The 144179-nt window shown below is 40.9% G+C and overlaps 2 protein-coding genes across 6 annotated transcripts; one reads left to right on the forward strand and one right to left on the reverse strand.

The window, feature by feature from the left end:
* The first annotated feature begins 2180 nt into the window (after positions 1-2180).
* On the forward strand, positions 2181-8394 carry SHISA3 (shisa family member 3). The gene is made up of 2 exons (XM_033160746.1): positions 2181-2496; positions 7542-8394. Exons 1-2 carry the CDS (start codon positions 2181-2183, stop codon positions 7985-7987), a joined length of 762 nt encoding a protein of 253 aa, XP_033016637.1. The 3' UTR covers positions 7988-8394.
* A 9971-nt stretch (positions 8395-18365) lies between these two features.
* ATP8A1 (ATPase phospholipid transporting 8A1) lies at positions 18366-88605 on the reverse strand. Of its 5 annotated transcripts, none has more exons than XM_033161001.1 (37): positions 88451-88605; positions 75162-75276; positions 71782-71881; positions 69932-70030; positions 68853-68898; positions 67854-67894; positions 64173-64246; positions 61001-61070; positions 59180-59307; positions 57755-57866; positions 56805-56970; positions 56029-56156; positions 53448-53525; positions 51750-51838; positions 50003-50047; positions 48761-48833; positions 47553-47658; positions 46318-46400; positions 46150-46199; positions 45263-45332; positions 43462-43546; positions 42065-42204; positions 40819-40957; positions 39790-39854; positions 38140-38312; positions 37214-37397; positions 37007-37117; positions 34618-34692; positions 34394-34516; positions 31483-31561; positions 28789-28850; positions 25863-25919; positions 25350-25457; positions 23045-23133; positions 22345-22437; positions 21640-21731; positions 18366-20349 (listed from the first exon to the last, which is right to left on the reverse strand). In XM_033161001.1, the coding sequence occupies exons 1-37, from the start codon at positions 88497-88499 to the stop codon at positions 20252-20254; spliced, it is 3495 nt and encodes a 1164-aa protein (XP_033016892.1). In that variant the 5' UTR covers positions 88500-88605; the 3' UTR covers positions 18366-20251. The 5 variants fall into 5 exon arrangements, with proteins under 5 accessions (XP_033016892.1, XP_033016893.1, XP_033016894.1 ...); XM_033161002.1 differs by lacking the exon at positions 64173-64246 and adding an exon at positions 66341-66414; XM_033161003.1 differs by lacking the exon at positions 50003-50047.
* Positions 88606-144179: the final 55574 nt, after the last annotated feature.

The following is a 144179-nucleotide window of genomic DNA, read 5'->3' on the forward strand; positions in this document are numbered from 1 at the left end:
TGAGATTCCTGCCTTGCAGGGGGTTGGACTAGATGATCCATGGGGTCCCTTCCAACTCTACAATGTTATGATTCTATGAATTGTTTCACACATTGCAAAAAAGCTAATGCATGTTTGTACTGTGCATGCATGCATACTGTGCACATGCCAATCCCTGCTCCTTGGCCTATGGACATGTTTTCCAAGGGCACCTTTCGCAGGCAACATTGGATCTTATCATTCTGCCCCCTCCTTTAAACATTTTCCTCCCATTTTGGGTGTACCAGACTTTTAAAGAGACGGCTACAAAAACAGTTTTGGATGAGGTGCCTCTGAGCAGGTCTGACACAGGTGTTTCAGCCTGAGGGAGGCATGGCAAGGGCAGGCCTTGGTAATACGGTGCCCTGAGCGAGGACAAAACCCCACCCCTTTATTATTTTCGCAACAATTCTGTTTGTTTGTTTGTTTGTTTGTTTATTATTTATTTATTTATTTATTTATTTATATTCTGCGCCCCCTCGCACTGCCCTAAAGGCATGTTTGGAAAAGGGAAGCAAGTGGTTCTGTGGGCCTGGTTACAGCTCTCACACACTTGGGCATGCTTAAAGGCTTGCTGGAAAGAATTGCATTTACTTCTTACAATGATTACACCCTCAGTTACAGTTTTCTACGTAGGTAGCAAGGCGTTCCCCCCCCAGGTGGAACTCATGGGAACTCAAGTTCCAGCACATTTCAGGTGAGCATCAGGTGGGCACCATTGTCATTATAACAGACCCTCCAAGGGTCCCTATTGCCAAGAAAGAGCACCAGATTTACAGAAGCCATCCCGGTTTCTGATTTGATCCCAGAATGCCCTGCTTTCCCATCGGACGCTCCTATTTTCATCGGTGAAATGTTGGAGGGTATGGAGTTATGCGACTCCCCAAACCAAGGAGTTAAGTAATCTATACAACCTTTAGAAGACATAGGAAGGCAGCCCTATATAGGGAAGTGTTGAAATGTTCCATGTTTTATTATGTTTTTATATATGTTGCAAGCCACATGGGTGGGGATATAAATAATAAATGTATGATGATGATGATGGAATAGGATGTCCCTATTTTCACATTGGAGGATATGTAAATCCGGGACTGCCCCTGGGCAATAGGGACAATTCCTTGTTTGTTTATTTGTTTGTTGTAGTTGTAGTTGTTTTGTGCCCCCTTGCACTGCCCTCAAGGCCTGTTTGGGAAAGGAAAGCAGGTGGCTCCATGGGCCTTCTTGCCGCTCTCACACACTTGGGTCTGCTTAAAAGGCTGGCTGGAAAGAATGACATTTACTTATTGCGATTACACCCTCAAGTTATCATTATCTATGTCGTTAGCGGTTCTCTTTTCTTTTAATAATTAGTAAACTGCCTTGAGCCCGTCAAGGAAAAAGGTGGGGGTATATACAGTAATACAGTGGTACCTCTGGTTGCGAACAGGATCCGTTCCGGAGCGCCATTCGCAACATGTAACATGAAGCGCCGAATCTGCGCATGTGCGCGGCGCGATTTGGCGCTTCTGCGCATGCGTGACGCGCCGAACCCAGAAGTAACCTGTTCTGGTACTTCCAGGTTCGGCGTGTTTGTAACCCGTGCCAAACGCAACCCGCAGCTATCGTAACCCGAGGTACGACTGTATATGTAACCACCACCATCATAATAACAGTTAGCATAGAATGGGTTGGGCTACAGCCGTGGTTCCCAACATGGGGCAGTTTGATTTTTAAGGGCACAATTTGATTTTTAAGGGGAGCAATTCGAGAATGAGTTCATGGCCTTTAAGGCTTCCTCCACGTGAATAGTTGACTTTTTGAATAATAAGAATTACTGTATATGTCACGGAAGGGGGTGGCAATCCGGAGTTTAGAGATGCTTAGGTGGGGCATAACCCCCCCCCCAAAAAAAGGTTGGGAACCACTGGGCTAGAGAACCCTCGTGGTCCCTTCTAACGTACCCCGGAGGGCAAGGCGAAAACAACCATCCCCTCCCTGAGGCGCTCTCGGAAGGGGGAGCCTCGACGCCGGTGGCCCAGAGTCTTCGGCGGGGAGAGGAGGAGCAGGAGGGGCCGGCGGCGGCGGCGCCCTGGAGTGCCGTCCCCGCCTTCTCGCTCCTCAGGGGGCGCCTTCGGGTGGGCAGCGAAGGCGTCGCCGCCGTCGGAGTCGCCCGAGGGTCGGCCATGGGCCCGGGCGCGTGGCTGCGCTGCCTGGTGCTGGGCTGCTGCTTGGCCGGGCGCTGGGGCGGCGTCGGCGTGGCGCAGAGGCCGGCGTCGGCGGCCGCGCTGGGCGGCGGCGAGTACTGCCACGGCTGGGTGGACGCGCGCGGCGCCTACTCGGCGGGCTTCGCGTGCCCCGAGCGCTTCGACGCGCCCGACGCCGCTATCTGCTGCGGCTCGTGCGCCCTGCGCTACTGCTGCGCCGACGCCGGCGCGCGACTCGAGCAGGGCGGCTGCACTAACGACCCGTCGCACGCGGAGCAGCCGGCCGGGAGCGCCCGTGAGTGTCAGCCGGGAGCCCCGGGGGGGGGGAGGGAGGGATGAGTGGGGTTGGGTTGCGGGAGAAAGAAGCGGGCCCCGGTGGCGTGGAAACGTGGACTCGACGTGGAGTTGGAAGGGGCACCCCGGGTGTCATCTGGTCCACCCCCGTGCAGTGCAGGACGAAATGCATGGTTGGAAGTGATCCCGAGTAATCTAGTCCAGTGTTTTTCAACCACTGTTCCGCGGCACACTAGTGTGCCGCGAGATGTTGCCTGGTGTGCCATGGGGAAAAAATTGTTTATTTGATTCCTATTCAATGTTAATTTTTTTAACATTTTCTAATGGTGGTGTGCCTCGTGATTTTTTTTCATGAAACAAGTGTGCCTTTGCCCAAAAAAGGTTGAAAAACACTGATCTAGTCCACCCCTGTGCAATGCAGGACTAAATGCAGTGTTGGAAGGGATCCTGAGAGTCATCTAGTCGAACCCTCTGTGATTGCAGTAATAAATGTGATGTGTTAGGATCGTAGAGTTGGAAGGGACCCCCAAGGGTTGTCTAGTCCAGTGTTTTTCAACCTTTTTTGGGCAAAGGCACACTTGTTTCATGAAAAAAAATCACAAGGCACACCACCATTAGAAAATGTTAAAAAAATTAACTCTGTGCCTATATTGACTATATATAAAGTAATTCTCTTGAATAGGAATCAAATAAACAATTTTTTCCCACGGCACACCAGGCAACGTCTCGCGGCACACTAGTGTGCCGCGGAACAGTGGTTGAAAAACACTGGTCTAGTCCAGCCCTCTGCAATGCAAGAATTTCAACTAGATCATCCATGACAGATGGACATCCAACCTCAGTTTAAAAACCTTCAAGGAAGGAGAGCCCAACACCTCCCAAGAGAGGCCGTTCTACTGTCAGACGGCTCATACTGTCCGAAAGTTACTTCTAATGTTTAGTCAGAATCTCCTTTCTTGTAAATTGAAGTCCTTGGTTACTAGCTTCCAAAACAAGAGAAAACAGACTTGCTCCGTCCTCCATGGGGCAGCCATTTAGATATTGGAAGATGGCTGTCGTATCTCCTCGCAGTCCAATCCTCCTGCCCTGGTGCCTATGGACCCCTCTGCAAATTGCCCGTTTCGATTTTGCACTTCAGGCTGTGTGGAACCACAAGCACCTTCAGGGAGAGCAGGCAGCTGATAGGCGTATTTACTTGGGCATAAATTTCGGCGGAACTTAGTGCGAAGAAAGTGGGCGCAGGTTGGCAACCTTAAATATTCCTCCTGTATGAGTCCCCACCGCATGCCTTGATGAAAGGAAAATTGCTGGGCTAAATTTATTTTTCACACCAAGCCCTGAGTGTGGCTGCTCAGAAGTCTTGGTCTTTATTCCCAAGAGAGTTTGGGTAGCATTGAAATCCCGCTGTCTTCCTGGAGAGCATTCTAGCAATGGTTACAGAATTATCTTAAGAAAACCCTGATGCCCTTTTCTAGCAAAAAGCTCACTATGGTGTTTTAGAAAGCTGCTACATTGCATAACTCTCGGTGCTGAGCTATTCTTTCTTTAATTAAATTTTAGGATTGCTTAATTTTCTGAATTCAAGTTTTTTTGTTTTTAAATTGGGGGTGTCTTTCGGTCAAACTCTGTTCAGAAGTGGAGGGCATTTGCTACCTATCCTAGGAGGTCAGGATCTGCCCCGAATCAGATGTGGGGTCATGTGTGGCTGCAATTGTTTGTGCATTTATGGAGGAGTATGCCCCATTGGGGGGACCCAGGTGGCGCTGTGGGTTAAACCACAGTCTAGGGCTTGCCGATCAGAAGGTCGGCGGTTCGAATCCCTGCCACGGGGTGAGCTCCCGTTGCTCGGTCCCAGCTCCTGCCCACCTAGCAGTTCGAAAGCACGTCAAAGTGCAAGTAGATAAATAGGTACCGCTCCGGCGGGAAGGTAAACGGCGTTTCCGTGCGCTGCTCTGGTTCGCCAGAAGTGGCTTTGTCATGCTGGCCACATGACCCGGAAGCTGTCTGCGGACAAACGCCGGCTCCCTTGGCCTATAGAGTGAGATGAGCGCCGCAACCCCAGAGTCGGACACGACTGGACCTAATGGTCAGGGGTCCCTTTACCTTTTTATGCCCCATTGGACACAGTGGGACTTCTGAGTAAACTTGCACATGATTGTGCTCAAAATGTTATTCACCAGCCAAGCAGGTGGGCTTGGTAAATCCTCAAAAATATAAAGTCTGACAAGCGTTCTTTCCCTTCTATTTCATGGTTTTAATCAGCCGAGAAAGGATCAGGGTCGCAGATAAATAGCAGAGCTCATGGGGGGATGCTTGGGAGAACTTTACTAACTCCCTAGACTTTTAAAAATGGGTAGAAAGCAGCCCTTTCCTGGGACACAAACATATTACAGAGAGATCACTACCTTTCTTGTTCAGGTATATAGTATGGACTTCAAAGCTGCTATCTTGGGCAGTCAGTACTTGGATTAGAAAACCTTCAACCCATCATAAACTTTGCTGCTGTCTGTCCAGTCCAGGAAAGCAACTTCAATAAAATAAAATAGAATCCCTTTAAACCCAGCCCCAAATATACTGCAGTAAAAGAAGATGCAATACAACATTATTGCAACTTTTATCTTTCCTTTTTATTTTTTCCTAGATCTTCAGAATTGGATCACTGGGTAAATAGGAAAGTATTCAGGTCACGGGTATTGTGAATACCAGTTGCTGGAAACCACAGTAGGGGAGAGGGCTCTTGTGTTCCAATACTACTTGCTGGTTTCCCACAGGCAACTGTGAGAACAGGATGCTGGTCTAGGTGGGCCATTGGCCTGATCCTGCAGGCACTTCTTATGTTCTTACTATTGCCAATGTCCCCCAAAGCACGTTGTTGATGTTTTGTAGGGGGGGGGGGGAACCCAGTTGCCCCACCTAATTTGAAAAGAAACTCCCAAGCACAAAACAATAATAAAATATAGAACAGTCCCCACTGAAATCACAAAGGTTGACATCAGATCAAAGCTCCCATAACAAGTTGTTGTTGTTCAGTCGTTCAGTCGTGTCCGACTCTTCGTGACCCCATGGACCAGAGCACGCCAGGCACGCCTATCCTTCACTGCCTCCCGCAGTTTGGCCAAACTCATGCTAGTCGCTTCGAGAACACTGTCCAACCATCTCATCCTCTGTCGTCCCCTTCTCCTTGTGCCCTCCATCTTTCCCAACATCAGGGTCTTTTCCAGGGAGTCTTCTCTTCTCATGAGGTGGCCAAAGTACTGCAGCCTTATAACTGTGCACAAAGCTGTAACCTTAACATTCAAAAGAGCAGAATTACTCTACTATCCCTTTCAGAGTCAGGATCCCTGTTGATTCAGTGCACCTGCTGCCCTGTTTTCTTCATCTTGGGAAAAAAAAAAAAACAAATTGAAGAAGTTTGCAAATACATCCAGCAAATTATTTGCAGCCAAATTTGGGGCATCTTTTCCCCGACTTCCTATGAATTCGTTGGGACTTATTCCCAAGTTAAAGTGTGCCTAGGTTTGCAGCTCCACTCACCAGTCCCACTGAGTTCAGCAGTGGTCAGGACTGCAGACTTAACTCTGCAACAAAATCTTTATTTCACTGTCTTTATAAAAAGGCATTCTAGAGCTCTGGAACTGTAGCGTTATGGTTTAAGACATTTCCAGTTTTGGAATTTACGTGTTCATTTCGTATAAAGGAGGGGGAAATCCAAAAGCACTTCCTTCACCCTTGAAAATAAGAGAAATATCCCAGGTTCTCTAGCGCAGTACTTTTCTTTTTTTGTTTTGAATATAATTTTTATTGATTAATATAAAGCAAACATATAATAACATTGTAGATGATAGAAACAATAGACAAATAATAAAAATAGTAAAAAATATAATACAATTCATATCATTCTTAACATTCGCTATTTCCAAACTTAGACTTCCCTTCTTTCATATTATGTCTTCCTTATGTCTTACATCTGTATTCCGCACGTGGATTTCCTTCCCATATTACATTCATACCATGCTTCCTGTTCCTTAATTTTCCATATTCACTGTTAAAGTCAAAATCTCCTCACGCCTTATAGTAATTCCACTTATTAGCCAAAATTTACCAATACATTTCCCATATCTCTATACGCCATGAGATATACATCAATATTTCACAGTTTACATATCTTGTCTAAATACTCAATATATTTTCCCCATTCTTTTCTAAACGTTTCCTCCCCTTGTTGCCTGACTCTCATTGTCATCCTTGCTATTTCCATATATTCAGCAGTACTTTTCTTAGGACCATCTAAAAATAATAACCACAAGCGGTGAGATAGCCTCACAAATTTCACAGAAGTTTTTTCTCAGGGTCGGTGTTAAACAGAAAGGAGAGGAAATGGGGAGCAAAGAAAAAGGAAGCATTTTGTAGACAAAGTAGGTTCAGACACGCCAAGTGGGGAAAAATATTGTTGGAAATAGTTACTCTTGTAACAACAAACAACTTTCAAGTAGGGAAAATTTCCTGGATTGAAATACAGGGTTAGAATGGCTTGAGCTAACTGGGGAATTCTAGTAGAGGGTGGAATCATTGATAGTAAACTTTTTAAAAAACAACAACAATACTTGTCCAGTGAGATTTTTGTTCCATGTGTAGAAAGTAGAGGCTGACTAGGGGGGGAAACGGATTAGTGCAGGAATTTGTTGAGATCTGAGTAAGAAGAATTAGGTTCTTGCAGTTAGAATTTTAGCTGGGGTTGGATCCAGACTAAGTTCGTTGAACATAGGCATCATCAAAATCAATCAGACATGCTCATCTTAGCTTAAATTATGTCCCATTGATTTAATTGGAAACGAAGTGGAACTAATTTAGTCTGGCTCCAACCCATTAGTGAGTGACCCAGAGAATTAGTGTCAGGTATGCTATTAAGACTTGATTATTGTGCCATAATCTTTGCGAAGCCTTTTGTAACTTTTGAAGAAAATGGAAGAATATAAGCAACGATTTTCTAATGCATATAAGCCTGGCTATATTTTGTTCATAATTTATTTCCCCTGTCTCGCTCAGAACCAGTCTATGTGCCGTTCCTGATCGTCGGATCAATATTCCTCGCCTTCCTTTTCGTGGGCTCCTTTGTCGCCGTTTATTGCTGCACGTGCTTAAGGCCGAAGCAAACGTTGCCGCAGCCGATCCGGTTTTCTCTCCGAAGCTACCAGATGGAGACTTTGCCAATGATCCTGACCTCAACTAGCTTAAGGACTCCATCCAGACAACCCAGCACTGCCGCCAGCTCAACTTGCACGGCCGGCGCTCTCGGCAGGTTTTCATTTGCCAGGCCAGAGTCTGGCTCTACAGCGGCATCTTCACCCCCACCTTACATGCCAGGCTGCTTACAAATGGGCCAGTCGGTCAGCCTCTCTCAGCCCTCTGGGTTTTTGGTGTCGGGACCATATTTCTCCTATCCTTTGGACTCTGAGCCGTCTCTAACTGGGAAGAGCGTTCCGGAAACTTAGCCAGAGCTGAGCGAAGCGTTCAAAACAACCCTTTCGCTAAGAAGCACAATGGGCTCCTGCGTTAATGTGGTTTTCATTGTGGTGTTCTCTGCTTATGGAACTGAAAATCACGTGAATGGGTGAGTTACCCTTTAGAAAAAGTGTCAATTATTGCAGGAATTTTCGTTTGGTAAAAGAGTACTGGTCTAAAACGCGTTGGACTTGTTGGAATAAAATGTACATTCCCAACTGATATCAATTTGGAGCATATCTGCATTCAGAAAGTGTCACCTGACCAATGTGTGTCATTGTGTGAGTAAAGCAGCACATTCCTGCCTTGCAGGGGGGTGGATTAGATGATCCTCAGGGTCCCTTCCAACTCTACAATTCTATGATTTTTGTGATCTAATATGAGCAGAGTTCTGGCAGATACAGACATTAAACAACCACATTGTTTGGATAATTTATTTAGGCGATGGGTAGCATTAGTGATGATTTCGATGTGAACTTTAAACATATCAGTTCCAGATAGTGGGATATCTGACTGGATCATGCCCTGCGTTTTGTGTGTGTTTTAAATATAGGCGTACCTTTAAAAAAAATCACCAGAATTAGTATCACTTTTTATAAAGGGAATAGTTTTATTCATAGATATTGGAAGATCATGTCACTAAAAGAACAAGCTATAAAATGAAAGAAAATTAATGGTTATAAGCCCCCCCCCATTTTAATTTTTTTAAAAAGGGTATCTTAACACTGAATTAAAGACACTAACCAATGCTAGCATTTGCTGGGCCAGGAAAAAAGTGATGCACTGTTTTGAATGTGTGATAGCATAGACAGTTGTGCTAGGACAGTTTCACATGTGACAAGATTGCTGGGTATTTCACTAATAAGCAAGCTTTAACTAAGAGTTTGTACAAAATTGCTCTCAGTCAAGAGGATAAGTTGTAATAACACCTAAAAGCTATACAATAATTTCACAAATTTGCAGCGTATAAAACATTAAAATGCTGAAGTAGCCTTGAGTATTTATTGAGTTGGAAGACAAAGCTGGTTAAATAAAAGTTTTATTTTGTAAAATCCGCACTATCTAAAATAATGTTTAAGAACTGTAACTTAAAATGTATTGACAAGCTTGACAATGTTTTGTAGTCTCAGGTTTTCTCCCAATAAAACGCTCCACGGCTGAAACAATATTTTGGTTGTCCAGTATGTTTATGTTTTGAATTAATGGAAACATGGGGTGAAATTCAGAGTCTCGCTAGGGAGATGCTTCCTCTGATGGAGCAGTGTCCCCTCTCCTCCCCTTGTGAGCTGTTTTGGGGGTTCTCCTGATCCCCACAGAGCTGTTTAGGGAGCTTGTGGGGAGCAGGGAAACCCCCATTGCACTAGTGGGACTCATTATGCTGGCTCCCATTAGCATAACTAGTTTACTATCCTACAATCGCTTATATTTCTGTAATGGCAAAACGGCCTGTAAGACTGCTGAATTTATTGGTCTGCTGAGAGTACATGAAAACTTTTGCACAACTTAAAATGGTCAGAAATCAAAATTAACAGGTGTGTAAACTATTTAAATGGACGTGGATGGTGCTGTGGGTTAAACCACAGAGCCTAGGGCTTGCCGATCAGAAGGTTGGTGGTTCGAATCCCCGTGATGGGGTGAGCTCCCGTTGCTCGGTCCCTGCTCCTGCCAACCTAGCAGTTTGAAAGCATGTCAAAGTACAAGTAGATAAATAGGTACCACTCCTGTGGGAGGGTAAACGGCGTTTCCGTGCGCTGCACTGGTTCTCCAGAAGCGGCTTAGTCATGCTGGCCACATGACCCAGAAGCTGTACGCCGGCTCCCTCGGCCAATAAAGTGAGATGAGCGCTGCAACCCCAGAGTCGTCCGTGACTGGACCTAATGGTCAGGGGTCCCTTTACCTTTACCTTTAAACTATTTACACTGGGGGTGGCTGACCTTCCCCCCCCCGAAGTTCCTAGACTGCAGCTCCCATCATCCTTGACCACTGGCCATGCCAGCTGGGGCTTATGGGTTTTGAAGTTGAACAACAGCTGGAGATCTGCACGTTTCCCATCTCTTGTGCTGCATCTTAATTTTAAGAAATCTTTTGTTATTTTTAAATTTTCTATCCTGCCTTTTCCTCCTAAAGGAGCCCAGGTAAAGCAATGTGTTTTTAATTTAAGAATGTATGTGGAAGCAAGTTCCGTTACAACAAATGTGACGGAGTTTTGTCCAAATTAAACTGCAAACGTTGTTGTGTTCTGTTGGGTTTTTGAATACACCTCTGAATCTGTTGAGTAGCCAATTAAAGCAATGATTTCCTGTTTTTAATGCCAATAACAACAACAACAACAGCAGCAACAACAACAACAACAACAATTTATTATTATTTATACCCTGCCCATCTGACTTGGTTTCCCTAGCCACTCTGGGCAGTTCCCAACAGAATATTAAAAACACAATAAAACACCAATCATTAAAAACTTCCCTAAACAGGGTTGCCTTCAGATGTCTTCTAAAAGTCAGATAGTTGTTTATTTCCTTGACATCTGGTGGGAGGGCGTTCCATGGGGCAGGCACCACTACCAAGAAGGCCCTCTGCCTGGTTCCCTGTAACTCCACTTCTTGCAGTAAGGGAACCGTCAGAAGGCCCTTGGCGCTGGACCTCAGTGTCTGGGCTGAACGATAGGGGTGGTGAGGGCAACCAAAATGGTCAAAGGCCTGGAAACGATGCCTTATGAGGAATGGCTTAGAGATCTGGGTATGTTTAGCCTGGAGAAGAGAAGGTTAAGGGGTGATATGATAGCCATGTTCAATTATATAAAAGGATGTCATATAGAGGAGGGAGAAAGGTTGTTTTCTGCTGCTCCAGAGAAGCGGACACGGAGCAATGGATTCAAACTACAAGAAAGAAGATTCCACCTAAACATTAGGAAGAACTTCCTGACAGTAAAAGCTGTTCAACAGTGGAATTTGCTGCCAAGGAGTGTGGTGAAGTCTCCTTCTTTGGAGGTCTTTAAGCAGAGACTTGACAGCCATCTGTCAGGAATGCTTTGATGGTGTTTCCTGCTTGGCAGGGGGTTGGACTGGATGGCCCTTGTGGTCTCTTCTAACTCTATGATTCTATGAGACGCAGAAATATAGGGTGGTTTTACTCAAAGTAGACCCATTGATTAAATGAACATGACTAAGTTAGGCCTGTTAATCTCCGTAGGTCTGCTGTGAGTAAAGCATTGTCGAATACCACTCGTAACAAGGAAACAGGTGAAACATACCCACATTTCTGCACTGATAACGTTTTTTTTTTAATTTTTTTTATTCTAGCTACTTAAATTCAGTGTGCCTGAAGTAGTTTGGCATTTCCATTTCCCTGTGTGTAAATATAGGGCTGAGCATGACCTGGATGTGGGGTTATCCATATTGTTTGTGCAGTTGTTTTTTTCTCCCCTGTGGGAAACGTGCTGTGATGCAGACCCCTGCAGCTAGCAGGATTGAACCCACTGCTCATTAGCTAGTGAGGACTCGATCCTGCTGGGTGCTGCTTCAAAGGGAATGCACTGTCAAAGCAGACCCTCCCCACCCCACCCCACAGGTCAACTTTGATAGATGGGCAGGACGTCCAACTTAACAGTCATCATGACACCAGATGATGGACAAGTATCAGAATTGGCCTGTGGGTTTTGGAGGGATTTAAAAGTGAGGCCTGCTGGGTGAAGAAACTTCTCCATCCCTGGCTTAACCAACCAACAAACAAATATGTCTCATTTTCTTTAGCCCTCAGTCTGATCAAGAATAAACACTGTAGATCTGGGGAACCCAGTACCCAAGGGGATTTCTACAGCCTTTCCTTCCTCTGGCAGTTCCTGATATCCTCTGCAAAGTTGTCCCTGAGGGTCAGGGGACCCTTCAAAGCGACATGTCCAGAGGTGAAGGTAGATGCTGGTGTTTGGGGGCAGGAACAGAAGCTGGAGGACGTCCTTCAGAAGTGTCTTGCATGCTTCTTCCAAAAGGTTCCTCTGTATTTTTACTTGCATTTCAGATAAGCTTCTGTGTCTGACATGCAAAAGAAGAGCTTTAGTTTGACCTAGGATTCAGCTCTAGATCTTTTTCAATACCAGTTTTGGAAGGTAAGCACCTGTGAACAAAGGGAAATGCCATCAGCACTGATCAAGCACGGGTCTTTTTGCACAGATGGCATTAGCAACAGAACTTTCCACTCAAGAGTCTGGATTTGAGCATTGACACTTTCTCCCCCAATTTATTATTATTATTATTATTATGGATTTTCAACAAATATAAACACAACAAAGAAGTGCCCCTTCTGCCTTCCTCCCAGAAGAGATGATCAATTTATCAAGTCCCGCCCAAACCTTGCTCGTAAACTCGTTGGATGCCAGTTATTGGAATGTTCATTAGATAATTTCAGAGAAGTGTGCTGAATTTCAACGAAATCCTCCATCACATTTGCTGTTCAGAGCATGCCACCACTAAAAAAAAAGGTTCCTTGTATCGTAAATTGAGCTGGTCTTCTTTGAATATTGTCTATAAACCCAGATTTGGATTACACTGGAAATGCTGATTTGTAATATTGCTTGCTTCTGCAGATACTCTGTCCCAGAATGACCATGCATGTTTACATAACAACATGTGGAATGTTCTGCCAACTGTGTTACACCCTTTCCAACACATTGGCAGGTATGTTTTGTTAATGTACCTGTATCTTAACAGTGTTAAATGCCTTCTATATATTAACTTACAAGAATTCTCCCTTATACGGGTAGACACCGATCTTAGAGCTTTGACACTTCTTTGAGAAACAAATCTCAACTACCCAGTCCTATACCAGAACTGGACAAATAGTAGTTTACAACAGGGTGAACTTAATGCTATACCACTGAATCCTTACAAACTGTGTCTTAATAGTTTAGGATTGCAGTTGCTGGGTGACAATCATTAAACAAATCCTGAAATTCTCAATGAGTTGTTCACCTGTGGACTTGGCCATAGAAGATGCTTGAGAGCTACAGAAGATACCTGAGAGGATTTTCTTTTTACTTTGAGTAAAAGCAAATAAAAAAACCAAGCTGTTGTTACCTGAGAGCATTTTGCTGCTGCTATATAACTAGCTTTGGATTTTAACAGATTTAGACTAAAGCAATGCTTGGGTCATAACATTCCTAATATTGGGTGATATCTAACAGTGTCCAAGATGTACAAAGAGAGAAGTTTCATAATCTGGCAGCCGTCTCTTCTCCATATCTGGCTAAAATTTGGACTTGGATGCCTGTGCAGACCAACCTCTTCTGCTTCTTCCTTTCTACTTAAAGGAGAGTGATGTTTTGGGCCCCTGTGGCATTGGGCCTGGCCTGGGGGACCACAGATGCCAACTTGAATAAACTATTGGGGGCAGGTAAGCCCTGCCCCACATAATTGAACACATGACATGGCACACTCCCCACTTGAATGGCAATGCCCATCAACTTTGTTGTTGTTGTTGTTCAGTCGTTCAGTCGTGTCCGACTCTTCGTGACCCCATGGACCAGAGCACGCCAGGCACGCCTATCCTTCACTGCCTCTCGCAGTTTGGCCAAACTCATGCCAGTCGCTTCGAGAACACTGTCCAACCATCTCATCCTCTGTCGTCCCCTTCTCCTTGTGCCCTCCATCTTTCCCAACATCAGGGTCTTTTCTAGGGAGTCTTCTCTTCTCATGAGGTGGCCAAAGTACTGGAGCCCATAAACTGGGGGGGTGTCAAATATTTTATGGGGGGGGGGGCTGAAGGGACCTTGGCCCTTAGGAGTTGGCTCCTATGTGGGGGGCAATGGTCCTACTTTACTGATGCCCATGGTCCTTGGGGTTCTTCCTGGCTCTGTGGGAATAGCGTTCCTTAAAGCAGGGTGAGGACAAGGCACCCCACTTGCGAAATATATCTGTGTGGCTTCATCATGGCCTGCATTTCCTCCCAGGGCTCCTCACAGTGGCTGGGATGAGGGGGTGATGAAGACGCCAATGAGGATGAGCTGAACCACACCACCCACTTTATTATACCTGTTTGGAGCGTCAGGTTAGATCCCTACTCATCCAGCCGCTTAAGGAACTTGGGGTAAGGCTACCCAAGTTGCTGCCAAGGAGTGTGGTGGAGTCTCCTTCTTTGGAGGTCTTTAAGCGGAGGCTTGACAGCCATCTGTCAGGAATGCTTTGATGGTGTTTCCTGCTTGGCAGGGGGTTGGACTGGATGGCCCTTGTGGTCTCTTCCAACTCTATGATTCTATGATCTCAGAGGAACCAGGCAGGGCATTTCAGAGCTGGGCATGATGTAGGTGCTCCCCTCAGCAGAGCTCTCGAGACAAATCAAAGATGGCAGCCACAGTTGCTTCCAGGGCAGGTTCCACTCATGAACTCCCTTCCTTTCCCTCAGTGAGGGATACGATGCAGAGGCTGGGCCAGGAGACCTACCACCTTCCTCCCAACCAGGAAGCTGATGTTTAATTTGTTCCTTGTTGGACAGCCAAAGAACTGCTGCGTTCTCTGCTCCTTTCAGCAGCCGCACTCTTTTAAAATTGCTGTGGTACCTGGAGCACAGCATCAAGTGAGCAAATGGAGAATTCCCTGCTAACCCAGATAATAGGGCTCAGCTTCCAAGAGCAGTCCCCAGTAAGCAGAGCAATGACTTGGGGTGGAGTGGTCTTGGGACACTGGCCAAATACTGTAATTCTTTAAGCACATGTGAATTAAAAAACCCAACTCAACAGAACATCAGCTAAATCGCTCATAACTTCCAGGGTGCGTTAGACCTGTCAGGCATAAGCAAGTTGCGGTTACCAATCAATTGTAGTAAGTGGTTTGCTGTTTTCAGTGAGGCTTGTACTGCATACTGGTAGAGTTTGGCATTAGCACTTGATGATCAGATTACTCAAGAATGCAGGAAAGCCAGGAATGGCTCCGACGGATAATTTTGTTCAAACAGTACCTGTTTATCTGTTGTGCAGCTCCAGTAATAACTTTCTTTCTGGAGAGGCACTTTCATTGCCAGGATAAACTCCAATGTTTACATTGTATTGCACTAATGTAGGACTGTGGAGACATTGTAGTTTGCTTACATTTTCTTCATTGCTTAAAGGAAATCCTTAAGGAATATCCATTTGCATTTTACTTCTATAGGAGCACTGACTTTTAATGCTGTAGCTTGTTGTTTCTTACCTCTTTCTAAATGTTGGTTTCTGATTATTGTTTTACACGGGTATGTTCATGTTGCATGCTTTTAAAAGTCTACATATTCTTAGGCAAATGGTGTTCCTGCGTAATAAATCATCCTTTGGCTATCAAGCTGTGTTTTATTTTAAATTTTTGTCTTCATTATACCAACTTACACTCTTCTATGAATGCCTTCACTGAATAATGTTTTTGATAAAGCGTTCTTACTGCCCATGCTATCTCAGATTTCTAATTATTTAGTAAAAATTACATAGTGTCACGTTAGTTAACTAAGGGACATCAAAACTAAGCTTTTATCAAGAGAATTTAAATTGCTCAAAATTGGACTAATGGAGTGTGCTTCTTGGAGAGGGTTGCATTTAAGATGTGGACAACGCTTCAGAGTTTATTTAATGGCAAGGTTTATTTTTGAACAATTAGAAGACAAAACATTTAAAATTTGCAGTTCAAAACATGCACATTCACAAAAGGCCAATGACATGTAACACTGCATTGAACTGAATATATTACTAAAATTTAATAACGTTATAAAACAGTGCATTTGACATCCATTTAAAACGAAACCTGAGAAAAACTACCATAAACACGGAGTCAAAATCTCTCCATTCATGCAGCTTCACAAATTCCACAGCAGTTTCAGCAGTAATGGTTCAGTGGAGCTGGAAAGTCCTACTTTGCTTTGAATGCAGTCTTTTGAATACAGTGCCTTTCAAGACAGCATGAAAATCAAGTTGCAGTAGAAAACTAATATTAATGTATTATGGCTTCAATTGTAGAACAAGAAGAAACACGGAAACATGATTTTACTTTTACACATTCGGGCCACAGTTTTGTAGTTACAAAATATTTGAAGGGATGCAAAAGTCTGTGTTGGAACAACCTATAAAACACAAGAAGACCCAACTGCCTCTTTTTACCGCCCTCTTACTGTTTGAGTAGTCCAATTAGTTTAGTGGGCTGTGCACAAATTTTGGAATGCTACCCTTGGTCAACTTGTGTATGATTTTCTGAGTTCACATTCGGCACTAATAAAGGGAAGTTGTTAATTCAGTTGTTGATCCAACACTTGCTTTTGCTTACCAATACACACATGGTTTGATGCATGTTTGAACGGAAGGGGGAAAAAACAATGAGCTTTACAGCACAAACATGCATCAGCTCAGATTCCCACTGTGACATTTTAACTCATGCAGACACGATTGATAAAACTTACTAGAACGACACCTGTTTTTTGCACAATACATAAATGGGCAGAAAAAGAGGGGAGCTAAATACATGGTCCAAGACTCTAAGCAAACAATTCAAAATTAATTAATTGATGAAAACAGATGTCTTCCCATGTGAGACAGTGCAATAGGAATTTTACACCATTGCATTTGTTTAAATATTTCCTATATTTTTATACAACTAGAAAGTTGCTTATAAATTTGTCAAAATTTCTCTGCAAAAATAAATCTAATACTAAGAAAAAACAAGTCCACTTATGGCTTCTCAAAGTGATTCCAATTAGCTGATATTCTGGTTACTACATTCTCACAAGTAATTAAAATAATACCTATATGTAGGCGATGATCTCTGAATGGCACCTTTTCATTCAATTAATGATTAAAAAAACAAAAACATTAGCTTGAAATTGCTGCACAACACACCTAATACATACAAAACATACAACTTCCTTTCTGGATTTAATTAAGAGAAATGTAAAAGTTTAGAATTTCAAAACAAGTACATTATAGTAAAGTACTGTAACTTCAGTAGAGTGTTGTTTACTAAAACATTTTGCTTACCAACCAGTAGTCCCAAATATATATATTATAATATATTCCTATATTATAATGTAATAAACCACTTATATAGCCTTTTGTTATGAAATGTGTTTGTTTGCAAATAACATATGTATTGTATGTCCTGACTTTTGTTTAAATAAATATAGTTTACTTGGGTGTTATGTTCTTTAGGAACTCCAAGTTTTTATTTAGGTTTTTTATCAGGGGTGGGGGGTGGGGAGCAAACGATTAAGGACAGAACAAACACACAATCATCGGATATTGTGATAATGACTGCTGTTAGAAAAACGACATCCAGTGTGTGAGAAATAGTATTTTTAAAAAGTTAAATGACATCAGAACAAAGATTAATTCAGAAGGGCAAAAAAGAAAAAATAAGATGTGGAGCACTTATTCAGAATAGCCAAGATAAGCTGAATAAGCCTACATCTTCCTTAGAAAATGAAACATTATTTTTTTTAAAAAATAAAAGATGTAACATCTTTTAACTGAGAGTTTAAAATCCCATGATCAAGAAAATGTGCTAAGAACAGTCTACTTTTAGGCAGCAACGACAGCCAAAATGAGTACCTACTGTGTCTATTTTTTTGCAAATAAGGGTGGTCATAGAGTTTCCTGAACTATCGGTAATGTGATACCTATGCCTTCACCTTGATCCAGCAAGGGAGATCTGTTTGAGGTAACTGGATTGCGTGTGTGTTGAAATAGGTATCTGCATGCAGATCATTCTCCTGCATCATTTGCATGCAAACTGCCATTTCATGCTTCAGGGAAAGGAGGAAGGGGACACACCTGCATCCAGCATCCGCAATTTACATGGTGCATGTCAGCTCTGACCACTTAGCTGGGGTGTGGGAAATGAATGGAGAAGACACTCTTTCCTGATTATTCCTTTCAGATGCCCTAAGAGGCTGCATGGGGCCAGAAGCTGAGAACAGGTTATATGAACGAGCACATCGTTTCTGCTGAATCATGACGGATCAACTTCATTCACTGATCCTAAAAAGAAATATGCACTGCTTAGAAATGTACTCAAGTATTCTAAAAAGATTATCATTTTTAATTGTTCACTTGGGAAATCTGTTGAAGGAGACATGTCTCACTGAGAAACAGGCCCAGTTTTAGAAAGGGCAAGCCATGAATTTTTGTGTGTGCTCCAGGTCAAGTGATTTGGCCCTCCTTGCCGATTCATTATCTATGCCTGAAGTAGCTTTTCTGAAGGCAATTTCGGGCTGCAAGATGGGAAGCAAGGCTGTTTTCAGCAAGGGTTCGTTTATCTCTTTTGGAATCTTTTTTTCTTCAGTTTTATTTTCTGTTTAAATATCACTCGTGAAAAAGAACAGTGTCCTTGCCATTATGAGTGAGTGCAACTGTGTATCACAAGTATATAAAATGTTCTACGTCATTTAATAAATACAATGTTCCTATTAAACTTTGCTTTTCAAAAGTTGGACCATCGCATACAAATATTTCATTTATAAGAATATTTATATTTGTCTTTCTACAGGTAGAACAGTTGTACAGTGCACTCAAATCAGAGGTGAAACCTACTATATAAAATATATTTTTAAAATTAGACATACTGAAACGGCTTTTAAACGGCTTCATAGCAGAGCACATGTTAATTTGCAGTATTGTATCAGATTCTGTTTCTCATCCTGATTAGACAAACTTATTTAAAAATACTGAATTACAATATTTTTGGGGGTGAGGAGTTGAAATCTTACATTCCTGATCAGAGTATGAAAACTTTTTTTTGTTAGTTTACTTTCCTTGCTTTTATTAGCAGTTTTACATCTTATACCTTTCAAGATTTACACCTTAAAAAAGAAAAACAATTTATTGGTTAAAATCCTCAAACTTCAGCATAGTCTACTTTAAATCAAATTTGGGACTGTACACATATATTTGACAGCAAGACTAAATAACTGTCTTGTAGTGCAAACAGAAAGCCGTGCAATGCCGATGACTCGGGTTCCTCGTTCTCGTGAAAACCACCAAAGTAAATTACTTCGTTTGTAGTAAGTTGCTCTGGCAACTTAAGTGTAAATTAAAACCAGCATTTTCAAGTACACTTCCACTCCAATCCAGTTAAGAGCAAGCATTTGCATGTGTGCATGATACAACATTTTGGTCTGGGTCCTATAAATGCAAAAGAAGCTTGGGAAAGAAAACTCACATGGGATTCATGCATGGTGCTCCGGCACTAGGTGTGAACAATGAGCAACATGGCTGTCTCTTTCCTCTCTGTTTGTCAGAAAGGAAACTGGAATCAAGTCACCACCTTTTCCTTTCTGTCTGGCCTTACAGGTAACCAGTGCCATTAAAATGAAAGTGTGCTATGTTGGCGGATGGTGGCAGTCAAACAAACACCTTTGCAAACAGCCCGTTTCTGTGTACAGGTTTCCCTGGATCAGGTCCTTAGGTGTATGGAAGGGATATAAGGCAGACCAGCATTTGTCTATAATTCAAAGACACATGCCCCTTACATAGAAAATGGCTGCTGTGTTAAATGTACACATTTCTGTTAAATGAACATGAATGAAAGGCTTGTATAAGGCCAAAGGTGAAAGTGACCGCAGATCTGAAAAATAAATGCAATACAAAGCAAACAGTATCAAGTTCACATTATTGTAAAACTTTTCAAGTACAGAGTTTCAAGCATGCAATTCTTATATCGCACTTGACGTTGCCACCCTTTAAAATTTCTCTGCAAATGATTACTAAGATGAGAAATATGGAAATTCTTTGGCAAACTTTTTAGGCTAGTTTGACACGTGTACCTATAAATGTCTTGCTTTGAAATCTTACTTCAACACATAAATTAACATTTAAAATTGTTATTTAGCACTTGTTGAAATCAAAGGCTAGGTACTTTAAATAATTCACTGCTCGCAAACCTTTGCAAAGGCTATGGTTGTCAATGTATGCTATGTCGAGTAATCTGGCTGTTCATTATGTCCCGGATATACATATAGGAACGTTACGTATTCAGCATCACTGTAAATAAGTAGTTGGCAAAGGCTGAAAGCTATTTTCAATCTCTGCTTACAAAATCCAAGTAACACTTGTTGAAAAATTTGGAGATGGTGTATTACAGTATAGTTGCACAGTGCTTATGTCTACTCAGTATGTGAACTCAAACTTCAGGGAATAAGAGTAGCAACACACATCTTCCTCTAATCTGTTGCTGGACCTTGCTAGCAGACCCAGGAAATATATATTACTTTGCCATACTATGGCAAGTATTAGAGCTCAGTGTCATAGTTCTCCTTCACCACTCGTCAGGTCTTTGCTTTGTAGTATCGTAGGCTCTTATTACTTCAGATTGTGAAACAATCCCATTTTCGTCTTGAGAGAAGGCATAACCATCTGCAATTATAAAGGCAAACTAGAGTGAGAAACAAGGACTACAGTTCTAGTTCGGCTGAAATATTTTCAAAAAAGAATCACTCAGTTTAAATACCAACATGCTAAGAAGCCCTGACATATTACAGAGAAGCCTTGTTCTGGGTTTGTCAATTGTGAGGGAGCTTTTTAGCATGTTCAGTCATTCTTAGAAGCCCCCTTCAGACTGTTCCAGAAAGTTTGGGAAAGGAACGAGCTTGGATGCTGTGCGTGGCGAATGTTGGAAGAGGGAACCAGCAGTTCCTGCTCTACTGACTGAGCTGTGCCCCCTACAAATTTATGCCTTCTTGCATTTGGCTGAACACCAGTGCCCCCCACTAGAAATAGAGGTGATGGAATTCTTTTTTTAGGGGGGAGCCAAGGTTGTTGAGGTTTTTTTGGGTGGAGACCATCCCACAACCTCTGACACAAAGCCACAAGCAACATGCAGCCCACACTTGCATGTTGTTTTTATTTGGTTTTTAATTGATTTTACTTGTTTACATTTTAGCTTATTAAGTTGCTTCAAGACTTTTTTTTACATAAAACTAAAAACGCAATAAAGAAATAAAACAAAAACAAAATGAATAGAACTATTTGTGCAATCCTATACATATCTATTAAAATTAATCTGAGTGCAATAGTGCTTATTTTTTGGGAAAGTTGGTATACGATTGCAACCTAAAATAACTGATATATGTTCTCTATTCTAAAGCAATGTTTGAAGAATGAGTTTAAATTCCATTACTCATTTAAAATTATGAGTTGGAGCCACATGGGACTCTCTGAATGGGGTGTGGGGCATGTAGTGGGAGGGTAGAAATGGCACAATTCAGAGCAGCCACCTTGTGCTAGGAGACCTGCCTTTCCACTGTGCAAGGCATTCTTGGATTCAACCTTATGGTTCCAATTACGGTCCTTTCTTACTTTCCTATTTACTTTCTTTCATGTGATTAAATCTTGAGCAAGGGGAGCCAAGCATGCAGGATCTATTATTAATAGTCTTCTAAAACCCATCTTGGCATATTTTTTTGGAAACACTTGTATCCCTCTTTTTCATTTTGAAGACCTCAAAGCATCTCACAATAAGAACCAATAAAATAACAATAATAAACCAACGTTAAAAATCATGGTGCGTGGGACTAAAGCTATGCAATAAGAAATGTAATTTAACGGGGCCAAACATAAATACGAAAGCAGAACCAAACGTTCTGTGATTCTGTTATTTCTGTCTTTTGGATTTGTACTTATTTCTGTCAAGTCTTGAATACTTACGAAGCAAGTTTTGTTGCAAAGACTCAGAGCGGTACAAGTTGACATGGTTTTTCTTGAAGACATTTTTCAGTAGCTGAGCTGTTTCAGTTAAGCTAAAAAATAAAATAAAATGTCAATACACCGATATCTGAAATAATGACTCAGCTGTGAAACAATATTCAGTGTTCAGCAGGGGCTATCAAGCAGGGTGTGGCAAGTTAACTAAAAGCACAATCCTAAGAATTAAGTCCAACCGAATTCACTTAAACCTACTCTCAGATTAGTGGATATAACCACTTTTGCCTAGGGTTGCAGTCCTATACCTGCTTTCCTCTGAGTAAGTCTCACAGAGCTCAGTGGGACTTTCTTCCGAATATGCATGGATATGCCTGCACTGTAAAAGAGATTATTTATTGGCAATTGCAATTCTTCATCATAGGCTCTTTAAATTCCTACTTATGGGAGAACCTAAGACACAGCATTGAATGCAGAGAACCATCAGACATGCCAGTAACCTCTGCTTTTTGAATGGGATCTCCACAGTGACATTTATGACTTGAATGCTTCACAATTAAGAAAGAGCAGAGTATCTTAAAGAAAACAATGAAAGTCAAGATTTTGCTGGCAAGTGTGGATCAGACCTAAAATATCGCAATGCTTCATAACAACATTACAATGGGGTTCTTCTTGTGCAATGATGTGGATTATTTACAGGTATTACAGTACCTTTTCCCATGAACAACTGCTCCTGGATCTTGAGATTTTGCCTCCAACTCCTGAACTTCATCTACCAGTGTTTTAAATGCTGCTCTTTTCACTCTGCAATGAAAAATGCTTTTGGATAACTCATACCGAAGCTGAAATTTGAGAAAAACTAAAACAGAAATCTGCAGTATAAAAATCTATTTTATACACCAATATAAAGTTAAGCTTCAAAGTAATGCTACATAAGAAGGCGCATACATGTTACACTTCAGTAGCTTACACAGAGTACAGACTGTAAATAAATTTTCAGAATTAACGGTTGGAGAAAGGTTATAAAAATAAGCATTCAATTCATAGGTGTATACTTCAGAAACCATGTCTGCTTTGTTTTAGCATTTTATATTAACTATCAGATTATAATTTATATGAAAAACAATTATTTTAAAGAATTAACATCTGCATAAATTTGCATTAATAGGTCTATAAACCTTCTATAAAGGTGAATCATAATTTAGTAGGAAAAGGCTGCAATTCTATACCCATTTACATGGGAATAAAGACACTGATGTTAGTGGGTCTTACTTCTGAGTAGACATGTATTCTCATTTACTTGGCAATAAGCCCCATGTAAAATATTGCATTCTAAATACAACTTTGGGTTACTAACACATGAATCCGTTAATTTCTTTTAAAAAACATAAATAAAGAGTATTATACTTACACTTTATATGCTACATCGAAGATCAAAGCTGTCAGTGGAATGCTTAGTAAGCCCATCCAGAAAACACCAGAACTGAACATCATAACTGCCTACATGGATTTAAACAACGGTGTTATTTATAGAAAAGAAATACGAAACTTTTCAGATGAAGCTAGGTAATATGGTGAAAAAAATAGTAACCTATTGAAAAAAAACAGCCATTGGGAATGTGTTCAGTAAGAGGTGTCAATGTTGGAATGTTGGTACTCCTTATAGACTTATGTAGAAAAAGCATTGCCAGCAGCTGTCTAACACTATTCATCCCCCAATGCACATGAGAGCATGAGAAACTGGTTTGAGATTTTTCCTTATAATCAAACCGTATATAAATTTTATGAAATAAGTAAATTATAAATAAAGGTACTACCAGTTTTGGGTTGACTGGCACTTATCATTTTAAATTTCACAATCCCTTCTTCACCTTCAGCTATAGGAAAAGGCCAATTAAAGAGCGACATCCTGATTTCAAGGGAGATGTTTACAAAAATCCCTTTCCCAGAAACTTTGAGAATTCAAAGGGTCTTGGGGCCAGTGATCAGAACTGCTAACCCCATTAATTGTGATGGGGGGGGGGAGGCACCTGTAGTCAATTTGGCTGCGTTTGAAACAAATATATAAATCGCTTCACCTCCAGTTCCAAACACAGGAGAATGACAATCGAGAGATGTGCATAAGAAATTCATATTAAACACTTTTGCAGGCAATAGTAGAAGCATCTTCCATGCACTGAGCATTTGGATCTAAAGCAATGTTTATTTATTACACTTATCGCTTGCCTTGTTCCTAGCGCTCAGGGAAAATACCAATATGCTGATTCTTCTACTCAAATGCCATCTGATATAAAGAGCAGCTTATGATTCTTTCAGGAGGGAGGCTATTTGGCAATTAACCCCCACCCCCGCCAAAAAAAGGCCAAGTTTGTATGTATTGCTTTAACAAGCACCTATGTGCAAGGAAGATTGCAGCATTAAGCCAATAATATATAAAAGTAAAGCAGGATTAATTTAATGTCACAGTTGCTAAAGTGAAAATTTAAATAAAGCAATTCCGAAAACAGTTTCAATACTAAAAATCAATTTTAAGGAAAAGTGGATTTACAAGCAAGATAAAGAACATAATTTAACATAAACAATGTTATAATGGAAAATGTGACTTTTGTCGTGTTAGACAACATAGCCAATTCTTAAAGCCACCACTCCCAAGCAAACACTGTGAGGTAAATGTTTTATAGATTGCAATTAATAAACAGTAAGTCCTGAATAAGAAAACAGGAGGCAAAAATGGATCTAGATGTGATTTAAACAACATACCTCTATTTTTAAATGAATGACTTTTTAAGATTAGGGTAACAGAGCAAAGAGCTATCGTTCTGTAAGCCATCCCGTATTAAACGTTCCTTGATGAAACAGCAGAAGTGATAATGTAGGTCTTAGGATGTTAATTCTTACCATTGTAATGCTAACTATGAAAGAAGGAACAAACTGGCGCCTACCATTCAGTCAATCCAGCCTTTGGCTTTACAAATGAAGAACATGAATTGAAGGGGGGGAAAGTTTTTCTGCGTCATATCTGAAAGCCTGTCACATTTTTTTCTTTTGCAGAGTTAATCCAAAACTAAAAGATTTAAAGCCGACATTCACATTAAAGACAGAAGGCCTCTTTGTATATTTGGATGAAGAGGGAGAAAAATAAAATCCCACCGAGGTATTTCCTTCCTTTCTGTACAAGAAAGCTCCCTCCTTGATCAGTAGAAGCATTTTTGTCTCAAACTTTTCACATCTCTCTGCACATAGGCAGGTCAGCTGGGAAATGGCAAACTGATCCATTTTAGACAATGGCGCTAACAGGGGCAGCCTGTTCCGAGGACGGATTCTGTTTTCTTCAGTTTGTGGTTTACAAATTTATACTAATGTATGAGAGTTGTGGTTTATGCCAAGTCTCTTCTGGTTATAACCCTTCCCTTTTGGTCTTATGAAACCAAATGGAATCTGATGCAAACTTGGCTCCCAGGGATATATAGCCAACAATTTTAAATGCAAATTACAATTAACTGGTGTTATTGGTCACACACAAAAAAACAAAAGACTTGTCAATGCTTTTAGAACTTGTGAAAACCTGATACCTCAAAGCCAAAATGTCCAAAGTCTGCTTGTTCTGAAGTGTTAATAGGCTGCACGTCATTAATCTCAGACCAATCAATTCTCAAACAAAAATAAAAGTATGGTTTTACATAGAGATTCAGAAATTAGTTAAAAGGCGAACATACCTCCCCAGACATATCAGGGGCCATAGGAATTAGAGGCCATAAGGAAGAGTAGATTCCGAAAAATACTACCCACAGTGCAATGCTGCCCCATATTGCTATGTGGCTGAACTGGAAAAGAAAGAATAAAAATCAAACAGTCAAACCTGCAAAATAGGTCAACAGGAGAAAATATGTTTCCATTATGGTTAGAGCCAGACTAAGGCTGCATTCTATTTACCTGGGAATTAAGCCCCACTGAAATCAATGGGAATTACTTCTGGGTAGGCAGGATTATAGTTCTATCCCATTCCCTCTTTTCCTTGGTTTATTGCTATCAGAATTTGCAGATTAACATGCCTATTTTGCCTATTAATATTGCCAATTTCTATCCAGGTGTTCTTTAAATAAACACAGCCCAGTTAACTCCTCGTCAACCTATTTAGGTCAGTACTCTGTTACATAAATTACAGTAAATTTACACTTATTGCTTTATTATATATTGTAACATGAGCTATTTTAAAAATAATTTCTTACCAAAGTCCAATATGAGGTCTCTAATCCAGCTTTTAAACACACAGTTATTACTACAAACTAAAAAGAGAGAGAAATTAGCTACTTTTCCTTAACCGATATAACAGTGCTTCAACTCCAAGGGAAGTATGACGTTTCAAAATTTGCTTTTGGAATGGCATGCAAAAAGGTGAACAGGTTAAATCTGTAATGATACACTGGGTGAGGGATTTGAGACACAATATCCAACTTTCAGATTGGGAAAGGTTATGGAAAAATGACTTGAAATTCTTGGCATGTTGTACGCTAAAAGAAAATTATATGAAAATGATGTACCAGTGCTAATTCCCAGTAAGTTAGCAAAAATGTATAAGACAAGTACAAAAATCTGCTGGAAATGTAAGGAAAAAGAAGGCACCTTCTACCATATGCAGTAAGGTAACAAAAGCATCCTGGGAAATGATATACAATGAATTGAAAAAAATGTTTAAAATAACTTTTGTAAAAAAAACAATAATTTTTTTATTAGGAATTGTAGGTACCAATATTCCAAAGGAACAGAAAAGACTTTTTATGTAAATGACAACAGCCATGTAGATGTTACTAGCCCAGAGATGGAAAGAAGACAAAGTCCCTACCAGAGAGGAATGCAAATTAAGCTGTTGGAGTATGCCGAAATGGCAAAACTGACCAGAAAGCTCAGGAACCAAGAAAACCAAAACTTCAACAAGGAATAGGAAAAGTTTATAATTTATCTAGGAGACCACTGTAAGCAGATGAAAACATGACTGTTATAATTTATATTTGTAAAATCAATAAAATTATTATAAAAAACAAAAAACAAAATAAAAAGCCATGTTTATAATTGAATAAGATTCCTGATTAAAATTTAACATTCAGATAGCTTTACAAAAACCAAAAGAGTGTTGGTTTTCTCAAATGGCATCCCCACCTCATCCTCAATAGCAGTGTTGGTTTCCTCAAATTGCATCCCCACCTCATCCTCAATAGCAGTAGTGTAGGAAGGCAGGGGTGGGGGTGGCGAAGCACACTGGGCGGAATGGGGCTGGAGGGTGGTATGATTCCTGCAGGGTGACAGAGCCACTGTCCCTCTTGGATGCCTAGAAATCTCCCCTGCAGGAGAAGTGGTGGTGGTGACAGGAGGGAGGAGCAGAGAGGGGATGAGAGAAGCTGGATCAAAAGGGAGAAGAGCGAGGCTTGTTGTGGTAGGAAGGGGGACAAAACGGATCGACTGGTTCCTCCTGCAAAGCTCCAAAAGTGGTTGGAGGGGGCGGGGATCATTGCCTTCCAAGTCACAGCTCCTCTTTCCATGCCAAAAAGGAAAATAAAGTCATTGGGATCAGTGAAGGTGACTTATTGAGGCAGGGAAGTCAGCTCCTCCACTTCCCCTACCCCTGAGGCTGCAGCTCTCTCCCCGTGTCACCAAAAAAGCAGGTCGAAGTGCTCCCAAGGTGTGCAAAGCTTCCCAGCTGTCCATCAGCCTTGCCCCTTGTGGAGCCTGGAAGCGGTGGAAGAGAATGAATGGGGAGAAGGGTCCAGGGGCCAGCTGGAGGCCCCAGTCCACCGCGCTGCTTTTGCTGGCAGTGCTGCAGCAGCTCCTCTCCAGCTGGAGGGTGCTCCTGAGGGACCTAGCTCCGAGGGCGTGCCCTGCTCCTTTGGCGTGGCGTGTGCGCACCCTGGCACACCTGCAACTGCCCCAGGCGCCACTGGGGGGTAGCTACGTCATTGCTCAATGGCACATAGCAAACGGCTTTTGAAAGGGAGGTGATTCTCACTGTTTGTCTTATGACATGGGGGAAGAAGCCAGCTGTTCAAATAAATGAAGTTTCAAACTCTACTGATGTAGTCAAGCATTTGAGCAAAGGCTAAAGTAGCTCTTTTGATGCCAGCCTTCCATCTAAAGCTATCTAACACATGAATAACTGAAAGACAGCCTTCTTCTCTATTGACCCTCCTGGGTGCTAAAACTGGCAGAGGGAGAAGAGGTAGTTTTTCTGTCCTCAGAAGCTCAGGATGGTAGCCTGTGAGAGAGCATTCTCTGTGGCACTCTCTAAGTTATGGAACTTCCTCCCCACAGATGTCCATCTGGCACCTTCATTATACAGCTTCTGGAGAATTCTGAAGACGCACCTCTTTACGATGGTTTTTGACCCTTGAGGTATATATTTTTAGGACCCATCTTATTTCCATGATTTCAAGTTGTTTCAACCTGTTTTTAATGTTGCATTTTAATGTTGGAACCTGCCCCAGGACCTTAGGGTGAAGGCCAGCAATAGCTTATAATAATAGCATTATAATAATTATTATGAGATGATAAAATGCCCTTTTATGCTATGAGACAGCATAAATTCAAATGCAAAAGATCCAGGGGGTGATTTAATCAAGAACAGCACATTCAAGAATCAACTGTACAGGCAGTAGTAGAAAACTACACAAGCACCTAGGAATCCATTCATCCTCAAGCACCAGAAATTGGAGAAGCTGTTGGGTGTCTTAAGAGGTGTGGATGACTCTCCATTTGGAGAGGAATGGGCTGGAAAAGATGTAGCACATTGAACCTGAAGGGTTGCTGAAGGGAGGCTACACAGGCTTCTTATGAGAAGTTATTTTACACCCTGCTCTGATTGCTCAGGGTGCACAAACTTAAGTTTTCTGATTTTATAGTGCATTTTAATTGATTTTATATATTGTATCTGGTTTTCTTTGGTTAACCTTACTGTACACTGTTTATACCTGCTTATCCCTTGTTAAATGGTATATAAATTGGTTAAATCAATCCATCATTCGATAAATCAATCAATCAAACAAACAGCCAACCCACAGGCTAAAATAATAATATTAAGATTGGAATAAAGAATCACCCAGTATCAAATTTCTAGCATACTCTTCTGCCTAGGACACAATTTACATTCACATTAGCAATACTTACGGTATATACTGTGTTTCCCAAAAGCAAATAGTCTGAAGTTTTACCACTGGCAAATACAGTATCTGTAAGGTAAGAACATCAGAAATATTAAAACTGGGGTTATTCATGGAAATGATTCTATAATATAAATTTCTGCTTAAATTGCCAAAGAACGGTTCCCTTGGGTTTCTTTCCATGGATAAAACTATTTTAATTTGAGGCAGAATATGGTCAGTTTAAGGATGCTGTGATGACTAAGACTTAGCATGAGTTTCTCAAAAACAAGTCATGCCTGATGTATCTCATTTCTGTTTTTGTTTTTACTACAAGCTGAGTAAATAAGGAGAATCCTGTGGACTTAGTGTATCTTGATTTCAGTAAGGCTTTTGTATGATATTCTTGCAGAGAAGCTGGTAAAATGTGGTCTGGAGGAGGTAACTATTAGGTGGATTTGACTGACTGAACCCAAAGAGTGCTCACTAATGGGTTCCCATCATCCTGGAAAAAAGTGGTAGGTCAGAGGCCACAAGGTTCTTTCCCGAGTCTGTTGTTGTTCAATGTCTTTATAAATGACTTGGACAATGGAATTGAGGCTATGCTCATCCAATTTGCAGATGACACCAAACTCACAGGGGTAGCCAATGCCACAGAAGACAGAAACTGGATTCAAGATGACCTTAACGGATTGGAGAACTGGGCTCAAACAACCAAAAGCATTTAAGCAGGGACAAATATAAGGTTCTGCACTTAGGCAGGAAGAACCAACTGCACAAATGTAAGAGGGGGGACACCTTGTTTGCCAGTAGCACATGTGAAAAGGTTCTAGAGGGTCTTCGTAGAATACAAGCTTAACCCAAGTCAGTAGTGTGTAAAAAAAGCTAATGTTATTCTAGGCTGCATCAATGGAAGTATAATGTCCAGATAAAATGAAGTAATAGTACTGCTCTTTTCTGCCTTGGTCAAACCACACTTGGAGTACTGTGTCCAGTTCTGGGTGCCACAATTTAAGAAGGATATTGACAAATTGGAGGAGGGCAACCAAGATGATCAAGGGTCTGGAAACCAAGCCTTATGAGGAATGGTTTAAGGAGCTGGGTATGTTTAGCTGGAAAGAGGAGACTGAGAGGAAATATTACAGCCATCTTCAGATATCTAAAGGGCTATCATGTGGAAGATAGAGCAAGCTTGTTTTCTTCTGCTCTGGAGGCTAGGACCCAAACCAATGATTTCAAGTTACAAGAAAGGAGATTTCAACAAAATATCAGGAAAAACTTTCTGATGGTGAGAGCAGTTCAACAGTGGAACAGGCTCCCTCAGAAGGTGCTGGACTCTTTTTCATTGGAGGTTTTTAAGCAGAGGTTGAATGGTTATCTGTCATGTATGATCTAGCCGAGTTTCCGGAATTGCAGGGGGTTGGACTATATTACCCTTGGTGTATCTTTCAACTCTAGATTCCTATGATTCTATGAAGTGCTTTGTACAAATGGTAAAGTTCATTGGGCAAAAATGTGTGGTTACTGCACTTCTCCTGTTAGACTCTATGGCTGTGTTTGGTGGTAATAATAAAATATGGTTTACTGTTATTGGAATAAGTCTTAGATGGCTGTGCAGATGATATTGAAAGCTTTCACTTCCATTTTTTAACTACTGTATATTCTGGCATATAAGACTACTTTTTAATCCAGGAAAATCTTCTCAAAAGTCGGGGGTCGTCTTATACGCTGGGTGGAGAATCTGTGGTCGAGTATATCTCAAACTCTATATTTTAACTGGGAAAGTTGCGGGTCGTCTTATACGCCCAGTCATCTTATACGCCGGAAAATACGGTAACTGCAGATTAGTGTTATGTCCAAAGCAGAACAAACGGTGGTTAATCTTAACTATGTTTTACGGGGGGGAAACCTTCAAAGCATAGTGTATGGTTTGTTTCAATAAGTTTATAGCTTGTTTCAACACACCACAGTTAAGATGAACAAAAGTTTAGGATTCAACATTAAACTGTAGCAAAATCTTCCTATCTCATGGGGAACATGTGAACCAAGGCTCATTCCTGTAACAATAAACCAGTTTATCATTATTTCCAAAGACATCTTATGGCTTAGATCCAAGAGTTCTTTTCCTCTGACAGGAGACCATTTCTGCTGAAAGAAGTTAATTCCATTCACTGAAGAAAACAGTTGCATCAAACCCAATGGTTTTTATTCTGCCAGAATAATTTCTTTTAATTTACCAACCACTAGTCTGATATAAAGCTGAGGTTTTTGGTTTATAACTTATTGATCTACTTAGTTTATCTCCTTTGGCTTATAACTAATTCAAACTTGGGAGGATACATACTTGTATTTGGAAACACACTTCCAAATTAACCTCTACAAGTTGAATAAACTCCCAGTTCTCCAGGAACACAGTTTGGAAAAAGACCCTCTATGCAGCTTGAAAGAAGACAGATCCAAAAAGAACTTCTATCGATATGTACTAAAATAAGACTAGTATAACATTGTTGCATTATTACATAACAATTATACCCCAAATCACATGACACTAGCAATTTAAAAAGATGTTTTAGCTCCCCAAATTGAAAAAGAGACAATATAATGATCAACTGTTAGAAGACCACATTTAAGATCAGATTACAGAATTTGCTTTAGTGTAACCCTGGATATTGCCATTTTAAATACATACAGTATTTTCAAATTCTGTATTTCATTTACTTACCACACTGGATGGCTTTTAGTGGAAACCAAAACAGAATTACTGAGTGGAAGAGGCCATTTAAACAATGAACCCAGAAAACCTAAGGGAAAACAAACATTCCTGAGAACCAGTTGAGGTAAAACTAACTGTGTGAACTCTGACCTTCTTTTTATCTTTTAGTTAGATTCAGAAAACGTGTTTTTCAAAAGGCCACTGCTAAGAACTAATATAGCTGATGCATTTTCTGCCTCACAGCTCTTCATGGGTCATTTATTTATGTTTATGTTTCTCGAAAGATGTTCACTATCTTTCACTTTTAATTTTTTAGTTTTTAAAGAAATGAATGCCTTCTATAGAAAAACCAAAGCCAAATTGTAAAAACATCTTTGTTCTACTAACTGATTATGCACTAAATCAGCATTAAGCATTAAGTGTTTGTGGTTTTATTCTATATCCTAATCAGTATAACAGGAGGACAGATGAAAAAACAACAATTTCAAAATACAGAGTGAAAAGAAAAAAGAGAGAAACAAATTAGTTGTTGATACACAACTGTTTCTTCATTACACATTTTTTCTATAATTGTTTCTTTTTACTATATGCGTGTTAGAAACATCTGTAAAATGTGGCAAGTCTAGTCAAACGCAGAAACCCAGCATTTTGTACATTATATAAAAACTAAGTAAGAAGAGAGCTTTTGGTAAATTCTTTCATATAGTAGATAACCATGTTTTATAATCAGATATACTTTCCCAAAACATAATCTTTATTGTGTTTAACAGAAGGGCATTAATAGTTTTAAGTTGCTCAAACAACAGAAATTGAGTTGCCTGCCTCAAAAAATGTTCCACCATGTCTCTAACTTCTTTGTTACTTTTCCCAAGTAAGTAAGGTTCTATGATCCAATTTACGCCACAATACTTTAGCACATTTGAACTTGTGTTGCTCATTAACCTTTCTCTCTCCTCCTTGCTATGCCTTTGCCACAAGTTTTATTTGACAGAAAGCACAGGTGGATGCAAGAAAATTAGGCCCACTTTTCCATTTTCCTGACCGGTACTTATTGTTACATGCTAATCCTTTAACCTCCTTCGTGGCTCCACAAACTCTGACCCTTTTTAACATAACAAACCCATGCAACAAATGATTCCAGATCCTCTGCACATCAAGCCTGAATCAACCATTCTGTCTCCGCAGGTAGCTTGTAAGCGTTTATTCAGAAAACTTACTCAAAATAAACCCTGCAAAATATACAAGCTTTCTAAAACTAACAAAGAATTAAAACCATCACAATGCAGATACTCGCACAACTAAAAAGAATCTTCAAATATTCTGCAAAAACACTGTTTATCATATGAATATGAGACCCTAATCCGAATTTTCTAAAAGTTTATTTAGCTGTCACATTATTTGTTGCACTATTTGGGGTATGTTTAGTCTATATGGTTATTCTCCCATCACAAGTACTAACCAGGCCCGACCCTGCTTAACTTCTGAGATCAGATGGGATCGGGTGCTTTCAGGGTGGTGTGGCTGTAGACATTATTCTGAATCTATGAGCAACTGACCATTGACCAACAACAAAATAAATGCAAAGAACAAAAACATAATCTATGAATAAAAAACCGAGTTTGCCTTTTTTGTTTTCTTTTTATGCTCTGTGCTGATTGCTAAAGTCACTCCGACATACTTTGAAAAAGCAATTTTAAAAAGCTTTAAAATATGGAAGTTTAGGCCGCCCGGATACGGTTAGCTCAAAGGTGGAAAGAGGAAGCAGTCCCGACCCAGAAGATTGGCAACCCAAGTTAATGGACTACGCTGAAATGGCTAAATTAACTGGAAAGCTCAGAAATGAAGATGACATGAAATTTAAAATAAAATTAAAAAAGTTTATTATGTACTTACAAAAGTATTGTAAACAGGCTAATACGGTGGCAGGATTTTAAGAACACTTGTAATTTTAGAAATAATGTACCCACTAATTCAAAAATTGCCCGGGTATTTGGAAGAGTCTCATCTTGCTCTTTTGTTGCAAGATTCTGATACAATTGTTACTCTACAAATGGCAAGCTTTTTAACCTCAGTAGTGACACTCAAGAGACGCAATTACACAACATAACTTATTTAATTTGTATATCTTTTAACCTATTCTGTTGCTAGTAATTGTAAATCAGAATGTGCGCATTTTCTCTGTTCTTGTTTGTTATGTCTATGGGCTTAAAGCCGAAATAAAATAAACTGTAAACTGTAATGTAAGAAATTTGAGGTAGAAAAATAATTTGGAGTAGAAATATTATGCAGATGAAAAAGAAATTTAAGGAACCAGGGGAGGGGGGAAGGAAGTCACAGGATTCGGAGAATCCCATTTTATGGATTGGATATTGCTTCTATCTATAGTTTTCTTTGTTTGTTGTTGTTGTTGTGTTTGTTTTTTATTTTTGTTGAAAAATTAATAAAAATATTTAAAATAAAATAAAATAAAATATGGAAGTTCAAAATTCAAACGTTTATAATCCAAAATACCACAGAATAAATGGGAATGAAAAACAAAAAGATTAAAATATGGTATAAAACATTCTAAAGAAAAAATCCAGTACCACGAATGACAAATATGAAAACATGTGCCATTTTCATTTTAAACAGCCCTGGCACAAAATTCATGTATGCTACCAGGTCCAGAGTTAAGGTGTGTTTGAGGCTTGCTGGGTCGATACTCTTTATGCAGTTGTTAAGAGGGAGGGAAAAATTAGTGCAGCACAGCAATTTGTGGATTGCATTTTTGTGACATTTTATTCAATTATTTTACAGCCTTGTGGTGATGCAAAATAGTTTCATTAGTAATCATATACTTAATCCCCTTTAATCATGCAGAACTGAAACAGGATGTACATTCATATGATGCTATTCTAAAGATAACTAAACTATTTTCTACCTTAGAGTTGAAATCCAGGGCATTTTGAGAAGTCTTGTATAATTCGGGGTATTTTAGCATATTTTCTTTTCGACAGGATCTCTCAAATATTCCAAGAGTCAGTGGGGGCATGGCTGTAAACATCTAACATATAAAGAAAACACACCATGGGATCAATTTGTTGAGGAATCAGTGTATTTTAACAGTAATTAAAATGTCAGAATAAATAAGGTACAATATCTTACCACATTGTAAAGTCCTATGCACCATCTTTCAAACAGTATTTGTCCGGAAAATCCATTAACAAATGCAAACCATATCTAAGGAAGAGATTTTTGAAGCTAGTCAGTCTTATTTGGACACATTTAGTGTTTTAAAATGTGTTAAATCTGAGCAAAGTTTCAAATTCAGCAAGAAAAACAGAGGGAAATAATAGAGTTTAGTATTTAATTAGACCATACAATAAAACACAACTGAGGAGTCATTCTACATCTATTTATCTAAATATAACAATAGTAATGGCTCACAAAAAGACAATTCCACTCAGAAGTATACTTTACCATTGTCCATTTTTTTCTCTTTTGAATACAAAATATATTATACTGATTTAAAATATTTCACAGTACAAATATTGATATGTTTAAAAAGAGCAAGTTAGTAAAATGAAATTAGCAATCAATGTGACACAGACCTAGCTGTGATCCATTTTTTTTAACATCACAGCTGTATGAATTATTATAAATTCTCTGTTTATAAGGATGTGATTGGTTTTTGTGAACAATTTGGTCTTTTAACACACAATATTTTGGGGGGGGGGGGGCCCACAAGGGAACCTGGTTCTAAATTTATTTTTAAAATAGTACATTTCTTTTTTTTGTTTAATATTTTTATTAAATATTTTATTGATTTACAACGGTAATGCAATGTCTCTCTCGTATTTTTCCATATAACATTTTTACAAATCGGTTGTTGTTGAGACATTAGGGAGTGAAGGAGGAGAGAGGTGGGTGGGATGGGTGGGGTAGGGTGACGATGTTTCTGTTTTACTTAATATGTGTAGGGTTTGGTGTCAGCGTTGTCTGTGCAGGTTCTCTGTTGTTCGCTTGTACTCCTTTAGAAAATAGTACATTTCTAATCATGGATGCTTAACAGACACGTAGGAATTCAAATTGCTAAAGAATTAACAAAATGTAAGGATTGCTTGATTTAAATAGGCAAGGGCCTATTAAAGTTTTTCATATACAGTGGTACCTCGGAAGTCGAACGGAATCCGTTCCAGAAGTCTGTTCAACTTCCAAAACATTTGGAAACCAAGGCATGGCTTCTGATTGGCTCCTGCAGCCAATCGGAAGCCACGTCAGACGTTTGGGTTCCAAAAAATGTTCGCAAACTGAAACATTCACTTCCGGGTTTGCGGCGTTCAGGAGCCAAAACGTTCGACTCGCAAGGCGTTTGGGATCCAAGGTACGACTGTATGAAGGTATGGATGACACCTTGCTCAGAGTAGTGGGATGGAAGGAGATAAACAAGGTCTCAGTGAGACGGTATGGTTTGGTTCTAACTATGCACTTTTTAAAGGCTCTTCTGAGTGCCAGGACTTTTCCATAAGGACAGAACCAAGGCACCACAATTTTCATATTTATCCCACATTTGTGGAAAATGTGTCCCTTTAAATTCCTGCTGGAGATGAAAATTAACTGATTTCCTGCCACTATCCTTAGAAGATGAAGCATTGTATATATATTTATTTTTCTTTGTTTTAATTATTTTAATTATGTTATTATGTAAAAATGTGTGCTGCTTTCATATTAGCAACCAGTAATCAGTACAGTCATACCCCGTGTTGCGCACGCTCCGTGTTGCGTACATTCGGGTTAAGAACGCCCGCAACCCGGAAGCGTTTCCGGAGCATGCGCGACCCCCGGATGCGCAGAACGCTTCTGTGCACTTCGCGCATGCGTAGAAGCGCTCAAATCACACTACTTCAGGATTTTTAGGGGTTTTTTCGTGCGTTTGGGATACGCACGCCTGCGTTACGCACGGCGACCCGGAACGGATCGTGTGTATAACCCAGGGTACCACTGTATTTCTATTTTGAACTGGGTTTTACATATCAAAATAGAATATGAATATATATATATATATATATATATATATATATATCTAGGGGTTGCCAATTTTCATGGACCAGTCAGTACATGTAGAATTTTGAGAAAGAGCTGTGGGCAGCAATGGGGGCGCATGTAGGATAGGCTAAGTCAGTGCAAACAGGAACAGAACAGGAAGAGCAAACAGCCTCATGAACTGTGGATTTTTGAGCAGATTTACTGAGACTATGGCAAGAGGAAGTACTTGTGAGCACATTGGAGCCTGTAAACACAGTGCAAGTGACCTCTGTAAAATGCACAAAAATACACACAGAATAATTTTACACTTCATATATGGGTTTTTTAAAGTTCACAGATTGCTCCAATTTGAAAAGAAATATTCTGGCATTTTTGTTGTTGTTTATTCGTTTAGTCGTGTCCGACTCTTCATGACCCCATGGACCAGAGCACGCCAGGCACTCCCATCTTCCACTGCCTCCCGCAGTTTGGTCAGACTCATGTTAGTAGCATAGGATGCCATAATTACCTCAATAATATAAAGGACAATATTCTTGTAGAAGCAGTATAGGATGCATTTAGCAATTCTGCTATAATTCCAGGCACCATGGACCAATAGCAAGTTCTTCAAGTACTTGAACTATAAATGATAATGGAAGTAAGTTTAGGTATATGTATACAGCATCTATCACTTGAAACAACTGTCTTTTAAAACTTCATTTATCAGTGGATTTACCTGAGCTATTGAATAATCTGAAGAATTAGCTGCTTGTAGCCCTTCATTGCCACTAATGCCAACACCAACATGCGCTGTTTGTATCATGCTAACATCATTTGCTCCATCACCAATTGCCAATGTTACCACTTTTACCTGCTTTTTGACCATTTCTACAACTTCAGATTTCTGAAGAGGTGAAACTCTATAAAAGAAATGTTTTGAAAAATTCCATTTTATCATTTTATTTTTCTAAATGTAAGGCAGAAAAGAAAACTACAATTTCTATTGCATGCTTTTTATGTAACTTTTATGATTTCACATTATACTGGAAGCCATTGTTTTTTCATGTAGTAGTAGTAGTAGTAGTAGTAGTTGTTGTTGTTGTGGTGGTGGTGTGTGTGTGTGTTTAAGATTCACAAACTGCAAAATATTGGGGGAAACTGATTGGAAAATTGAGAAGCCAAGAGAAACCAAAATCAGTAAATTATGGTAGTCTGGCACCAGCATGAACTGAGGCCATTCTCCAAATTAGTTGGCAGGCTTTAGGAAAGCCCATCCAGTCATGGTATTGCTAAGAAATTATGATATTGTTGATCATATCACATGCAATACAAAAGAACAAATGTTTCATATAACTATATTTTTAAGTGTAGGGTTGCCATATTTTGAAGAGCAAAATAGCTATTAAAAGCAAATAAATGCGGTTTGTCCCAAATTTTACCCTGAAAAAGAGGTCGTGTCCTGGAAAAAGAGGACACATGGCACTGTGGCAGACTGTTAAAATTATGCCTTTTTTCCATATTGTACTTTTTTATTATTTTAAAAATCCCATTCCAAAAACTACTTAATAACCTAAATTACTCTAAAAATAGAAAACACTTTTTGTGGAGCTATACTTCTCAAAATTGTATGAATACTTTGTTTTCAAGAAGAAAAAGTTTTACCTGCAACAAATAACAGCTTTACACGACAGAGCCAAATCGAGGAAATATTGCCTTACACCAAATGTCAATGCATACTTCAGTGTTTTACCATCAATAATAAGAGCAAAATCATTTTCTTTCCTCAAAGCATCACCAAGAGTGCTGCAATGATTGCTTAATGTCTCTCTTGTTGCCTATAAAAAAATCACCAACAAAAATATGAATCACTTAAATTCCGTTGAACACTTTTGATACAGATTTATCAATTAATTATGAAACTATTATATTCTGCCTTGATTTAACTAATACACCAGTAGCTTTTAAAACAGCAAAGATAAATAAAGACCACATCAGTATTGCCACAAAATAGCACCTAGCCAGGGAAAATAAAAAATCCCACTGTAAAAGCCAGGAGACCCTCTTGGGGAGATGTTTAGTGGATGACGTTTTTTACCACGTACACAGGTATACTGCTAACAAGTTCAGTGGGATTACATCAATATAATCTGTTGCCTTTTATTACAGACTCATTAGCTGGGAGTATTATTACCAGTGCCTACTGACCCAGAAAGCCTGGTGACCACTGACCTACAGAAATGTAAATTCCATGATTTATAACACTTGTAGTTCTTTCATTCCCCCCCCCCCCCAGCTGAATGGCATTTACTATTTTAGCCATGAACCATATGGGTGCAAGCTATCTTAAAATCAGATTCTCAATATTCATTTGTGCTCTCCGTTTTCAGGAAATGATCAAATTATGCCATTTCAGTATAATGGGACCCACAGCAAGGAATTCAATTATTAAGCACATCCTACTATTTAAGAAGAATAATGTTACAGAAATCCACAGAATTCCAAAGTATTAACTATGCCTGACCTTTCTTCTTTTTTGCATTTTCACATTATTGTACAAAAATAACATTTGGCAATTTTTGGAGAGCATTTCAAGTATTCAAAGTATCACTTAGAACATCTTCAACATCCATGTAAGGTAGGCTATTATTATCATCCCTATATTGCAGAGGGGGATTGAGGAGATGAAGCTAATAGAGTAATAGCTTGCCTAAGGCCACCTATAAAGTTTATTACGGAGGTGAGATTTGAATGGATGCATAGTTCTTACCCTTAGCCAATATATTGTATCAGTACTTCAATTTGTATTACTTATCACTTGCTATTTTTTACATATTGTCCTTGTCTTACTGTTCTTTTTTAATGTCATTTAAGTTCAGTAACTCAGTACCACCCTCTGGTGGCATACAAAGAGTCAGCTACATTTAATCTCAAATTAGGAAGCATCTGAAGTGAAGAATGTCTGGGACTGGCTCGACTTTACAACGATGCATCGCTGTCACCGACCCATATTTCTCTCTCTGATAAAGCCTAGTAAAATAAACACGTGACACACCATCATTGCGTTCAGTGTTATCCTGCCCCCTCCAAGCAGAAGAACAAAAACTGGAGCAGCAGCAAGAAAAGGCTGAATTCTTTTATTAGAGGCTACCAGGGGATATATGTGTCAGCCACATACACGCTTTCCTGCATGTTGTATATTTTTAGTCATTTGATCCAATGACTTTAAACTGATGGTTTAAAGGTTTTCCAGACACCCATGCATTATAAATGATAGCACGTAGGCATTAGCACGTTTTTTTCAATTATACCTACATCAAGAGAGCCTTCGTTTATGACAAGCAGCCCCATGTTCTTTCTCAAGAGTTTACATGAGTGCCCTATTAGAAAGAAATGCAATATTTTATTAAGAGAAATCAGTGTTGGTGTTTGACTTTTATGCCTGGATATATAGGATTATTTGCCCTGTGACCTATCTCTGCCAGCACTGCCAGCTACCTGCACCATTGGATCTTCAGTGATATTCATGTTTGCATCCTTGATAAGAGTATGGGGAGTTCCCACTGCAGGGGAAGGGGAAAAGCATCTGTTTGTGACAGATGCTTTTCCCCTTCCAACAACAACAACAACAACAACAGGAGAGGACACAGAGAGAGGAAACTCATGAAAAAGGCAGAGGAAAACACAGGGCACCTGACGACCTGAAAGGACCCCAACTATCTTTGACCATGGGGAGGGTCACACTGGGGGGCAGAGCAACTCCTTCCCCTGGGAAGGAGGAGAAAGGCATTCTGAATCTGGACCCTGTGAAGGAATGTCCGCTGCTACCAACAGGCAAAAGATGGTTTGATACTTGTAGTCAGACTCTCTGGATCATGCCTTCTCCAGGCAGGGGAGAGAGGGAGGGGCAGTGTGAATAGTGTCTTGCTTGCTCCTCTTTATGGTGAAGTGGCAAGAGAAAAAGCCACTTCGGGGTTTAGCTTGTGCCTTAGCAATGAGTCTACCTCAGTGGGTGGTGTAAGGGGGAGAGGAGAGGCAGCACGGTGAATGACATTATTTCTTCTTTCTCAAGCCAGAAATATCCTGTTGCCTTCTAGCTTGGCAAGGGCACTCTGTCCCTCATCTTTGCATCCTAGCCTGTAGCCAAGAGGAAGCGCTTTCTCACAAGTGACACCTGCTTCTCAGGGCACCTTAGGGTAAATGCAGGTCTAGGTCAGAAAGAGCAACACTCACTTGTTTCCAGTACACAAATGCATATTTCTTTCCATTATTATTATTTTACTATTATTTAAAGACTTAAAAGAACAATGTAGCTAGCATGAAGACTGAAGTCTTACACATTACCAATGTTAATTGCAGTCTCTTGCTTATCTCCAGTAAGGATCCAAATTTTAATATCTGCTTTCATTAGAGTTTCTATTGTTTCAGGTACTTGGTCTTGTAACTTATCTTCTATGGCTGTAGCTCCAAGTAACTGAAGGTTCTTTGAAAAGAGCATATCAGAGAGATTTTTAAACAACAACAACCACAAATACAGTTTTGAATGTAAATAAAAATTAAATACAGAATCAAGCACTCTGGGCAAAAAAGCATAATCTAAAGAAGCATTTATTTTGAAATATTTCAGGGACATTTATTTTCAATGTTTGTTTAGAATTGGGCTGAATGCCTTAATGTATAATTTGCAACGCTTTGCTCTTCACGTCTATTTTGATTTGTTCTTACATTCATTCTTTCAGGGAACAGCAATAGCAGCAGGAGGAAATCATCTGGATCTTTCTGGCCTCCTTACCATTTTTTAGAAGTGATCATTCATTTTGAGACAGTTCATTCTCTTTCCTGCTACTCTGGAAAACCATGGGGCATTAGGCATTTTATCAGTAGTGGTATTTTTGAGGACATGGGCAAGACATTTGGGAAGGGATGGCCTTAGTGGGGAAAAGCTTCAGCTCTATTTCAAGGCTTTCTTGTATATAACTGACTAAGCCAAAGTACATAGGCCCAGTAGTCCAAGGTGTAAAAAGCTTTATTTGATGGAGCTTAACAAATTAAATTAAAAAGGCTATGTTTCAAATCAGTCTGTTGGCCATATTTTGGGATTCCAAAATAGACTTATGGCACAATTTAAACCACTTTCCCTCCCCTCCCTGAATCTATAGTAGAAGGTGGAAAGGCATGATCTGGACTGATCTCTGTGCCAGCTCAAGGTTAGCACAGTATGTCCAAATTCACAGGATCCAGCCTGGCTCAATTCTGCTGCCTCACCACCCATGGAACACCCTATTTGGGGGCTTTATGCGGGCTACCGATGACGGGCAACCCACGGATCGAACTCCTGATCATTTGTTCACCAGCCTCAACCAAGAGAGCTAGACTGAGGGATGCCTCCACATAATTCACCACCTGTCAGCCCAGTATAAGAGGGCTTTGGACAGCTCTGTTATATGACTTCATCAAAGCTGACTTCTTTTTAAATTGTTTGAGCAAACTGAAATGCAATAAAATTCTAAATATGATCAGCATTAGCTTCAAAAGATGCAAGATATAAGTAACATACAAGTAACATATTCAGGCAACACACAACACCTACTTTTTCAATTAGTTCATAACTCTCTTCAAGTTTCAGTGCTCTATTTTGTACAGCAGTTGCAGCTCTTTGATAGATGTTTAGCCACTCTCGGTAGTCATTTTCTGAAATCTCAGCAACAGCAAAACAAAGTGTTCTCAAGCCTAAGGAAATAATACAGTCATACAAGGTTCAATAATAATTCATTTCTTTATCATTTTACAATATTGGTTTCATATAGTACATCGCATCAAAAATATCCTTTATCATCTGAGTTTGTAGTAGAGTTTAGAATCTGGAAACAAAAATTTGCTTCTTGAATATATAAAACAGCCACAGAAGACACAGAACCATTTTTATCTTACAATGATATCCAGACAGAGGTAACATCTACACCTCATATGATGCAACCCCTGCTTCTTCTAAAAAACAGCACATCATAACTCCAGATTCTTCCAGTATATAGTAGCTTCACATTAGTGTTTCAATCCAAATGTTCACAGGTATTCAGGTACACTAGAAACAATGGGAACTACCATAACTTTCAAACCACCCCACCCCTCCTCCTATACAATATTGCAACTCAAGTCAAGGAAAGATGTTCAGAACACCAAAGCACAAACTATTCTTCTTAAAACAAGAATAAATATTTAGGAAAGCAGACTAAGACATAAAAGTAAATCATACAAAATAAAAGCAAAAGTATTGCGCTAATTTAATTAATATACTAACATATGGAAATGAGAAATGCTGTGCTAATTAGTTATAATGAATCCAAAAGAATGTGACCACTCCATTACACAGATAGTATTCCTCTCAGAGGACAGCCAACTTGTATGTGAGCATCTGACAACATAATTGCAAAAATTTGCCACCAATCTGCTACACTTCCATGAAAAATCACTACCTCCTTTATAAGAGAAGTGCTCCTGGTTTGCGGTATAGGTAATTGCTAAATTTATCAGATGTTTTTGAACCAATCAAAATCTTAAATTTCAAGATGAACTAAAAATTTGTATTTGTTCACACAAGCTCTTTTTACTTTGATAACTGTTTTATTGTATTTCTACTTACATGTCTGAACGGACCAACATGAGCATAATAACCACAGACAGACCTTGCACATTCCCTCATATTATCTCAAACACTATGTTTCTCAATGAGATCATTTCACACATTCATCTACCAAACTAATGTAATCAAAGAAAGAGAAATCAATAGAAGAGGAATCAAGTTATGTACATGCGTAAAGGCATCTCTCAGTCACGATGAAAAAGGAAGAAACACTATACTACATTGCACTAACTTTAATGAAGAAAGTGAGGGCTCTTTTACAATAACCACCAATTGTTACAAAATCATAGTATTGTTATTACATTAATGGTTTTATACATAACCAACTAATATGCAAATAATAATACCTTCTGTAGCAAACAGCTCTAAATGTTTCAGGGTAATTTCCTTGTATCTTGAATTTTCAGCCAGGCGATCATAAATTACTGTGTCCTATAATGGCACAAAACAAATTGAAGCAAGATTTCTTTTACAAAGCAATGGAAAAAAATTAAAAGAGGAAATGCGTTTATATAATAACTACAGTCCAACTGTAAATCATCATACTGTTATTAATTTATTTATTTAAGCAGAATATTTGTATAATGCTTTTTAACAAAAGTCACACAGAAATGTTTTTTAATGTTATGACAGAAAAGCGGATTTTTGATCTCCGTTACTCAACCAATTCTGTAGCAGTTTTATTTGCACCAGTGCAATACATACAATATACAACCAACATTCACAGCCTTTACTGTAGTATGTGGGTCAGTTGCACATTTGATATGTAACTGATTTATGGGATCTGTACTGCAAATGTTTGGTGCTTATGTCACTGCTGCATTGTCCCAGGCTATATATTTCCTTATTAAATAGGTAGTCTACAGGACTCTTTAACCCACAGTAGTGCCTATAATTGACACACACTCTAAACCTGCCATTTAGCTGTCATTTATGCCATTTGCCTTCCCTTTCATCACCCTTTCTTCTCATATATTTGATGATTTATCCAACTGGTCTGATATCTCATCAGTACACAATAATGCATTTCTTTTTAAAGTGGTGGTTGACAGACAAGCAAATCCTAGCCATAACTTAGTACAGGATAGGCAAAAGAACCAAACCAAACTAAAAAGCTTAAGATGCAAGAAAAGGGAAAGGACCACACCATGCAAAGCACACGTGTAATTCAACCTGAGCGTACGAACATAACCTGAGCATCCTGCAAAACACAGATAATACACACTATCCCCATTATGGTAGCATGGATGGGGAACCTTGGAGCATGTAGGAAACTAGGAAACAGGATGAAGACTTAGAAGGGCTTGGGCCAAGGTAGACAGACAGATGGAGAGATCAATGAATACAGAGGCAACAATATACTATTTTTAAAAATCTTTAAAAACACACTCTACAAAATGGGGAATATACTAGAATAAGAAAAATACAGTAGCAGGATGCTGAGGGCAGATAACACCAGGACCAAGAGTGAGGGAACTAACAATACTGACACGAAGGAGAAACATTTAAACCGCAATCACCAAGACAGGACCAAACAAAAACAGAGACAATGACTAATGCCACAAAATAACAGAAAATTGAAACAATAAAACATAATCACGCACACTACACTATTCAGGCCTGAGCTACAGAAGACAAGACTGAGAGTGTACCCAGCATCTGCTTCATGCAAAGACAGGAATGAATGAATGATTCAGAACCTTTCTCAGTGTTCCTGCCTCCATCCACGAGGGGAAGCTCATCCCAACTGAGAACATCTTACATGCATGGGAGTATGGGATTGACTTACTGTGATTCAGGTTTTCAGTGAGAAATCAAGTTCAGAGCACTGACTGAAAAGTAGGCCCCATGGGCCACCATCTCAGTGTTGCTGGAATGCACTAGGGATGCCGGAATGTAGTCTCTAAAACTGTATTATGAGAATCTGTAGTTCAAATGAATTATCTTCCCCACTTAATGTCACCTGCCATGTATTAATAATACAAATAACCAATCTACCACCACTGTAAATGCGGGGACGTCTTTCCACTCCATAAAACGGTATTCTCTATTGGGCCTATGTCTAACATAATGCTTCACAGCCAATCCTTGATAGCAAATAGTGCAAACAAATGGAAAATGAAAACAACAACATCACCAACAACTTACAGCCCCTTTGCAGTAAAGTCTTAATTTTCCTGTAGGTGTGCGGACAATCACAGACATTCTTTTCCTAGAACTGAATGAAAGGTATGTTCCATTTCAAACAGGTTTTAAGCAACTTAGTGGGATGTGATAGACTTATACAATAAACATATATAAGATGGAGCATAAGCATTGATTCCACATATCTTGAAATGAGAAAATGTTTACCGGAGAGAGAAAATAAATGTCCTCTAAAATATGAAGCCTACCACCTCCCCGCCCTACAAATGTTTGCAAAATATTCCATCTATGAAACAATGTAAGTTTTGATAAAATAAGAGTGGTCTTTTCATACATAGGTTTTCTATTTTTAAAAATGAGGGGCAGAACTCACCCCAACATTAAAAGAATGGGGAAAATGGTTTATGACAATAGAATTATAATTTATTTATAAATTATGTACTATAAGAAACACTGGGAAGGGTGGGTAACTAAAAAGATTCAATATAATGCTGTTTTAAATTTATGTTGTTGGAATGAGAAAATTAGCAACACGAGGTGTTAAGGGTTATTAAACAATTAATAAATGATAAATTGGATTGACAGCTGTACTATTTCTGTGGATAATGAATTGCATACGTTCATGTTTTTGTTCTCTTAATTTCTTTGTGCTTTTATCAGTCCCTTAAAAAAATCTTATTTTGTACTTTATATTATATTACACACTCTCTCTCACACACAATATCCTACTCTAGTTTTCTAGCTTATTTTGTTGTGCTTAAAAGCCCAAGTGTAGGACGTTTCTTGAATTAAATTACGCTTTGAATGTCCATTTTCTCAAACTTTTCCTTTTCAAAAAGAAACTGTTTCTTAAATATTGAACAAGAGAAAATTTGCAGGTGTTTGATTACCTTGTAAATTCTAGCACATTTAGCATTTCATATCTTTCTTCCTGTCCAAGCTAGGGGGAAAAATGAAATCGTGATTCAGTCTTTTAAAAATGTTTTCCAAATGTTTTTTTCTGTATTAATAAAAATTATTAGCAACAGTTAAATCTGTACTATTTTAGATGTACTTACAGATTCTATAATGACGGAGTCTGGTGTTCTTCCAGTGAAAACAAAATGGAGGTGCTTGGCTGCTCTAACCAATGCTCCTTCATCTGTAACAAACCATTCCCTGTTATTTGACTAGCAAATTGATAAAAATGAAAACCTTGAAATCTAGATTTTTATAAACTCTGCAGTTCATGTCTTCAATATTGGGAAGAAAAATTACACATTTAAAGTTTCCTAGTGTATTTACTCTTTAATGCGTGTGATTAATGTTCCTGGTAAAGCTTTTCAGCCCCTTCCTATCTCTGTTACTCAGTTTCCCCTTTGTTTTCTGTATTATCTGGCATCTCTAAACTAGGATATTTCAGTTCTAAACTGAAAGTGAGTCAATGGCTTTTAAATCAAAGGCTGTTCCAGCAAGTAAGGGGTGTTTCCTGCACATGAAGCACTGCTTAGGAAGTGATCCATACTTTTAACCCTGCTTCCACATTCCCCACAATAATGGGGCATACATATGGTGAAAGGCTGTTAACACATGTTTTGTGAACTTGCTGTTGGTGGCATAGAGTGGGTTGCCAGGGTCCAGGGTAAAGAAAGCATTGCACTCCCTAACAGGCACCTCCATGTGGCACTGCTGCTGTGGGAAGGAGCTGTGGAGCAGTGGCGTGACAATTGTGGGTGCCACCTCGGGCTGGGGTGCCACCACTGCCACTGGTTGCGCTGTCTGCTTGCTTTGCCTGCTGGTGGGGAATGCCGCACGGCAGAGATACGCAAGGGCCCGTCCTCTCCCAGCTCCTGCATGGCGGGCTGTTCAGGTGAGGCAGGCGGGTAGTGCCTGCAGGCAGGGCAGCACAACAAACTTTTTCTGTGCTCAGGGCAATAGCCCTGGCAGCCCCCCTTACACTATGCTTCTGCTTGCAGTTGTGCTAACTTGAGGCAATCAAGTTGTAATTAGCAGTGCTTCTTTCCTGGGGGTATTCAAGGGTAAGCAGTACCGGCACCTTTTCCTAGAAGAAAAGCACTGGTAATAAGTACCTATGAAAATTCTTTATTACAGTGATTTACCAGGTGAGTCCCCACTATGATCTTATGTGTTTACAATAGAGATGCATTATGATCAGTAGAGGAGCATAACCTACTCATTAATAATATGCTGACTTTATGTCACTTAAAAAAAACCCCACACATTTTTTTTAAATCAACTTAGTCAATCCGCTCAACAAGGGTATAACGTTTTTCCCAGGTTTCAATGACCTTACCTGGAGATGCTGCTTGATAAATTATCTTATCATCCTCTCTTTCTGGAACTGCTGTATGACACACTGCCATCATAGTAAGAAACTCACAAATTATAGGTGCAGTTGGCTAAAACAGACACACATAAAACAATACAAATTAATTATGCCTCATTCCAAAATTTAAAGCTCTAAGCATATAAGATTAGTTCAAACAGTAGCTGTGGAGAGTATATTCTTTTTCATTAGATTCAAGTCTTGTTTTATTTTCAGCCAATTACAAGAAGACATGGGAAGGTATTGGTGGGACACAGACTTGTCTTACACAGTATATTGTCTTAAATAGTATATTCTCAGGGCATATATTTCTGCTATTCAAGGAAAACAGAGAGTCAAGCAAGCTAACACAGGGGAATAGTGGTCCCAATATGCACCAGTTAAAGGATTGCTACTGGAATAATTATAATAGATTGAATGTGAACATAAATTGAATTTAACATAATAAACCCCTAAGCAGGCTTAAATCTAAGAAAGACAAGGAATAGGAAAGGGACACAAATGAAAGGAAAGGAAAAAGATAAGGGAAATTCAGGGATTAAGAACTTGAGATACTTTAAAATACCATTCAAATATTTGCAAGGGAAGATGCCTGGATGTGCAAGGAGTTAAATAAAAGTGGACAGCAAGAGGGAAAGGATCAAGGTAATGAAACAGAAGGGTCAAAATACATTTTGTGTTGGTCATGTGTTTTGTCTTTAAGTTCAAAACATTTTTCACAAAGAGCCAGTGTAATGAAGCCCCTGAACCTGCTACATGTGTGTGTGTGTGGGGGGGGGATATCCTGCTGGAATGAATGAGAACATTCCTCCATAAAAATAACAGGTAGGCATGGGAGCCTAATCCAGATTGCATGGGTAGATTGGCACCTAAATCCATGAAGGGAACAGGGTGTTGTAGTAGAAAAGGCTACCCCTTCTGATCACTGGTTTTCTGCTCCAAACCACATCCCCCTCTTACAAAAGTGGCCACCAGCATTTTATACACATTTACTTGGAACTTTATATAGACCTTTATGAAAGTAAATCTTATTTAAATCAATGTGGCTTTATTGAAAGTATATGTGCAGATGACTGGAATATGAATTAGTTTCCTGCTTGTGATAGGCTCCTTTTGTTTTGCTGAATTTCCATTTTTTTCTTCGTATAATGGTAGTATTTATTTCTATATCTTACATGTTTGTTTTGGAGGTTTTCCAGTAATGATGAATCACTAAACATTTTTTCATCTCCAGGTTGTGAGCTCTGCCTAAAAGAAATAAAATAAAAATGAAAGCATACAAACATTTAATTTATCTCTTAATAATACACATCATAGGACCACACGCTATAGACCAGACACAGGCTTGATTACACTGTGTTAGTATCAACTAATATAGTATTAACTAATACAGGAATGCAATTTATTAAAGAATCCTAAAATTTTAATTACTCTTCCTTTGAGTGATTGTTTGCATAGTTCAGCTAACTTCAACAAAAGAAATGCCCATATGCGGGTTCTAGATAGGATCTTGATAAACAAATACACATAATAAACAAATTACAACTTTGCTAGTTTACCCCTGCATATTAATAACTTGATGACTACAACATCAAATCATGACTTGCATGTGTAAGTTGCAAAGCAACCTCTGCTATTACCAGGTTTTCTATCAGGCAAGCATTTCACTTTGTTGGACTCTGGTATTTATGAATGTTTTGCTAACAAGGGAACTCTAAGCTCAGGGTATTTATGCGTTTAGAAATTTAACAAGTTTGGAGAAAAATAAACATTTTACTGTGTAACAAATACCCATGTGACCAGTAAAGCTTCCAGTGCCTGTATTCTCAACAGGAAGATTCCTGTGGCTCCCAGTATTCAAACTTTGACATTGCATTTAGAGGTACTCTCCTTCAGAGTCAGGAGCTGTGCCACTTATGTACACGATCAATTTCACTATGTAATTTAAAAAGTTGTTCTATAGTTAATAATAAAGATACACATTCATATTCATCCTCCACGTGACCCATTTATTGATCTTGATTTGCTTCTACAAAGCTTATGTGGAGGTTAGGATTGACTGAAGACATTCAGTCTTTATTGAGCATTTATTCTGATTATTATTTTTTTGCCAAAACGTTAAATGACAATGAGCATTCATCCTGCAGTGCTTGTGGTGTGTGTGTCTGTCTATCTGCCTCATGATTAATCATTCCTTCATTCTACAATTTTCATTTCATTTCCCTGTCACTTTCCTAACCACAAAAAAGTTTCTTTCTTTCTTAAAGATGTTTTATTGTGCCAGGGCTACAGAGTGTTTTAATCATGCAGATTTAATTTTCTTGCTGTGCACTTGGATCCTACTTACAAAATACTGACAGTCTGCATTCGCCCAAGTTTTCAGCAAAAACAACCAACACTAGAAGATTAGTGCTTACCACTCGTCTGTAGCATAGCCATAATCCTCTGATTCAGGAGAATGGCTGTGTGGAAAGAAAGGAGGTAAAGAAATAGGAAATAGCTCTGAAAGACTTCAAGTTCAGATGGCACATAAAGGAGAATTTAATGAAAAGGAAATGGAAAAAAATGAACACAGAACACAAAAAGAAGGATTGTGATATGAAACACAGTGTGGATGTCTGCTGAGAGCTAATTAGTTCTGTGAACAAAATTTGAGTTAATATGCCAGGTAAGGTATGATGTCTTAAGGTGTGAAGATACTGACTTGATGCTGTAGGGCAGGGTGAGGATGTGCAGGCCTGCAGACCAAATGAGGACCCTCCAGGCTTCTCTATGTGGCCCTCAGAACTCTTCCCAGGCTGTACCCCTCACTGGCCATACTGTGTATTCTGAATGTCTTTTCTGGGTTGAAATGTATCCTGGAACTCTGATAATGCTTCTTGCTAGCCAGCATGGAGGACAGAGATGTGTGCATATGTAGAAATCAGCCTATGCATGACACCAGAAATAAATTTACATTGACTGTTCCGCTCAGTGTTGCCCCTGAGCCTGCCCACTGCTGGCATGTGGCCCTCGGATGGCTGCCCAGAAGAAAAAGAGGTCCCTCAACTGGAAATTATTCCCAACCCCTGCTGTAGGGAGTGTGGAAGATGAGAGGATGCTTTCAACCTGCCCACCCTTTCCCCGGTAGGCCAAAAGCATTTGCTTAGCCAAAATATACAACTAATTAAAATAACTTAGCTCCAATAGTGTTTTTCATTCCACTCTGTTTTTCAGTAATCAATTGCAATTATATATTCAACTCATCAAGACAGAAAATATCTTGTGTATTCCAGCTATAGCAGTCATTGGAGATTGAGTGGCTTGTCCTACATACCATTGCTCCAACTCTCTAACTTTGGATCCTTATGTAACCAAAATGGTTTGGAAAACAACAACAAAGAAATATTTAGGGAAGGAAAGAAACTCATAAGGGACACAAACACATGAAACAGTTCAATGAGGGAAGATCATGTTCAGTGGATACGGATGAGGGGAGAGAGCAGAATAAATAGAAGACAAGGGATCGATGAGAAGAAATGGAAGAAAATATATTGGAAGAGGGCATTGCTTGCTGGCTGGCTTGAACCCAAAATAAGAGCATTCTACATTGCAAATTTCACTGCAGATCTCAATGGCCAGGTTTCCTAAATAGAAAATCTTCCACTTTGCTTGAAAAGCCTAAAGGTACTTTCACAAGAAGCATTAAGGACTTACACAGTCCTCAATTATGCAACAATTCATTTTAGCAGTTAAATAGGAAATATTTTAAAATTAAAAGACCCTTTTTATTTTACTTTTCTGAACTAGGACTTCTAAAGAGACTTATTAGTCTTATGGTTACTATGAGGTGTCTTAACCCGACTGCTCAAAGCCTCAATTATAATTTCTGCATAGGTATAATATGTATATATGAAACATCCAGATGTCTGTTCATGTGCTATAAAGTGAATGTATTATTAACTTGCTTAAGAACCAGTAAAATATTGCTGAAATCATAGTAATTCATAGGTTTCTGGCCCTTTTAATTGCATTTTGTTTTTAAGTGCTAAAGATATATTCCAAAGTAAATTGATGTTTTAAATTCTGACATAATTGAAACCCTAAATGTATGAATATAATGAAAACTATTTTCACTAAAGTAGCAAAGAGTACAAATGCAACCATATTTATGGAAAAACTTACCCATAAGCTATTCCTGCAATAGTACACTTCTTAAACTGCATTACGTTGCATGTCAGGGTGCCAGTTTTGTCTGAAAATATGTATTTGACCTAAACAAATGATAAGGCTGATTAAGACTTCTCATTAAGCCTACATTCATATTATTAATATCTCAACTGTTAAAAACTCTTCATGTTTTAACAAGCTGTATAAATAATAAATGTTGAAGATGTTAAATAACCTTAGCAAAAAGAAATATTACTGGCTGGTTTGGATGAAATGTTTGTCATTTGTTCCTCTAACCACTGTGTCTCCTCAGAACTCCTGTTTTACCTCCAAGACTGGCAGTTGTTCAGCGTGGATGTAACTTTCTACAGCAGCCTACATGCCTACAAGCTCAGACTACCAAATGGATTTCCAATCATATGTGATAGAAAACACATTAACTCTCCTTTTAATCCAGCTCTGTTCTAACATAAAGACAAGAGTTAATGTTTTTTAAAGAAGTGACACCCCCCTAGGGTGCAGAGGGAGGTCTTTCCAGAGCTTTTATTACCATATTTAAACTGCAGGTAGGAAGATTCAGAAGGGATAGAGTCCTCTGCATCTTAGTCTATGAGTGAAGTAGCTCTCAATCCGTTTTTTCCCAGTTAAAAAGGGCTTGTTTTGTTTTGTTTTTCTTGTTCTTTCATGCCCTCTAGTGGATAGATGTGGGTGGCGCTGTGGGTTAAACCACAGAGCCTAGGGCTTGCCGATCAGATCGAAAGCATGAAGTGCAAGTAGATAAATAGGTACCGCTCTGGCGGGAAGGTAAACGGCATTTCTGTGTGCTGCTCTGGTTCACCAGAAGCGGCTTAGTCATGCTGACCACATGATCTGGAAGCAGTATGCCAGCTCCCTCGGCCAGTAAAGCGAGATGAGCGCCGCAACCCCAGAGTCGTCCGTGACTGGACCTAACAGTGAGGGGTCCCTTTGCCTTTACTAGTGGATACCACTGGATTGCTGCAATTCTAAGCTCTCTTATAGCAGACCCCATGTTTATTTTTTTTCCCTCTTGCTCATGCCTAGCTGAGTAAGAGGCACTGGTGGGGTCTCTTCACGAGATGTGATAAAGGCCTGCACGCAGTTGATAAACAGGATGTCTCCCCTTCTCAGCCATGCCACAACAGATTGCTGGGTTTTCGTGTGGAATTTGCACTTCACTAAATATCTCTTGACATATCTGTTGAAAAAACCTTACCCTGAATTGGTTTTCCTAATTCCCCCCTCTATCAGAGAGTTCTCTTAGGAGGGCATAGAGACGTCTAATCAGGACAGGGATGGGGTGAAGTGTCTCTTTTGGGCCACGCCTTCGGATGAAATATCTCTAATCTTTAGCACTAGGGCAAATATTGGTACTGCTTTACCAACACTGGGGTGGAGGGAGACACACCTCTTTACCCTGGTTTTTGCCATGTGATATGCTTATTTTTAGGACCCGCCTTATGTTCGCAATTGTAAGTAGTGAAAGGTGGGTAATCATTATTATTAATAATAAATACCGGTATAGGCGATGTAAGAAACCAGAGGAATGTTTCAGGTTGTTTCTAAGCAAAATATAGCAAACAAATTCTAAGCAAAACATTTGAAATCTAGGAACCTATTAATTGCTCATGGAAACTTTTAATAACTAATTTCCAAGAATTTCAAAACCATTAAGTGTGAGGAGGGACAACATACCTGCCCAAGTTCTTCATTGAGATTGGATGTGCGAGCCATGGCAGAAGTGTCTGTAGGTTCATAGTGCATGTCAATATCCTATCAAAAGGAAAAGGCAACATTTGAAAAGCTGATGACCCACCATTTCATTCTGCCTTTATGCCTGTTACATGAAAATGTTTCTTGTTGTCAGTGTGACTTATTTCATGTAGATACAGTTATCCAGAATTCCGTATGTATGTTGATATCACTTAGCAAAAAATAATAATCTACTGGACATGCATAAGAAATGGAGTAGCCAACAGTTGCAGGGGGAAGACAGGCTGGCTAAAGCTCAGAATGAGCTCAAGCTTGCAAGAGAGGTTAATAATAATAATAATAATAATAATAATGAAGGTTTCTTCGGCTATGTCCGAAGTAAGAGAAAGAACAAGCAAGTGGTAGATCCTCTGCATGGGGAACATGGAGAAATGCTATTGGGTGACCAAGAAAAGGCAGAACTACTCAACACCTACTTTGCCTCTGTCTTCACCCAAAAGGAAAGTGATGCCCAACCTGATGATAACAGAATAAATGATGTAAGGAGGGAGCTGCAGCCCAAGATAGGAAAAGAGGTAGTAAGGGAACACCTAGCTACTTTAAATGAATTCAAGTCTCCGGGGCCTGATGAGCTGCATCCAAGAGTACTAAAGGAGCTTGAGGATGTAACTTCAGAGCCTTTCTCTATTATCTTTGAGAATTCTTGGAGAACAGGTGAGGTCCCTACAGACTGGAGGAGGGCAAATGTCCCCATCTTCAAAAATGGGGGAAAGGAAGACCCAGGTAACTACCGACTACTGAGCCTGACATTGAAACCAGGGAAGATCTAGAACAGATAATTCAACAGTTGGTCTGTGAGCATTTATAAGTCATGCCAGACCAATCTCATTTCTTTTTTTGATGGAATTACAAACTTGGTGGATCAGGAAAATGCTGTGGACATAGTGTATATTGATTTCAGCATGGCTTTTGAGAAAGTCCCCCATGATATTCTTGCAAGGAAGCTGGTAAAATGTGGGTTGAATGAGGCAACTGTTAGGTGGATTTGTAGCTGGTTGACTGACCAACCCAAAGAGTACTCATCAAAGGTTCCTCATAGTCCTGGAAAAAAGGTGACTAGTGGGGTGCCGCAGGGTTTTGTCCTGGGCCCGTTGTTGTTTAATGTCTTTATAAATGACTTGGATGAAGGAATTGAGGGCATGCTCATCAAATTTGCAGATGACACCAAACTGGGAGGAGTAGCTAATGCCACAGAAGACAGAATCAGAATTCAAAATGACCTTAACAGATTGGAGAACTGGGTGCAAGCTAACAAAATGAATTTCAAAAGGAACAAATGTAAGGTTCTGCACTTAGGCAGGAAGAACCAGATACAGAAATATAGGGGGGGGGGGCGATTTGCCAGTAGCACATGTGGAAAGGATCTATGGGTCTTGGTGGACCACAAGCTTTACATGGAGCTGGGTATGTTTAGCCCAGAAAAGAGGAGATATGATAACCATCTTCAAATATCTTAAGGGCTGTCACATGGAGGAAGGAGCATGTTTGTTTTCTTCTGCTCTGGAGGGTAAGACTCAAACCAACGGCTTCAAGATACAAGAAAAGAGTCCCTGAGTGCCAAAGTTAGATCTCTGGATCCCTTGTTAACCCCCCCCCCCTTCAAGTGACGTACTGTCTTGCTCAATTAGAAACTGCTTTGAACCTCCATTCTGTTTAGAAAGGCAAATCCAAACACCCTTGGGCATGTGAAAGTAGCTGCATGTTTATTTGGATCTAAGTCTTATTTTAGATGCAGTATATTGCACAGTGTTATTCACTTATTAGCTGTGCTCAGCATATAAGGGCTGTTCACAAGTCTCCTGCCCATCTCCCACACTGCATATAGCAAATGAAGGAGGAAGTGGAACTGCCCCTGCTGGCCCCACCCCTGACATCATCTGCCCCTGACACCATCATGTTCCCAGGTATGCCACCAAACTTTGTGGGTTTAGTTGAATGCTGGCATATAGCTCTTACCAACATACCACTCAATGAACAAATGTTGGGGCCAGGGACGAGTTGAGGGCAGGGGGAGGGCACAGTTTTCCTTCCACACGTTCAGTATATGTGTGGAGGCTTTATCTGAATGCCATTACTACAGTATTGCACTTGTTTCTGAAGTTTCTATGGGCAAAATAAAATCTCACAGGTGGACCCTGGGGCAGCATCCACTCCCTTTGCACAAAATGCATAATCTGGCCTCAGATTCCATATTAGTATGGTGTAAAAGGTGGTACTAGAACTATGCAAGTTCCTGTAGGCTGCAACCTCAGCAAACTGATTCACAATGCTGGGCTGAAAGGGATTTCAACAATCCATAGAATTTAAAGTCTATGAAATTATATATGAAAAGGTGCATGATGATGCAAACTTTAAACTTTATAAAAACATTTAATCTTGTAATTAAGTTTGCATTACCTTTAATAAAACCTACCTTTTATAACAAAGATAAGACACATATAACATTTATTATTGAAAGCACTTATCAAAACTCTGCAAATAGCACAAAAATGCTCGTATTTACCCAGTTTATGAAATATGCTTGAATAAATTTAACCACTTCTAGTGTAACTAACAGGCTGATTGGAATGAGATTGTTGAAAAGAATGATAAAGGTCAGGAAATTCAGTCCAAAATTATTAGCGCCACCATCTGTTTAAAAAAGAAAGATAAAAGAAAGAATACGAATATGTTCATAGCTTAGGAAATTAACAGCAGTATTGCCAAAAGTTCATTTATAAGGTGGCATTTTGAAAGTTTAAGGTTTGAAAATAAAAAAAAAAGATAAACCAAGTTCAACCTGTGGTATCTGTGATCCCAACAAAATTATCCCTGTTATATTCTCTGGGAGGAAATCAGCTCAGGGGTAAAGGGGAAGAGACAAACTGCCTCAGGGACCCACATGGCTGCCCAGCAATATTCCCTAAGGTTAGTGTGACAAACAAGGTTGCATCTGGAAGTATTCTCCGAGTCTTCCCTCCAACAGCAAATAGCTTTGGGACACACCTTTCACAAGGACCATGGCATGAGTGTAAAGGAATGAAGCTTCTCCCCCATGCCTGCTGCTTTTTAACCCCAAAGAAACCAGATACATGAAATGTAACCAGACATTTCCCCTATCATAATTTGGTCCTGAACAAAACTTTTCTCTTGTTAATTTCTAGTAGTGAGCCAAGTATATTTTATATACACATTTTGGTGTAAAACCCTTATTTGATATGAACAAAACTGTACCTTAACGATGTAACACATTTAGTTTATTTTATGAATACAAGCTAATTTAACTATCACTGTACTCACAGTTTAAATTGATATACCAGTCCCGCTCCTCATGTTTTTTATTCCATATAGCTGAGCCAATGGAACAAACCAAAGACATTGCAATAAGAATGCAGAACAGAAACAGAATTTGAATATTTGTAATTCTTTCAACATTGGATAGTTTAAGAGGAGGGCTTGTTGAGTTCTGTGGATGGAATAAATAGAGTTCATAAATAAGAGAAGACATATGCATGTGATTCCCCCCCCCCCACTAGATGGTATTGGAAATCAAAGATAATCATATGTATTGCCCATCCCATAAGTGAGATTACCAGTTTTTAAACACACACCATGAAACAACATTTTGCCTAGGCCCTGTACAGTAATTTCTAATGAAGGCATACAAGAACAGAAAAGCAGATTTTTTGCTATGACACACATGAAGTACATTTAACCATTAATTTATACCTAGCAAATCAAGAACTCCTTTCATGTGTTTTAATTAATGCAATTACTGTATTTTTCCGTCTTTGGGATGCCCCCATGTATAAGACACCCCCTATTTTGGGGGACTCCAATTTAAGAAAATGGGGGGAGGAGATCTATCCGTGTATAAGATGCTCCCAAATTGCAGACATTATTTTTTAGAAAAAAACCATAGTCTTATACACAGAAAAATACGGTGTATTTGCCGAATAGGATTGGGGACTAACACTATAAAGTGTACAACATTAGCTTGTGCCACAGTTCTACATATACAACTCCTGTGATTTGTGATGGATTTGTCTTTATTCTGTTGAGCTTCAACAGCACTACACTATAGGCAGTAATTACATTTTAGGTATAACCCTATGCTACAGGACCATGGGCCTTGCTACTTGTGTCTAGATTTCTCATAAATGTACAGTCTGAGGTTGCTACAGGTATTACCCATGAATTAGAACATCCAAACAAAAAAAATAAAGATTATTCATAATTATAAGACAAACCTGCATGAGTTTGGTATCGTGCCCTGTATAGACAACTATACCATGAACCCATTGTGTATTTCTTAGCTGAGCTCCACGCAGAAGAATTTGATCAGGACCCAGTGGAACAGTGCTAAAAATAATCAAATAAACATTAACTTAGGGTGAGTTTTAAGTAAAATACCCACTTGGGGAAATACCAACTAATGTCTATTTTATTTCAATTTCTGACATTATCAACTTGAGATATCACAATATAGTAATGGAAAAATAAGGAGGTAGAAAGAAATTATATGTTCCCTCTCCACAGGTTTGAAAAAGCATTCTACGCTGGGGAATGCTCAGATGAAAAGTTTAAAAAGAAAGACACAATGCACTTCAAGGAATCCACATCTAAGTAACATGCAATTTCATACTGAATTTACTTCTATTATCGGATCATCTTGATTGGAACAAACTATATTTAATGGGGTGGGGAAGTGTGGGCTGCTAGTTGGATGAGGGGAACATCATGCATATCACACACACACACACACACACACACACGAGGCACAAGCAGCTTCATATCCACACTAAACTCTTAGAAGCACAAAGCTGCAGTCTAACTTCCAGTGCAAGGTAAAACCATCTTCCAGTTCTACAAAAACCTACACAACGCAAACCTCTCCAAGCAGAGATCTGCTGCACTGCTGGAAGATGCTAAGTAAAAAACTCTAATCAACATAAGGCAGCCTGCTAGCCAAGAAAAAGATCACAAGGGAAGGCACTGAGTACTGTAAGGGTACTAGCTTGCACCATTTTATCCAACATTCTCTCTCATGGCAAACTTTCACATCCTAGTTTTTGTAAACGGTTTAGAGGTTTTATTATGATCAAGAAGCATATAAAAGCTATGAAACTGAAAAGAGCTGATAAGATGCTCTTCATAGGTGAGACAAGGAAAATAAGCTGGAAAGGAATCTGCCTAGCTTACAATTTCCCAGAATGTGTCTCAGCCTCTCCTAGAATCACTTTTCTTTTTTTAAGTTTGAAACAAAGCACTGAGTTCTGCAGAAAACACCCCCCTCTGTCTCAGGTAGGAAGATAATCTGCAAGGCTGGTGGTTAGTTTATAGCCAGCAAGAAGTAATATTTCAGCCCTGCTTTCCCAGTCCTGAAGGTGGAGCCTAAATGATTTAAGAGAGATCCTTTGGCCAAAGTTTATAAAGGGGAACCAGAATATTTAATTTACTTCAAAGGGTTTGCAATTTAGCTGCATATGGTAAGCAGCTTGTTCTGCATCAAAGCACAAAGCCTTGTGAAGACTGATACCTCTTCTATGTATTCATAAAGTAAACTGTATATACTTGATGTTTGCTTATTATCTGTAATAAAATTCACTTATATCATTTATATTCTCTTCAGGTTTTTAATGGCACAATGAAAAGATACTTAGATGGTTACATACCCATGCTCATCTAATCTGATATTTCCCACAAAGTCATAAAGATGTCTGTTAGGACTTTCACATTCAATTCTTCCTGAAAGTCTCATCAAGCTGTCAATGTCCTTGATATCCGATGTCAATGGCAAACCCTGAATCAACAAATTTTTATGGAACACTATAACAAAATCAATACATGAAACATTCAACACAGCAATATTTGCTTTCTCAGTTTGGGGCAACTTCCTATGTCAACACAGAACAACTGTACTGCCCCACTCACTTGTGTTAGTAGCATGACTAGAGAATGCATGAAGAGCTATATTCGCTGTTATAGCTAACTAAGAAAAACAATGACTTGTCTTTGTTCCTCCAAACCAGGATTACAAATCAACTTCAAAATACTGTTTGCAAACCAGTTTACAATATCTGATATAACAAGAACCTATGCTTTGCTGCAAACAAAAAAGTAAGTTACTGTGGATGCACAGAGTTCATTCCTATAGTATTAATCCACTATTTGCCAGAACAGATGGCTTTCAATCTTATTTTTACTGTTGAAGTGCTCTTGAAATATTAAAATTTAAGTTGCCAGCTATGAAAGTTGTGGCTAAATTGTGGCCGAATAATCTGAACATTGTTACCTTGAATATCTCTTACAGTTTTCAGTAATTTGGCTCAAATGAAAATGTTTTTGGTTTAACAGTGAGTTCTTTAGAGAACACACAGAGTTAAATTCTATTAATACAACGTATTAACGTATTCATACCTACAGGTAGGTAGCCGTGTTGGTCTGCCATAGTCGAAACAAAAAATAAAATAAAAAATTCCTTCCAGTAGCACCTTAAAGATCAACTAAGTAATATGATATGTTACTGAACCAGAGTTGCTCACACTACTATGTTTTCCTACTTGCATTCTGAAAAAAGCTGTCACAAGTGCCAATCTAAATATTCACAAATGGGACTATTTATATGCAAGCATGAGACAATAAGATTCCTTGGACAAACACCAAAACATTCCTAAATTAAACAGTTACAGTAACTATGATAGCTTTCTGGCAACCTTTCCTAATGCTTTTTAAAACACATCTCTCCCCCCACTCCAGCATCAACTTCCCCAGAAATGCTAACCCTAAACCTGGAAATGTAACAAGTTACTTATTTCTTAGAATATGTGTTTATGCATGTGTGCCCTGGAGTTACAATTGCTGGTTCGTGTGACTGTTACTCCTTCTCACACTGATTACTAACAGTGAGTGACACAAATATTGCCATAACAGACTTCTGTTTGCAGGTGTGCTGCTCACTTGCAAAAGCACCAGGACAGCTGGCAAGAGCTTACACCCCAAAACTTCCAAAGACACAAACTTTATATTGAAACCCAACTTCTGCTTAACACACATTTATGTGTTAACCTTTCATTACTAAAATATGAGCAAGTTACAACCCAACTTGCAAAGGAGTGCTATGGTTTAAAATATGGGATTGAAAGTAACAATCCCTTAAAACACTGTCAACAACTGGTGGATACACTATAAGTGTCATATAGCTGGGGGTACATGTGCTGTTCCACAATAAAATTTTCCCAGTCCCAGTTTTTGCAGCATATATAATTGGGAGGGGGGCTGAAATCTGTTCCCCTATTTTGCTCAAATGGAGACAACATGAGCACTTGATACCCAATCATTGGCATTCATGCAGCCCAAAAGAATTGTATGCATACCCCTGGTCCTGAATGGCAGTTTGTTCATATATCTTATCTCCCATTCACTATCCATTAATGACGACAGAAGCAACACTTTATGGCAACATAAACATTTTTAATTGATAGGCAACAACTTACCTGTCGTATTTTTAGATTGGTTTCGCCATCTAAATTTGATGTTTCAATGTAACACATAGCTTGTGGTTCACTTAGAGGGGAGGAAAGATTCATTTTTGTGAGTTGATCACTTTAAAAGTTATATCCATTCTTTAGTATGTTATTTTCAAAAATAAATTATATTTATAATCAGCCATTCACATTTGTAGAACATGATTATCAAAGTATGACCTTTGATACTAATCCGTATAGTGAAGAGTAAGCCACACAAAGTCGATCAGCTGATCATACTGCCTTATACTTTAAGTACAGAAAATATTCCAGAACTTAAGAGATTCTCAGAAAAATATTAAGCAAAGAATGCTAGCCAAATAAACATATTTGACAACATGCTAACACTACAATCTGCAGAATCACATACCACAAAACAATAAAGCACTCTGCAGAGATAGCCAAACTTTTGCACTTTGAATTTATGCAACATGAAGCACATATGGAAAAAAACTGACAGAAGCAGAACCATTATTCCAGATGCAGTCTCATGTTCTTCACTTAAACATCTTAGATTCAACCCTCACAGCCACAGGGAGATCAGAAGCATTTTCTATCTGATTTCAAGCTAACCATACTTCATTATTACATTTGAATTTATGTAAACTCTGGCTAGCTTAAACTGTGATTTGTTTAAACAAATGAGGATCAAACAAGCCAGGTAAATTTAAATGTACAAGAGTTTATCCAATTTGGACAATAAACAATTAAACTCTAGTTAGTTTAGAAGTGGATGCTTCTGATCTTCTCTTTGCAACCATGCCAGAGAAGAAGGGAATGTGGAGTGTGAGTCCAAAACTTGCTTCTGTTTTTTTATGTGGTGTTAAAAGTATGGTTTAACATTGCACCTAAAACAGGATTTTATGTAGACTTGCTATGGTAGCTCTGACAACCTTCCAACTGGAAGCCTGATGGAATTAGTGTGCAGCATGTAGAACGCTCTCCTTTTCAGTTGAAGGCATTATTCTGATAGGCTTTACCAACTGGGTAAATGCATCCTTACCATGAACACCCACTTCTTAGGTTTTTAATCTTTGTTTAAATCTACCTTTTGTTTTGTGTGTTTTTTTAAACTATTTTTAATTATCTAAAGTGTAAATTGCCTTGAGAGGTTGGTTTAGAAGGCAATAAATAAATTAATTGTAGTAGTTGTAGAAGTAAAGGTAAAGTAAAGGTAAAGTAAAGGTTAGGTCCAGTCGCGAACAACTCTGAGGTTGCGGCGCTCATCTCGCTTTACTGACCGAGGGAGCCGGCATACAGCTTCTAGGTCATGTGGCCTGCATGACTAAGCCGCTTCTGGCAAACCAGAGCAGTGCACGGAAACGCCGTTTACCTTCCCGCTGGAGCGGTACCTATTTATCTACTTGCACTCTGACATGCTTTCAAACGGCTAGGTTGGCGGGAGCAGGGAATGAGCAATGGGAGCTCACCCCATCACAGGGATTTGAACCGCCGACCTTCTGATCGGCAAGCCCTAGGCTGTGTGGTTTAGACCACAGTGCCACCTGCGTCCCTAGTAGTAGTAGTAGTAGTAGTAGTAATAATAATAATAATAATAATAATAATAAAGCACACACTGCCTATTCTATGCTTTCAATGTATGCTGAAGACCTTTCAGTTCACCAAGCATTTCCTGACTATTGAGTGTATATTGCTGGGAACTGTGGAAATTGTATTTTATTGTCTTGTCTCCCATTTACTACTATATTTACTATTATTGTATAATTTTACTATGTAGCACACCACTTTGTAGTTCCTAAATGTTAAACGGTTTAGAAGTCTTTTAAAATCAACCAGTTAATAAATAAATACTCTTATTAATCTGATTCTGAAAGACTTAAGCTTCAAATGGCTTGCGGCCCAATTACTTGAATGAACCTATACTAGCCTGGCCGTATCTTAAGCTGCTCCAATGGGGCTCTTCTCTATGTCTCATCATTAAAGGAAGTGAATTATATGGTGACACCAAAGAGGGTCTACTGTGGAATATCCTCTTTAGCAGTGTGATTGGTGCCAATATTTAGTTGAATTACAAAATGCTTCCACATTTCTCAATTTGATATTGAGGTATCTTCTGGCCTTGTTTTCTTTAAGTGTAAATGACTGAACACTGATTAGAATTTAGACTATTTTGCTATACTAATTAGTTGATACATATTTACATTCTGCCGTACTTCATGTGTTTTTGTAAATACAAAGTAAGGCTGTAATCCTATTCACAGAGATGTCTCACGGATGTCAGTGGGCTTACTTCTGAGTTAACATGCATAACATGGGGCTGCATATTTTGTATGGACTTTGAAAACAAGGCAGCAAAACATTAAAAAGAAAGGACACATGCTCCACTCGAGACATTATAGAACTTCTCAGATTGAATCAGACTGAATTTTGATTAGTAGAATCAAAATAAGATGCAATCACAGCACAAAGACTTTCAAAATCTGAAGTATACTAAATACCGTGCAATATTTCTACAAAGAAAAATATGACTACAGTATTTGCTAACTGCATGCAATACAAAATGTGCAACATTTACGTTTGTATTGAGGGTCCATTACAAGAGCTCAAGTATAATAATTGCTAATTTTTGAATGTTATATAATGTTACTGAAAGCAGGTTCTCAAGAATATAAATATGGACATTAGTTAAAACTTTAAATAGAATGTATTTAATGATGTAAAGATTTAACTAATTTCAATACAGGCAGCTGCACATTGAACCATTTCAAAGAAACAGTTTCTTTTATAATATAGCATTAATAAGTATGGTGTAATTACATACGTAACAGGAAGGCAAGAAAAGCAAATTCTGGATGTTCAAATATGCTTGCATTTGTGTTTGTTACTGCAATCCTATGCATGTTAGCTCAGAAGTATTTCCCATTTATATAAATGGGGTATATACCACAGTAAACATGGAAAGGATTGCAGTCTTAATAGTATTTAAGAACTCAAGGTGAAATAGTCCTATTACTTAAGCCCAGGTAAACCTCTCTTGCACTCCTATTTTATACGAATGCTACATTATTTCTAGAATTTAATTTCTGTACACAATTAATATGTAAATGATTGATGGCAGACACACTGCTTTGGCCTATGAGGACCCCCATACACATTAGTTCTGAAACTGGTTCATTCTAACCTTGAAGACAGACTGATGAGATCAGCTGGGAGGTGTTCCCCATTGGTCACTTTCACTATTTCCCCTACTGCAACCTACATATCCCAATTTAAAATTTTTAAAATGATTATAACACAACAAGTAAAGGGCAGGAAATCAAATGGACAAAAGACAAAAAGAGACAAAAAGTTGGAAATTACTATACAAGCATGTTAATAAATGCTTGATGGCTTTTTTTCAAAATCTATTTTAATAGGATCCAGGAAAATATGGTAACAATATGGACATATCAGAATTAAAATATTATTTAATAAATATATATATTTAGGTACAAACTCTAAGGGAAAAACAACAACCCTTAGAATAGTTAAAATGTAAGCATCTGGTTATTTAAGATATGCAGTGGCAAAGTCATGATACTGAAAATTATATTTAGTTATGGGAAAAGGCTATGGATGCTTATGGAGTCACTTCTGGAGGATTCCTTCCTAGATAAAGAATTCCAGTACACTGGATTCATTAACAGCACAGAACCATTACTACTGGAATCCATGGTTCTCCAAGGTTCCCAGATAAATATTCCCATATTTTCTCAAGAAATTAAAATGAACACTAAATGTAAAAATAAAAACTCCTGCTTGATTTCTCTTAAGAATTGATTTTATTTTGAAATTAAAACCTTTTTTAGCAATGGAATAGCACATGAGGAGAATAATAATAATAATGTCAAAGTTCTGGGCATCGGCTTTTTAAAACTGAGCAGGATTCTTATTCAATTAAAGCAAACATGCTTCCAGTTTATAATGGTCCCCAAAGTAGTTATTTCCTCTGCAGCTTTTTTCTTTAAAAATATCCATTCTGCTGGACTGTGAATGGAAGGGTAAAGAAACAAAACAATACATAAAGCAATTCTTCTATTGTATGAGATGTGGGATGTGTACCAGAAGAACCTCGTCTCTATTTATTGGGCTAGTTCTCAAGGCCAATCAATAAAAGTTATCTCCTAGCACCAGCATCAAATGGAACAATGGTGGAACAATGACTATCCACCTACTAATGGATAGTAAATCCAAAATTGATTGTCTGCTAGGCACAATCCGGCACCAGAATTGATTAAAAATAATAATAATAATAATTAAAATCAACAATAAACTGAAACCAGATTAAAACACATGACAGCTTCTACATGTCTGGATAGGCTTGCCTAAACAAAAGTGTTTTTAGCGTATAATAATACAGTGAAGCTGTCTGCCTGATGCCAGTAGCCAAGGAGTTCCAAAGTGTGGGTGGTTGTCCGAGTCTAGACTTCTCCCTTCACTTTCCCTCATACTAGAATTACTGGGATAGGAAAAAATCCAGCAAATGGATGTTCTCACTTCTATCCTGCCAGTGAGAACCCAGCAGGGCTCTGGATGAGGCCTTTGATTCTTTCTCCCCGCACCTTAGAACTGCAGCCCCAAAACACTGAGACTTGTATTTAAAAGAGAACGCCCATTAAGACAGTAAGTCAAGCAAATATGGTAATATATATTGGCCTTACAAGCCAACTCATACTGCAAAGTATAAATAATAGATGCCTCATTTTAACAAAAACAACAACAAAAAACCAAGTAAACATTGTGACAAATTGTTCACTTAACATCTTCAAAAATCTTCTTTTAAGGTTATTAAAAGTTCATATAATGATATGGTCTAATAGATTTTGAAAAAAGTGCATCCTCTAAATATTTGGTCTGGACTTGTAAATAAAGTTGTGCAAGGAAATAAAGATAAACAACCTCCATGATTAAATCTTTCAAATATTAAATATAATATTTGGCATGCTGGTGTTATAAAGAAACTGGATGTTTTTTCATGTGTGAAAACAATCACCTCGGAATACCCCCAATGGCATGCTTTCTAGCCACCTAAATAACTTTAAGTATTAAAATACTTTTTGTGTAAATTGCATCAGACAGATTGGAAGCCTCTGTCCTATAAAGGCTTTTATCCAGTCATAGTAAGTTAATTTTGTTTAGATTGTAAACCAGTAATTTCAGTAATGCAGTATTTCAGTACTTTGAACCAAACTGGGAATAGAGGTAAGAGGCGCTTCTGTTTATTCTTTATTTCCCTGAAGCATTTATAAAGTCAATGCAAGGGTAGAGAAACCAGCCTCTACACCAGAAGCGTTGATGGGTATTCTCTACCTTGATGAGAGTAGTACAGTATCAGCAGGTATATATTCTGTGCCTTTAATTAAAACTATATCTCCAACATCTACCTGAAAGAAAACTAGGATTGGTTAATAATCTGAGACTAACAAACAGCTCTTAATCTTTTTACTATATTTAAATATGTGTTGCCTAATAAAACTGGTAAACTACTTAAAATGGAACTTGCAAAGATGTTCCAAAAATACCAGAGATCCACTACAATAAATTGGAAGTGAAATCTCATCTGTCTTTATTATTTCTATAAGTACTTAACAGATTGGTTTTCCTCTGCATGGCACAGGAGTAAAAAAAAAAAAAAGACCAGGGAGGAGCAAAATGATTACACCTTTGGTCTGTTTAGACTATTGTCTACTTCAACTAGCATTTGTTCTACAAAGCCTCAAACAGATATTATTTCCCAGCAGTAATACCTGGGATTGTTTTAATGCTAGGATTGAATCTGAGACCTTTTGCATGCAAAGCATGTGATCTACTATCACTGAGCTATGGGCCCTTCCAAGCAAAATTACTGTATTGGAGTCCCAGCAGGATAATTATGATAATGGTTAGAAAGATCTTTCCTGGCTTCAGTCAAAGCATATAATGGAGAAAGCCCAGCTGAAACTTCTGAAGGAGAGATCAATCATCTTGTGATTATGTAAACTTGATTAAATAATATTTAGTGAAATTTAAAAAATACATAACCTTTTTAAAATTTTATTCCAGCAGTCCATTTCTTAGTCTTCCCTAAATACATCTTGCAGTCTGGTTACATGACTCATTTAATGGACAACAGAATTGGCTTGTACCAGAATAGTTAAGCAAGTGGGGCAATAAATTCATTATTGTGGTGTTTCATTAGCACAAAGTTGCATTGACACTAAGAGGTAGAGGCCACTTTGACCAACTTTGGAATGAGACAAGGAACTGTTGGAAACTCATTACCTCTCCCAAAGTCCTTTGGTGGCAGAGCAACATTGCAGAAGGGTTTCTTTGAATGCTCACAGTGTTGATTACTACTGCTGTTCCAACACAAGGACTGGGTCCAACTCACAGCACTATGAAAGGCACAAGTTATCTTTTTAAAGAGGCACTGGGATGCTTGTACTAAACTGCCTCTATGTGGAAATGCATGAAAATCTATATATTTCATACAGAAATGGCCTTAAATAAAGAAATAAAATTCATATTTAAAAGTAGCTTTTCTTTTCTACTTTACTTTATTTCCATTGTTGGTGCCTTTCTTTGTGCAGAAGTTGTATTCTGCACGTATCAGAGTTGTTGCACAAGAAGACTGAGATGAAATTCTAAGGTGTTCTTCCATTTGCACAAAAGCTTGTGTAAGCTCCTGCACAAGACTAGAACTTCAAAAAACCTCCCTAGTACTATGCCTAATCTGGTGCCAGAAATTTGTAGAACAGCACTATCAGGTATTTTCCATCACCTCTATTTTTGGATCAAATCCAGTATTTACACTTTTATTCTGAACACTAAACAGATCACATACCTTTTCCCAGTGCACAATTTCCCAAGCTCCATTTCTCAGTACTAAAAAATTAAAAACCAGTGAAAACACAAATGTTGATATTAAATAAAACCAAACTATAGGCATGGTTTAACAAACTGATGTATAAATAGCTACAAAAATGCATCAAAACCATATAAGCCACACTATCAATAAAAGCAGTCCTACTTAACATGCTTATTGAATACAAAATGTTTGTGGTTCACCTGCTTTTATCTTATTTTTGCACAATATTCTCTATTTCAAGAATGAAGCAAAGAACTTACAGAGCAATCCTAAATCACAGATTTGCTGGCTGGAGGGGGTCAGGGTTTTATGGAATTGTCCTGCTGTCAGCAGAGAAAATGCTCCCTGGTGGGTGGGTGATCACGTTTGCTGTAGAGGCCTACATTATGCCCAAGAAAAGCCCTGCAGGCATAGATCTATCATCAGTGGTGTTCCTGCTGGCAATAGCCAGGGTTAGGTCTCAAAGTGGACTTTCTAGGAATGGAACAGGGACCCTTCATTAGAGCAGTGTTTTTCAACCTTTTTTGGGCAAAGGCACACTTGTTTCATGAAAAAAATCACGAGGCACACCACCATTAGAAAATGTTAAAAAATTTAACTCTGTGCCTATATTGACTATATATAAAGTAATTTCCCACGGCACACCAGGCAACATCTCGCGGCACACTAGTGTGCCGCGGAACAGTGGTTGAAAAACACTGCATTAGAGGACACTTCCTGATCTGGCTGGTAGATTTCCCATCATTTCATTCCCTCTCCTTCCCACTTAGGACTGCTTTTATCCACAACCACATTTGAGAAATGACAATTGTGGCTTAAAGTAGTCAACTTTCTAGGTAGAGCACAGTTCATATTATTCATGTATCTATATCTGCTTTTCAAAGTAGTCATAGTAACAATGGAAACCAAATTAATTCATATGACTTCAATTTTTTACACTGTACATTTTTAAAAATTGCTGTGGCATGTCTTTACCTTGAATTTTCTTCTTGTTCACAGCATTATCAGCTTTATGCCTTTTCTGAAACAAATTTGGACAATGTTATAAGCTACTGTACTGAAATATCAGAATGCTGCGCTATTTAGGGGGTGGGGTGGGTAGAAACTAAAAGTGAAAGCCATTCGTTTGTCACACAATGGTTCATCTGCAGCAGCACTGCCACTAGATTCTTGCCCTAAGGGAGGATGGGAAGCAGAAATATAAGCTCTGCAATCACTCTCCACTGCCTAGACAAAGGGCCAAATGCATCCTTCCAGGACAGTGGAGAGTGATTGCAAAGCTTTTATTTCTGCTGCCCATCCTGTCCAGCTGGGAATAAGGTCCTCATTCTGAAAGAAGTTACCCACCACTGGTCTAAAGTATATTCCCTTGATTCCCAACTAACAATCCAATGCAACAATGAAAACCTGATAGTGTAACTTCACACCAACCTACATCTTGTCATCTTCTCCCAGTTGACTGCATAGGCACAACTACACCTGCCCATATCCATCATATTCACACACACACCACAAACAAGGCAGTCAATAGTTACATAATTCTAGCAACCTTTTTGTTTTTTCAGTAGTAGGTTTTGACCCTAGGACAGACGGACACACACACACACACACACCCCACTTATTTCCAAGTAAATATGTAGATTGTCATGCTTAAGATCAATTTAATCTAATTGGTCTTAGCACATACAATATTATATCTAGAATTGCAGTTTTAAGAATTGATAGCATTTATTAACACCCCTGTATCTAGAAATTATATCAATATGAATATAAAAACAAGGCAGCATCCCAGCTATAACAGAGTTACAGGTCTTTTCAAATGAATATATATATATATATATATCAGAAAAGAAAGGATATTAGAATGGTATGAGAAATGTATTTTGAAACAGCTACTACAAGATGGTGGCATCATTTTAAAAAAACTTGTAGGTTGGATCCAAATATAACCTTCTGCACAAGGGTACCTTTGGATTCAACCCAACATAATTTAAAGAATATACATTATTTGAAGATAAATACAAGGATTTAATGTTATTTGGAAAAATACTTACAATATCTTCTATTATTTCTTTTACAGCTGCTACAATTAAAATAAATAAGAGGGGAACCAATGTGGTGTAACGTCCTGTTGGAGAAACATCTGGAATTTGCTAAAGAAAAAGAGAGGGTGGAAATGTAGACTTCATTGCGAAAAATACTATTTAGTTATTATAAGCAAAAATGAATAACAATACAAAACCTACAGTGGATTGCTTTTAAATGTAAAATGACAATTCTCAAATACATGTTGAAAGTTTGAATGAAGCAACAGGCATTTCACTTTTAAATGAGAAATCCTGGGATACTGTTGCTATTGTTCCTAACTGCTCACTACTCAGCTTTTTGCACTTGCTACCATATTGGCCTGAATATAAGCTGCACCCGAATATAAGCTGCACCTTTAAAATTGGAGGGGGTAATTAAAAAATACCCAAATATAAGCCCATCCATTCCTCGCTGCTCCTGGCTGCATACTTGGGGGGGGGGGAGCCACGCTGCATTGCCGTTGGCCTTTCCCCTTCCTCACTCTCTCCCTTCCTGGCCTTGGGGAAGAGGACGGGCCATGTTCCTGGCACTGTTTGCCCCACACTCCTGGCTGCATACCGTAAGGTCGCGAATATAAGCCACACTTTAACTTTTCACAGTTGGAATTTGGGGGGAAAGTGAGGCTTATATTCAGCCAATACGGTATCTCCTATCACCTGAGCTTCTTTCTCATGCAAATCTTGCTAGATTCCTGAACCTTGAGATATAACCAACTTTGCCCCTGTAATGCTTAGCACCTCCCATATTGTTCTTGCATATTTCTTGTCTCCTGCTTCTTCATACAAGACATACCTTGAAAAGCCGACTCAAGCATCACCCGGAAGCATGGAAAAGAATTGATGTCAAGTACTATCCAATTGCCCATCACTGTCATATGTTACATTCCTGCCACACTACTGCTTCCAAATACTCCTGTCACCCTATTCTTCTGCTCTCCCAACAACCCATATCTGAGGAGCAGTTTTGCCAGCCTACTTTCCCAGACACTGTCTTATTCCCCTCTGTCCCCAGGCACCCTATTATTTTTAGTGCAACTCCTTGCAGAAGAAGCAACTGCAGTGAGAAGTGGTTTCTAAAAAGAAATGTCAGTTCCTTAAAGAATTCTAGGTACTATGGCAAAGTTCCTAAACAGTGTGATCAGTAGACACAAAAATTTCCTTTTCTCCTAGTAATTCTTAATTTTGGGTCAAGTGTGAAAAATACAACTGTTAAAGTGAGTGTACAGTAAGCTTCTATTATGTGACTGCATCAGTAAGAACATTAAACCATGGTTTAGTGTTATGTAGCATAAGCTGCAGTGAGCCAAAGCAAAGAGCTGGGTTTGTATGCTCCCCGCTCCCCTTTCCTCTTCCCATGTGGCAGAAGAAGGACTTTGGCAAAGATTAGTTTCACTTTCAGAGAGTGTCAGCTTGTTCTGTCATATGCACCAGGTTTTTAAACATAACAGTTTGTTGTGAGCCAGGATTCCTTGTTCATATGACACAATGAGCCAACATTCTTTGGAGGTGACAGTAAATTTGTGGGAGAAGAGGGGAGCATATGAGCCCAATGCTATGCTCAAGTTTTCTGCAGCTCATCTACAGGTATATAGTTGGCTCAGCATTACATGTGAACACAGACATTATGCATTTGTAAAAGCATCACTGTTTATAAACATGACAATTCTCCAGTGTTAAAACAATGCATTTCAAAGACATTTTCCATGAAGTAGTGCCACACCACACAAATCGAATGGATGAAGACCTGGCATTTCAGGACATTCAAAGCAATTATCAATTGAATATTATTAAATATATATTTACCTCGTCTAGCTTACCTGAAGCAATGCAATGAAAAGAAAAAAGGCATTAGCAGCTCTTCTGAACTGGGAATAGAGGAACCTCGGCAGGAATGTGATTAAGTTGTATTTTGCAGTGCTAAGAAACAGAGATTAAAACTGTATGTAGTTAAGAGATAGAGATAAAAATCACACAGCACCCTGTATTCAGAATGCACTAATCCATAAGATACCTTTCAATATTGTGGAGGCAGTATTATGGAACAGTCACTGCTCACAATATATAATTATTTATTTTTCCTTTTGCGGTCACTGTTAAAAACTATTTTGTACTTTCTCACAGTGCTTCAAATTGTATCCAAGAAATCTCAAAATGAGCCCCAGAACACAGCCATTTTCAGTGCCATATACATGCATGTTTTGGTGTGAATGTCATGGACACTTTTTTTTAACTACATGGTGTATACTTTTAAAAAATTAAAATTAAAAATCCTCCACTGAGTCATATATCAAATATGAAACACAAAAATATTTGCATACTAGAGGTTTTGCCCCTGCTCGCTCTACTCACCAACCACACCACTATTCCTCCACTTCAACCTCCTAGAGTTTGCCCTTCTCACCTATACAACTACCAAGTTCACTTTTCAACTTCCCAACCCCATTTTTGAAGCCACTTCTCCCTTCTGTTCTGCAGACCTACTTTGCAATATATTCCCACCTTATTGCCCTCCTGTTGTACAACCCACTTTTGCACACAGACCACTCCCATGGTATTCTCCTGTATCCTTCTGCACATAGCAACAACTAAGCCCAATTATGAAGCCATAATCCCCTCCTATTTGTCGGACACTTTCATGCCTCTGCTTTCATCTTCAACCACGTTCCCATGCCTCCTACTCCCTGCTTTTTTGCAACCACTTTTGCACCCTTTTTCATTTATTCCCCTTCCCCCCCCCCACTTTCCTCCTCTCTTTTCTCAACTCTCCCTTACGCACACGCCACCTCCATTTCCATGGCTCCTCCTCTCTCCTATTCTGCATCCACCTTTGCAAGTTTTAGCAAGGATATGTACCCAGGGGAGGTCTGTCCCATTTCACTGCCTGAGGTAAAGTGGGAATGTGTCCCTGCTGCAAAGCTTTGGTTACTGGGGTTGTATGGCTATGGAGGCTTTTGATGAGATTTTGCAGAACTCCTGATAAACCTTGAGGAACTCTCACACTGCCTTGTAGGTTTCTGACACCGCAGGTGGCTGCTTCAGCCCATTTCATGGGCAGGCTGGCCCTAGTTGTACCCATTTCTGCTATAACAAGCAAGCTAACACCAAAAGGCCTTTCAACAGGGCATTTCCTAACTCCCTTCTCATTTTACTCAAACTTTATTTTAAACTGCCACTCCAGGCTTGCTGTATCCAAATATCTGCCTCCTCCATTCCCCAGTTACCTCATGTGAGAGAGATCAAGGATGCAGAGCCATCAAATATTCCAAAGTATTCTACGCAAACCTCTGCAGTAATTTAAAACCAGTTTTCCTCGCAGTTTCCTCCATCCCTACTCAAACTGTTGTGCCCCTCTCAGTGCTTCTCCCTTCTCACTCCTATTGCCACTTTTGTGCAATCTACCTTCTCTTCTTCTTCCCTCCCATGCCCTGACTTCTTGCAAATCCAGGATCATGATGCAGCACCTCAAATCCTTCTGTGGGAGCTGTGTGATGACAGCCTTATGTTTTTATGTATATATGGAGGAAGAAATCCTGAATGTATTTCAAAATAAACTACACACAGTTGTTTAATCATGTGATATTAATGTCATAACAACTTGTGCACGTGTAATTCAAATTGTTCTTGGGCTTATCTGTTTATACTGAAGCCTCAAGGTGTTGCTGCTTCAGATAATGCTAATCTGCAAGGTCCCAAGCTCTCATCTGAGGTAATTTTGCATAAGAAAGTCTGTTGTACTTTTTTCCATGACTCTTCATCAAATGTTTGTTTTTAAATCTTTCATTCTATTTCCTTCAATATCCAGTAGATGGCGTTAGCATATTAGACACTACACTTTCGTTGGATGGAAAAGAATGGGATATTGACCTCTTTCCTTTGAGCAGGTGTCCACAATATAATTTGCCAGTATGCCAGGAACAAGTGTCCCAGCAGCCTTTCCTTCCCTTTTCCAAAGTGCATTTTTCTTCCAAGTCCTCTGTGCTTACCAAAGAACTCAAAGACACAGTCTCGTCTCATATGTGGATGTTTGAAGTACATAAGAAATAGTGGGAGAATCCCCTGCTGTTTCTAACCATCTCCAAACTGCTACATAAGTGAGACAGGTCTTCACTTCTTCCAGACAGTTGCATGCCTAATGATATGAAGCTGGCACCACCTACAATAAGTTTTAAGTACCAACTTAAGGCTTGGTTATTTCAGCAAGCCTTCCTAGGAAAATGATTTATTTTTATAACCTTCTTGTTGAATGAATGAATGAATGAATGATCTGACCAGTTTCACTAATACACCGCTGACTTTGGAAGCAGCTGCAATTAGGAAAAGCAGCACACCGTTTCCTTCCACAACAGAGTTCTGACCATCTCCATTGCATTTGTAGCTACTGTATAAAGCTACTGTTAGGGTTTGATCTATCCCACCTGAGGCCCAGGGAGCATGCACTCTCAATATCCTAAAATTGCCCACTAGGGAAACAATTAATAAATTAGCTACACAAAAAATGCTCATTCTCCCCGCCCCCCAGCTACAATGAATGTCTGTGTTTTGAGAACAAGGAAGACATGAAGGCATATCCAACAACAGGTTGGATCCAAAGCTTTGGCAATTTGAGCTCCCTTTGCCTCTGATTTGGGGATATTCTCCTACCTACCCCATTGCATCTCCCTGAGCTAATACCCTTGTTCAAGTTCCTCTGATCTTTCAAAGAAACTTGGAGAGGAGATGGAGGTTGCAGGGAGAAACAGAGAATAGGAAAGATTCTTATAGGAATCGCTTTCTGGATCCCATCCAATATTTTTACAATGAATAATAACCGTTTCAGTTTAGCATTGGTGCCTGGGTACTAAAAATTAAAAATAGCAACATTAATCTCAAACACTCTAGAATTTATTGTAGCTTTATCTGGAAAACATTAGGAATACAAAAATCCCAAAATTTAATACAGATGTTCTTCTTTCAGACGTTAATTATTCTTAACTTCCAGTTAACTGATTTAACTGCTAACACGAATCTCTTTTTACAAGTCCCCATTCAGAGTGAATTAACTTTTTCTAAAAGTAGGTAACGTCCTGCCAGATTTTTCTTAACACTCCCATTTCTTTAAAACTGTACATAAATTGTGACAATATAAAATTGTAACTTAATAAAAAGAAAATTAACAATTGCAAGTTATAAAGAGGTTATAAGAGATAGCTATAAATACCTGACGTGATTGTTACAAAATTTAGAGAATTGTGGTTGATTGATAAATATAGTTCTCACTTCCTCCTGATCAGCTAGTGAGGTCTTCTCTGAAACATCATCTGTCTTCTCATAGCCTGTAAAATATTAGCCACTTAATATACAATTAAACATATTTATAGCACAATGACCTACATAAAAACCGCTGGGAGAACTAATCCAGAGGTTTGGGTTGGACCACCTTTTCTTTACATGCAGATGACATGCAGCTCTGCCTTATATCCCAGGAAGCTTTGGACTTAATGAATTGGTATCTGAAGGTAGTTTTGTTTTGGGTGAGAGAAAACAAGCTTATGATAATCCAGATAAGCCAACAGTACTATAGGCAAGAAATCTGATGTATCTGGAGGGATGTGTGCTACCAGTCTTGGCACTATCTGTGGAAGCATTACTGAGGATTGCATTTTACCATATTAAGCTGCAACCCTATCTAGAGAAGGCAGATCTAAACTAGGGGCTCATGCACATTTCCATTTGTCATGTACTTTCAAGTCATGATTTGAGAGGTGGTGGTGGTGGTGGGGAGTTGTCCTGTTGCAAAGCCACTGCTGAATCTGAACAAATATCAATCAGGGTGTATGCAGATTCAGCAGTAAACAATGAGTTTCCCAGGAAAAGCGGCAGGACAAAAGAACCTCTTGGACCCATGACTTGAAATCACGGGACAAATGGAAGTGTGGCTAGGCCCTTGGTTACCCATGCACTAGTGACATCCAAACTAGACTACTGTAATGTGTTTTATTAGACTAATGTGATCTGCATTTTAAAAGGGTCCAGAAATGTTAACTGGAACAAAATGTGGTTGCTCAGATGTTGGTGGAGCAGGGCAGTCAGAGCATGTGATGTGGCTCTTGCATAAATAGCACTGGTTGACAGCATGTTTCTGAAATGCGATAGAACTTAAAAACAGGGTTGGTAACCCTTTTTAAACGTTGAGAGCACATGTTCTCAATCAATTGTTAAGCAACCTGAATTGCTCCCCCCATCCTAACCCAGCCCACCTCTGGTTTCAGCTTCACCCAGATTCTTGACCTGCGATTCCCAAGACATTACCCAAAGACTCCCCTAATTTTTATTTGGGACATCTCAATGATTTTCCCTCCCACATTCCATCCAGATTACTGCATCCTTTATACTTAATCATTAAAAGCTCACAAATCAAGTTCTGAGAGCATTATTTAAACTTTCACACCCTACTTGTCAGCACCCAGAGGCATCTGGCTGGCAGTGGTTGGAAAAAGAATGAAGGAGATTTTATCAAATGTAGAAATTCTGGTATTCATATCCCTTCTTATGGCCTGCCTCATTCTTTAGCTTTTAAAGAGCTACCACAGACTACAACTTCCATTATTATCAAAGGGAAACACATTTCATTATTTTCAATGGAAAATACAAACAAATTCACCTAGACGGATCCATAGATCAGATTTGGTATAGGAAAACCAATTACATAATTGAGTCACCCTTCACATAACCTCAATGACTGCCATCAGGCACATATCGAGCAGTACTCTTCCCCCCCCCCCCGAAAAAGGTTGCTGGTACTCATCATGATCCTCTTCCCACTCACACACTTTCTCCTGTTCACCCTCAATTAATTCAAGCTCCACTTTGCACACCCCTTCAACTTCTTCAACTCCCCCCAACTTGACCCCATCTGTTCTTCACACCCACCCAGCATCCCGCCCTCCCTTCTCCTTCCTTCCACACCTCCCAGCCACCAGCCACACCATTTGTGCTCTCCCCTATGACTTGCCCTAGCCACAGCATGGAGGACAGCAGTGATAGCAGCAGAGTCTGCTGCTGCCACTGCCGCATCCTCCTCCTCCTCCTCCTCCTCCTCCTCTCTCTCTCTCTCTCCCTCTCCCTCTCTTGCAGTCATGGAAAGAGCAGAGACAAAAGGGGAGCAGGCCTTGTGCTCACCCAGCCACTGGTGGCGCAGTGAGGCAGCAGCATAGCAGCACATTCAGGAGGAGAGCATGCACTGTGGGGCAGCCAAGGGGGAACGGTGCAACCTGTTGACTGAGATCAGCAACTGCAGCACCAAACAAGGGCATCCTTTTCCTCACCGCTGCCTCAGCCTCCTGCTTTTCGCAATCTCCCTTTTAGCCACAGTTGCTTGCTTGCTCTCTCCACCGTCCGGGGGGGGGGGGATGGTGCCAATACTGTGTACCATTATCACCAGAAAAAAGCACTGAACACATAGAGGTTTCTGAGAATGCTTCACGGTCCATTCCTACTGCCCCCACCATCCTACAGTCATTTCTGGGGTTTGGAGGCAACAGGTACACAGACCTCAGTTTCTTAGCACGTACCAGCTGAAAGGCCTCAAGAAAGTCTAGGGTTCTTTTGGAGCCTTTCAACGCCCTTATACACTGGTTTTAACTCTATGTCTAAAACGGGGTCAAAAGAATGAATCTTCCCAATCCACTAAAAAAATACAGGGGGGAAATGGAATTCATCTTCAGCTGTAGCAGATAATTAAAACCCCAATTTAAACTAAGGGCATGTGGGCCTTGCAGATTTTTGTAAGAATTCCAATAATAAAGTACTATTCCCTCTCAAAGTTAGTTCCAAGCTGCTGCTTTAGCAGAAAGATTTCAAGGACAAGCCTTCCAGGAAATTCTTGGTATCAGTATCCCTCTCCCCTAAGAAATTAAGCAGTGGTTTGGTTCATTGTCATTCTTTTATCAACTGAACAATTACACAGAATGAAATGTTTGACATCAAGAGACAGTTAAGAGGGCTTATCTAACTGAGTAAACGTTTGAAGATTTTCTCCTTTAAAGATACTGCCATAGTCATATAAGGACTTAAGTAGTACTAGGAATATTTCGTAATTCTAATGGGTAAATCCAAATATTACGTAAGGGAAGGGGTAGTGGGGTGGTGAAGAGTAAAGAGCAGGAAAGTTCAATATTGTTATTATTCCATGGTCTATTTTTTAAACAATGTAGAGACACTGTATAGCTTGTTTGGTCACGAATCACAAAGCCACAGTCTTCTAAAAGTAACATTTGTTTCATTGAAACTAGTACACATTGCATCTTTCTGTTATTAATATATGGAGGGTTCTGCCAAGTATCAGTTCTAGAACAGTACTGTAGACTCATTTTTAAAAATGTAAACTTATTTAAGTCATTTTAATTCTCCTTTGAAATGTGAGTATTATGCATTCTAACCATTTATATTCTGTTTTAAGCATGTTTCTTGAAAATATGGGGTAGATTATGTTGATAAAGTTATTGAGGCTCAGTTCCAGGTTTAGCTTCTGCAACAGAAAAATATACATTTAGCCCCTGCAATACAATACTATTTACGAAGCTTTTCTGCATTAATTTTTCTTCATTGTTCCTCACATTACAAAATGTATTTTTTGACTGACTCTATGCACATAAAAGCCCTGTAAGTCTCTAATGAGTAAGTTATAGTAAGCAGAATAAGATTACTAAAATAAAGTATTATCTGTCTTAATTCTGTACAAAATTAGATGAGAGAAGTACAGTAGTTGTTAACTGCAGCCAGATCAGTTTCTTTACATATCTGTATAAATTCTTTATCCAGGTTAATGTTTGAAATGTTTATATTTTGAGGATATCATAAGACATATTATTTATGATTTATCACAGTCTCAAATGCAAAATATATATGCTCTGATCCACTTAGTAGCCAGACATACGGGGTAACTTTTTTCCATGTATGTATGTATCCTTAGCCACAACAAGAACAGTGTGTGTTAATAGGCAATGTACTTGGGTTTCTACTTCCCAATGCAATTACCAGCACACACAGAACCCTCTTTAAAAACCAGTAGCCATATCTACCAGCTGTTTGGGAGAGGGAGCTGGATTTAATTCTGCCAACTCATCAGCATGATTATTGTTTTTTGTAGAGGGTTCCAGGCATGCTGCACATGTGCTGTTAAGACTGCAGCCAGTCAGCAACCTTATTTAAGATATCCGTTGCTGAACCATAACATTTTAGACAACAGGTTTATATTAAAAGGAGCTTTCTGCACATATAAAGGTAGTGATCTTGAGATGAAGAATGAAGTCAACGAGGCATTCAAAGGAGGTGTTGAGAGTAATGGGACATTTCAATTACCTTCACACAGATGTGAGTAAATGCAAATTCCAGTCATGACAAAGAGGTAAAATTTCTAGGGATTCAAAATCAAGGGTGGAAAACCTGTGGCTCTTCAGATGTTGCTGAACTCCCAACTTCCATCAGCTTCAATCAGCATATCCAGTGCTAGGGGGTGATGTGAGTTGTAGTCCAGCAAGAGGGCATAAGTTCCCCATATGTGTCTTAAATGACTAAACCCTGGATTTGTTGCTCATGGAACCGACCACAGGGATACTGATCCCGGACTTAATCCTAAATGGCACAAATTAGAAACAGTGACTACAGTGGTATCAACTTTAACTTATAGTAAAGTAGGAAGAAGTTAAGGGGATTGGTGAAAAGGAATCTGAAAAGGAAATTGAACATACTTATTTAGATATTATTTATTTAAATCTCTCTAGAACACATGCAGTTACTCAAAACCACCATATTAGATGCTCTGCTAAAATGTACATCACAGCTCATGACAGGTCCCATCAAGTCAAGGAGATTCCCATCTCATCACCTTGCTTAACGAGCCTAAATGATTGCCCAATTGAGGAAAACAAAAAGGAACACATATTTGTATTAAAGAAATGCAAGAAGGCAATGATGAAGGCAAATGTATATATGATGAGCATATTGCTAAAGACTAACAATAAAAAATATTCTTAATACATCAGATGCAGGAAACTGGATAAGGAGGCAGTTGAATGGAAAGGGTGTGAAAATTGTACTAAAGGAGATCAGTCTTCACTGCAGAAAATGTAGGGCAGATACTCATGCAGGCATGGACATTTTCAGGAAGAAAGGAACTGAAGAAATACAAGCAGGAGAGTGTCATTGTGCTTATGTTCTGCTTGTGGTCTTCCTGTAGGCATCTGAGCGGAAACAGAACAGTGAATTAGATGGGCCTATAGTCTGATCCAACAGGGCTGCTCTTACGTTCTTACGACACACCTACCCATTAGCTATTAAACAACATAAATACCGGTAGTTGCATGATTCACTAGTACTCTAGATAAGAAAATGTACATAAGAACATAATTCAAGGTCCATCATTCTGCTTCCAACTCAGTCAAGTACCCCAAAAAGCTAACAAGCAGGAAATGAAAATGGTAGTCATGTTCTACTGTTCATTTCCAGCATTGGCTACAAGGCTCAGGTTAGCTGTTATGGATAAAAGCAGCTGACAGCCCAAGAGGAAGGGTAATGTCAGCAATATTACACATTCCAGTCGATAAATAAGCAATTTTACATTCTTCGTGAATCCAATGGTGCCCTGGTGACTTGTTAGTTTTTAAAATTGTCAATTGGTTCTAAAATTTCACCATTTGCCACTTCTCTTTGGTGTAGTCCTTCAGCAGCACTCTCTGGAAAAATATTTTTAGATTTTGGCATATTTTCAGGAAAATCATTTAGTTTCATTCCTATTTTCCTTCAGCACCCCCTTTCATCTGCACCATTCAGTAAGCCTCCTGGATTTTTGTTTTTAAGTATTTAAATGTTTGGTAACTTTTATATCTTCAGAAATTTTCTCATTTCCTGATTGTGAATTTACATTTGTTTTTCTGGATTTTGTACCCTTTTTATTTGGAAACTTTGTTACCCCTCAGTTCTGCTATGTAGCCATGCTGGAATATTTTCCTAATCTAGATCTCAGTGCCACTCACGTTAGCAGTTACCATCATTGCTGCAGACTATTTTATTTGCCTCCATATTTACATGTATCTTAGAAATTACTTTGTTCCCTGTTTTAGTTGTTACTACCATTCTGCTAATTCACAATCACTTCGTGTATCTGATGAAATAGGTTCCAACCATTTAAACTACATTACATTAATATGTTGGTCTTTAAGGTTGTACAAGTCCTGTGTTGACATTGGTACAACTAGAAATAATCATTAAAGCTTTCCCAACACCAGACTTCCTCAAATTTGAAAAAAGGGAGAAAATATTGAACAAGTAACTTCTGGGAACTTCTGGGAATATTATTTTAGTTGAGGATATATTATTCCATCTGGTCTTGCAAAAGCCATTGTTGTGAAAAATATTGTGTTTCTTGAATGTTTGGGTCTTGGATGAAGAAAAATTTGAAGAACAAGAAACACATCCTAGTATATTTAACTTACATCTTCACAATGGCAGGTTTGTGGTGACCTTAGTACTGTACAGGAGTGAACATTACAGGGTATACAACATTCTGAATATATCTGATTATAAGAGATAAAAAAAATTCTATTATTTCATCCTTTAAATACTATTCTCCCTAACAAATGAAAACCTACAACTCAATATAGAGGTGGTTTTGTTGGAAAAGGAGTATAGGGATATGTATAATCCAGGGATCCTCAGATTGTCCAACTCACACCCCAGGACTTCCTTATGCAAGCGTTTACATGCAAATAGGCATAAAGACAGAGACTATGTGTTAAAATAAAGACTGGTCAACTTTATTCAGGGAGCTGAATAGAAAAATAAGATCAGCTATTTTTTTTACAGACATATATATGAAATGACAAAATCACACAAGTCAGCTTTCAAGTTACAAATTAAAATTACATATGTGAGCTTGCAGGAAACTACTCTGAACATTTTCTGCTGACTAGTATCATTACATATTAACACAAGGAAGTACTGTAGTGAGAGAGTTACAGCTCCATTGTTAGGGAAACAGTTAAGTTTTAGGAAACAGGTCAATTTCTGTCCCAAATATATATTTGTTCAGTGTATGGGTTGGTGAAAAGCTTTTTGTTTTCACCAATTACTGAATGGAAAAGGATATGAGGCTGATATCAAGTAGCTATGCTATTTGCTTCACTGCTGTGTTTGAAAAACCAAAAGAACGTATAAGGTGGTTTCAGAGTTTTGTCATTCATGCACTGACAAAGTCCAATCTTTCTTAGTTTCAAAACAAAATAAAAAAATCCTTCCAGTAGCACCTTAGAGACCAACTAAGTTTGTTCTTGGTATGAGCTTTCGTGTGCATGCACACTTCTTCAGATACACTGAAGCAGAAGTCACCAGGCCCTTATATATAGTAAGAGAGTGGGGAGGGGTATTACTCAGAAGGATGGTGGGAATGGGTGATTGGCTGATAGGTGTGGAAAACCTGTTGATGACTGTTAACAACTGCAATTGGTCTTACAGGAAAAAGCAAGGGCTGAGATGGCTAAAGATAGCTTTGTCATGTATAATGAGATAAGAATCCAATGTCTTTTGTTCAGATCAGGTCTCTCCATGGTTTTAAGTTTGGTAATCAGTTGCAATTCAGCAACTTCTCTTTCCAGTCTATTTCTGAAATTCCTTTGTAGTAAGACAGCTACTTTGAGATCTTGTATAGAATGTCCTGGGAGATTGAAGTGTTCTCCTGCTGGTTTCTCTGTCTTGTGATTCCTGATATCAGATTTATGTCCATTTATCCTTTGGCATAGGGTTTGGCCTGTTTGTCCAATATAGAGAGCTGAAGGGCACTGTTGGCATTTGATGGCATACACAATGTTAGAATATGAGCAATTAAATAGTCCTGAGATGGTATGTTTGATGTTGTTGGGGCCAGTAATGGTGTTGTCCGGGTGTATGTGGCAGCAAAGTTGGCATCTGGGTTTATTGCAGGCTCTAGTACCAGTGTCCATGTTAACAGGGGCGTAGCGAGGGGGGTGGGGGGCGTGCCACCCTGGGCAGCGCCCTGGGGTGGGGGTGACACTTGGGGGGTGGGGCGCTGCCCCCTGCGATCAGTGGCGCCGTGTTTTGCTGGCTTAGCCAGCCGCTGGTGCCTGCTTTCCTTTTTTTCTGCCCACTGCTGGGGCGGAGCTGCCGGGCTGCCAGCAAGGGTGACACCCCATCCTCGCTGGCCCACCCCGACCCTCGCGCCTGTTGGCGGCTCCGTCCGGCAGCGGGGAGAGAAGCCCTTTTTAAAAAAGAAAAGCCAAGGCAAGCAGGCTGCTTGCCCTGGCTTTTCTTTTTTAAAAGGACTTTTCTCCCCGCTGCCGGGGCGGCCAGCGAGGAGGAGGAGTGTCACAAGGGTGACAACCCCCCATCCTCGCTGCCCCCGCCCCTGCGGGCGGCTCCGCCCGGCAGCAAGGAGACAAGCCCTTGCCTTTGCTTTTTTTTGCCTTTGCCCCTGCATGTTAAGTCCTGTTGTTGTATTATTGTGGGTGAGGAGTTGTTTAAGATTGGGTGGCTGTCTGTAGGCAATGAATGGACTTCCTCCCAGAGCTTGAGAATGAGAACTGTCATTGTCTAGGAGAGGTTGTAGATCTCTGATGATGCGTTGTACTGTTTTAACTTGGGAGCTGTATGTGATTACTAGTGGTGTTCTGTTATTTTCTTTTTTGTGTCTGTCTTGCAGCAAGTTCTCTCTGGGTATCAGTCTGGCTCTGTTGATCTGTTGTTTAACTTTTGTTTTTTAAAGTGATTTTTTTATATATATCTGAGTATAAGAAACATAAAAGCCACTAGAGATGTTATATAAGGTTGTCTGCCCGCCCTTTCTTTTCAACATTTACACTAATAATGTAGTCAAATAATTCTGCAATCCTGATTTCACACATACACTCCCCAATTCAGATTTATAAAGTACTGATTGTTATATGTTGATAATATAGCATTATTCTGTTACAGTACTTTAGTTAGAAAAAAATATTGAAAAGGTTTTAGGAATACTGTTTACAACTCTCAAATTATAAATTATTGCAAAACTAAAGTTCTGTGTTTCGGCAGGCACTCAAAAACAACATTTGAAAAAAGGAAATTTAACTCCCCCTCCAAAATAACCCACCCTTTACTGTTAATATACTGATATTTGTTTTAGCGAATCCATCTTACTGAAAATAGATTATGTTTCCTCAAAACTGTTAGATGCAGTATTCTTAGGCCATAATATAAAGACAGCAGAGTCTGGTTGCTTTGAAGATTTTTGGAAGAACACTTCTGCCAATATGCAACAGAGGTTTGTGGCTTGGGAGGCAATAAAATTTTGGAGATGTTACAAAATCATTTCCCGATAGCCTTAGTAGCCTTGTCTCTGATGTCTCCTAAAGTCACACACACCCCACAAACTTACTGGTTTGGATTTTGTTTTAGAAACAGTTTTACTGTTACAAACAAGGAAGTTAGCTTTCAGAACAACAGCAGAAAGTTCTAGCACCTCATGGCTCACTCACATAGCACCTTGTTTTACCAGGGGTTTAGCTGCATAATTGATATCTGTGAAAACTCAAAGACTAGGAACAAGATATACCATTTATGGAAAGAAACACTTTCAGATTATTTCTTGTCCCACCCTAAGCTTTTACAATAGGAATTATGCTCAGTCATACTCTCTTGGCAGAAAAATATCTGCCTGAGTGACTTCTGTGCTCCTCCTTTGATGTGGATGGCAGAAAATTATTCTATTCCATTTGAGAACACACTTTTATTTCCCATTCCTTCCAATGAGCCTGACTAATTCAAGTGATTGATAAGTTTAGGAGAAAACAGACTTTGTGGCCTCATTGCTAGAGAGGGAAATAATTACTAGGAAAGTAATAGGCTCCTTGGGGAGGAGGGATGGGATATAAATATAATAATGAAAACCTAATTTAATTTTCGCTTCCAAAATAGAATTCTTAAAACTGAGAAATTAAAATAATCTGTGTATTGTTGTGTAATTGGGACCTCAGCTTTCTTTTACTGCTGAATGGCCAAGTCAAGGCAATATATTATTTGTGAATACTCTTTCTAAATATGTTATCCAGTCATGGTTGCAAAAATGAAAGGGAAAGCTGGCAGTCATTCATTCAAATTTATGCCTCACAGTGTTATTATTATTTCAAAAAAAATTATACACTGCTTGATTGTAAAAATAAAATAAATCAAAGGGGTTAACAAAAAGATAAAACCGTAACATCAGTAAATTTTTACAATACATTAAAACATGCATATTAAAATTCACATCAGCTTTTCAAAAATAGCTCCCACTGGAATTATTATTATTATTATTATTATTATTATTTCTTCTATATCTTACCCTTTATCTGATAAGAGTCCATATAAAGTAACATGGGATACTAAATACATTTAGTAATATAAAGCAGTTGTTATAGCTACTGCAGAAATTGTTTTGATATTCATATAAACTGCCAAATAATGTGTTAGCTTTTACACTAAGTCCAGTAAACCAATGCTCCTCTATTGTACTATTACTCCAATACACTGGTTCATTATATATTTATCTTACCAAGTGGCTCATGAATCCCAACAGATCTTCAAATATTTATGTCCAAAAAATTCAGCCAAATTTCTTACTTCCTATTTCCCCATCCATTTTATAAACTGATTTACATAGTTCCAATATGAAAAGTTAAGCGATACTGCTTGTGCCTGGTTTTATCTTATAAACTGATTTACATAGTTTCCAATATGAAAAGTTAAGCGATACTGCTTGTGCCTGCTTTTATCTGCTTAGTGCTAACAAGTATACAATTCTTCTACGCAAAAATGTGAGACAACAGAAACATACTTGTACTGAAACAGAGCATGACACTAGCCTTCGTGCCAATATTGTGTAAGCATTCAAGATATGGAAATACGATACAAAAGTTGTTAAACGATAAGTAATGCTATACTAAAGATGTAAACACATTATTGAATGAATGACTGCCAGGGCTCCCTTTTATTTTTGGGTCAGTAACTGCATGCAAGAGTACAAACAAAGCAAAAATCCAAGCAAACAAAAAATTTACTTTCATTTACAGGTATCAGTTTATTATTTTTATTACCAAACACTGAGACTTAATGTGTGAAGTTTTGTCTCTCTTGCTACATATTAGATAAATAAAAATAAATAAATAAGCAAATAAATGAAACCTTAAAATCATCTTCAAAAATTACAAAAATAGACTAGATTGCATGCTTAATTAGAGAAGAGACATGATTGAACATTTTGAAATAACTTTAGTTGCTACTATTATGGAACGTATGGGTAAAATGAGAATCTAAATCCTATAAAGTAGCATGTCCAATTTATGGACCAATGAGGAACTATGGGATAGGATAAATTATTGAGAAATCATCCCTATAGTGCAATGGTATGAGACTTCTGAGCTTCAGAGCAAGATGAGTACCGGTAGCTTCCTTTGCATCTAGCCCTGAGCTTCAGCAGTTTGGTGTTGTAATCAATTGCCCTAGACCACTGACTGAGGTTTAGGACTAGATGACCAGAAAGCTCCACATCTACCCCAAAGCTAACTGAACGGAAGCAGGTGTTTTTCCTTCCCCTTCCTCTGCTGTACTAGAGCTGGTGAAGGAGAGCTGGGGTTGAGAGGTGTAGCCTCAGTGCACACATCCCTATTTTACAAGACATTTTAAATTGTCAGGGGTTCTGCCTCCAAGTCTATAAAATCCACCTCCTTGTACTCTATTAACTTCAAAAGGATCAGTGTCTTTAAAAAAAACTCACAGCACCCTGCTCAGAAGAGGAAATAATGGCTGAGTGATGCTCTTTGTGAAATATACATTCCAAACTCACCCTGCTTCAGGATACTACAAATAATCAAGGGTTTGAGCAGGCCAATCCCGCCCCCGCCCCGTTGCTCAATTGTCACCAACATTTTGTGGCTCCTGAAGTGCAATGAGCACACTCAGTTCTCTGTGGATTTCTTTCTTTTTTAAAAACAAAAACAAAACACTAATGCATTTTCCCCTGCATTGCTTGGAAATCCCAGAATTGTGTAGAAATGTCATCTTTGTGGATTTCATGGACCAGGTATAAGATCATCAATAGTTGACTGTAAGGTTGCATAATGACAGGGGTGCCAACTTGAATAAAATACTGTGTGGGGGCAGGTAAGTTCCACCACACATAATCAATCACATGATTATACACACATCATTTGAATGGCAATGCCCATTCATTGGGGGGGTGAGTGAGCTGGCCCCCTAAAACATTTATTGGGGGGGGCAAAGGGACCTAGTTGGCTCCTAAGCGTATTGATGAGAATGATTTTATTATTTCTATCCTTGCCACAGTAGGAACATGAAATAGCAACTCTCTCCTCCCTCAGCCTGATGATCACAAAACATACAGCAAACAACAAAAGCTGTGGAATATCCACTGTCTATGCTTCCATTGTGTCAGGTATGCTGACCATTTTCTGGATTTTTTTGGGGGGGGATTGAGGGGAGGACAGTCAGACAACAGTCAGATGAATGCAAGCGAGATGCAGAGGAACAGACTCAGAGATGGGGAAGATGGTCCAGACTGTATACCTGGAACAAAGGAGAGTGGATGCTGCTAGCACAGTTGGAAACGGGGCAGCATCTTAGCTGGTAGAGCACGAGACTCTTAATCTCAGGGTCGTGGGTTCAAACCCGCCCCGCCCCCCATTGCAGGAGCTTGAACTAGATGACCCTCAGGGCTCCCTTCCATCTCTACAATTCTGTGATGCTATGATTCTATGCGGAGTGGCCGTAGTTCTAGAATTAAACTGGGTTGTGTGGGTGTGGGTTGGGGTGCTAGATAGAAAAGGCTCTTCCCTTTCCCTTTCATAGGAGCAGCTCCTAGGGCCCTTCCCCCAATAAAACATTTGAGGGGTTTGCCCCCCCCAAAAAGTTGGTGGACACTGTCATTCAAATGGTGCGGGTGTGTGAGATTGATTATGTGGGGCGGAGCTTACCTTTGACCCCACCCCCTATATTTTATTCAAGTTGGCACCCTTGCTCCCTTTCTATAACAGCCCCCCCCCCCCAAACACATTCTTCTACTGACAGGAATGGTGTAAAATGTATGTGGGTAAAACCAGAAGGGCGCAGGTGAGGCACGCACGCGGGGGGGGGGGGTGTTATGTCTTTTGCAACCTGCATGCTCGCCCAGGCGCCACCGTGAGGGGCGCTTTCTAGGGAAGGCGGGGAAATACAGGAAAACGGAAGAAAAGAGCAGCAAAAAAGGGGGGCGTGGGGCGAGGGGCTGCCTAGGAATCCCTTCCCATTGGCACGAAATGCTCCCTTGTCTCTTATTGCATATACTCGGGATGTTTGGGTCTGTAAAATGACATGACAACAGCAGCAGCCAAGGATCGGGGCAACGAGGACTCCTCCCTCCCGCTTTCCCTTCCCTCCTCACACGCAGGGAAAGTCCCTTCCCGCCGCCGGAGAAGCCCCACTCACCCTCCGCCCTGAACCGCAGCTCGGACACGGTTTTCTGCACGACGGGCATCGCGCCTCAGCCGTCCTCTCAGGGAGAGCCAACAACCCTGCCCGCCTGCCTGGGACTCGGGTCTTCCTTCTTCTCCCGACCGCCGCCGCAGTCCCTCACAAAAGCTCCCTCACGGTCCCCTCCTTTCGCCTTGCGCAAAAAAGAAGCGAGAGGGAAGGTAAAAAACAAAAAAAAACAAAAACAAAACACCACCATACAGGGAATGGGAATTAAAAAAGGGAGATATGGGGGGGGGGGTAGGGCTCTTGTGACACCAGAGCGACGCCTGAAGTCGCGAGAGCTCCGCGAACATGCGCGAGCCGAGCACCCAGCGACGACACCCCTCTCGCGCCCGACGCTCGGGCCAACTGACAGCGGGCGCGCGACGCTCACTTCTCTCGGCTGCTGCTGGCTGCTGATCCTCCCCCCACCCCCGCTTCCCCCCACCCCCGCTCAGCCGCCCTGGAACGTACCAGCTGGCTTTCCGCGGGGGTGGGGGTGGTACGCTTATTCATCCTGCTCTCCTGACACACCAGGCCCGCGTCAGCCGCCGCTTCATCCACGGATGAAGGCCTTCATTCTTCGCACCTCCCGAACAGATCGAAAACGGGGTGGCGGCCGGGCTCTCGTTCGGCGCCTTTCGTGGCCAGTCCTCTCAATTGATCGCCCTCCCCCTAAACCGGGTACGAAATGGAACGAGCCGCGTCCTGGGGCGGACCCTTCGCTTGACAATAGGAGAGGACGGGAAAGGGGGGTGGTTGTGGATTTCTCGGGGTCCGCGGCTGGGGAGGGAGGTGGGCAGGTGAGGCAGGGGGCTGCTGGCTGCTGTCGCCGTTGCTCCCGGGAGGCGGAGGCCGGCTCCCTCAGGCTCCCCGCCTTAGAGCCGTATGGGGTGGCGAGCAGCACAATGCACATTCCTCCCTTGGTCGCCGGTGCCGAGGCAGCAGGTCTCGCCTTACTCGCGGAACTTGAATCCTAAGAGTCGTCGAGTCGAGAGGAAGGGAGGGACCACGCGGGTCATTTAGTCGAACCCCCTGCCCTGCGGTGCCGGGAGTTCTGTCCAACGGGGGACTCGAACCCACGACCTAAGATTTAAGATTCTCGTGCTCTACCAACTGAGCACAGGTCCTGTCCACCTTTGAGACCATAAACATCTGTCATGGGTGTTGGGGGGGGGCAGCCAGCGGGCAAACCCCATCAAGGAAATAAAAAGTAGAAATTGTAGAAAGGTATTTGACCTATGTTAAATTTTAAAATCCGCATTAAAGCAATACTGTGCCTACGTCAGGAGAGAAAATAAAATATTGCAGGTAGTAAAGCCATCTCTGTGCCTCTCATCAGTTTTAAGATGAAGCAGACATTTAAATGAGGCTGTATTGGGTGCTATTTACTATCGGCTCTTGGAAAGCTGAAACTTACAAACACACAATGGCTGTTGTCCTTTCTATGCAAATATAGAAACCAGTCATTGCCCAGGAGTGTCCTCCACCTTTAGGAGAAACGTCCACCTTTCTTTGGAGGTTGACAAAATGAAAACAGAAACCAAGTTGCCCCCCCCCCCCCCGTGGCAACACAGACAGAGATTAAATTTAGGTGGAGTGCTTGGTAGAAATGTCAATATAAACCACAGTGGGTAGGTTTACTTAGTATGTTTTATGGAATGTTCCATTAGAGGATAAAGTCTCATCTTCAGGTGATACAAGATAGTCTTCCTTCAGATCAGGATTCCGAAGCTGAATGCCTAAAATCAACACTTTCCAAATCACACGAAAAGGAAAAGCAGCTGTGTTGGCCCATGAGACAAATTCAGCAAGCAAGCAAACAAAACATTAGGACAATACCTTTATTTATTTTTATATTTTATTTATTTATTTATTTTATTTGGTGAGCCAAGATAATAAATAAATTATTAATAAATAAATTATAAGATAAAATAAATTTATTTTATTTTATTTTATTTTATTTGGTGAGCCAAGATGTGAAAAACTGCAAGCTTTTGAGTTCTTCGGAACTCTTCATCATGGGCAAACAAAGCAAAAAAAAAAAAAACAAAACCGAAACCAAGGTAGGGGAAGAGATCACTCACAAACATACACATGCACACAACTAGTGGTGAACATGGGAACTCGAAAGCTTGCACTCAGACCACATAGCTGGCACTGAAAATAACTTCTGTGTAGCTGGTGCTTCACATAGCTTCAGCAATAGTTGAATTCCTTCACATGTTACCAGGGCTTTTTTCTTTTCTAGGAAAAGAGGTAAGTTGTTGAGCTTTGTTTAGGGGGAGCAACCAGCCATAGCTGTTGAGTTTTTTTTAGGGCGAGGACTTCTCTTCTTTTCCGTGCCACCCGTCGCCTCCAGCACGCAGCCCCAAATGTCGCCGCAACACTTGAGGTGCATGAACGCACAAAAGAGGTTCCGGAACCCAGTTCCAGTGAGTTCTGGCTGAAAAAAGCTCTGCATGTTACTTTGGTATGGTTATGTATGTGGAAACATCAGGGGGCAGTGAGGTAGAGTCAGCTGCATACAACTAGAGCCTCGTTTGAGATTTGCCACCATCATTTGCTTAAGGTGGTATTTGAGGTTCTTCTTCAGACAGAAAGCACCTTGTGGTGAACTTACACTATTTTGTTGTTTCTGTTCGTTTTTCCTCTAGGTCACATCACAGCCAACCTTAAACCCCTAATTCAAACTTCTGCTCTCTGAAACTGGTCCTGTATGCAGGAGTGCTACTGTAACAGCACCTCTAACTCCTGCCCATGGAGCTTGTTCAGAAGGAAAGCATCAAAAGCTGCTGGTAAAGGAAAATTGGCAGGGTCACACTCCCCTTGTTCTCCTTCCAATACAGCTAATCAATCAAAGTGACCAAAACCACATCTGCAGCCAGATTGAAATGGGTCTGGATAACCAGCTGAATCCAAGTATGCCTGAAGCTAAATGGCTGTCATCTCTTAATACATTAGCCAACCATTTTGAACACTTACGATTGGTAGCTTTGCATGCTACTCTGTTGAGTCTCTGCATCTGTTTGGTTCAGTACTTGCAGTTGGAACTAGTCTAGGATAATTATTTATAGTTACCATACGACATAACTGAGCAGATGCTGAACCACAGGTGCTTCTCAGAGAAACCATGTTTGCGTTATGTTCTGAAATTGGGCTGATCGCGGAATAGATGCTTTTGAATTATGGTGCTGGAGGAGACTCTTGAGAGTCCCATGGACTGCAAGAAGATCAAACCTATCCATTCTTAAGGAAACCAGCCCTGAGTGCTCACTAGAAGGACAGATCCTGAAGCTTAGGCTCCAGTACTTTGGCCACCTCATCAGAAGAGAAGACTCTCTGGAAAAGACCCTGGTGTTGGGAAAGATTGAGGGCACAAGGAGAAGGGGACAACAGAGGATGAGATGGTTGGACAGTGTTCTCGAAGCTACCAACATGAGTTTGGCCAAACTGCGAGAGGCAGTGAAGGATAGGCGTGCCTGGCGTGCTCTGGTCCATGGGGTCACGAAGAGTCAGACATGACTAAACAACTAAACAACAAAGCTTACACTAATTTTTGTGGTTTGACTAAGCTTGTGGTTGAGTTAACTAATTTACCCACTACTTAATCCTGCCTCTTATAATGCATAAGTCTGTAGTGAAGGATCAAATTTGTTTAACAAGGTCCATAAGTTGAGGAGGGGGGCAATACTTTACTTTATCGATCTGCTACACATTATTTCTTGCTGATTGTACCACTGACATCTGTTTTCTTGTAGCTACATACAACACCTGAGTTTGTTTTAATACAGTATTTATTTTAAAAAACTTATTGGTCAATTATCCCCTCTCCCTCAACAATTAACTGTATTTCTTGCCATGTATCATTCATAGAACTTAATGGGCAGCATTCAACTGAGTTTTACTCAGAGTAGTCCCATTGGATGATATTCATCCAAGTTTTACTCAGAGTAAACTTATTGAAATGCGTTCAGAACCCCCCCAACCAAATACAGTAAATGAGCAAAATTTAAATTACTTTTATGACCATTTTTAAGTCAACCTGGTTTGCGAGTTGATATGTAATTTTGATTCTTTAACACAATGTTAAATTGAGTTTCTTAAAAAAAAGAAGACACAACCATTTAAATCTCTCCCAACACATATCAATAGCGTTGACCACTAGTCCTTGTGAGAGCTCGGCTAACAGAAGGCTTTTAAACAATTACTCTGAGCATTATGTTTAAGGAAATAAGACTTTCTTCAGCACTTTGTTTCATCCAGACTTTTCAACCACAGAGCTGTTAGATAACATCCAGATTGCTACACATTGACAAATCTACATCAGTGTGAAATCAAACCCTCTTCCCCTACACAAGATAAGAAAAAGAAGGAAGATCAAGCTATAGTTTCCTCCAGGGAGAGACATCAGCAGCATTTTGCTTTCTGATTTATTTTGACACTAGCTCTGACAGTTTGCACAATGGTTAACAGGCAAAGAAAAGCCGATTCACAATGTCAGAGGCGTAAAATAAAACATTTCTAATTTAAGCATGGAGGGCTCTGGTAAGGTTTTTAAAAGAAATCCTGCTACAGAATTTTCATTCTGCAGGGCTTCTTGATTCTACAGTGTTTGGCGGTTATACCATTAAAACACAAACTTTTGCCTGCCAAACTGAAGTGGAATAAATAAAAACAAATGTAACCGCTATTGTTCTGAGAAGGTCATCACACTCAGATATGCCTTACAAAGGCTAACATTGTGACCTTCACAAATCAAACTTGAATGTCTTGCATTTTCTCGAAATGAAAGGAAATGCTTTTCTTAACAGAATATGCTAAGCACACCATATGACAGAATATCAGTGGCAGTACTAGATAAAAGATACATCTTTGTATGTTCTGCGGTGAAGGGAAATAGTTACGCAAACTGATGTGACATGCTGTGCCAGGTGAAAGATTACGCACTGAGACTGGGGTGGTTTTGCAGACCTTGGGTTTGTTTCAAAAATAATCCCCAGTTATCACGAAAGGAGAAGTTTTGTGCTACACAATGTGAAATATAGGTTTGAGGTTTAGAAAGGTACGTGAATTCCACCCAGGCCTTGCGCCAGAAAACCTCCTAGTAGCAGCCTGCTGCTGGAAAATAATAGGTTATTCTCTGCATCATTAGGCTGCAGTATTCTCAGCTCGGCTGTGCTCTGTGTCTAGCCACTCCACAGATGTTAGCATTGTGTGTGATTATTTGTTACAGTCCCTAACAGGAAATAGGAAAAAGGTACCTGGGAGGTAAGGAGACTAAATCAATGTGACATATATTTGTTTTCATATAAGGGGAGAAGTGGGGCCAGTAACAAAATGTTGCCAAGTACTCTCACCTCCCAGCTGTAATGCTCCTATTTAAGTTCCTGCCAGACCGTTCTTAGAGGATGCTATAATCTGGAAGGAACTCAAGCAGGGCATCCCATTTCTCCCCCTTGTTTTCTGTTTCCTTTTTAAAAAACCAAACAAAACTCAATATTCGGTGGCTCCTGGACACGCTTAAACCTCATGATGCTGCTGTTCCCCCTACATTATGTATTCTCACATCGTTTTTTTTTATATTTCTGCAAACCATGTTTATCAGCGGCTCCATCTGGACTCCATTTCTGCCGGCGCTCACCCCACCCCCCCAAGATCACTATGAGAATGAGTGATACTATATCTGCTGCAAATATTCAAAATTTGGAAAATGTTGCCATTCACATGTGAGTCCCAACACTCCCAAATTAATTTTGTGAACGTCAAATCCCAATACCCCCAAATTAATTTTGTGAAAAAGAGATGCATTTGTCCACTTTTCAGATATATGTGCACATGAATGTTACAAGTAGGCGACTATCAACACTCACTGGTGTATCTCTTGACAATGACAATATTTATCACACATGAATATCAACACTCGCCGATCTCCTGGCAACTAGGATGACTGCAATCTATTTATTTATTTCACAAAATTGCAGCTTGCTTGTTTGTAATAAAACTTCAAAGTGACTTACATAAAAAATAAATAAAATTATCAGTAAAGAAAAGTTAAAAACAACCATATTTAAAACGTTCAAAAAATAATAATTATCCGCTTAAGATCCATGTCAACATCCTACATGTCCGGAGAGGCTTGCCTAAACAAAAATGTTTTAGCATATGTTGTAAAGACTTTTTTGATGTCGAAAGTGTGGCTCACCCTTTTAGCACCCATGTAGTTATATGGTACATTTTGAGCTGGTTCAGATTTCTCAAAAAATGCAAGCAATTCTCGCTTCTTCCTCACTTCTACTTTAATATCCAAGAGAGGCTCAACATGATTAAGATCTACAGGTCATACTTTGCTTATTAGAAAGGAGGTGATGAGAACAATGATTGCAAAATGTTACCTGTCTGATCTGTGGAGGGCAGTGGTGGAGATGGACGTACTTTGTGGTGGGGATCAGACTAAATGATCTTCTGGTTTGAAATAGTACTCTGATTCCATCATCCTAAAACTACCTGGTGCATTCTCAGACTGTGCCTCTGAGCAGCAGCTGGGTCACACTCAGAGGAGAGCATTTGTCATGTCTAAATTTAAAACCCTGCCAGTGGCAGCTGTTTAGAGGAACCACTGAACTGGCAAATTTCCCACTTGAGCTAAGGTAAATCCTATTCCTGCGGATAAGGTGGTTTGAACAATACAATGATTTATTATTGCTACAAGAATGCAAAGGGTTAATTTGGTCATATGCGTCATCTAGTAAGCATGTGCTTTTGATCAGCATCTTGGTTTCTTTCAATAATTTAATCAAAGGAATACCATGAATCATGTATATGCCAAAATAAAATTTTATTTCCATGTTTAATGGCAAAACAGGAAATCTAATTTGGGGGTATATTGAATTTTTTTAAAAAACAACAGCAACAACAACACACCACCATGCATTCTAGAATACCATGAGACCTTGTAATTTGTGTTCACATATATTACATTTTTAAGCATAAACAATTGTATGAAATACACATTTAACCAGCTTTCTCTGGTTTGCTTGTTTACACCAGGACCAAAGTCTTCTCTCGATGTAAAAACGATATATTATGCAAATTATGATCTGTTGGAAAATGGGACCTTGGCTTTAATCTGTTGTCATAGTTTCTTGCTTAAGGGGAAGTATGAAGCAGAGATGTCAAACTAATTAAACAGAATAAACTAAACTGATTTCAACCTCAGACTGTTTTTGCAAGTTTATGTGGCTTTTGTGTGCTGCAGTAACTATGCTACGCCACTTTCTTGGGGAAAAGATGAGACCCCCTACCTTGTGATTAACTGTTTTCTGATGACTCACGTTCAAAGACGGGAGGAATATAAATAAATCAGTGTTATACAAGCCGCCGCATCATTCCACCAACTTACTTTCAGAGGTGAAAGAACTGCTGTATCTTCAAAGATAAGTCATGGCCTTTCTGCTTTCCTTTCTGTGACATCTGACAACTCTAATAGATCTAACTGAGTAGATGCATAAGCCTGGTAGGCATCTACAGTAGCCTGGTAAAACAAAGCCTAGTATTGTTTGATGGCATGACTGATTAGTAGATGCGTGCTCATCACTGATACACTAGCATGTCACTTTCCAGCATTTGGTGGTTGTTGCTTTTTAGGAAGAGGGAGATATGAACACAACCAGTTCCTCCCATCTGGTATTCTGAGCCACTCTTCACCGACAAAATGGCACGAGCAAATATGATGACCAGTTTGGGTAGTGCAAAACCCAGGCTGGATCTAGACACATCAAAGAAGCATTTCAGTTAAACGCGTTGCAAAACTTTGCATGAGAAATCGGGTTGGCAAAAAGCGGAACTTCGCAGTGCCATCTGCTGTCACAGTGTTCGAATGCATAATCAAGCATATAAAGCGTTTTTTTTTTTTCTTTTTTTAAATATAATTTTTATTGGTTTTCAAGTTTTAACAATTATATAATACCATATCATAATACATTATATCATTTGGTCTGCCGAGCATATGACTTCCCTCCGTCCTTTTTCTGGTTTCCTTCTGTTACATTTTATTTTGCACATTTACAACATCTCCATCCTATATTTATCTTAACTTGTCTTAACCCTCTCTTTTGTCTTAAATTATAAAGCGTTTTTTTCTTTGCCAATATAGCTGAGTCCTCAGTCTTTTATCTATTTAGAAAGGTTATAGGTTCTAGCGTCCCATTCCATGATGCTTGAACATAGGACAAAATGTATACCTGACTCCCTTTCCACAATTACATTAGCTACTTCATCACCTAATGACTTTCAATGATACCTAGCGACAATCAAATGCTTCATAATCAGTTTTGTAGAGTTCTGTTCCCCCTTACTTTATTTACAAAACATGTTCTTTCTAGCATTTCTTTCTTAGGCCTCGTGCATATTGGCCAATAACCAGTGCTATTTTTCTAGAAAAAGAGGTGGTGGAGTTCACCACGAATGCCTCCCTTGTTCTCTTATAATGGCAATGGCACCCACCTGAGAGGGGCCGGAACTAAATCCTGGCAAGTTCTGGAACATCTGATGGAAGTTCTGGCAAGTTCTGGAACATCTGATGGAAGGGAGGGCGTCACTACAACTAATCCAGAATAAGGCAGCTAGACTGGTGACTGGGAGTGGCCGCTGAGACCATATAACACCAGTCCCGAAAGACCTACATTGGCTCCCACTGCGTTTCCAAGCACAATTCAAAGTGTTGGTGCTGACCTTTAAAGCCCTAAACAGCCTCAGGCCAGTATACCCGAAGGCGTGTCTCCACCCTCATCATTCAGCCCGGACACTGAGGTCCAGCACCGAGGGCCTTCTGGCGGTTCCCTCACTGTGAGATGTGAGGTTAAAGGGAACCAGACAAAGGGTATTTTCGGTAGTGGCGCCCACCTGTGGAACACCCTCCCACCAGATGTCAAGGAAATAAACAACTACCTGACTTTTAGAAGACATCTGAAGGCAGCCCTGTTTGGGGAAGCTTTTAATGTTTGATGTTTTATCATGTTTTTAATATTCCATTGGGAGGCACCCAGGGTGACTAGGGAAACCCAGCCAGATGGGTGAGGTATAATAATAATAATAATAATAATAATAATAATAATAATAATTACTATTACCGAGAAATCCCTCTGCCTAGTTCAGCTCCATCAGTCACAACTTGCTGTAGTGACTGGGGGAGTTGTAGATACCAGATTGGTGAAGGCTGTCTTAAACCAACTAGCCATGTCATTGGCTGCAGGTTTCTAGTCTGCGTTTCTATTCAGGGCTCTAGCATAGGAGCCAACTCCAAGGAGCTCAGGGGTCTTGGCCCCCTATAAAATATTTGAGGGGGTAGGGCCCCCCCAAAGTTGATGGGCATTGCCATTCAAATGATGTGATGTGACTGATTATGCGGGGCTTGTTGTTGTTCAGTCGTGTCCGACTCTTCGTGACCCCATGGACCAGAGCACGCCAGGCACGCCTATCCTTCACTGCCTCCCGCAGTTTGGCCAAACTCATGTTAGTAGCTTCGAGAACACTGTCCAACCATCTCATCCTCTGTCGTCCCCTTCTCCTTGTGCCCTCCATCTTTCCCAACATCAGGGTCTTTTCCAGGGAGTCTTCTCTTCTCATGAGGTGGCCAAAGTACTGGAGCCTCAACTTCAGGATCTGTCCTTCTAGTGAGCACTCAGGGCCGATTTCCTTGAGAATGGATAGGTTTGATCTTCTTGCAGTCCATGGGACTCTCAAGAGTCTCCTCCAGCACCATAATTCAAAAGCATCAATTCTTCGGCGATCAGCCTTCTTGATGGTCCAGCTCTCACTTCCGTACATTACTACTGGGAAAACCATAGCTTTAACTATACGGACCTTTGTTGGCAAGGTGATGTCTTTGCTTTTTAAGATGCTGTCTAGGTTTGTCATTGCTTTTCTCCCAAGAAGCAGGCGTCTTCTAATTTCGTGACTGCTGTCACCATCTGCAGTGATCATGGAACGGAAGAAAGTGAAATCTCTCACTGCGGGGCAGGGCTTACCTAACCCATCCCCCCATATTTTATTCAAGTTGGCACCCCTTGGTGCTAGAGTTTGTCACAAATCATTTGCAAAAAGCTAAAGGGATAAAATGCATTGTCCTAGTTAACGGAATGCCAGACTTATGGCTGCTGCTGCTGCTACTATTCTTTGAGTAGAAAAGTGACTACACTCTTTCAGAAGCAATTCATGGGCTGTTTTCCCTCTGACTTGTTTTCACCCTAGACAGATAGCAGTTCCACCAGTCATGCTTCAGCAATAATGGATTTCTTCTTTTGGAAAGGGAGAAGACAGAGCCTCTGTTTCTTTGTAAAGTAATCTTTGTGTTCTGGAAACATCGTGGCTGCTCTTTATTCAGAAAATACTGATGCCGTCCAGCGTTAGCAGATGCCATTCGTCAAGCCTATCTGCAGAGTCAAGTGTCATTATCCTATATCTACAATGGTGTTGTTTTTGCTTAGGTGACTTTTTGAAAATTGAATTAAATACCTTCTGCAGAGGTCAGCATCATAGCCTCTATTGATATCTTAGCGCACTACCTCAATTAACATGCACTGTGAAATACTTTTATAAAATACTCTGTTGATACAGCAATGGGTCTTTCCCATTTACATGTCAGTTCTCCCAGTCTTGTTTTTTCTTTCAAGGTCAACATTTCTCGGAATACTTTTTTTCCCCCTGAGAAAAATTCTGATCCCCCCACTGCGTGCTTTTTCTCACTCCCCTAGAAAAGGAATGCAACTGCTGAATTTCTCTGACTATGGTATTCTCCACCAATACTCTGGAACAAATTTAGTTCTGTGGTATTGCGGAGGATGTGAATGGTTGCCAGGCTCCCACACAGTAGCTTCTCTGTGGCAACAGCAACGAAAAACCTATGCTATTGTTATTGTTATTGTTAATGCCAAGCCACACCCGCCACCCTATGGAGAGATTTGCTGAAGTGGGCCCTCAATTCCTCTGTCCACAAATAGGGTGGAGAATTTCAAGCGGCCATTGGCACAAAGGTCTACCTTTTCAACACTTCTTCTTTAGTGACAGCTTACTGTCGAATTGTTGTACATTAAGACAACGGGATTCCACTGACAAACCATTCACGAATGAGTTCTCTGTTATATAATGTCTCTTCTCTCCAGTTGCAGCTGGAATTATGGAGAGCGTTCTACTGGGAGAGGAGAATAATGTGTCGTTGTAATATGAATCTGCCAGAGTACAAATAAGCAAACGGAGAGAACAAAGATCTCAGTGATCTAGGGACAGATTCTTATCCCTGATCAGGCCTCCGCATACCGTTCTGCTCTTGTGCAGTGTGTTTCAAGATAACCATGCCTTCCCATTGCCTTCACTGAGAATGTCGATGGCATGGGGAAACACATTTAAAGTATGCTGGATCTTAAAAACAAGTGTCTCAGAACTGGATGGAAACAGCAACATTTGGAACATTGCAAGTTGATGGTTGAAACATTTTTGTGAATTTGTGATGTATTGTTCTATTGTTTTTTCTTTGTAAGAGATGTATTGTGCTGCTTTGTTTCATTTTCATTTTTTTTTCTTTTCCCAAGATTTTGTTGTGTGTGTATGTGTTGATTCAAAGTGTTGGTGCTGAACTTTAAAGCCTTAAACGGCCTCGGCCCAATACACCTGAAGGAGCTTCTCCACCCCCATCGTTCAGCCCGGACACCGAGGTCCAGCTCTGAGGGTCTTCTGGCGGTTCCCTCACTGTGAGAAGTGAAGTTACAGGGAACCAGGCAGAGGGCCTTCTCAGTAGCGGCGCCTGCTGTGTGGAACGCCCTCCCATCAGATGTCAACGAAATAAACAACTATCTGACTTTTAGAAGACATCTGAAGGCAAGCCCTGTTTAGGGAAGTTTTTAATGTTTGAAGTTTTATTCTGTTTTTAATGTTCTGTTGAAAGCCACCCAGAGTGGCTGGGGAAACCTAACCAGATGGGCGGGGTAGAAATAATAAAGTATTATTATTATTAACCAATAAAGATTACTTTAAAAAAAGTAAGACCAATTGCAGTCGTTAACAGTCGTCAACAGGTTTTCCACACCCATCAGCCAATCACCCATTCCCACCACCCTTCTGAGTAATACCCCTCCCCACTCTATCACTATATATAAGGGTCTGGTGACTTTTGTTTCAGTGTATCTTAAGAAGTGTGCATGCACACGAAAGCTCATACCAAGAACAAACTTAGTTGGTCTCTAAGGTGCTACTGGAAGGAATTTTTTTATTTTTTATTTTGTTTTGACTATGGCAGACCAACATGGCTACCTACCTGTAACTTAAAAAAAGGAAACAACATTTGTGATCTTGAAAATATGACTTTGTGAGCTGTCACTATAATTCATGTCATATATGCACACCAGCACATTGTGGTATCTAGGCTTTAAAAAGTTTTCAGGTGCAAATTCAGAGCCTGCACATGCCACTTTGTTGCCCAAGGTGAAAGATAAGGAGACACACTTCCTATTCCACACACACAAACTGACTGGCCTCAGGACTGAATCTTACTTCAGAGGTAGTGATGAGGACAAAGGATAAGTCTTGGGGTTCATGCAACACTGTCCCCTCAGCATCTAGTCATTGCTCTTTGCCCTCCAGTATCTACTGCCTAATGATACATGTGAAAAGGATCTAGCAGTCTTGGTAGACCATAAACTTGACATGAGTCAACAGTGTATGCAGCAGCTAAAAAAGCCAATGCAATTCTGGGCTGCATCAATAGGAGTATAGTATCTAGATCAAGGGAAGTAATAGTACCACTGTATTCCGCTCTGGTCAGACCTCACCTGGAATACTGTGTCCAGTTCTGGGCACCACAGTTCAAGAAGGATACTGACAAGCTGGAACGTGTCCAGAGAAGGGCAACCAAAATGGTCAAAGGCCTGGAAACGATGCCTTATGAGGAACGCCTTGGGGAGCTGGGTATGTTTAGCCCGGAGAAGAGAAGGTTAAGGGCGATATGATAGCCATGTTCAAATATATCAAAGGATGTCATATAGAGGAGGGAGAAAGGTTGTTTTCTGCTGCTCCAGAGAAGCGGACACGGGGCAATGGATTCAAACTACAAGAAAGATGATTCCACCTAAACATTAGGAGCTGTTCCACCTGACAGTAAGAGCTGTTCGACAGTGGAATTTGCTGCCAAGGACTGTGGTGGAGTCTCCTTCTTTGGAGGTCTTTAAGCAGAGGCTTGACAGCCATCTGCCAGGAATGCTTTGATGGTGTTTCCTGCTTGGCAGGGGGTTGGACTGGATGGCCCTTGTGCTCTCTTCCAACTCTAGGATTCTATGATTCTATGATACAACCAGGCCTTGGATGCAATCCGAGATAAACTTACCTGGAAATAAGTGCAAAAGAGAATGATCATGGTTAATATGGCTAGGATCAGGCTGAACATCGCTGAATTATTGTGTAAGTTCTAATGTGAGCTCAAAGTGTGTGAAATCATCTTTTAAATATGCTTCATGCAGGGCAGACCAAATTTATATTGTACATGCATAAAATATGAAAGCGCTTTTCTTCTGGTGTGGCATATATAGCGTTTGCCAGTTATGAAAAATAGGTTTGAAAAGAAACGTTCCGTCAAACGCATTGAGCAAGGACCCTCCAAGGTGATTTATGGTGCCTATAAGTAATTGGTATCACCTGTCTAACCGAGTAGTTGTAATACGATTTGAAATGTAACGTAAATCTAACATTTTACAGAGGGAGAAATAGAGCACTGTAGATAGAGGGTATGCAATTGGACTTTGCTGTCCTGGGCTACTTTGTACATGCAAAACTACAGAGGAGGTAGTCTCTGTGTTATCCAGGAACTTCTTTCCCTCAGATGGCTCCAGACTCAGGGCAGCTGGGAAGTGGCTGTCTCACTGGAATGCTTGTGATTAATCCTAAAAAATGTTACGATTTAAAAGTCTCAGAACCTCCCTGGAAATCAGAATCTTAGTTAACACTTGGAAAACGCTGAGTTTATTTATTACACATTCATAAAATACATCGAGGCAGCTTCCAAGATACAAAATACACAATAATCATAATAATAATCATAAAGACATAATTAAAAACTTGAATATTAAGACGTTTTAGCGATCTGTTTGAAGTATAGTGGGAAGAGGAACACACAAATTTGTTGCTGTCTGCCCCTTGTCCCTATGCATGTTGTCTACTCGAAAGTAAGTCCTGTTGTTTTCAGTGGCGTTTACTCCCAGGTAAGTGGGTACAGGATTGCAGCTGTAATTTTACAAACTAGGTTATGTGAGGAACATCCCTGCTTTGACACAATTACACAAATAAGCTTTAGAGACAAAAATTGCCATCCTAAAATCTCAGACCGGTTGCATATGCGGTGTTTTCAACTGCAGCCAAGAGTGGTGTGCCCTAGACAGATGAAAACTTACTCATTCTTCAGCAGCGTGTGAAAATGACACCAATCTTGTAAAATGGCTTGCGCAGACTATTTTCTGTCTGGCCGATTCATCTACACAGTATACCTCCTCGTTTCTTTAGCTGGAGTGATTTTTCCAGGTCTTGGAAATTATTGGGGCTGTGCTACTACGTGCCAGAATCCACTAATACAAAAATCCCTCTGAGTCATAGGCTGATAACATTACAAAGACTGCAACAGATGCTGCAGAGATATATCTGTGGAGCATTTCAAAGGCTTATGATGCAGGGTCCCCTTCTGCTCTAATTCACAACAAACAACAACAACACAACAACCACAACCTAAATCTGCACAGAGGAGCAGAGAAACAGTGGGCACCTTGGTGAGAAATCCATGGGGGCGCACGGAAATCTTAATAACCTGTGCATTTTGACATTACAGCAATTAACAGTGCAACCCTATATGCACCTATTCAAATGTAAACCTCATTAAGCTAAGTTGGAACTTACTCCCAGGTATATGAATAGAAAGTTGCAGCTTAGCAAATTTCTGAAGTCCCTACTACCTGTTACCTGGGAGGAAATCTCACTGATTTCAGTGAGACTTCCTTCTGGAAAAACATTTTTAGGGCTGGGACATATAGCCAATTAATCTGCATAGTGTGTAGCATGTAGCTGGTGCTAAAAAGTTGAGTTTTTTTTTAAAGAATTGCAATTGTGTATGATGCTTTACAGAGTTAAAGATGAAAGGTCCCTACTCCCAAGGGGCTTACAATCTATAAATTGACACAGAAGAATGGAAGGAAAGTGAAGAGAGGAAGCATGCAAAATCAGCACCCCGTCTGCACTATACGTCTAAAGTAGAATCATAGAACTGGCAGGGGTGACCTGACCTGTACCACTACCAGCTTCTCGTTCTCGTTCTCGTTCTCCTTCTCCTTCTCCTCATCCTCTACCTCCATGGGCTCCAGCTTGGTTGCCATCTGTTATGTACTGAGCTTGGATCCTAGAAGAATAGTTAGGTAGGATCCTTGAAGGCAGCAACCTGATTGGTCTGCAGGAGCAGCCCAATCTGGCTCCAGGAGGAAGTGAATCAGCAACCTGATTGGCATGCAGGAGCAGCCCAATCAGGCTCCAGGAGGGGAGTTGAATCTGCCAATCACACGGGACCCATTGTGTAAATAATGTATATATAGCCAGAAGTTTTTGGAGTAAGCACTCACTCACTGTTTACCATGAGCTGAAATAAAGAGCATGAAATCAACACTCAACTCCGAGTATATTTCTTTCTTTCATGCGAAAGGCATGCAACTTGAACGCAGTGCCGGATTTACATACAGTGGTACCTCAGGTTACAGACACTTCGGGTTACACACTCCGCTAACCTGGAAGTAGTACCTCGGGTTAAGAACTTTACCTCAGGGTGAGAACAGAAATTGCGTGCTGGTGGCAGCAGGAGGCCCCATTAGCTAAAGTGGTACCTCAGGTTAAGAACGTTTTCAGGTTAAGAATGGACCTCCGGAATAAATTAAGTTCGTAACCAGAGGCACTACTGTATCAAATCAAATTTTATTAAACGGTCACAGACCAGATCGTCCTCTTCAACTGATCAACGTAGCACACACAAGACAAACACACGAAAAAACAGCATTTCGAAATTAAGATCTTAAATAAAATTAAACGTTTGCCTTTGCCTGCACATTGTCAATGGATAGCTTATATTTCCTGCGTCTAGTAGCAGAAACGCAGAATTTGGCAACATTAATTGTAGTCTCGGAGACCCTGTCTTCTACTAGGGCTCTCAAGCGTTGGGATTCTGATTCATTTTTAAACTTGTGAAGAACTGGGGTAATAAAAGTTTGCCGTAGATCCTCGTAGAAACTGCAATGCAGCAGTATATGCAGGTTTGTTTCCACCTCAAGGAGCCACATGGGCAAACACGTGACTCATACGGTTTGCCTTCATACCTGCCTAGCAACAGGGCAGAGGGCAACACATTGAATCTGACCAAAGTGAAGGCATGTCTATACTTGGGTATTTGTAGTTTGGTCAGATAGTCTGCGGGTGAAAACCCTCTCCCGAAGTCTCTTATTGAGGTATGTTTTTCCATTTTGCTCATGTGACACTGCGCTCTGTGTCCCTAATGCGTTGGAGCACTTGACTTTTGGCTCTCTCGTAACCTGCTGCTATCAGAATCTGCGGGGAAAGTCCCAGGCTTCTTACTTGCCAAAAAGGGAAGCTTTCCAGTTGGAATGAAAGGTGTCTACTAGTGTTAAAGGTGCCAACCCAGCTGGGAAAAAGATGAGTTTTAACCAATAGTGTATCCTCATGATCCACATCCCGCATCAATAGGTAATTGTCCGACTTCAAGGCGGACAGCTGTGTTAGATACACAGGGAGGGACTCCCAATAAGGAACGATAAAATTTTGTTTGGAATGCCTCCATAGGCGCGAGATTTTTGAAACTGCAGATCTGGGAGCCATAAGTAAGTTGTGGCAGTATTTTTATGGCAAAAACCTGAGAGGCTGCCGGAACGTATTGGCCCCTTTCCCGTAGTAAAATCTTATTAGGGCTTTGTTAGTCCTACCTGCGTTGGCAATGGCATTATTCATCTGGTGAAGCCATGAGCCCCTTTCCTGAAAAGTTATTCCCAAATATTTGAAAGTTGTTACTTGATCAATAGGTTGGTTGTCAAGTCTCCATTTGTGTTTTCTTCTCTTTTTTGAAAACACCAAGATTTTGGATTTGCTGTGATTTAATACTAGTTGTTCGGCTTGACAGTAATTGGAAAGTGATCTCAAAAGTTTCCTTAGGCCGACACAGGAGAAAGAGAGTAGAACGGCGTCGTCTGCATATAAAAGCACCGGGAGGGACACATCTGCCAATTTAGGTGGATGAGCATTTTCTTTCACCATGTTTTCTACTAGAGAGTTAATGTAGAAATTAAATAAAGTTGGCGCGAGAACGCATCCTTGTTTGACTCCATTGCAAATATGAATTTCTTTGGTTAGATGACCTAATCTATCGCATCTTACCCTGGCCCTAGTGTTTTCATATAGGCCACGAATAAGAAGCAATAATTTTTTATCTATATTTGTAGCGTTAAGCTTTTCCCAGAGTCTTTCCCTTGGTATTAGGTCAAAAGCAGATTTGAAATCTATGAACGCTGCATATAAAGATCCTCCTTTTCTTGAGTATTTGTCCGCCAGATGTTGGAGTATCAGAGCCTGGTCTATGGTTGATCGGTTTGCTCTAAAACCAGCTTGTGCTTCTGACAGATGCGTTCTCGATTCATCCACTCAACCAGTTTATCACATAAATGGGCAGCGTACAGTTTGCTGACAATACTTAATAGGCTAATTGGTCTATAATTAGCAGGCTCAGTTCTGTTTCCTTTTTAAATATAGGGATAATGATTGCTAAACCCCAATCCTCAGGAATAGTAGCTGCTTGGTCTATGCTGGTAAACAGGGCGGCTAACACAGGAGCCCACCATTCAACGTTTGCCTTAAGAATTTCTGGTGTGATGTTATCTGCACCCGGGGCTTTCCCAGATTTGAGTGATTGAATGCGACCAGGCACTACTGTATAAGCTAAACAAGCTATAGCTTAGGGACCCACTCCCTTGCCCCCCCCAAAAAAAATTGAAGGAAGAAAACCTGGATGTACATTTCCAAAATATAAAAAACAAATAAAATAAAACCTACATACAGCAACAGTGTTTTGTGTTGTGTAGGCTCCTGTGATGTAAGTAATGGGCCCCACCTGCTAGCCTGTTCCCTAAAATATCACTGGTTTGCTTATTTCTATATATAGGGTGCCTACATTCTGCTATTTATAATTATTAGTAGTTTGCATCCTATATTTACACCTATTATTATTTCATGTTATAGCAAGTTTCTAGATACAGGTGGGTAGCCGTGTTGGTCTGCCATAGTCAAAACAAAATCGAAAATTCTTTCTAGTAGCACCTTAGAGACCAACTGAATTTGTTCCTGGTATGAGCTTTCGTGTGCATGCACACTTCTTCAGATACACTTCTTCTGTGTATCTGAAGAAGTGTGCATGCACACGAAAGCTCATACCAGGAACAAACTCAGTTGGTCTCTAAGGTGCTACTAGAAAGAATTTTCGATCAAGTTTCTAGAGACTAGATTATGAGTCTTTGTAAATTGTGTTTCCAAAGGAACTTTTGTTACTGCCAAATGCCAATGTGTTTGCATTATTAAGTTTGTTATAAATAAAAAATCTTTTTAAGTAAGAGCTTAATAATTATTTCACTATTAATATACCTCTTAATTGTATTTCACTATTAATATACTTTTTCTTAATTGTTTTTCAGTTCAACAATTACTTTGATAAAATACATAGTTTGTTATGTGCAAATGGCTTTACATACCTATTAGGTCCATAAATTACCATATTGCATATATTCAACACAAAAAAGTGACAATTTGTTGTTGACAAAGGACAGCTGGACATATAAAGGGCCCCATTACCTTCAGTAGCTTAGGGCATCATCAAACCTACATCCAGTACTGCTTGCACAGCATCATTCTGGAATCCTATCAGAAGCCGGGATGTCTTCTGTAATTCCAGGATGTCTCGGTCAAATTTGGACAGTTGACAGGTATCCATCAAGCCTGACTAGTGATCTAGCAAGCTGAATAAAGTCCACGAGCCTTGGATCGTAGCCTGTCAAGTGCATGGCAGTCCTCCAATCCTAGGCGCCCATTCATAGCCATGGAACTGCACGCCACTTGCTGAGTTGTGCAGGGATGATTCAAAATATTGGTAATTGCATGTCACATTTTCAGTATGTGAAAGGAAAAAGAGGAGCACATCTGCTGCTAGTGGAATCATCAGTTTACATCATGTGTTTTGAAATGAAACTTTTTAGAACAATACTATAGTGCTGCCTTTGCAAATACTTTTTGCCAAACACATCCAGACAGGGCTGTCTTAAAGGGATCGGCCGCCCTGGCGCGACGATCCCTCGGCGCCCCCGGTGGGCCACCTCTCCGCCCACCTCCCTCCAGCGCTGGCCGCCCCTTGGGAGGGGGGGTGGGCGAACGGGGGATGAGGGGCGTGGCGCTGCAAGCCGGCCGCCCTCCGGAGCCCCAGCAGGAGCGCTGGGAAGGGTGCACAAAGCCCCGTGCCGCTCCAGCGCCACGTCCCTCATCCCCTGAGGGGTGGCCAGCGCGGGAGGGAGGTGGGCGAGCGGGGAATGAGGGGCGTGGCGCTGGAGCGGCGTGGGGCTTTGCGCGCCCTTCCCAGCACTCCAGCTGGGGCTCCGGAGGGCAGCCGGCTTGCAGCTCGCCCGCCCGCCCATGGGGGCGGGCGCGGGTTGGGGAGGGGGCACCCGGTATGCTGGTGGGCTCGCGGGGCGCCCCTGGGGGGCCTGGCGCCCTGGTGCACTGCGCCACCCAGCCCCTATGACGAGACAGCCCTGCATCCAGAGCCACTGTTTTTATACACTATTGCTTCCCTTTCCTTTATAATACGTCAGAAATAAACCTTCCTTTTTGCACAAGTAAAGCACTTAATGAAATGTGACAGTTATAGCAATGATTATGTGCTATCGTGAATATTTCTTACAATGCCACTAGCAGTGCTACACAGGCAGCACTCTGTAACCCACGTAAGGTTCGAAATACATTTTGCAGAATGTTTATAACCCAAAGGGCACCGTGATCTGGAACTAAATGGAACACTTTAGAACACACACTCTGTGCAGAGTGGATTTTAATGGAAGATCTTGATTTGCATTTAGTGAAAAGGGAATAATCAAAGAGCATATCATCTCTATGGGATGCTGATCAGAGAAAAAGGAGCTTGAATAAAATGCCTTTTGATGGGTACAAGTTCTATAAGACAGGGAAACAAGACCTCTCTTTTCATAAAAGAGTTATAACCCCACCCCCAAAGAGATTACTAGCTTTCAGCCAGCCTTACTGAACTCAGTTGGACTTTCTTCTAGGTGAGTAGATTGCAGATACAGAAGAGTGTTGTTACTCTCAATCCTGTTTATGGGCATCTGATTAGTCACTAGGAGAACAGAGTGCTGGACTAGATGGGTTTTTGGTCTGATCAAGCTGGTTTCTTTTTAAGTTCTTGCTGTATGCCAAGAAAAGGCAATATCTATTGTGATAATGACTTGGTGGAAGTTATTTTCATACCATTTGCCCTGCTTCACAGAGCTGTTGGGCAAAAATGGCAAGGCACTTTGAACACCCTTAAGTGAAACAGAAACGCCTCCAGAAACCTTGCATCACCACAAGGCTTATTACAGACTGTATGTTTGCAATGAAATGTTCGACAGTACTTCTGTAAATGTCATTTTCCATTTACAGTTTTTACATCCAATAAAAAGGATGCTAAGATCATTCCAAACAGGGGCTGAGGAAGCTTCTTGGCCGCCTAGGGCAGCAAACGCCATGCGGAGGCACCCCCCTGGGGGCAGGACGTCCTGATTAGTGCGTCGTGACGTCATGATGCATGTCAGGACAGACTGCGCATGTGCAGAAATGCCAGGCATGCGCAGTCCATCCGGGCCAGTGCTGCTGTTCCAGCGGTGACCAAGCGAGCCGCTGAGCGAGCAGCAGCTTGTGGGGTTGCCCTGTCCGTCCGTAAAGCAGCACGGACTAGGTGCCGGGTGGCGGGGCTCAGCTTGGGGAGTGGCAGGAGGGGCTGCTGAGTGTCACACCCCTCCCCTGAAACCCGGGGCGCACCGCCCCCATCACCCCTCCCTTGCCACGCCGCTGATTCCAAAGGCACGTCATTATACTTTTACACCACAATCCTAGTTACAGGTGGGTAGCCGTGTTGGTCTGCCATAGTCGAAACAAAATAGAAATTCTTTCTAGTAGCACCTTATAGAGTAGACCAACTGAATTTGTTCTTGGTATGAGCTTTCGTGTGCATGCACACTTCTTCAGATACGAAAGCTCATACCAAGAACAAACACAGTTGGTCTATAAGGTGCTACTGGAAAGAATTTTCTATTTTGTTACCACAATCCTATACATGCATACAGGCAGGTCCCATGTTTCGAGGCAATAATTGAAACCCAGTGAAAAAGCCTGCAAGTACCCCTATTTATGACTTTTCGGTGACATGTTTATGGTGTTTCCTGGTCATCGGTTTCCTGGGTTCGGTGGAATGTGTGTGTATACATGGTCGTGCACATATTGATTGTGCGTAAATGGTGTAAACTTACTGCCTGTATTCTGAACAAAGGGCCACAGACCTTAAAGGGACTAACTTTCAAGTAAATGCTTTTAGGGTTATAGCCTGAGATAATTACAGAATCGTTGTACTTCTGTTTTCTTTTCCACTTGGCAAATTACAATTAGTCTTACATGCATATTGCTTTATGCTAAGCGTTTGCAAAGTCAAACCATTATTCAACACCTACTGATCAAACATTATTAGCTCAAAAAGAATTTTCAAACCAAAGCAGTGACTCAGTAGTCAGCATACAATCTCACTCTCATTTTCCACTCCCACACAGTGTGAAAGCAATGGAGACATTTGTTTTCCACAAACTACTACTAACTTCACCTAATTGGCCACGCAAAGTGAAGCATTGGGTGGATTTGCCTAATTTGTCCCTTCTTAAGTTCACGTTTGTTTATGTGCATGTTTCTAACGTAACTCCATTTGACAGGTGAGAATCAGTTGCGCAGAATATTCAGGGCACAATTCTACATTTCTTCTACTTTATTTATTTCTTATATTTCTATACCGTCCTTTCTCCCAAAGGAGCCCAGTGTGGCAAACAATAAGTGAAGAAATAATAAAAACGTCTTAAAAACACCTTACAAGCAATTCCAATACAGATGCAGACTTGAACCTCACACTAAATTTCAAACGGGCCATGAAGGACTTTAAAGGAGCAAGTACGTAGCTTGGGGGAGCTCCTGGACCCACTTCTGACACTTGAAGCCCAGGTGGCCTTGGTGGCACAGAATGCCTTCTATCAGTTTCAGCTAGTAGCCCAGTTGTGCCACATCTGGGCAGGGATAGCCTGACTTCTGTAGCCTACGCTCTGGTAACCTCTAAGTTGGATTGCTGCCTTGTGTTATATGTGGAACTGCCTCTGAAGATGGTTCGGAAACTTCAGCTGGTGCAAAATGCAACGGCCAGATTGCTCACCAGAACAAGGCAGTTTGAACATGTAACACCAATCCTGGCTGAACTGCACTGGCTGCTGATTAGTTTCCGGCCCCAATTCAAAGTGCTGGTGTTGCTCTATAAAGCCTTACATGGCCCAGGAGCTCAATACCTTAAGGATCGCCTCCCCCAGTTCTACTTTTTTGGTGATCACTTGTAGCCGAGTAAGATTGGCGATCACTTGTAGCCGAGTAAGATTATGGTGCTGGAGGAGACTCTTGAGAGTCCCGTGGACTGCAAGAAGATCAAACCTATCCATTCTCAAGGAAATCGGCCCTTAGTGCTCACTAGAAGGACAGATCCTGAAAGTTGAGGCTCCAGTACTTTGGCCACCTCATGAGAGAGAACTCCTTGGAAAAGACCCGATGTTGGGAAAGATGGAGGGCACAAGGAGAAGGGGACGACAGAGGATGAGATGGTTGGACAGTGTTCTCGAAGCTACTAACATGAGTTTGGCTAAACTGCGGGAGGCAGTGAAGGACAGGCGTGCCTGGCGTGCTCTGGTCCATGGGGTCATGAAGAGTCGGACACGACTGAACGACTGAACAACAACAAAGATTGTCTGCCATAAACACAGTTTTAAAAGTGAGTCCGTAAGTGACTGTGGAGGCCAATTCTGGATCCACACGTGCTTCCACAGTGGGGACATAGGTTTCCGGGTGGGAGTTGATCACGGTGAGGGTTTGCCAAGCGTGCCTCCTCTTGGCGTGTTTCTCCCTTTCGTCCTGAGTTTGAGCATCTTCAAAACCCATGACACCTTTGGTAAAGGCTGTTCTCCAACTGGAGCGCTCGCAGGCCAGTGTTTCCCAGTTGTCAGTGTTTATACTACATTTTTAAAGATTTACCTTGAGAGAGTCATTGAACCTCTTTTGTTGACCAACGCTTACCATTTTAAGTTCGGAATAGAGTCATGTTGTGCGGATGCCTGATTACTGTTTCCAAAGCAACTACTCTACCCCTCTCCCAGTATAAACTGACCCAGACTCTGTTCTTATCATCTGAGGCCTTTCTCTGAGATGTTCAGAGGGTGGCAACAAGAGAACGGCCTTTTCTGTGGTGGCTCCCTGATTGTGGAATGTCCTCCCCAGAGAGGCTCCCCTGGCGCCATTATGTTGTGATATTGTATTTTCTAGCACAACCAGATTGCCATGAAGAGGAGATGATCCCGTTGAAGCCGGTCCAGTTCTTAGTGTGAAAAAGTGAACAGTGTCTGATGAGGAAAGGTGCCTTTCTTGATATATAGGGAGAAGGGCCTAGAGCAAGGGAAAAGTTGACATGAAAGGATAGATTTTAGCAGGAGCTTTCTGAGCTTCTCGTTAAAAAAACACGGTCAATTGATTAACCAATAGCTGCCTCACATGGAATGGACTGGGGCAATATGTTAGCCTGACTGTTCTTGAGCACATCTTCCCGCAGATTCTATCTGTGATTGCTGGATTCTTTGTTTATGGGTCAACCATAGGATTTATGACTGTGTTGCCTCTGGTTGCCCTGGAAACATGCTGTCATGAATGGAGACTTATGAAAAGGCCCATGACCCAAATAGAGAGAGCTGTGCAAATACCACAGGAACTATGGAATTAACACAGAAGTGTTAGGAGATGATTTGTCTCATCTGGATGTGGATTTCTGCTACTATCTGAAAGCAAGCACCCAGGGAGTGGTGGCAGTGGGTGTTAGTTGCGCTCTGAAAAATTCATGCTAGGCTCCTGCCTGGATGCAACTCATGCACCCTATTTTAACCATTTTTAACCTGTTTAACCTATTAAGACTTTCCTCTGCACGCCCCCCTACATACAACTGATACAATGAGCGTGAGAGAAGCTCATTGTAAGGTATGGCTAAGTGCAATTTGTCCCTCCAAATTCTCCATGTTATTTGCAGGCGTCAAAATGGCGGGTGGGTGTTGCCAGCTATTTCTGAGGAGGGAACAAAAGTCTCCAGCAGTCTTTTGCTCACTGTATTTTGAATTAAGCTGATTGGTTAGTTCACATTGGTCCAAAATTCATAGATGCATTCACCAGACATTCTCCATGCAAGAACCAAAAGTCTACAACTGTTCATGAGGAGCTTGAAAGAAAGAAAAAATAAATAAATCCAATAGTTCTTATATAAAAGCACCACTAATAAATGGGCCGTCTCTCTCCATTTCACTGGGGAGAACTTCCAGCTGGTTTTGAGCAAGATTCAAAGGCCACATCTTTTGGTTATAATCAAGGTTTTATCACAATGAAGAACATTTACCAGAGGACCCTCCTGACCTGATAAATAGTGTATAGAAAACCGAATTGTGATTATTACAATTTCCCCGTTATTCTTAACTTTTCCTTCCATTTTAATTTCAATTTCCTTCAATAAATGCAATTTTATTTTTAAATTGCATTCCGTGCCTTATGGGTTCACACCCTGCCCACCTATACTTGTGCTTTGGCTAATGTTACCAGATAGATGTCGAGGCTTTTAAAAATAAATAAAATAAGAGGTTTTGATGAAGCAGTCATTACCTATTCAAATACTAGCTTTATGGCCACTGATGTACTCCATCACATAAAGTAACCATTAGGGACGGATATGCTCTACCATTTGGACTTCCACAGGGAAGTGACGCTGCAATAGTTCGATCAGCATATGAGCAGCTGGGAAAGATGTGGTGGGGAGATAAGGTGTTTTGAGAAATAGTGAACAGGGGCAGGGGAGCCATGCAAACTGTGTGCTGGAAATTGGGTCCTCCAGCTTGACTATGATTTTCCTGACTAACAGAACAATGTGTAACAGTGCTTAAAGTGGAGAGCTCTCATGATAAGCATTATATGAGCCAAAAGTAGGGCAGACATACTGTGTGAGAATAGCATCCATCCCATTATTATTCAGGAGAATGGTCTCTCTAATTAAAGTTACTAATTATATTTACAAGGACTCATTTAGAAACTCTGTTCACAAACACCATGAACACCAAGCCCACAAAACATGCAAGCGACCTTTGAGCATATTTATCCCAGCTGATAAAAACTAAACTAAAAACAAAACCACAACATTGCTCAAGCAGCAAATGAATGTAACATTTCTGGTTATTTGAACTTATGTTGTCCTTCTCTCTTCAGGTTATTTTGGGGAAGGTTGTAAGATCAGCACTATCATATGAGTGAGAATCCCGCTACTCCAATAAAAGTCTGTGTCCAAATGATTTCTGCTTGGATTGACCTAATTTAGTCATGCCCATTAATGTTTTCCCTCCACAGCTGGAGGCAGTAATGCTTTCAAATACCAGTTGCTGGAGACCATAGGATGGGACGGTGCTCTTGCGTTCGAATCCTGCTCGAGGGTTTCCACAGACATCTGGTTGACCACTGTGAAAACAGGATGCTGGATTAGATGGGCCATTTCCTGATCCAGCAGGCTGTTCTTACATCTTATATCTTTTCTGGGTGTGACTAATGTTGGCTACAACTGAAAGCATTATTATTATTACAGTTGTACCTTGGTTCTTGAATGCCTTGTGCCTCGAACATTTTGGCTCCTGGACGCCGCAAACCCAGAAGTGAGTGTTCTGGTTGCGAATGTTCTTTGGAACCCAAACGTCTGATGTGGCTTCTGTGGCTTCTTATTGGCTTCAGCAGCTTCCTGCAGCCAATCGGAAGCTGCGCCTTGGTTTTTGAACATTTTCAGAAGTCTAACGGACTTCCGGGACGGATTCCGTTCGAGAACCAAGGTACGACTGTATTATTATTAAAACTGTATACTGCCCTATACCCGCAGGTCTCAGGGCAGTTCACAAGATAAAATCATAATGTGAAAACACAAAATACATAAAAACAACAAGAAGAACAACCTAATAATGCCCCCTCCCCAACACGTTTTAAAAGGGCATCAGATGTCCATCAGCCAAAGGCCTGGTTAAAGAGCAACATTTTTGCCTGGCACCTAAAGGGGTATAATGAAGGTGCCAGACGAATTTCCCTGGGAGAGCATTCCACAAATGGGGAGTCACTGCAGAAAAGGCCCATTCTCAAGTTGCTACCCTCTGGACCTCGTGGAGGAGGCACATGAAGAAGAACCTCAGAAGTTGTTCGCAGGGTCTGGTTAGGTTCAGAAAGAGACGGTCCTTCAGGTACTTATATACAGTGTTACCTTGGTTTACGAACTCAATCCATTCCGGAAGTCCGTTCTTAAACCAAGGCGTGCTTTCCCATAGCAGTGGGGGACTCAATTTACAAATGGAACATGCTCAACAGGAAGCGAAACATGTTCTTATTCCAAGGCAAAGTTCACAAACCAAAACACCTACTTCCGGGTTTGCAGCGTTCTTAATCCAAGTTGTTCATAAACTAAGCTGTTCTTAAACCAAGGTACCACTGTACATAGAAAACTGGGATGTCAGAAGGCTAGAGTGAACACTTCAGCCAGACATGACTCATATTTTTTGTGTTCAAAGCTCTAACTACTATATCACAAGGGGTTTCACAAATCCCTTCACTATCACAAAGGTCACTAAGTGGGCTTTGAGCAAGTCACTGTCTCTCAGCTGAAGCTGCTTCACAACATTGTTGTGAGGATCAAATAGGGCAAGCCCATGAAAGTATCCCAAGAGGAGTGAGATACGATTGTGATAAATAAACTTCTGCGCCCAACCCCCATGAGTTTTAAACCACAATGACAAACTAATGTTTCGGCCTGGTTTTTCCTTTTTGCATTTGTGGTCCTGTGTGGAGAGGAATGCAGCATTCAAAGTGACAGCTTTCTTAATGAAACGCTGAAATCAATGAACGTTTTGATTAACTGCTGGAAAGTGAAGACAACATGAACCTGATATGTCAGAGTTATTTTCTTTTAAAAGATTGATTGTTTTTGCAGACTTATTGGTTTTTCTCTACATAAAATAATATGCACCACACTTGCTTTGGAGCACAGAATAAAACTAGACTAGACTTCAGATGCACATCTCTCCGTTTCTGGGTAAAGGTAAAGGACCCCTGGAAGGTTAAGTCAAGTCAAAGGCGACTATGGGGTTGCGGCACTCACCTCGCTTTCAGACCGAGGGAGCCTGCGTTTGTCCACAGATTGATTTCCGAGTAATGCAGCCAGCATAAGTAAACTGCTTCTGGAGCAGCGGAACACCATGACGGAAACCAGAGCGCACAGAAATGCTGTTTACCTTCCCGCCGAATGGAAGGTCGGTGGTTCGAATCCCCAACGGAGTGAGTTCCCGTTGCTCTGTCCCAGCTCCTGCCAACCTAGGAGTTTGAAAACATCCCAGTGCAAGTAGATAAATAGGTACCACTGTGGTGGGAAGGTGAACAGTGTTTCCATGTGCTCTGGTTTCCGTCACAATGTTCCGTTGCGTCAAAAGTTGTTTAGTCATGCTGGCCACATGACCCGAAAAGCTGTCTGTGGACAAACGCTGGCTCCCTTGGTCTGAAAGTGAGATGAGCCCCGCAACTCCATAGTCGCCTTTGAGTGGACTTAACTGTCCAGGGGTCCTTTACCACACACACACACACACACACACACCACCTATTTATCTACTTGCACTGGCGTACTTTCGAACTGCTAGGCTGGCAGAGCTGAGACAGAGCAACGGGAGCTCACCCCATTGTGGGGATTCGAACCGCCAACCTTCTGATCAGCAAGCCCAAGAGGCTCAGTGGTTTAGACCACAGTAGTTTCAGCATATTAATGCAAGGGGCATCTGTTTAGGGAGGCAATTGCTTTGGATAGTGGGCTGTGGTACAGCATCTTTGCCGAATGCTATGGTATTATTTAACTTTATATAAAGTTATAATGGAGCAGGGCTGCCATACATCCAGGATTTCCCGGATATTACCGCATTTTCAAAGGCGTAAGTGACGTTTGGGTGGGATTTCCGGAAGGCTGCGGTTTGTCCTGGATCTTCAGCAAGTAAAATCACATTGGGGGGCGTTGTCCCCCCCAAACTCAACAACTTTTGGCAACTCTATAACGGAACATTCAATGCTATCACGCAGGCAATCTGCTTTTCGGTTTTTGATGATGTTACTGCTGTTAATGCAAACAGATGGCCATGCAATGGGTGCATATTTTCACAAATAGAATTCTAATTGCTTCCAGCTTCTAGGTGGTGATTTCATTTTATATACTGCAGATTATAAGAATTCCCTATCAGTGTCATTATAACATCTCCACTCTTCTAAGCAGTGTGGGTATTGGAAATTTTGTCCCCGATTTATAAAATGTGTACAATCTTCATTGAGAAATTATCTTTCACAGCTTGCAAAATGAAAGCATCGGGATATTTAGAAAAGCTAGATGATGAAGTCTCTAAGGATGCTTTTCTATTGCAGCTGAAAGAATACATCAATTTGCAATTATTCATACTATCGAAAAAAAGCTTAATATGGCTTACTGCATTTAAACAATACACTGAAAACAAGGCTAGAATAAATCCCAACCCATTTAAGTCATAAATCCATAGAATCAAGCACCATTGAGGCTCCACAAATAACCTCTACTGTGTCTCTCCAGTGGAGGCCAAGGCATATAAGAGACCGAATATGTCTGCAAACTGGTTAAGATATATGGACATACTGCAGCAGGAAGGGGACTCTTTTAAGCTAAAAAGCTATGATCAAGTAAAGAGTCAGGTCCCCGACTGGCTGCACTATCATCAGGTTTATGAAATATTTAAAATGGACAAAAAAGTTGGTTTTCAAGTAGAAAAATCAAAACTGGAAACAGAACTGATAGAATCGAACTTCAAAAACCTTTCCAAAATGTATAATCTTCTGCTAGAGTGGCATACAAAAGATGAACTGGTTAAATCCTCAATGATAGATTGGGCAAAAGATGTAGGTCATAATATTATGATGGATGACTGGGAGAGATTGTGGCAAAAAGGTATCAAATTTACTGCTTGTCATGGTTTAAGAGAAAACATAATGAAAATGGTTTATAGATGGTATTTGACACCAGTTAAGATTGCTAAGATGAATACCAAAATGTCAGATGTATGTTGGAAATGCAAACATGCGAAAGGTACCTTTTTCATATGTGGTGGTTGTGCCCAGCGGTAAGTGCTTTCTGGGATAAGATTTACAATGAGCTTAAGAAGGTAATGAAAGTTACCTTTTGTAAGAAACCGGAGGCATTTCTTCTGAGCATAACCAATGAAGAGATACCCAGTCAGGATAGAGTGTTTTTTATGTATGCCACAACAGCAGCCAGAATTCTATTGGCAAGAACATGGAAAGGTGAAGAGACACCAACGGTGGAGGAATGGCAGATGAAGATGATGGAATACATGGAACTCGCAGAACTGACCGTCAGAGTCCGGGACCAGAGGGAGGGGAAGGCGTCGCAGGAGTGGAAAAAATTTAAAGACTATTTAGTTAAATCAGTTAAACTGAATATTTGAGCAGAATTAGACAGAACATCGGCTTTGGTAGATATGTGTCAGATATAAATGGTAAGGAATTGTTGTTATGTGAAAGATGTATGTGTCAAAATATGTTAAGATAGGTCGTCAAGATAAGATACATAGTTATTGAGATATTTGACTAAGTAAAAACTAAGTATATTAAAATTTGGGTAAATGTGAATTGAACAATATATAAAGCTACCTTGAAGAAGTATTTGTTTTTTTTGAAGACAGTGGAGGGAATGGGGGAAGTCCCCAAATAGAGAAGTTAGAAACAAGAAATATACAAAGATAGATATTGGTTAAGGTTTGTATATGTTTTTTTTTTATGTTTTTATTGCTGTTATTGTTTCGAATGTTGATTATGTTTATTGTTGATTATGTTCAATGTTGATCTTGTTTTTTATTGTTTCTTATCTTTTGTGTTGATGTTGTATTTTGTTTTCTCTTTGTCTTATTGGAAAATAATAAAACCTTATAAAAAAAAAAACAAATAACCTCTACTGTGGTTGGCCAGCATAACGGTCGAGAAGGTAGGAGTGTTGTGGGACTACAACTCCCATCAGCCCCAGCCAGAAGGCCAGTGGTCAGAAATGATGGGAGTTGTAGGTTAGCAACATCTGGAAGGCCACAGGTCCCCCCCAAACCACAGACTTCTTTTTATCGTTGAATAATTATAGACTTGTTACACCTGTTGTTTTAATACAGAACTCAAGTCCTGAGTACAAACATAACTTAAAGTAAGTAGTGAGACCACTATTTTAACAACACTAAACATTCCGGATTGGTTGCCATTGAAACAACAACAACAGGTAAAGGTAAATGACCCTGAACGGTTAAGTTCCATCAAAGGCAACTATGGGGTTGTGGTGCTCATCTCGCTTCAGGCCGAGGGAGCCAGCGTTTGTCCACAGACAGCTTTCCAGGTCATGTGGCCAGCATGACTAAACTGCTTCTGGCGCAACAGGACACCATGACGGAAACTGGAGCACATGGAAATGCCGTTCACCTTCTTGCCACAGTGGTACCTATTTATCTACTCATACTAGTGTGCTCTTGAACTGCTAGATTGGCAGGAGCTGAGACAGAGCAACGGGAGCTCACCCCATCATGCCGATTTGAACCACCAACCTTCTGATCAGCAAGCCCAAGAGGCTCAGTGGTTTAGACTACAGCGCCACCTGCTCCCCAACAACAACAAAAACAACAACAACGTTCACACCTTTCTCTGGAAGTTTAAGAGATCAATTCCTGAAGGACAGGTCTGTCAACTGCTATTAGGCATTGAAATCTCAGTGGGGCTTCCATGTTCAGATGCAGTATATCCCTGGTTGGGATCCACAATGGAGCAGGATTATTATATTGTTGCCCTGCTTGTAAATTTCCCAGAGGCATCCAGTTGCAGTCAGAATGCTGAGCTAGTAGACCAGGGGTCAGCAAACCTTTTCAGCAGGGGGCCAGTCCACTGTCCTTCAGACCTTGTGGAGGGCCGGACTATGTTTGGGGGGTGGGGTGGGTGGAAATGAACAAATTTCTATGCCCTACAAATAACTCAGAGATGCATTTTAAATAAAAGCACACATTCTACTCATGTAAAAACATGCTGATTCCCGGACCATCTGGGGGCCGGGTTTACAATGCGATTGGGCGAGATCCAGCCCCTGGGCCTCAGTTTGCCTACCCATGTAGTAGCCCATCCCAACCACAGTCAGCCAGATACTTCAGCAACACCCACAAGCAGGGCTGGAAGGCGACACTTTTCAACACTGTTCGCCTCTCCTGGCAACTGGTATTCAGGCTATTCTCATTTAGCTTTCATGGCTAATGGCCATTGATGGACTGATCCACCATAGGCCCCCCCTTCCCTTTTAAAGCCATTAAAGGCAGCAGCCGTCACAAGATCTTTTAACAGCAAATTCCATAAGTTAATTAGGCTTTGTGTGAAGAGCTGCTTTCTGTCCTCTTCTTCCCGTTTTCTCTGCACCACTCAGCCTTGCGTCTATCCGCCCTCGGAACGTCTGCCGATTGAAATAAATGGGAGGCACACACTCAAGACAATCTCTCTGACAGGCTTTAGAACAGCAGTCGCATTCAACAGACAGAAGGCTGCCGACTGCTCTGCACAAGCAAGTCCAAATTCTATCCCCTTTTCCTATTTCAGTTTGACAAAATGGAGAATGGTGGCATCATAATGCCAAGATGAAAGGGGCTCGATGAGGATGTGCACACCTTTAACAGGCAAACCTGTGTTGGCCAGCGCAACTTCTGATGCATTAGGTTGAATGCAGGCCGTCATCAGGTATGTTCTGTGGTCTGCTAGGTCTTTGATAATCCCTCTGTTTTGGCAGCTGGCGGCAGTCAAAAAGAGAGAAAAAGAGAGAGATGAGAGCCAGCATGGAATCAGGGGCAGACTTTGATCTTTCAAATTTCAGCAGCACCCTATGTGAGGCAAAATAAGGCACTACTCCACCTCTCACCTTCCATTCTGCTCAGTTCACTATGTCACATTTCTGGTGGTCTGAGGTGTCCCCTAGGCTCAACACCCAGTGAGGTGGAACCAGTTGCACTGCCCTAAAGTGGCCGGGGAAACCCAGCCAGATGGGGCAGGTTATTGTTGTTATTAATAATAATCCCACCTCTGATGGAATGACAGATATAGGTCTTGGACCAGAGAGATGTGAAGCCAAATAAACATTCAGCTAATAAGTTCACTGGCTGCTTGAAGTTCCCTGCCTCACAAAACATCGTGAGGATATAATTGAGTGTGTGAAAATTATTAATGCATTCAACATTATTCAGCTAAAGTTTTAGTTTTCTATGGTGGGATAGATCCCACAATAATTCCTATGGTGGAATTCCTTCCCAATGCACTGTGGGAATGATTTGGAGCAAAACAAACAAACAAACACAAACCCTGATGCCAATAATTCAGGATTGGGGAACCTTCGGGCCTGGGTGCCAAATGCACTCCTCCAAGCTTCTCTGTGCAGACCCCTGGACTCTCCTAGGCCATGTCCCTGCTCAAGCTCTCACCAATCCTGCTCCATATCCTCCTTGCATGTTTTGTGCTGTGGGCCCCGAAGCACTGACAGGAACTAGCTTCTGTTGGCAGGCCCTGTGCCAGGGACTGGGCAGAGGGGGAATGGTGGAGACTGCCTCCCCATCCTGACCCTTCCAAGGAGGATGAAGACAGTATAGATTAACAACAGTGGTTTGCAGGAGGTCACAGCTCAGAGGCAGACGAGGGGGAAAGTTGGGAAATAACAGGAGAGGAGGAGAAGGAGGCAGAACCAGAGCAGCAGCTGGCTGACACAATGTCATTAGAAAGCATCCCAGACTTTCCATCTCCCAGAACCCGGCGAGCCTTAAAAGTAGGAGAGCAAAGAGCTCAAAGACAGAGGGCACCTGTAGAGGAGACGATGAGAATGAGGAAGTGGGAGAGATGGGGTGTGTTTGTGGAGATTCACTCGGGACAATGCCATTATCAAAGAGGCCAGGTTATATAGCCTCTTTGTGTGAAGACTGAAAAAAAAAGGACTGTAAGAAACTTTTCCTTGTCTTTAAATTTTCCTGGGCAACCAGCTGGGAGCCGCCGACAGCATCCTGACACCCTGACAGAGGAAGAGGAAGAAACAGAGCAAGAGTTGAATGGTGAGAATTGGGGTTGCAGGACAAGGGCTCTCCTTGGCTGCTTCGTAAGGGGAGCAGGGATACCAGCTCCTATCCCTGACCTCCTGACAGAGCAGAGGTTATTAGTGGAGGCTGGGGAGCTTTGTGGGCAGCCAAGGAGAAAGGCAGCCCAGGATGCAGCCCACCACCTCTGCAGCTGAGAGCAGACCCCCTACTCCTGGAGGAGTGAGCGTGCATTTGCAACCCAGACTTTCCCGCAAAGCGAGTGAGTCTCCTGAGCGAGCGTGTCACACCTTGTCTTTAAAAGCTTGGTGGGCAGGGCATGGAAGCTGTTGGGACGACTCTGTTTCTTCTGTCCAGTTCTGAATGTCTTGCCTGATTCCTGAATCATGGCTCCTGATCTCTGTGTCTGCTGCCAAGCCTGTACTGTTGCTTGCTTGAATAAGGGTCTTTTACTTTACGTCTGCATGGGTTGGGTATGAGGCAAGGCACTTTGACTGGCTAAATGTGCCACTGAAGTGTGCCAATGTGTCTTGCTTGCCTGGAAAGGTGTGTGTGTGAATAAATCTTCGATTTATAACTGCAAAAAGGTAAGAATCAGATGACAATCCATTGCTCCATTTGCCTGTGGTCCCACCCACACTGGCATGTGCCCCCCCGAAGATTTCCTAGTAAGCAACGGGGTTTTTGTACTGAGAAAAGTCCCCCCCTCCCCCCCGGCACCATGCAACAATTCAGACTTTTAGTTTCTGTTACGCTTCCTGAGAAAGTGAAATGGGGGAGGTACCAATTGGCTGTACAGCCCTTTCAGGCAGCTCTGGATCTTTGAAGCTTTGGCGAGGACATCTAGATTTGCTCCAAAGTGCTTTCCCTGGTTGTAGAACTCAGCCTGTTTTTGTTGTCCTGTGGCGCAATGAGCATTTCTCTCAAGACCTGGGTTCTGCTTTTCTAGATTTTCCATATCCATGTGTAGTGATGGGCAGAGCCTAACACACACATTTATACCAATCAACCTTCCCTAATATAATGCAGTTTTGTATGTTACTTTCACTAATAGGTGCATTTTTATGCACACTTTGCCTCAATATATGCGTTTTTGTACACATTGAATGGCTGGAGAACTGCATTGCAGAATTCGCAAAAGGGCAAATTCTGTAGGATGGCTGTGTTTTGCTTTGTGTATCATTTCCGAGAGTGCACTCTGTGTAATTCTAAATGCAAACTGAACTGAATTTCTTCCCCATCCCTCCCTATCAATTGGACTGATATGCACAGGGAGTTTTCTTGCCAAAAAGGGGAAGAGACTCACACCTAGTTGTGCACATATCTAACCAGGAGCAAGCTGGGGATTTCATTTTGCATTTTAAAAAAACGATTTGATCATAGTGATATGTAGCCAGGCCTTTGAGACCACACACAAGGTCTCATATAATGCTGATACGGTTTCACGATGACAATACAATGTAATAATTCAGAATAGATAAAGTGGTGGTTCTCCTGCTCCACTTAATATTCCACTCCAAGCTCTGGGTATATATTGCAAAGAGCCTGACAATATCTTACAACTGTTTCCTGCTGCAACTTCAGGAAATTGCATGCTCTGCTCTTCATTAGGAAGAAACATGCCCAAGGCAAAGCTCTGTTTATCTCTTGTGTATCTCCTCCTCCTCAGTCTGACTGTTAAATGGTTTTTCTCTTTCTGTTGCATGGGTGTTGTTTGCACTAATACTTGAAATGGAATCTGGATGATTTATTGTTGATCAACCTCTGGACGAATAGGCTCATGGCTTTTATTTAAAAGCTAATGCCTCATCGCTAAGTCAATATGATACCCGAGCTGCATGCATATAACACCTGAAGATGCTTCTCTGAATTGATATTAGACACTAAAGCCTATGTTGGTCTCTCAGTGACTTGCATCAGAGAGCTCAGTTCAGCAACCCATAAGGTAAAGGTAAAGGGACCCCTGGCCGTTAAGTCCAGACGCGGATGACTCTGGGGTTGCAATGCTCATCTGGCTTTACTGGCTGAGGGAGCCAGTGTACAGCTTCTGGGTCATGTGGCCAGCATGACTAAGCCACTTCTGGCGAACCACAACAGCGCACGGAAACACCATTTACCTTCCTGCCGCAGCAGTACCTATTTATCTACTTGCATTTTTGGTGTGCTTTCAAATTGCTAGGTTGGCAGGAGCAGGGACTGAGCAATGGGAGCTCGCCCTGTCGCAGGGATTTGAACCGCCGGCCTTCTGATCGGCAAGCCCTAGGTTCAGTGGTTTAGACCACAGCGCCACCCACATCCCATATACCCCATATTTCCAGTCTTTTGCCCATCAATGAAGCTCAGTCACATGACTTCTCAAGACTGTTCACAACTGTTCCTTTTGTTTGCCCCTTCAAACAAAGGGATTGGTGCCGCCCACACTATTAGGCAGAGTGAAGCAGCTGCCTCAGGCCCAACTGTTTGAATGGTGCCAACGTGTTAGAAGAAAGAGCTACATGCCCTGTGTTCCCTACTCTATCCTGCTGTCAACACTTGTGTGATTGACGACTCTGTTCCATTGCAGCAGTGAAGTAAGATTCAACTGGTCATCCAGTTGGCTTCTGTCTGCAAGGCCATCCCTAGGGGAATGTGGGGCCTGGGACAAATCACACAATTTGAGCCCCCCATTACCATTTGCCACCTCCTTGCCTTGCTCTAGGAAGAGGAGATGGAGATCTTTCCAGATGAGTGGGATGCATCAGGGCTGACCAGGCAGCCTGTCATGGACTGGCTGGGTGCAGAGGAGTGGTGAGAGGCGTGAGCTGGGGAACCCCCAAGGGAAGAAGGCTCAGATCCAGGGGACTGGTGGTGGGATGATGATGAGTGGTCAGAGGGAGAAGGAGGAGCAGGCTGGGAGGAGGAGGTGTCGGAAGCTGAAGAGGCAACAGGATTTAGTGAGCAGGAAGAGGCTGTGGCAGAGAGCAGTCTAGAATCAGAGGCAGAAGCAGAGGCTGGAGCGGTGGGGGGGGGGCTATGAGAAAGAGAAGGAAGCTGCTGGAGAATCCAGGAAGTCTCCCCCCTCCTGCTGCAACCAACTGCCCCCCCCCCCTGGTCTCCTGGAACACTCAGAAATTAAGAGGGTGTAGCAAAGAGAGACAAGACAACAGAGTCTTAGGCTGCTGGAAACTGCCTCACTGGGGCAAGACCTACTGGGAAGGGTTGCTACAACAACTAAGCCTGAGCTGTTTTATTTCTTTGAATAAAGAGTTAACTTCACCGACATCAGGTGAAGTGCTTTATTGTTTTATTGCTGACCTATGCCCGATTCCAGCTCCTGACACAGCGCCACTCTCAGAGACACCTCTGCCTATATGTGGAATAAGGGGGTCAGCCACCAAAGTGATTATGCTTGTCCTGAACTACAGACTAGCTGGGCGAGGATGGAAGGTGTGCCAATCTGTTTATCATAGCTACCCCCAAATAGTACATTTCCAGCCTTCCTCCTAAGCCACGGGAACATGCATTGCTTTCCTTCACTTGCTCAGATTCTGCACTCTCCAAGGGAGGGTTCTTGCAGTGTGCAGGGAGGGCTGTGGTTTACCCTTTAGAGGCCTAGGATAAATCCGTTTGGATAAGAAATTATAGCTCCAGGAGGTAGAAATAGCTTCCACAAAAGGCTGCCCCAGTGGTTGCAGCCCCAAATCCTGATGCAGGGAGCCTCTCAGGGGCTAGGGATAATAATATAATAATAATAATAATAATAATAATAATAATAATAATACCCTGTCCATCTGGCTGGGTTTCCCCAGCCATTCTGGGTGGCTTCCAGCAAAATATAAAAATACAATAATGTCCCATGAGCAGGATGGGGCCCACAGAATGCTGGCTGAGGACTCCTATTTGACATTATATGCTTTTGAATATAGAAAGTGCCACTTCCTCAAGTAGCCTACTGCATGCATGTCTCTATGTCCTCTTTTGTATTGTCCTTTCAAAAGAGAAAAGAACAAATAATCATCTGTTCTAGTCTGGAGAATATACTGGGTGCGGGGGCGGGCGGGGAGGAAGAGAATAAACTGTATTATGTATGTATTAAATTCTGAGACGGGAGAATAGGAGATGCAGGCATTTAGGAGTAATCAAGATCCTCTGATCATAGCTAGTCGGTCTGCCTTTTGGCATTGCTCTAGGCATAATATTCTCTCCTTCCTTGCAGATTGGCTGTGCTGGCTCTGTTTCTCTAAAGCTGTTCTCCACTAGTACTGCACTGCAGTTCTGGCCAGATGGCATTTGTCTTTGCTACAAATGGAGCTCTTTGGAGACGCCCATCCTAAGCCAATGCCAGGAGTATTCCTCTCCCCAGGGTGAAAAATAAAGTGAGAGCTTTTTAGTTTCAGCCTTTATAAAAAGGGAATGCTCTCAGAATGAATGACGTCGTAAATAAGTTTTTTCCTTTTAATTAAAAAGAATTCTTTTCTTCTTGTTCCCAATCGGTTTGAAAGATTGCTAGTCAGGGAAAGAGAATCATGGGCTAAGTTCCTAATAAAGCAATTCAATGAGCCTTAGTTATTATTTAGTGTAATGAGCCGTAAACCGTTTCTGTTTTCTAAAAAGAAATTTCATTATAATTCACAATGTAGTAGCAATAACACAATAACTGTACACTTTTAAAAGATTAAATTTGGAAAGACGGCTGTATCTACTTTAAGATCATTTCGTTGTGAATTAGATTTGTGGTTTGCAGACCGGACTATACTAGGCTTCATTTCAGTTTAAAGCTATGTGTTCCTGGACCCATTCATATCAGCAGCCCTAGGTGTGGCAAACTTTGCATAAGCCTGGGCTTTAAAAGATTAAGAAAAGAATAAGAGACCAAGAGTTGTTTATCTACGATGAGGGTTGGAGCTATACTGCAATTCTGATAGAGCACAAAAAAGGCCAAGAAATGTGATACTGGAATGCAAAATTCAGCTTCTGGGAAATCTGCCTTCATTTTAAAAAGAGCCAGCTTCTAGTCCTTATGAAGATTCTCAATGCAAAGAGAAATCTCAGCGGCCATCCGAGTTGCTGAATAAGATTTCAAGTAGCAGGATTAGGGTCTTAGTGTCCTATATAACAGGACAAATTATGTCATATGGTAACAATGCAAACTAAATTATGCAAAATATGATGAACTCAGGATTATTTATTTCATACCCTCCAACATTTATCCAATTAAAATAGGAATGTAATAATAATAATAATAATAATAATAATAATAATATTTCTACCCCGCCCATCTGACTGGGTTGCCCTAGCCACTCTGAGCAGCTTCCAACATTTATAAAAACACAATAAAAAAATTAAACATTAAAATAAACTTCCAGCCTTCAGATGTCTTCAAAAGGTTGTATAGTTACTTATCTCCTTGGCTCAGAGGTTGCATAACTCCATACCTTGCAACATTTTCCCGATGAAAATAGGGATGTCCTAAGGAAAAGCGGGACATTCCGGGATCAAATCAGAAACTGGGATGGCTTCTGTAAACCCAGGACTGTCCCTGGAAAATAGGGACATTTGGAGGGTCAGTTATTTTGCATACCGTAGTTTATTCAAGTCACAATCCAGCTTTTCCGATGGTATAATTATGATTATATTGGCACACAGACCTATTGATGATGCTCCCTATTTTATTTGCTTGATGATGTACTACATTATGATAACTCCCCCCTTCAATCTTTTCTCAAATCTCTCCATATCTTATTGCAGCACCTTATCACAGCAGTTCATTTTTCTAATGTATCTCCTTACCATGGTTAAGTGCCTCCCCCCCCAACTGAATTTACAGTGCTTAGTCTCTTAACCAGGTGGAATGTGGTTTGTTATTATGATTGCCTTTTATATATATAAAAAGGGGGGAGAGACCCAGGTAGTAGATATGTGCTGGAGGCACATATTGAATCACCAGATGTCTTACTGAATCAACGGAACTGAGGCACGTAAAACTGGGCTGATGACAGGATACCTACCTGACGAAACTGGATTGGATAATGGGATAGTAAGTGGCAGACACCCCAAATTATGAGGGAAGCATGTTTGGTAGAAAGAACTCATTATTTTCTAGTTAGATTTATTTCTAGTTAAGTGAAAAGAACTGAAATCCCAAAGTAATTTAAACACTTGCAGGTGGTTTCTTTTTTTTTGTTCTATTTCTGTAAACTCACGAAAATCTGAGCTTTTGATCTTGCAGCTGATCCCATTTATTTTTGTAATGTCTTTTTTTCCAGTACAGTGGTTTTTACAGTACTTTTGCACTTTATTCAGCACAGTGACCATGTCTCTAATTTAAATACCTATGTGGGCTGGAAATGTAAGAGCTGTCTTTGAAGCTTAATTTCTAAATGCAGTCGTACCTTGGTTGTCGAACGTCCTGGAACTTGTGCGTTTGGCTCCCAAATGCTGCAAACCCCAAAGTGATTGTTCCAGTTTGCGAACGTTCTTTTGGAACCCGAATGTCCGACGGGGCTTCCACGGCTTCTGATTGGCTGCAGGAGCTCCCTGCAGCCAATCAGAAGCCGTGATTTGGTTTTGAATGTTTTGGAAGTCAAATGGACTTCCGGAATGGATTCTGTTCAACTTCCAAGGTATGAATGTGTTATATTATATATATATATATATAGAGAGAGAGAGAGAGAGAGAGGAGAGAGAGAGAGAGTGAGTGAGTGAGTGAGTGAGAGGGAACTGTGGTCCTCTAAATGTTTCTAGACTCAAGGTCTCATCTGTCTCAGCTCCATGGTCAATGGGAAGGGATGATGGGAATTGAAGTCCTTCACATCTGCAGGGCCACACGTTCCCCAGCGCTAATAAATTTCATTGTTCTGAACGTACAAACTGCTGTTTATTGTCAAAGAGACAGAAAATAAAACAAGAGATCTCTTGTTTGTTGAAACATAGTAATGGACTAAGGAGGAGTAAAGAGTTCATAAAAAGTTTTTGGTAAACCGAAGGCATGTGTTTTTATGCCTGGTGTAGAGAACTTTGTGTGTATATGGGCTGTTTCAGATGGCTATGACACTGTGCAGAAGAGACAGGAAGCACAGTTCATTTGTGCTTCCTGTTCCCCATGATCCTCTGGTTGGTTCCACACCAATCTCTTTCAATGGAGGAAATGGCCAAGATGAATACTGGATGCGCCCGAGGGGCGTTGAAAACATGAAGTGCAAGTCAATTGCACTTCTTGTTCCCATCTTGCCACATGCAAAGTGGCCGTAAGATAAGATGTGCTACATGGTGTATAGAAGAAAATAACTCAGATGGAAGCAGGCAATAATTATTTATTACACAACCATATCATTTTGTACCTAAAATGACACTTGATCAGGGGACGTATCTTGGCTTAAAAGTCATGTGCCTTGAAATCTCAATTTCTTTTTTTTGTAAATAAATGTTTATTAATCCCCTCAAAAATAATCAATAAAATAAGGATACAAAAATCAAACTACCATCTAACATTTATACTTCTAATAAAAAAAATCCTACTATTTTACAAACCTTCTTTTGAGGTTCTTTAAACCTCAGGACTTCCTTCTACTGGTTCTTTACATCTTACACCATTCTCTGCATTTTGTTATCATTTTTATCCACTTGTTACACCTTTGTTGTTGTTGTTGTTCAGTCGTTCAGTCGTGTCCGACTCTTTGTGACCGCATGGACCAGAGCACGCCAGGCACGCCTATCCTTCACTGCCTCTCGTAGTTTGGCCAAACTCATGCTAGTAGCTTCGAGAACACTGTCCAACCATCTCATCCTCTGTCGTCCCCTTCTCCTTGTGCCCTCCATCTTTCCCAACATCAGGGTCTTTCTAGGGAGTCTTCTTCTCTCATGAGGTGGCCAAAGTACTGGAGCCTCAACTCAGGATCTGTCCTAGTGAGCACTCAGGGCTGATTTCTTTGAGAATGGATAGGTTTGATCTTCTTGCAGTCCATGGGACTCTCAAGAGTCTCCTCCAGCACCATAATTCAAAAGCATCAATTCTTCGGCGATCAGCCTTCTTGATCACCTTTACATTCTCCAATTCTGTACTTCTGACAAGTGCTTAATCTAAACCTGCCAACGTACCAACTTGTTTACAGTATTTCTGCACATACAATAACTTTTCCCCATTCTTTTTTAAACTTCTCATTGTAAGAGTCTCTGAGTTTTGCCGTCAGTTTTATTTGCCATTCTTCTATTGTTGGCAACTGTTCTTCTTTCCATCTTTGGGCTAACATGACCCGGGCTGCTTCATTTCAATGCCTCTTCATGAAATATAGTATACATCTCTCTTCAGGTGCAAATTTGCAGGCGCACAGACTGAACTGTTCCTACATCCAGCTGCGTGAAATGTGGAGAGCCCACATATTTGGACTGGAAGTGCTGAAACGGCACTCACAATTTCCCCAAATGAGGACGGTCTACGTGGAAGCCGGTCAAGTGCACTTTAGTGCAAAAGTCTTATAGGCTCTCAAGGCATTCTTTCCCATGCTAGAGATATAAAAATGTGCTCTCTCCTTCCAGGGGAGACCTTGAGAACTTTCCCAAATTTTCTGGTGCTGCTATGGCAACAAAATGTTCCCTCTTCACACTTCAGCACATTCTAATGTGTTTGAACTTCATTATGAAACTCTAGTAAAACTTATCATCTTGTCTTAATGCAGTGTTATATAACCTTTCTCTAGCAGCGGCAAATATAGCCAGTTCCTCATGTCTATAACGATCATGCTTTCTGTGCATGAGTTTGACTTGGGATATTTGGGATAACAGTTCTTATGAAAGAGTTGGAAAGGAACTTGCGTATCCATATGTTTTAGATCAGCGGTGTCAAACCTGTGGCCTCCCTCAGCTGTCGCTGGACTACAACTTCCACCATCCCAGCCCATTGGCCATGCAAGTGGGGATGATGGGAGGGAGAGTAGAACAAGGTGTCAATCTGGGATAGCAAAGTCCATAGAGCATGAAACCCATAATCTCAGGGTCATGAATTTGACCCCACATTGGGAAAATATTCCTGCATTGCAGAGATTTTGACTAGATGATGCTTGTGCTCCCTTCCAACTCTACAATTCTCTGATTTTATGATTCTGCATCTGGAGAGCCACTCATTCACCACCACTTTCCTGGGTCCTATTCTTAGGGTACGGAAGCTCCCTCATGGCTCCACCTTTTATAGAAACCACAAGAGAGCAAGGTATTGTGCAAGAAGGCCCATGTTGATGCTGCACCCTGATCCATCTTCTGATGTTAGTATGGTTTTCACCACACCATTCCTCATTATTTCTAATATTACTGAGCACTGGAGAACCACAAAGGGGGATTCTTAGACACAGGGAATGTAGATTATGCCTATTGTGCTAACGGACACGAGAAGCAGGAAACTTTTTGTGACACTCCCTTGATGCAACGTCGTCTAATCTCCCCACAAACAAGTCAGGCTAAATGCTCAGCAAACAGGTTGCCTGGAATGTTGCACAGCAGATATGGTACAGTCCTACTTCTGCCAAAGGCTGTGCCCAGCTGCAGCAGATGTCTTTCATTCCTGCTGGTGGGAGAGAAGAAGGATGATGGTCAATTCCCCTGCAGTGAATTGGTTTTCAGCAAAAGCCAGGAGAGAAATCTATCACACGGAGGGTTCACAGCCCACCAGAGCTGATCCTGGTGAAGGTTTCGTAGGGTTGGGCCAAGACTAAGATGTTGCTTTTGTGCTGAAAGCCACTGAAGCGCAGTGGGTTCTTGGTCATGGTCTCAAGTCATTCTCAGACAAGGACTTTACGAATGACAATATGATCCTCTAATTTTGGATTCAGCCACATGCTGTGCTCAACCTTTTTGCTTGCACCTGGCTGAACTTAGCAAGCTAGATATGCTTCCTTTTCAACAAGGGTTACTCTAAGGGCAGAACATTTCATTACAAGCAAGGCATCTGAATTTGTGTTTTAGATGCCAGTTCCATCGACTATGGCTATTTATGTTCCTTCTCATAAGAAGATTTCACCTCTGCAGCTTCAGGGCATTCTTCCTCTGACAGAGCCATCTAGGTCACTAAAAGCCACACGCGTTGTATTCTGTAATGAGCAAGCTAGACTGGGATTGCATGTCACATACAGCATAGCAGAACAGACCTCTTGTCTCCTTGCATTGTGCAAGAGACTGCTGAAACTACATTGGTGTGATGCTGTGCACACATTCCTTAGGCAGTTTTAGCCTCTGGACAGTGTAATCTAGTGGGCAGAACCTAGGGAGACCAGGGTTCAAATCTTGGAGGATTCAAGGCTTGCTACTCTCTCTCAGACTAAGCTACTAGGGTTGTTGGGAGAGACTAAGCTATTAAGCACAAGGGACACGGGTGGCTCTGATCTTGCCGATCAGAAGGTCGGCGGTTCGAATCCCCATGACAGGGTGAGCTCCTGTTGCTCAGCCCCTGCTCCTGCCAACCTAGCAGTTCGAAAGCATGTCAAAGTGCAAGTAGATCCATAGGTACCACTCTGGTGAGACGGTAAACGGCGTTTCTGTGCGCTGCTCTGGTTCACCAGAAGCGGCTTAGTCATGCTGGCCACATGACCTGGAAGCTGTCTGTGGACAAACGCCGGCTCCCTCGACCAATAAAGCGAGATGAGCGCCGCAACCCCAGAGTCGTCCGTGACTGGACCTAATGCTTAGAGGTCCCTTTACATTTTTAAGCTATTAAGCTGCCTCAAAGGGTTTTTGGGAGGATCCTGTATTCCTAGGGTCACATTGTGGTAGGCCAAAGGCTCCAGTCATTTTGGGCTCCAGTCCCCCCTGCTAGTATGGAGCCTCTGACATATCACTCTCAAAACATTGTGGACCTCTTAGCCTAACCTACCTCACAGGTTTGTGAGGATAAAATGGAGAGGGGGAAACACATTTATGCCATCTTAAGCTCCTTGGAGGAAAGGTGGGGCACAATACAATACAATACAATACAATACAATACAATACAATACATATCCCCAGCTCTGCCTTAAGTGGAAGGGCAGGATGCAGCTTAGAGAGAAAGATAAATAATGACTCAGGATGACTCCTTTATTTTTGGAGCTCAGCCACCTAACACAGCTGATTTCTGATTTCTTGGAGGGCAGGCAAATGGGTCCAAGTGCTGTTTTACGCACCAAGTACCCATTGCTTGAAGCAGAGAGCTGTCTTTTACTTTTACTTCATTAAAATCTCTGCTCATTGTAGGAGCTGTGCAGACTTTGATGCAGAGACTGTTTTCTAATATTAGCTCTTTAGCTAAAGTAATCTAATAAAATTACATTGTACAAGTGCAAGATTCGACTTTCAATGCTAACAATTTACTTTGTCACAATATTGCAACTTCACCATTTAGCACATTGTACATTTCTGTTTCAGAACCACAGAAATGAGTCACATATATTTTTAAAATGATACACCTTGTTCTAATCAAACAGCAATCTTCTAAGTAGGGGATCTAGGCTGCTCTGTTTGTGTTGCTCAGCTAGCTCAGGGGTCAGCAACCTTTTTCAGCCGTTGGCCAGTCCACTGTCCCTCAGACCATGAGGTGGGCCAGACTATATTTTGGGGAAAAAATGAACGAATTCCTATGCCCCACAAATAACCCAGAGATGCATTTTAAATAAAAGCACACATTCTACTCATGTAAAAACACCAGGCAGGCCCCACAAATAACCCAGAGATGTATTTTAAATAAAAGGGCACATTCTACTCATGTAAAAACACACTGATTCCCAGACCGTCCATGGGCCGGATTGAGAAGGCGATTGGGCCGCATTCAGCCCCTGGGCCTTAGGTTGCCTACCCCTGAGCTAGCTCTCAATGTCCAGTCACTGTGGACTCAGCTATAACTGCAAATAAAACATTTTAAGTGTGTTGTAAAGTGCAATCTACAAATGTGACTCTAGGTGGCGACGATGAGCTATGGCAAATTCACTAATTTTTTTCAAAACTTTTTTAAAAAGCATTTTCACATCGTTTTTAATGTGTGTGTAGATTCCACCTGTTTTATTCTTTCAGCCATTATTCTCAGAGAAAGCTGAAGAGAGAGAGAGAGAGAGAGAGAGAGAGAGAAGAGAGAAGAGAGAGCAGTGGATGCATTGCCTCCATCCTATCCTAACCCAAATCCAGCAGGTAACTTTAGGAAGGTAGTGGGCTCAGTGGAATTAATCCCAAATTCTTTGCTTTGTAGGGGTGGAATTGAGGGGACAGTGCCCCCCCCCATGTTCTTTTGCAATATATATCTTGCCCTTCCTCCCAAAGAAGCCCAGGGTGGCAAACATGTTGCTGTATGCACCCAATCTCCGAGTGGCAAGACACTCTAGGGATCCCAGTGTTTACTCAGGATTTGGTTTCCTTGGACTAGAGTTGCCATACATCAGGGACATGTCCTCTTTTGGGGGGCCAACATGCCCATCTGGGCAGATTTTTACATTTTAAAGGAAATGTCCAGGGTTTTTATTTTGTTTTTTTTGGGGGGGGGGTTGGGATATAAATTTGGTGGGGCATAAGCACTATCGCCGCTGTTCCCTGGGAGTGGAAGTGCCTCGTCAGAGTGAGGTCGTCACAGTGAAGATCAGGTAGGAGCTGGAGTCCTGCCTTCGCTTGGGCTGGCAGCAGCTTGGGCTTGGGCTTGGGCAGCTTGGGGTTGGGCTCAGGTTGTTCTGCACGCTGTGGCCAATGCCAGCCCAAGCTGGGGGAAGAGGCACGTGTGCATGGTGGCGGCGGCTCCACACACCCGCGCCCGTGTGCTCTGAGGGCCTTCTGGCAGTTCCCTCACTGTGAGAAGTGAGGTTACAGGGAACCAGGCAAAGAGCCTTCTCGGTAGTGGCGCCCCCCTGTGGAATGTCCTCCTATCAGATGTCAAGGAAATAAACAACTACCTGACTTTTAGAGGACATATGAAGGCAGCCCTGTTTAGGGAAGTTTTTAATGTTTGATGTTTTATCTTGTCTTTAATATTCTGTTGGCAGCTGCCCAGAGTGGCTGGGGAAACCCAGCCAGAAGGGTGGGGTATAAAGTATAAATAATAATAATAATAATAAATAATAATATAATAATAATAATAATATAATATCCACCCATATTGGCTGGGGCAACCTAGTCAGGTGGGCAGGGGAAATGATGATGATAGGAGGGAGAGGAGAGAAGAAGAAGAAGAAGAAGAAGACTAGGACGTTCATATTTTCATCAGAGAAATGTTGGAGGGTATGTAATTGTAAGGCCTAGGATGGTTGATATTGGGGAAGGTGCTCTTTTGTGGTTTTTGGACTGCAACCTATCATCACTTATTATTGCCCATCTTGCCTGGGGGTGCTGGTTGTTCACGTTGGCCACCCCAAGTTTAAAGGGTGGTCCCAGCCTAGTTAGCTGTTATGACCACAGAGTCTCAGTGTTTAGGCTTCCACTTTTGCTGGGTGAAGAAAACAACAGAAATATTTAGAAAATTCTGTGGTGCGTAAATAGGAAGCCCATGAGGCTTTAAGAGAACCGGAGTCATGTCTGATGGCTTTGCAGAGAGCTCAGTACAAAGGCAAGCTGGAAGGTTTGATGGGGAGGAGGTCCACGAGTGGTTTAGCCTGCATCTGAGCAACGTGTTGCTGAAGCTGAGAAGCTGAGTCCGAGTCAGTAGCTTTACAGAGCCAAATTGGCTCCTCCTGATCCCAGCAGCATCCTTACAGGGCCGTCTGAAATCTGCAGCATGATTCATCCTCTGGTCATTTGCAGTTGTGATGCTGCAGTGCAGCAGTGAGCAAGGCAACCGTGTCCACCATAGTAAGTAGTAAGACACTGGGCTGGGTTGGCAGAATCTTTGGTTTGCTATCTCCTGTTACATTCTCCTACATCTGTATTAAAAAGCAACACTGACCACTACAATGCTAATGACAGCAAAACTGTGTATTGCACAAAGATGGGAAAATAAAGATCCCCCGACCACAACTGATTGGTTAAGGGAAACTTGTCAAATCATCTGAATGATAAAACTTACATACAATAGAAATGTAATACTTGATAATCAAGAAAACAAACTTACTGAGAGGTGGGCCTTGTTTTTACATTTCTGGAATGACAAAGTAAATGATATTTTTCTCTCTTAATATATTCACGGCATTACGGAGTTTTAGTTTTCTTTCTTTCCATATTTTTTCCCCTTTCACTTGTTATCTTTTTGGATGAGAAAGCGAGGACGTTTGACGCATAAATGCATAATGGTTTTTTGCTACACTGTGTTGCAAAACGAAAGAAGCAAAAGGAGAAACAGCAGCACATCTTCATGAAATGCCAAGCGATGTTCTTCTAACTGGCTGGTTTCAGCTCTCCCAAAAGTGGCAGCTCCCCCAATGTTCTGTTTAAGGATTTCCATGCCAACATCGAAAACAAAGTGGCTTTACAATCAATTATCATAAAAAAGAGTTTAAAAGCAAAACTGTTGCTTTCTTAAACATTAAAATGAAAATAACATTATCAAAACATTTCAAACCAACCATAAAAATGAAAGTTTTTTTTTTTTTTAAAAACACAACGTCCCAAATTGCATGCAAATTAAATATATGAAAACCAGCACATTGTTTTTAACCAACGATTATATATATATATATATATATATTATATATTAAAAAAAATGTTTTAAAGCTGGTTTTAAAGCAAACAGACAAGGAGCTAAATGTACCTCCCTGATAAGCCAATCATGTGCATGTGTATTCAGAAGTTCAGTGGAACATACTTGCTGGAAAAGGTGCATAAAATTGCAGCCTTATTTCTTTCTTAGAATACTAAAATGGGTTGGCCTATATATCATTTATTATCTACTGCTTAAATGCCAAAATGGCCCTAAGTGGTTTGCAGCTATAAAATAAATACATAATTAAAATACACAATAACTTTCCCATTGAGGCATTTAAGCAATAACAATATATTCAATTTGTTTGATTCTTTTCCTCTGTTGCATGTTCTACTCGTTGTTTTAAAACATACTTGCAACACCCCTTCTCATGCCTAGCTACCCAAACAGTACAGAAACTGATTCATGTATGCTCCTACAGCGGCAAGAATTTTATTAGCCCCCAAATGGAAAGAAGCGGAAGTCCCAGAGAGAAAGAAGAAGAAGAGTTTGGATTTGATATCCCGCTTTTCACTACCCGAAGGAGTCTCAAAGCGGCTAACATTCTCCTTTCCCTTCCTCCCCACAACAAACACTCTGTGAGGTGAGTGGGGCTGAGAGACTTCAGAGAAGTGTGACTAGCCCAAGGTCACCCAGCAGCTGCATGTGGAGGAGTGGAGACACGAACCCGGTTCTCCAGATTACGAGTCTACCGCTCTTAACCACTACACCAGCAAAGGAAGAATGGATACAAAAACTTACGGAATATACAGAAATGGTGAAACTTACCGGAAAAATAAGAAATCAAGATAACAAACTTCTTATAAAAGAATGGAAATGGTTTATTGAATATTTACAGATAAATTGTAAACTGTTAAGAACATTGGCAGGATTATTGTAAAAACCTGCAGTTTCATAAGAGTTATATTTAAAGTAGTTGAATAGATGAACAAATTCAGTTAATTTGGATATGCAGAAGAATTAAAAGTAGTTTTAAGGAACCACAAAAAGAGGGGGAAGGAAGTCAAGTTTTGAAATTTTAAAATGACTGTGAAATTATTGAAATTTATGAACCTGAAAATTGTAAAAATAAAATAAAAAAAACATACTTGCAACACCCTTTCTCATGCCTTATATTGACTGTTCAACAAATGAAAAAGTATGCACCTCTTGCTTGTCTAACAATTATTTATGCGGTATGCAAATGAGCAGGTCTGCTGCCTCTTTTTTGCAATGGGAAGCTTTAGTGGGGGAAAGGTAATGCATCATATATCGGGAAAGGCAATGAGTTTAAATAAATGCTGCATCGATTTGTTTTTCTTTTACAGACTCCTTAATGGATCTGCAGTAATGAGATTGGCTGCAAATTGATTAACTTTGTAGCTCTAATTGTGTCTTAGGCTTTCAAAAAAGTGAGTCTGTAAGTGGGATTTTTTTTAAATTATTATTTTTTTTTAAAAAAAAAATCAGCATTGTTTCTCTGGGGGGGAAGGAATCAAAAGTGTATAAAAAGAAAAATAACACATTGCTAATAGAGTGGAATGTTTCAGTTGTGAGCACCGTCTCTGTCCATGTTACCTGCATTTCAGCCTTTGGACTTGAGATGGAAGGATCTTTCAATTTCGAGCCCTTATTTTCCCAGGCTTCAAATTCAGTTCTCCATATTTCTGCAGCAATTTGATATTTTTTAAATAAAAAAAACCCTCATGATTTCCCCCAGGTTCATTTTCATGCGAAATGAAATGCGTTTATTCTCCCAATAAATACATTTTTACATGCAGTTTTTACTAACGTGCACATTTCTGCAGGCACTTTCCCCTAATACGATGCATTTGTATATTATTTCCACCAATATAATCATATATTAGTGAAATAGAGCTAGCATAGTCGTTAGCTTTGTGTCCAAGGAAAGTACTGAGACATGTTTGCTTGTTTATGACTAACCTTTATAGCCTGCCTTCATCCTCAGATGTACCTGCTGCTTTAGGGGGAATAAAACCCTATATGGTTGTTCAGTAGCTTAGGAGATGACACAATTTTCAGTCCAGCTTTTTGGACGAAAGGAAGCATTGGCAGTTTGGCTGGGCTTAAGATCTTATTAATAAGTCTGATGCTAAGGAATAGGGAATCCACCTCCACTGCTGCTTTGTAGAAGTCATTGGCATGTCTGGGGGTCATGGACAACCCATGCAACAAGTCGTATGACTCTTTTATGCATCGAGCTTTCTAATCTGGATATTCCATATATAAGGACTCAAGGACAATTTTGTCAGATGCGGTCAATTCACATGACAACTATTACCATCTCCTTCAAATTTGTTTCATTGATGGTTCAGTTTCAAGGCCAGAACATGATACATCCTTGAGAAAATGTTTCCACCATAATGTGTTGAATCATGATCTACCTATACCCTGAACCATTGAGATGATATACACTGGGGGGTGGGCACTGGTGTAGGAAGGGTGGGGCGTAGGGAGCGGGGCGCCCGGGCAGCAGAATCCTGATAGGCTTTCATCTCGGCATGCCCTGCCCCCAGAACACGCGCCACGCCCCTGTGGTGGTGCGCCACCCCCAGAACATGTGCCACATCCCCAGAATGCGTGCCAGCCCTGCCCCAGCCTGCTTCCCGCCCCTGGTGCTGGAGCATGAAGCTCCACCACTGGGGGTGGGGATCATTTCACATAACTTCAACGTGTAAAGCATGGTCATATAAATCTCTCCTCTGTTGTGAGACTATACAAGAATTGCAACACCTAAAACTTAACAAATGTGGGGGGATTTTTTCTGTTTCTTTCTTCAGAAACCTATTAGAGAAATCTTCCAAACAGCCTTCTAGCACATTGGAAGCTTGCTTCAAATCATCATTTCCCTCTGCATCCTATAATTATAGATAATTTATTTTCTGCAGCTGGAAAACCTCACACTCCTATCAAGAATTCAAGGCTGCAAAGTGCTGAGGGAATGCCTCAGAGGACACATGTTTGCTCTGTTGCTCAAACGAATGTTTCTAGCTTGTTCCTAGTCTGATTTAAAATTAATGCAGCTGTGCGCTGGTGCTGGAACTCAACCTTCCGCCGTTCACTCTGCAGGATGGAAAAAAATTCCAGCCTATTAACTTTGGATGGTGTTTGTCTTGAAGAAGATGTTGCTGTGTTATTGCCCTGGCTCAGAGTGGGAGAGTCTGAAAATGCTGGTATCATGCATCGAGAAAGAATTATGCACTTGTTTTGTATAGATGAATGTCATTCTTTAAGCCTCGATTGGGTGTTATCTGACATCTTTCCCTCCCCAACCTCATGGGGTGCTATTCCTTCCCATTATTTGCTTGTTGTTCAGCCTTTGAAACCTCTACAGATACTCCCTCGCAAGATTCACAGCAAGGTGGGAGAAGAAACAACAATGAAACTTTGCTTTATTATTTCAGCCACAGGAGAAAAATAGCACATATTTCAAGTGTCGTGCATGGCCTGTAGAATTCCAGGATCCATTACTTCTGTTTGCGTCAGTGGATTTACTGAGGTGAAAATGTAAGGCCTTTGCAGTCCCCCAATGCATGCTGCAACGCTGCTCAAAAATATAAGCAATATGCAGTATGAAGACGGGCTATACACACACCATATCTTTAAAGCACTTCCGCTCTGCAAATAACCCTGGGAACTATATTTTGAGCTACTTTTCTCCACATGAAGGGACGCGGGTGGCGCTGTGGTCTAAATCACGGAGCCTCTTGGGCTTGCCGATCAGAAGGTTGGTGGTTCGAATCCCTGCGACGGGGTGAGCGCATGTCAGCTCATTTCAACCTAGCAGTTTGAAAGCACACCAAAAAGTGCAAGTGGATAAATAGGTACTGCTCTGGCGGAAAGGTAAACCATGTTTCCGTGTGCTGCTCTGGTTTCGCCAGAAGCAGCTTAGTCATGCTGGCCACATGACCCAGAAAAACTGCGGACAAACGCCGGCTCCCTCCGCCAGTAAAGCAAGATGAGCGCCGGAACCCCCCAGTCGCCTGCGACTGGACTTAACTGTCAGGGGTCCTTTACCTTTACCTTTTTATTCTCCACACATTTAACAAACTACAGCCCCCCCCCTTTTTGAGGGAGGGAATGTGCTTTGAATGTATGGTGTGACTCCCCCTCCACAGCTCCCACTTTCTGCAAGATGTGGAGTCACCACAACAAACCATAGCAACGTTTCTCCTCCTCCTCCTCCTTCCTCCTCCTCCTCCTCCTCCTCTTCCTCCTCCCTGGAAACGATGCCTTATGAGGAACAGCTTAGGGAGCTGGGTATGTTTAGCCTGGAGAAGAGAAGGTTAAGGAGTGATATGATAGCCATGTTCAAATATATAAAAGGATATCATATAGAGGAGGGAGAAAGGTTGTTTTCTGCTGCTCCAGAGAACGGACACGGAGCAATGGATTCAAACTACAAGAAAGAAGATTCCACCTAAACATTAGGAAGAACTTCCTGACAGTAAGAGCTGTTTGACAGTGGAATTTGCTGCCAAGGACTGTGGTGGAGTCTCCTTCTTTGGAGGTCTTTAAGCGGAGGCTTGACAGCCATCTGTCAGGAATGCTTTGATGGTGTTTCCTGCTTGGCAGGGGGTTGGACTGGATGGCCCTTGTGGTCTCTTCCAACTCTATGTTTCTATGATTCTACCTCATTTTCGGACAGTCTCCTGGTCCATGCTCTTCTTGTGGGGGGTGGGGAAACACAGTGTTTTGTATACCAAGGAGGAGCAGCGGAGAGATAATGGATGGCTGGTATGTGTGGCAGCCCCGTGTCTCCTCCCATCCCATCTTGCTCTGGGCTCAGTCAATGAGTGATGATGAACAAGCAAGTATGAATCACCTCTCACATTCTGAAGGCTAGCAGGGCAATACATGAATACAGTTGGCCGTTCTCGCTCACATTTACAGTGCTCTCATTTTGCTTCCAACAAGAAGGGCGTATATCGCTTGCCACGGACAATTGTCAGCTAATATTGCCGAGGCAAATCTCAAAAAAGAACACAGAGGTATGACTTCTGCCCCACCCACCCCTCCGATTCTTAACAGTGAAGTCCATCTTAAAGGATCTTTATCGATTACGTTGGCTTGCTCGTAACTTACTCTCCTATGGAAAACATACTGGGACCCTATAAGTTACCGGATTGTGACTCCAAACGATGGATTTACTACTTTTTCTATCTGCTCGTTAATTAGAATGAATTATTTATTGACTTTCCCAAAGAAAGGTCTAATTATTATGGATAATCATACGACAAAAAACTCCAGCGCTTGGTGGAAAGAGCTTGCCAGCTGGCATTGGTAAAGAGAGAAGCTGGAAAGCATTCTGACAACATTCAATCATTGCTACACACCAGAACTTTCACATGTGTCGCGTGTGTGTGTGTGTATTTGAGAGAGGTGCATGTATGTGAGAGTGAAATAATGAACAAAGAAATATAAAGCAAAGGGTGAAGCAAGACCCCTTTATGAGCATAATGTACTGTGGGATGTAAACACAGAGCAGCCAAACACCATTGCTAGAGTGGACATGAAGGTAACTCAGTCCTCCAGGCATAACTTCCTACTACCTGGACTGAGTTAACTTCCTCTCTGACAAGAAGTAGGTGTGGTCTTACCTGGGAACAAGATCCCAGGGATCAGTCACCATTTTGCCTCGTCTCTTGAAGAAGCAGGATGCTCTCTTGGCTTGCAGCTGAGAGGAGCACAGGTGAAGCCTGTTCCCCTATAGAATCAGCTTCACTACATGTAAATACATTTATCTAAGCCTGTCTGCTTCTCTGAGCCTGTACTGTAACTCAGGAAGTATATAAGTAAACTCTTTTTATTCATCTAAGATATTGTGTTGTGTGCAGTCTTTTAAGAGGGATAAAGGGGAAATATATACCAGGAATATATATTTCTTATAGAGGCTTTAGCAAGCCTGTTCAAGCGCGTCTGCTGTGTGTGTTTTAAAAGGGAATGTAACTCTGCTAAGTTTGGAGCTTGTTAATTCAAGCTGGGATGAGATATATGAAGTAATATATCATCATCCACACTCCTAAACATTCCCACATGTACTATAATATTTATGAAACTATAAATGTATAGAAATATTTATACTATATATACAATTATAATATTTATAAATATTCATTTGAAATTCACCCAAATGTCTCCATCTACCCAGGGGGTTTAATCATGCAACAATTTCAGCCTGCAGCAGCTGTTTCCAGCCAGCCTGTGGTGACCTCCAGTCAGAGCAGGTCATGGTGAGGTAGCCAGATGCAAAGGACAGCAAGACTCCTGTATTTTGCAGAAAGGAGGAAATGCTACCAGTGTGGTGTAGTGGTTAAGAGCAGTGGACTCATAATCTGGGGAACTGGGTTCGCGTCTTGCTCCTCCATATGCAGCTGCTGGGTGACCGTGGGCTAGTCACACTTCTCTGAAGTCTCTCAGCCTCACTCACCTCACAGAGTGTTTGTTGTGGGGGAGGAAGGGAAAGGAGAATGTTAGCCGCTTTGAGACTCCTTCGGGTAGTGATAAAGCAGGATATCAAATCCAACTTCTTCTTCTTTCTTCTTCTTCTTCTTTCTTCTTCTTCTTCTTCTTCTTCTTCTTCTTCTTCTTTCTTTTCAGGTACACTTTTTGTACCTATTGCCTCATAAACATCACCTTTCTATTTCACTGGTTGGCAACGCTTTTTTAAAAAAATGAATTTATAATGATTGCCTCATTAAAGCGGATGATGGATATGATTCAAAGCTGTCAAAATACCCCCACCCAGCTAATTAGAAATGGTGTAGGATGCATTTGCATTGGTCGGCCTGGTTTCTTCTGGAACAAACGTTTTATTATTGGCACATAACCAGCTGTCAAGTACCGTAAATTATTTGGCTTGTTATTAACTCAGTGCTGTTAAAGGCTGAAGAAGTAAAAAAAGTAAAATGCTTGTCATGCTGAAATTCAAATTAGATGATGATGGGGGGGGGGGCGATATTCTGACAGATCATATTCTCAGATGCTGAGCTCTCCTCTCCAAGATGACTTAGATTGTGGGATAAATATCAGCCTCATATATAACCAGCATGGATAACTCTAGTTCAGGCTTCCTCAACCTCGGCCCTCCAGATGCTTTTGGCCTACAACTCCCATGATCCCTAGCTAACAGGACCAGTGGTCAGGGATGCTGGGAATTGTAGTCTCAAAACATCTGGCGGGCCGAGGTTGAGGAAGCCTGCTCTAGTTAATGCATGAAGGGGTTAAGACCATAGTGACCGTCCCCCACATTAAATGGGGAGTGGCTTTTGTGTGGTCGCGCGCAGCCCCCTTGGATCCCAGAGCGGCTCCTGTCAGTTCGGGCTGGCGTCGCCTTCCCCAGGCTAGATACCTGTGGTCTCCGCCTACCTCAGCCAGTGTCCAATCCTGCCTGGGGGAAGCGTTGCCAGGGGGATTGGCCAGGTAAGGGGAGGGATCACCCAGCCCACACAATAGAAGGTGTAGCTTACCTGGG

This window comes from Lacerta agilis, chromosome 9 (assembly GCF_009819535.1).
Source record: "Lacerta agilis isolate rLacAgi1 chromosome 9, rLacAgi1.pri, whole genome shotgun sequence".
NCBI classification, from domain to species: Eukaryota; Metazoa; Chordata; class Lepidosauria; order Squamata; family Lacertidae; genus Lacerta; species Lacerta agilis.

What these genes read in the sequence shown, in the direction of transcription:
- ATP8A1 (XM_033161001.1), bottom strand. Translation starts at nt 88,499, where the DNA reads ATGCCCGTCGTGCAGAAAACCGTGTCCGAGCTGCGGTTCAGGGCGGAG. An exon ending in TTTTGTAACAATCACGTCAG is followed by an intron (nt 71,882 to 75,161) that starts GTATTTATAGCT and finishes TCTGTTTCTTAG; the next exon opens with CACTGCAAAATACAACTTAA. An exon ending in AAATTGTGCACTGGGAAAAG is followed by an intron (nt 64,247 to 67,853) that starts GTATGTGATCTG and finishes TGGGATATGTAG; the next exon opens with GTTGCAGTAGGGGAAATAGT.
- SHISA3 (XM_033160746.1), top strand. Translation starts at nt 2,181, where the DNA reads ATGGGCCCGGGCGCGTGGCTGCGCTGCCTGGTGCTGGGCTGCTGCTTG. An exon ending in GCAGCCGGCCGGGAGCGCCC is followed by an intron (nt 2,497 to 7,541) that starts GTGAGTGTCAGC and finishes TGTCTCGCTCAG; the next exon opens with AACCAGTCTATGTGCCGTTC.